Source organism: Onychomys torridus, chromosome 12 (assembly GCF_903995425.1).
Source record: "Onychomys torridus chromosome 12, mOncTor1.1, whole genome shotgun sequence".
Taxonomy (NCBI): Eukaryota; Metazoa; Chordata; class Mammalia; order Rodentia; family Cricetidae; genus Onychomys; species Onychomys torridus.
Window position 1 is genome coordinate 54,592,035 of NC_050454.1, and position 144,179 is coordinate 54,736,213.

General features: G+C 39.3%; 1 protein-coding gene and 1 pseudogene across 3 annotated transcripts; one reads left to right on the forward strand and one right to left on the reverse strand.

Annotated features, from left to right (window-relative positions):
- Positions 1–12,048: 12,048 nt before the first annotated feature.
- Usp25 (ubiquitin specific peptidase 25) lies at positions 12,049–117,862 on the forward strand. Of its 3 annotated transcripts, XM_036203560.1 has the most exons (26): positions 12,049–12,169; positions 33,636–33,713; positions 37,212–37,356; positions 49,325–49,448; positions 52,188–52,350; positions 56,864–56,950; positions 62,519–62,656; positions 66,007–66,083; positions 72,708–72,781; positions 74,966–75,114; positions 77,112–77,239; positions 77,549–77,644; positions 78,688–78,849; positions 79,327–79,553; positions 82,594–82,664; positions 83,581–83,809; positions 85,227–85,427; positions 94,270–94,409; positions 99,071–99,184; positions 101,217–101,312; positions 107,247–107,425; positions 108,515–108,593; positions 111,590–111,669; positions 114,727–114,850; positions 115,809–116,004; positions 116,301–117,862. In XM_036203560.1, the coding sequence occupies exons 1-26, from the start codon at positions 12,125–12,127 to the stop codon at positions 116,471–116,473; spliced, it is 3,375 nt and encodes a 1,124-aa protein (XP_036059453.1). In that variant the 5' UTR covers positions 12,049–12,124; the 3' UTR covers positions 116,474–117,862. The 3 variants fall into 3 exon arrangements, with proteins under 3 accessions (XP_036059453.1, XP_036059451.1, XP_036059452.1); XM_036203558.1 differs by lacking the exons at positions 99,071–99,184; positions 101,217–101,312 and having other exon boundaries at positions 116,301–117,656; XM_036203559.1 differs by lacking the exons at positions 107,247–107,425; positions 108,515–108,593; positions 111,590–111,669; ... (1 more) ...; positions 115,809–116,004; positions 116,301–117,862 and adding an exon at positions 101,421–101,464.
- On the reverse strand, positions 25,695–26,442 carry LOC118594212 (annotated as a pseudogene).
- Positions 117,863–144,179: the final 26,317 nt, after the last annotated feature.

A 144,179-nucleotide genomic window follows, 5' to 3' on the forward strand; every position in this document is an offset into this window, starting at 1 on the left:
TCAAATCAGTATTGTCTCTAGCAGCAGCAAGGCCTACAGGCCTCCACATGGCCTTCTGTGGTAACACAGGACAGGGACATCAACATAGACTCTGGTTATATATAGTAGGGCCATGGACCCATACCTGGTCCTTGGCTGCAGCAAAGACACAAATATGACCATAGCCTCAGCTGGTAGATGTCCACATGGCCCTCAGTGGCAACATGTGCCATGGACATCATCCTGGCCCCCATTAGCCAGGCTGCTGGCTCTTCTGCCTGAGTGCCTGGCCGGGTGCTTTACTTCATTTTAATATAAGTGTACTTTATGAAAAACACTTGTATTTTATATAAAAAAAACCTGAGAAGAATAATACTGTCCCACATTTTTGCAAGTTTCTATGGAATTCTCTAATCTGCCTCTCCCTTCAATTGTTTTGGGCTGAAATCTGGTATCACATAGATATCCCGTTGGGAATGCTTGCATCTTGCTAACCTGGGAAGAGTTTGAGGACCTCCAAGAATCCATTCATCCACCTATTTTTAGAATGTCTATTGACAGGATAGAGTGTTAAAGATTTTAATGGACAGTGACCTCCTACCTGTGGTCAAAGTGACCTAACAGGTTATAGGTGTGTGCCTGGGTACAAGTTCCTTCAGCCCAGGCCACAGCAGTCTTTCCTCTGTGCAGTGTCATTAAGTCAAACTTCATAGGATGGCTATAAGGGTTAAGTAATAAGAATAAAGGAATTAGTGCATGTCCTAGAAAATCATAAGTACACTGAAGACTGTAGCTCATTCTCAATATATCACCGCCTGTTGACTGTATCACCTTGAAATGAAAAACTACAATAGCTTTCTTACTTCACAAAGCAGCAAGGCCAATCTTGGAGGGGAGATTCTGAAAAGTTGGGGGATCTAATTTCAAAATATGTTCTGCTGTATGTAGATAGGGTATATTGCTAGCCAGCATTCTCATACACTTAAAAGTGTCTATGCCGCAATTGCTGGAAAGTTTGGGGGAGTTCTGTCACAGTTACCAATTGATCCTTGAGAAATTTGGGTTCCCTCTTAAGGTTTTTGCTCTCATTAATAAGAACACACACACACACACACACACACACACACACACACACACACACACCCTATAATAATGGACTCAAAAGGCAGCCCAAAGACAATTTTATTGGAGCTTAAAAGCAAAGCTCCAAAGCAGGCAATCTCTAAATGCTGGCAGCCTGGTGGGGAAAGATGGCGAGGAAGAAGAATGAATGCCCTAATATTTGGTATACGATGGCATGGAGGTCAGCCACAGGACAGACAAACAGCCACATGGTTAGGCGGGGAGCTTTAGAGAAAGAGAAAGGGAGCCCAAAGTACCAGAAAAAAACATCCTCAGGCCCACCAGTGTCAGAATGGGACAGAAAAGAAAACAGAAACTTGTACCAGGCAGGCAGACTTGATAGAATTTTATGGCAGTTTATAAGGACTAAGGGGTTGGGATTCTGGGAAAGAAAAGTACATCACCTCATTAAAGGAAAAAATATTTCTCCTGCCTCTTTAAGGTGAAGCTGCCTTCCTGAGGCATGGTACCTAGGTCCAATCATTGACTTGCCTCCCACCTAGGCCAGAAATTTCATTCTCCCAAACCATAAGAAATAGTTTTCCTCTGATGGGACTTCAATGCTATTTGAACAGCGTGGTTGAGATGTCTATGTTTTCAATTACCTATAGCTGGTTATAGTCTGAAAATATTAAGCAAAATGCTCTGAGTATTGTGGCAATACATATATTACTATATGGTTCTGTCTTACACAGGAGGTGAGTCATTTCTTCTTCTAATGTATCCATACTGTATATGCTACCTCCCCGTTAGTATCTGAGTAGGCATCCTACTAGTCAGTCTATACCATCCTGGTATCACAGTACTTGTGTCTTGAAGTTATTAATTTTAGTGAACAAGGGCCACAAAGAGCAGAAGTAATGATGGGGAGAATTCAGTCCCTTAAAAGAGTCTAAATAGTTTTTCCTTTTTGTGAAAAGATAAAAATATAATGAGGTATTTTGAGTGAGTTATTTACATAATTTGTATTATAACATTACATTTCTATTTCATTAAGATTATCATTAATCATTTACTGTAATTTACTTAAATATTAAACTGTTTCATAAATATTTACAGAAAAATGCATGCCAAGATTGGTACAAGCCAAAGTTAGGGATCAGTGCTATCTTGAATTATATCCTGTACAGAAAATGAGACTAGTGTAACATGATAGTCCAAGCTAAAAGTTATGGTGGATTTGAGCAGAACTATCAAACTAAACTTTACATTAAAAAATTCTGGGCCAGGAGGTGGTGGTGCATGCCTTTAATCCCAGCACTTAGGAGGCAGAGCCAGGAGGATCTCTGTGAGTTTGAGGCCAGCCTGGTCTCCAAAGCAAGTTCCAGGAAAGACGCAAAGCTACACAGAGAAACCCAGTCTCAAAAAACCAAAAAAAAAAAAAAAAAAAACCAACCAAACAAACAAAAAAAACCAAAACAAAACTGTGTACTTTTAATATAAAAACAATAGACCAAATTAATAACCATAGACTTTAGTATATTGTCAGATTCATATCTATTTTTATAAGATGACACAAGGCTTGCACACTAAACAGTTTCTTGAGGCTAGAAAATAGGAATGTAGATTTTCTTATAATTTGTAATATTTTATTTATTAAATCATTTAAATTATGTTTAGTGATCACCCAATGCAGTATAAATGTCATTATTCTAAATGTGAAGCTACATAGCATTTCTAACTAATATTCAAGGCTCTTTTGCCTACATGATCCTATATCATAATTCTATAACCTTAACATGTATTTTTGAAATATTTATGAGATTTACCTACAAGTTTTATGCCTTTTCTTCTAATCCAAGGGTCTGAAGGAGGAGCTGCCAAAGAATTTCTAGGCAAGGTCATTTGTACTTGATCTGACTAATTAAACTATTACAGGAATTTCAATGGCACAATCCCCTCTTAGACTGCCAAGTTTTTCAACCGACCTCACTTAACCCCCACTACTTCTCTTGTTTTCCTGGAATTGTAGTAGTCAATACCAACTGACTAGGTCTTATTACTGCTCATCTGCAGGTTTTATCTACTGAGAAGAGGTGCAAACTATGCCTTGCTTACACCTTTCTGGGCTTCCAATTAAACTGACGAAAGACAGATCAACAAGAGGGAGACTATAATTAAGTACAAGGGAAAGATAGTCCCAACAATCAGGAAAAACTAATCCTCCAGTGTGTCTGGTTTAAGCTGATCCAGATGATAGGTGCTCACACAGCAGTTAGAGCCAGGAAAGAAATAAGGACATGGGTCTTTGGAGGTGGTATGTGGAGATAGAAGTTATGACAGAATCCAGGAAGGCCATGCAGGGTGGATGAAGATTGTTGTAAGCCAAGCATGGTGCTACATACTTAGAATTCCAACACTTGCAAAGATGAAGCAGGAGGATTTCATGACACCCAGGTCAGCCTATTCTGGGCAACATTGTGGGTTCAAGGCCAGCCTGGGCTATAGTAACACCCTGCTTCAAAATCAAAACTTACCACTGCCACCAACAACAACTTATAAAATGGTTGTCTTATTCATATAAACTCTTTGCCATGGGTTGAATATGAAGCTACCACAAGGAGAAGTGTTTGATCTATTGATCCCCAGTTGGTAGCACCATTTGGGGAACTTATGGGGCCTTTAGAAGATCGTACCTTGGTGGAGGAAGTGGGTAGCTGAAGATAGGCATGTAGGTTATAGTCTCCCTGGTTCTAGCATCCTGGCATCCCTCCTGCTCTATGAGCTCTGCCATGCTGTCCCAGCCACGAGAGGCTGTCACCTCTGGAGCTGTGAGACCAAATAAACCATTTTTCTCCTAAATTGCTTTGCCAGATATTTTGTCAGAATGAGGCTGGTAACTGATAGACTCCCAGAGCATCCCTCCTTCTGACACAGCTTCCTGACTACCGTAGATTCCTCACATAGGCATCCATCTCTTCTACAAAAGGAAAGCTTCACAGAGACTCCTGTGCCTGCAGTTTCTCAGAATAACCAGTGCAAACTGTGCCAGCAATGTATTTTGAGGAGCATTCTCTAGTCTCTTACATCCAGATTTGGAAATGGTTTATTTCATGCCTAAACACTTATGAACTTTAATATACCAAGAAGATCTTAGAGATGACTTCAAAGGGGCCAATTAGCAATGGGCCCGCTCATGTTTGTGAAGAAGCCAACAGGACAGATCATGATGAAAAGCAAATGTTGAAAGAGCTTTTGAAAATATTTGAAGGGCATGAGAGTGGAACCTCTGCCCGACTCCAGCTTCTGTCCATGAATGTGAATTTCAGTGCAAACATAGTTTGTTAGACATTAGGAAGACATAATTATACTGTGTTCAAGATGTAAGACTTATATCAAGATGCTGTTAGACTCTTGTTTATCAATTCTTTTATTCTGAATCATCTATTGGTCTGTAATGTAAAAACCAAACATTATTTCATTTTCAGTAAAGTTTTTATCACAGTAGATCTTTTATTGCCATATAATAAATCAAGATTGTTAGCTTAATATAAGCTCCCATTTCCCCTGATTTCTCTGAAACACTGAGTTCTGAATCTGTGTTCCCTGAATTATGATTTTTAAAACTTCAAATAAAGAATATTTTTATGCTTTATATTTTTTTCAGTTTCTGAGTTTGGATTGATTGATTAACGTATTAGTCATGTACTTATTCCATGTTTATTTAAATCAGGTTTCAGTGGCTACAACAAATATTTAATGCATATATATAATCCCAGCACTTGGGAGATACAAGGTCATGAGTTCAAGATCAGCTTAAGTTATATAGAAAGAGCCAATAAAAAGGTGAGGAGGTTTGAATGTAATTGGCCCCCATAATGTCATAGGGAGTGGCACTATTAGGAGGTGTGGCTTTATTAAAGTGGGTATGGCCTTCTTAGAGGAAGTGTGTCACTGTGGGGGTGGGCTTTGAGGTTTGTTATGCTCAAGATACTGCCCAGTGTCTCAGTCGACTTCCTAGATGGAGGACTCTCAGCTACTACTCCATCACTGAATCTTCTTGCACACCATCATGCTCCCTAACATGATGATGATGGACTGAACCTCTGAAACTGTAAGTGAGGCATCCCAATTAAATGCTTTCCTTTGTAAGAGTTGCTGTGGCCATGGTGCCTCTTCACAGCAAGAGAAACCCTAACTAAGATGAAAGGTAAGGTTTATTTTTGCTCATTGTTTTGGAGGTGTCCATCCATGATCAGGAAGCCTCATTGCTTTTGGATATCTATCATGGCAGCACATCTTGCTGGGAATGTGTGGCAGAGGAAAGCAGTCACTCACAGCAACTGGAAGAGGGAAGAATGGAGACATATTAGCCCCTTTGATAGCATGTCCTCAATGACCTATGATGGTCTATTAGATCTTACAATTAAATGTTTGCACTACCACTCAAGAATGCAAAGACTAAACCTTCAAATCAGGATCCTTGGATGTCCTTCCTGATCCATGCTATAGAATGTCTTATAGTTTCTGGGCACCTTGCATATGGTAAGTTACTAGCTCACAAAATAACCTACTTTGTATTATTATTTTCATTTTATAAATAACGTTTGTCAGTAGTAGCCGTGCTTCAAAGCACAGTACTATTCCAGTAGCTAAAACAGAATAACCTGATCCAAAGAATTGTGGATACTTTTTCTTTAGGAATGGATGGCAGTAAGTATGCTATTCAACATTCCATCATGGTGACAAAAATCCAGAAGTAAGCACTTTACAAGTAGGAAACATTTATTCTGGCTCAAGGCTTCACACCACGGACAGTTGGCTTATTGTTGTGAAACACATATGGTGAGGTAGCAATGATGCTGGAGGAGAAAGCATATGGTGAGACAGCAATGATGCTGGAGGAGAAAGGATGTGGTGGGGAGGCATGTGCTGGAGAAACATGCTCCACTCTAGTAGCCAGGAAGCAAAGCGAGAATTGATTCAGTGCCTAGAAGGATAACTGCTTCCCAACAGTAAGCCATAGAAACTGTACCACCTCCTGATAACACCATAGGATAGGGAGCAAGCCTTCCACAGGTGGAGAACATTCAAGATCCAAATTACAACAATAAGTTAATATAGAATTTATAGCATGATATGTAAATCTAGTTAATCTTATCAATAAAAACCAGGAGTCGAATATTGGGGTAAACACCTGAAAGATCAGAAAAGCAGGAGAGCAGCCACAGTTGCTTCCTTCCTCTTCCATTCTTCCAGTCCCAAAGGGTCAAGATCCTGTCTCAGCCGCACCTTACCACTTCCTGTCCCTCTCTCTACAGTCCTCCAAACCTCTATGTTTAACTGGTGGCTAGCTCCGCCTTCTGACTCCAAGCAAGCTTTATTTGTCAAAACAAAAACAAAATATCACACAACATTAGCAAGAAGTCATTGCAATGGTTCAAAAATGACTACCCGAGTTGTGTCCTCAGCACCCACTTGAAAAGCCAGGCATGATGACACATGCTTGTAATTCCAGGATTAGGGATCTAGACATAGAAGGATCCCTGGGGCTTGTTTGCAATAATTCAGCCAAATTTGTGAGCTCCAGATTCAGTGAGAGAATCTTTCTAAAGAAAAATATTGGAGAACAATAGAGAACAACCCTGATATCTGTGTTTTACTTCCACATGTATGTGCATACACATGAGCAAAACAACACACAGACATGCACTACACACACATTGTCACCCTTAATAGGGAAGTATAAAGAGTAGAGATAAAGTGTGTGTGACTCAAGATCCCAACTTACCAGGAAAAGCCAACATAGGGAGAATGAGATGGCTTATTAGACTATTCAAGAAATGCAGTCTAGGGGGTGGGGTGCCACACAGTAAAGCTAGAGACAAAGAAGAATAGCTTAACCTTTCCACTTGGCAGTTGCAGCACCTACCCTCTCATTGCTGAATTCATTCTGAAGTCACATGACTTGAGGGTGTGTACGTGCAGGTGTATAGTCTCCACACATTAGAGCAGAGCAAATATCAAGGAATGTGAAAAGCCTCAGCATGGTGTAGACGGTTTACAGAACTTGGCCAAGATCACAGAGCTCAAGTTCTCATGTCCATATGCAAGGTTTTTCTCTCTCTGTGCAAATACACACAAACACACACACACACACACACACACACACACACACACACACACTTACTCTGAAAATGGAGAAGGAAGTGTTGTAAAGTGGAATTACTTTCTTGTGTAATTTTCTCAGCTCATGTATATCACAATTTCAGAAAATTTGTCTTCCATTTTTTAACAAATCTAGAAGAAAGGTAATGAGGACAGGTCTAAGGCCTGTAGGCCATCATCACTGTGACAGAACTGCTTGGATGTTGTTCAAGGTGAGGGAAACCAAAGGATACAGGGAAGAACCACCTGCTTTTGTGCTATCGATCAACAAGTTGCAGCCTTTTCTCCATACGGAGCTTGCTTTAAGAGAACACTGTGTAGAGCAATGGTTTATATTAGGTTATATTCACTAGTAGATATTGTATGCATTTATTTGTGTGTGCAGGTATGTTGGTGTGTAGGGATGGAGTTACAAAACAAATCGTTAGGTACTTAGTTCTCTCCTTTTACCATGTGGGACCTGGGGGTTGAACTCAGGTCAACAGGCTAGTAGACAGGCATCTTTTTCCACTGAGCCATGTGGCCAGTCCAGGATATATTCATTTTCAGTACACAGAACATTTTTTCCAACAAAATTATTTCAATGAAAATGTCAATACTGATAAAGAGAAAAAAAAGGCATAGAGTGACTTCCCTTTTATATGGTAATGCAACTTTTACCAATATAAGAGATTATGGGTTGGGCAGACAAAGAATATTTGAAGGGGCAAGGGAATGGTGTGTACTAATGGAGTATACTGAACATGATTGTTCTAGAAGGAAGTGAATTCCCAGAAGAGTTATATATTGAACTGCTAGACCTTCTTACTTCAGGATCAAAATGTCTTTGAGATAAATTCTGAAAAGAAGTTCAAATGTGTGACTGCTCGTCAGGGACCATTCAATATAACCGATGTTCTTAGGGAAATGTGTAGGCATAGTAGGGTTATGTGAACACATGGACAAAGAAAGTGACCATCGAGACGCTAAGGGAAGAAGCAGCAAGACGAAGCTATACCGGGTCTGATCTCTGCTCTTAGATCTCTATCCCCCAAGACAGTAAAATCATTCGTTCCTGCTGTCTAGGAATCCCACTCTGTGATCATTTGTTGTACAAAATCAAGTAGAATAACACAGTAGCAACAGAGATACTGGTATAGTAACACAGTAGCAACGGAACAACTAGTATAGTGATACAGTAGCATCAGAACAACTAGTATAGTGATACAGTAGCATCGGAACAACTAGTATAGTGATACAGTAGCATCGGAACAACTAACTAGTATAGTGATACAGTAACATCGCAACTACTAGTATAGTGATACAGTAGAAACGGAGGAACTAGTATAGTGACAGAGTAACAACAGAGGTACTGATATAGTAACACAGTACTGATGGCAGCACTATTGATAGCTAGAAACACTGGCAGTGGCATGATTTGTCAGCCTGACTGAGGTAACTAGGCTGTCAGAAGGACAGAATGGTCCATAAATAAGCTCCCCAGCTGCTCACTGATTTAATGAGCACTTGGGTCTGTGTTAGGTGGACAGTTCTCTCACAGGGTCCTTGTCTATGAGTATTCGATCCCCTGACAGTGTCATGGTGACATCATGTCTGCTATCACTTTCTTGAGGTGGAGAAGAAACTGCTCTACATTAGTGTATCTAAAGCAGGAAAATAGTTCTAATACTCTTAGGTAGACTTGAGACTTTTATCCTTCAAACTTGCGTTATGAATTGAGCTCTTCTTTCTTAGGTTTTATAAATATCCTTGGAAACATAGTAGGCTTTCCATGTCCAGAAATTGATCTCAAACCTTGTCTAAACCAAAAGAAATGCATAGTTAAGCTAGAAGAACAATTTCTTGGTTTACACATGTATACACAAAATACAATAATGAATGTTGTTAGAACTATTGTTCTTTTCTCAATAGGAAAAGAAGACTTGGCATTTGTCCTTAGTTTATTTTGTGCTTATGTGATAGAGCACCTGAAACTGGTAAATTAATTATGTATCCAACAGAATGTACTGGCTTGTAGCCCCAGAGTCTAAGAAGTCTAGGATACAGGGCTCATCTTACATCTACCAAGTACCTTCTTGATGCACTGTTTCATGGCAGAAAGTGTGTGTGTGTGTGTGTGTGTGTGTGTGTGTGTGTGTGTGCATGTGCATGCACGTGCACGTGTGATATGTCAGAAAAGGGGAATCTTGTTCTTTCATAATAATCAAAATAATAATTTGTTCTTCTAGTAACAATATTAACTCACAATGGTACAATCTTTTTGTCTTAGGCTCTACTTCCCAATCCTGTTGTCCTGGACATTACTTCTGTACACCTTTGCTGAGAAATATTCAAACTACAGAATGATTAAAGGCTGTGTTTTCATTTTATATGTCATCTACCATATTATCTTTTCAACAGAATATCAATAATGCAGAGCAATGCAGGAGTGTAGGAGTGCTTAAGTAATGTTCTGTGAACCCACAGGTCCAGCTAACCATGCCTAGTCAAGCAAATGTGTGAAGAGCAGAACTGCCAGGTACACAAATTTTTGAAGAGTCAGTCCTCAAAGTGGGTTTTTATACTAATTTATCCAATTCTTAAATTTCTGTTCCCATTTATTACAACTGCAAGCTTTCCAAAAAGAAACACATATACATTAACCTGAAATTTTTACCTCAAAATCCTGTTGTTGGGACAATTGACAGTGTGCTAAAAAAAATTTGAGTACAAAACCTTCATAAATGAACTGGAAATGAATGTTCTAAGTGGGCCATCAAACTTTTATTTATCTCTTTAGCATTAGGGACTTTAAAAAAACGAATACTAAAGAATGGAACTTTGAAGGTCATTGTACTGTCCAATTCCTGAAATTAAAGTTTAATGTCTGGCAATATTTTTTTAAAAAACATTTGAACAATTTTTTTTTTAGCATTCACTTGAACTTTTTTGGTATAGTGATTCTGAAGATCAAATCTAGAGACCTGTGCTTCCATGCTCTCTACTGTTGAGATGTAGCTTGAGTCTCAGTTCTATTTCTAATTTCAGATGGAAGAACCCGACTTTCTACAACTGTCTATGGAGAATCACGAAGCCGCTCTGTGAATGAGGAGAAACCGAACTGTGGTCTCCAACCGTGGAGAAGTAGCTCCAGTGCATTCTCAGACAGACCCACAGTGGTCGCAGAAACAACTCATCTGGAATTCTTGTATTGTTCTAAAATTCTTTGCTTCCAACCATATCACAACTTTTATATTCTAGCAAGGGTGTCGGACCATTAACGAGGTAAAAAAATTGTAATTTGTCAAACTAACATGGCAAATACAAGGAGTCAAGGGTAAAGAATCACAGGAGATGGTTGAAGACATCGGAAAGACAGATGAAATATGAATACGAAGCACACAGAGTTATTACAAGGCCTTTTCGAGTTACTATGATTGTATAGAACCTGGCATTTCATGGATCCTTTACCAAGCTTGCTTCCCATGCCGTGGATTAAATTCTACCCCGGTTTGTACGTGCGTTGTGTGGTTGTGTTTGGAACCATGGACTCATTCAGCTTCCCCTTCTCTGGGCTGCACCCTCGCCGCTGTCCCTAGGCTAGCTGGTGCAGTTGAAGATATTTGTCTCCAGATTGCTTTCCCACTGCTCGGTTTTTCTTACAGTTCCGTTTACAGTAGACTCTTCCACACATGGTAGTTAATCGTTTGTTTAATTTGGCAACAGGGATATTAGAATTATGCATCATCTAGGCAGTGACTCTTTCATAACGTTGTTTGCCTTATGTCTATATTCCTTTATATTCTCTTCAGTAAATAAACCTTAAATCCCCAGAGTGTGAGCAGTGACTGGCACCCATTCCTGTACATGAAACAGACACAGAATGTCAATCCCGCTGTATGTAACGATTAGTTAAGGAGAAAAAAGTACAGCCCAGGAGGACTTCTAACAGCTCTCTGCTTATTTGACTTTTTTCTTTTTCTTTTTCTTTTTTTTTTCTTCCAGCAGGTTCATTGCTTGTGAAATTCCTAGAAAGGCGTGGGCGACTTAGGAAGGTGCTGAAGTTCTGGGCCCAGCCCGGTTTGGGGGAACCTTACAGGTAGGGCAGGACACTGTTTACTTTGGAGACTCAGTGATAGATAAGAGGGCGATCTGCTCTACCCAGCCTAAGGCTCCAGCCCCCGGGTTGAGGGTCAGGGTGTCCGAGTTTAGCGCAAACCGGCGGCGGCCCACCCACAGACAAGTCACCTCCTGGATGGGCGGTTCTGGGAGGCCAGTCCGAGTGATGGGCGTGGCCTAGGCGGCGGGCGGGGCATCCCCATGGGGGCGGGGCAGCACCAGAGCCCCTCCCACACCCTCTTCCCCCCACCCACCCCCGTCCCCGCCCCCAGCAGGTCACAATGTAGGGTTAGGACGGGTGGGGCGGGGCCGCGCGGGGGCGGGGCGGGCTGGAGGGCGGGGCGGGGGGCGGTGACGGCGGCGGGGGCGGGGCGGGAGGCGGAGTCGCGGCGGCGGCGGCGGCGGCTGGAGGACAGCGCCATTCTGGCCGGCCGCTCCCTCCGTCCGTCCGCCCGTCCGCTCGCCACCGGCCCGCAGTGGTGCCCGCGGGAGCGGTCCGGCGAAGCCGAGTGCGATCGGGTGACGCGGCCCCGCTTGCTCGCGCTTGCCCTCGCCTTGCGCCCATGGGCCGGGCGGCCGCGGAGCAGCGGCGCTGAGGAAGCGGGGCGCGGAGGACCTGGAGGCGGCCGCGGTGGCGCTCTCCGGCAGCGTCTCGCCGCCGCCGCCGCCGCCTGCCCGCGGGGCCCGCGTTCGCCCGCCGCCGCCGCCGCCGCCATCGCCTTCGCGCCCGGCTGGCGGGGGAGCCGTCCTCCCGGGCTGTCGGCGCCGCTGCCCCGGGGTCCGGTAGAGCACGGCCGGAGGGACCGCCGCGGGGGCCATGACCGTGGAGCAGAATGTGCTGCAGCAGAGCACGGCGCAGAAGGTGAGGCGCCTCGACGGGCCGCGTGGCCTCCCTCCCCGCCCGGCTCGGCCAACCCAATCCCCCCGGGTGTCGCGCTCGGTCCCGCGGGGCTGCGTGGGGAGCGGGCGGGGTGTGTGTGTGTGTGTGTGTGTGCGCGTGTGCAGCGAGAGGCTTTCCGTCCGCTCCCTTCTGCAGATGGCTCTCCCCAGAATCGACGGCGCCGCGTCCCCAGAGTGACCCCCCTCCCCGCCCCGACATTCCTCCAGGGCTCTGCCAGGCTTTGTAATTAAACTTTTTCCCCTTCGCTTCCTTTCCCGTTCCCCTGTCCACCGCCAAGAATGTCACTTGTCACCCCTCCTGGATAGTTTCTCTTTCGGGAGTGGTGTTATTCTGGGCCTGGTGGACTCAAAAGAAAAAAAAAAAAAAAAGAAAGAAAATCTCGCAAACTGAGTTACCTGTCTTCCAGGTCGGGTACATCGACCCAGGGAGGACTCTATACACGTAGAGGGTTCGATTGGTTATTATTCTTTTTTTCTTTTCGTTTTCTCCTGAATGTTGAAACTATCTCTCACGAAAGGAGACCTTTATGGTTGTTAGTGAAATCTTTTGTCCCCAAGTTTGACCTTGTTCTCTCGTTCATTTACCCTTTACTCTTGAATCAGGAAGACACTCACTTAAGCGGATGGTCACATCTTGCTTTTAGAATAGCACCTTGCTATTCTAGGTTTTTTGCTTTAAGGATTTTAAAGGCTCCATCATAGCTTGCTCAGTGCCCTGAAGAGTAGTTGGTCATTATATGTTCTGCTCTCACCCCCCCCTCACCCCCATTGCTGTGAAGAGCATTTTGAGCGCAAGGGAAACGTTGGCTTAGTCGTGTTGGAATTGTTGGAGCAATTAGGTTTACAGTGAACAGCCAAAGCCGTGTTTGGCTCATCTGTGAGTAATGGATGCCACACCCTGCCGTAGTTTTGACACACCATACTTGCAGTCTACCTGTGCCTGTCTTTAAAAGTAAGGCCTGTTGTGCTAAAATAGACCAGTATGTGCAAACAGCTAGCTTTTTTTTTCCCCTGAGAATAGTTTTAGATTTTGTACTACTCGAAATAACTAAAGATGTTGGAAAATTTCAGAAGGCAACGATAGTGCTTTGTTGTTTCAGGCACTTCGGCCAAAGTTGGTTTTGAAGGCTGTTTTAGTTGATGCTGCTTGTAAATTGAGAAGATCATTGAAGTCTGTAATATATTTGTGGCAAAACAATTCAAGACTGAATAACGGAGAAAACAGTTTGCCTCCTCACCCATTATGTTGTATCTTGAACACTATAATCTTTAGATTTTGGTGTGGAGTATGTGCTGGAGTGATGACCGGAAGGTCATGTGATCTTAGGAATACTAAGCAGTAGACCCTGTCATTTTGTTTATTGGTTTTGCATTTTAAAATGTCTTTATTTCAAAGCGGGAAATGTTGCTGTTCTTTGCTTCTCTTAAACTTGAAAATGGCAAGGAATTGATTTGTTGTTTGTGTTTTTTTGTCACTGCTCATTGTGACTAAAATGCTTCTTTGCATAGCGGGAAATAACTTTTGTGGTAGCTCAGAACTCTGTACATAAAGCTGTGGAGTCAAGAATCGAGGTCCTAGGAGGGATCTTGCTTATCAAGTCCAATATTCTAGTTTAATGAGCTTCTTCTTCCCGAAGAGAACATGCTCTAGTTAATGTTTTTTGTACGTATTAGATTATTTCATTGACATTGGGACTGTTTTTCGAGCTACATCATATAGTTTGGTATATCCATTGTATTTGCGCTCAATGGTGTTGGAGATTGAACCCAGGGTCTCTTGCATGCTAGGGAAGAACTCTACCAACTGAATTACATCAGTAGTTTCTGAAATGTGTTTCTTTCCCTTGTTAATGCACTGTTACTTTGTTACCAGTATTAGAACCGGTTCAAACAGTCTAGTTATAAATGTTTGAACTCATCTAATTCAAAGTGGACTTCATTCTAGGAAGTAGGACAGGAACTTCATACTTAAGAAGAAACAAAAGTGAAACTAATGGTTCTTAGAAGCTTCCTGGGCTGTCAGGAAAAGGAGGGGGTGTTTGGAGCACACTGTGGGGTAGGAGAATTTTACCTGGTTTTCTCTTTTCTAAAGAGTATGTGGGTCTGTTGACTGATTTTAAGGAAGTGGCTATTATAGTTGCAGGAATGGTTGTCTATGCTTTTAAGTTGTTTTCCCCCTCTTTAACTGTAAAGAGCTGTTAAGATTTTTTTTTTAAAGCTACAATCTACAAAGCTTAAGTTTTTTGTTCACCTACTCAGTAACTGGTGACAAGGGGCTGTGTCTTCCCTTCTTATAGTCTCTGCTTCATTGCTGAAGTTTGCCCAAGTCAGGGAGGGAGTTGGGAAATGTTTGAAAACTTCGGGGAGAGTGGATTTTCTGAGGTTGAGATGTTGTTACAGGTGAGCATTTGGCCTTCGGTTATTTTGTTCTTGGACCTGTCTCTTCTGCCCTTGGGCTGGATGTTCACCTCCGTGGAGGATCTTTAGATCTCAGAAGAAATTTGAAACCTAAATTCAAATTCCACAAGCAGGTTCCTAAGGGGAGGATTGGAACTTTCAGTAAACAAGGTTTACTTCTAAGTGAGCAGGGTTCCCTTTACTTGAAAGTATCTTGGTGAGTGAGTCGTCTGCTCTATTGCTCAACGGGGGCCTGGACTTGTTCCTGCACGCAGTAGGACTCAGTAAATATTTGACAAATGAATTTGTAAGTGAATGGTTCTTAGAAGGCCAGCAAGCAGCAAGCGCAGGGAAGTCTTAGCTTCCTAAGTAAAAACCCACGTTCAGTTGTTGAGAAACAATGAAAGCTTGAAAAAGCATCCCGGCTAGGAGGAGAAGCCTCAGAAGAAAGGGACGGGGTGTGGATTAGTTCTTAAACCACCCTTCTGTGACCTTGGGCAACTCATTCAATGTCTCTTAAGTCTTGTAAAGCTTTAAGCTTTGTGTAGACATGAGAAACATCTTCAGATCTGAGTGTTTAGTGGAGCTAAGCAAGCATTCATTTCTTTCTTTTTTAAAAATCTGGCATGAGGATATTCGCAGGCATAAATATCCTCTTCATTTTAAAAGATCAAGAAAATAAAGAGATAATTCAAAAAGCCCTATCAGTGTTCACCCCGTGCATAAAAACAAAAGCAGTTGTCAGAGAAAATCTTAATAATTTGCCACGAGAAAAATGTTAATTACGTAGGCAAGCCCATCGGTGAGAAAGCTGGGGCAGAAAGTCTCAATTGAAGGCCAGCTGGCTACATAGTAAGTCAAACCACTGCTGGAGAGAGAGAGAGACAGAGAGAGAGAGAGAGAGAGAGAGGAGAGAGAGAGAGAGGAGAGAGAGAGAGAGAGAGAGAGAGAGAGAGAGAGAGAGAGAGAGAGCACACACACACACACACACAGACTGGGGAGGGGAAGAAAGAAAAGGAATAAAACAACATGTTTATACACTTCGATAATGGTTACCAGTCATTTTCTATACACACATACCACAATTCAAAACCAGTAAAGAAGTTCACCAAAAATACCACCTTGGGAGCTAGAAAACGAGCTCGGTCAGTAAAATGCTTGCTGCCTAAACATGAGAACTTATGTTCCATCTCCAGCACCCATGTATAAGCCAGACACAGCAGCACCCATTTGTAACCAAGCACTGGGAAGAGAGACAAGATGGATCCCTGTAGTGCACTGGCTACCATCCTACCAGAATCAGGGAACTTCAGGTTCGGTGAGAGTTTCCAAGTCTAAGGTAGAAAGTGATTAAAGCAAAAACCAGCACTGGCCACCAGCTTAGTATTATATGAGCCTGTACGTGCATGATATGTGTGTTTGATCGCAGGCCTGTGTGTATCCCAGCAAGCATTTGAAGGTCAGAGGACAACTTTGTAGTCAGCGCTCTCCTTTCCCCTTTGTGAGGGCTTCTGGGAATCCAATTCAGGGCCCTTGGCTTGCAAGGCAAGTGTTTTTACCTGTTTAGCAGTACAGCTGGCCCACTGCTTGTTTGATCATAGTTCAAACAGTCCTTAGTTTTCTGTTCAAAAGTGATAGGCATTCAGCAGAAACTCGATTTTGTGTTTTTTTCCGGGGCTAGGAAAATGCTGTGGGGGTATATGTCTGTCTTTCGATGTAAGGATGTATGTCTGTCTTTCGATGTAAGGATGTATGTCTGTCTTTCGATGTAAGGATGTATGTCTGTCTTTCGATGTAAGGATATATGTCTGTCTTTTGATGTAAGGATATATGTCTGTCTTTCGATGTAAGGATATATGTCTGTCTTGTGATATAAGGATGTATGTCTGTCTTTTGATATAAGGATGTCTGTCTGTCTTGCGATGTAAGAGTATGTCTGTCTTTCGATGTAAGGATGTATGTCTGTCTTTTGATATAAAGATGTATGTCTGTCTTGCGATGTAAGGATGTATGTCTGTCTTGCGATGTAAGAGTATGTCTGTCTTGCGATGTAAGGATGTATGTCTGTCTTGCGATGTAAGGATATATGTCTGTCTTGCGATGTAAGAGTATGTCTGTCTTTCGATGTAAGGATGTATGTCTGTCTTGCGATGTAAGAGTATGTCTGTCTTTTGATATAAGGATATATGTCTGTCTTGCGATATAAGGATGTATGTCTGTCTTGTGATGTAAGGATGTATGTCTGTCTTTTGATGTAAGGATGTATGTCTGTCTTGCGATGTAATAGTATGTCTGTCTTGCGATGTAAGAGTATGTCTGTCTTGCGATGTAAGGATGTATGTCTGTCTTTCGATGTAAGGATGTATGTCTGTCTTGTGATGTGGGGCGGCAGCGAACCGTAGCTCACACTCTGTCACTCAAAAGGAAATGAGTTGGACTTTATGGAGTGCTGTTGCCTTTTGGATACAGATATTAAATTATGTGAGCTATTCAATACTGTATCAAATAAGCTTTAGACAGGATGCTTTTTTCTAATTGAAGGGCAGTGTTCGGTGTTTTGAGCATGCTAAACTATGATTTGGGGTTGGTAAATTTAGACTAGTTTTGGTTTTCCCATGGAAACATAGACTTTTTCTTTGTTGTGCAAATCTATCATCTTTCTGCCATTGATATGTTTTTGATCTTCAAACGTCTTCCATATTCCAGTTTTATTTCCTTTTCCTGTTGAATATTCCCACAGATGTGGCTACATGGAGATGTTGATATATTTCTGGTTCTTTCTAGTTTTCCACTAGGCTTTTTTGTTTTGTGATACTGTTATATATAGATGATTGTCAGCAAGTCTTTGAGTAGGAAGACATATTTGTATTTGTCTTGGGCAAATACACAGGAGTTAATTGTTAGAAATATACTCTCAAATTGTTACCCAGACTCTCATAATTCTTTCAGCTGTCTGTGAGAAGTCCAGTTGGTTTACAATTTCCTCAAGATGTGCTCTTGTTACTCTTTTATGTTTTAGCTGTTTTAGTGACTAGAGTGGAAACTCATTCGTTTGTATTTCCTTAATGACTAACAGGTTTTGAGGTCCTTTTTTGGCAATTATATTTTGGATGATGTTTAAATATTGTTTCTTATATAGTACCCGTTTTTCCATTGACACAGGTAACAACAGCTGAGTATTTTTCCAAATTGAAATGGTAAAATGTTGAAGTTGTTAAAGGTAAACACCAAGCATTAAGCTGTAGAATCTATTTTATTTTTTAAAAGCCTATCTGATAAAAAAGAGGATTGCTGAATACTTGAAGCATGTTCTTTATCATGCCTCAAGTCCAACATTCAGTTTATCTCTTTAATAGTTCATTGCACATAGACTCTAGAAATCTTCATAGTGCATATTTTATTACCAGTGTATAAAATATTTCATAGTGGATGAATTGCTGCATGTGTGCAACCTCAGAACCAGTCCAGGCTACATAGCACAACCCTGTCTTAAACTGTCACTGTCTAAAGCAAACAAACAAACAAAACTTTTTATGTAGTTCGGTTGGTATAGAAGTTTGGAAAGAACTTGGAAGAAGAATGATGGGTGTGGGGTGAACTGCTGAGAGATAGGATGGGCAAAGATACTTTTTGCTCCATCTGAGGACAAGGAAGAAGACTGAACCACCAAGCCCCCACTGCATCTGTTGGATTTTTATTGTTGCTGTTCAGTGGAAAAGATTGGGTATGCAAAGAGCATTAGGCATCAGGGAGGAGGTGGTTGCAGAGTTAAGAACTAAGTTCTTCACTGAAGCACTGTGGAGAAGGACCACAAAAGGCTTAATGCTCTATTAACATCAGTGGGAGCAGCAATTGTACAATGGTGTATGTAAAACTTAGTGTTTAATTTCATGGCACAGTGCATGGAGAGTCAATTGCCTTATTTCCTTAAGGAGCTGTAAAAACCATCTTGGGCTAGAGTGCTGGCTTCCCTATCCTCCTCCAAAGGCTCTAGTTAGGTCTGGAGATCTCAGCAAGAAGTCCCTCAATGCTTTCCCTGACCCTTTAGGAAAGTGGCACAGTGCAGTGTTGGTCAAGATGGTGGAAAGTAAACTTGAAGCAGCTTTAAGGCTGTGTCTTTGAAAGGGCGCTGCAGCTCAGCACAGCTTGCCTGGAGTCAGCAGACTTTCTGCAACCTGGAGACTTTCTGAGCTACCATTCCCATTTCCTACCTAGTAGAGCATCTGCTTCAGGCTACTGATTGCACCGAGAACTGGAATAACTGAGGCTACCTTCGGTGGCTGGCATGAAAGGGAGGACTCCATGAACCCGAGCTCATCGAGAGCAGTTGCTGGGCAGGTGGAAGCAGCGTGCCTGGTGGCCAATCTCAGCTTTGGACTGTCTGTGTGGTGAGATGGGGGCAGGACTCTCTGGGGACACCCACAGAAACGTTCTCTCTGGTCACATGGTCCTGTGCTAGCTGATGTGGTTCTAGGGCAGCAGGAGCATTGGCTGTTGGATCTTACCATTAGCTTATGTTGGGCTTCCTTGGGGATAGCTTGTGCACACCTCATGAGCCGCAGGTTTGGGGAGAAGATGATGTTGCATTCTAGGTGATGTGCTGTAGGTGTTGTGCCTTGTATTCCTTTATTTTCTGGGGGAACAGGTAGTCATCTGTAGCCTTAATATCCGAAGACACGGGGACTGACGGATTAAGTCCTCACCTGCTTCTTTTTCTCCCAGCTTTCCTCCTTTTCCCTACTTCCTAGAAACTTTCAATTTGCCTATTTCTTTCTTTCTTTTTTTTTTTTTTTTTTACTTTTGCACTTGGTACTTAATTTTTTTATTAAGAAAAATTTTATTCATTTTGAATACCAATCAAAGATCCCCCCAATTTGCCTATTTCTTTTACATTTATTTTATTTAAATTTAATTTCAGTCTCCTCTCTCCCTCCCTCCCGCCCTTCCTCTCCCCATTCCCCTGTGTGTGTGTGGGGGGGCTTGTTTATGTTTGCATTCACACATGCCATGCATGAAGGAGGAGTCCAGAAGACAGCTTCCCCAAGTGGTTTCCTCTTTTCACCAGGATTCTGGGGACTGAACTTAGGTTGTCAGGCTTAGGGACAAGCATTTACCCGCTGAACCATCTTGTTGGCCCCATTTGCTGTATTGTTACCTGGGTTATTTACCTTCTTGATTTTGAGTTTTAGTAATTCTTTGTGTACTTTCCATGCTGTCTTATGTGACTGATATTCTAATTTTCTTACCAATTTCTTTGAATTAAAAAACGTAAATGTTCTATTTTACTTCATTTTCCTTTGATTAGTCCCTTTATTACATTTATTTTACTCTCTCCCCAGTTTTCCTCTTCCACATTTCTGACATTGTTTTATGTCTGTGCTCTGAGGTATAGGGCTCATATATGGATGAAAATATAAATTTTGTATATTAATATATGCTACAGACGGATTGTCAAGATTCACTCCGTGTGGATATGTAATTGTTCCAGCATCTTGTTTTGAAAAGACGCTCACTGATCTTTGAGTGAAGATGGTCATTTTGTTATTTTTTAGTAGTTTGCTTTTTCCTGTATTCCGTTCTTACCCTATATAATGCCACAAATGCTGTGTTTTAAGAACATGTTTTGAAATAGGTTGGGGAAGTTCTTTTGTAATCTTTTTGTTTAAAGAATATTTTGCCTGTTCTCCGTTTTTGCGTCTCCATGTAAAATTCTAGTGTTCTTTCTACAGTTAGGCCAAAAGCAAATTAGGAGTTTTGAGTAGGATTGTATTGATTATAGAAATTAATTGAAGCCGGGCGGTGGTGGTACACACCTTTAATCCCAGCACTTGGGAGGCAGAGGCAGGTGATCTCTGTGAATTCGAGGCCAGGCTGGGCTACCAAATGAGATCCAGGAAAGGCACAAAGCTACACAGAGAAACCCTGTCTCGAAAAACCTAAAAAAAGAAAAAAGTAAAAAAAAAAGTAAAAAAAAAGAAATTGAGTGCACAGTGCACAGACTCGTAAGGACTCTTTTAATCTAATAACATGCTATACTTTCCCATTAATTTAGATTTTAATTTCTTAATGGAATATTATTGATAGATCTTGGTATGTCATTTATTAGAGTTGATTTTTTGGTATTATTCTAGATGGCATTTTTATTTAGGTTTGTATTTTAATTGTTCCTTGGTAGATAGATTAATTGATTTTTGCATAACCTTTGTCCAGTGACCTTGCTAAATACTCACTGGTTCTAGAACTTTGCTATTTCTAATAGGTTTCTACTTTATGACCTTCTTTGTATGTTTGTTTTCTGTCTTTCTCTGTCTCTCTGTGTGTGTGTGTGTGTGTGTGTGTGTGTGTGTGTGTGTGTGTGTGTGTGTGTGTGTGTGTGTGTGTGTGTGTGTGTGTGTGTGTGTGTGTGTGTGTGTGTGTGTGTGCGTGTGTGTGTGTGTGTGTGTGTGTGTGTGTGTGTGTGTGTGTGTGTGTGTGTGTGTGTGTGTGTGTGCGCGCGCTTGTGTGTTCGGAGTTTTGTTTTTTTCCTTGTTGTTTAAGTGCGCTCTCTGGAGTCTCTGGGGAAAACATATTGACTCGGCATTCTTGCGTTGTTGATTCTATGTGGGAAAGGTTTTGTCCTGAACTAAGCATGATCTTTGCCAGAATCCTTTTGAAAGGTTATTTCTAAGGTTGAAAACATTTTCTTCAATCACTAGTTTGTGAATATTTTGGTCAAACTCTGTGGTCAACCGTTTGTGTTTCTGGACATACCACAGCCTAACCACACTACCATTAATGAATTATTTGGTTATCTATTCGAGTTCCTATAGAGCATTCTGATTCTTTGTTGTGAAATTCCTGGGTTTTTTTTTTTTTTTTTTTGGTTTGTTTTTTTACATTTTCACTCTGATGTGAAGAAGTTCTTGTAGTCATAGTTTTCTGTTTTAATAACAAAATAATACCAAGGAAATTGAAAGCAGGAAAGGTCTGCACTGGCCCCTGCAGTCCATGGTTGGTTGGCCCCGTTGCGCTGGCCTTGAGGACATCATGGTGGAGTGCCTGTCATAGGCAGCTACGCAGATTATGGTGGCCAGGAAGTGAAGAAGAAAGAGAGGAAGGAGTGAGGTCCGTTTCCAGGGCGTCTCCACCCACAGTCTGGCTTCTGCTTGGCCGTGCCTCTTTCTTTCACCTCCTTCTTCCTCTCCCTCTTCTTCCTCCTCCTCCCTTCTCCTTTCTCCTCCTTCTTCCTTTTTTGTATTTTGAGAAGGGTCTCTCTACATAGTGGTAGCTCCTGGAACTCACTCGGTTGACCAGGCTGGCTGCTGGTCTAGAACCCTCAAAGATCTGCCTGCTTTTGCCTCCTAGTTCTGGGATTAAAGGCCTGTGCCAGTATGCCCTGGCATTGAGCCTTTCTATTAGCCTCCTGACCCCTTGTATTCTCTTTATAGTGAACATTTAGAAATCAAAGTTTTTCGGCAGTTGTTTGCTCAGTATGAATCACTGAAACAGAAAAAGGCATAGCTATTGGATAGGACGTCTGTGAACCTGTAAAGTAAGTGTGTGTGTGTGTGTGTGTGTGTGTGTGTGTGTGTGAGAGAGAGAGAGAGAGAGAGAGAGAGAGAGAGAGAAATATTCTTATGTGCTATACAGAAGATTTAGCTGTTAATAAAGCATACCTGTTCTGTTCTGTGTCTAAAATTTCATCTTTCTGCTTCCTACTTTGTGGTTTCCATCTTTGAGAGATTATGTATTTTACAGTTCATGCTCATTGCTACCAAGTTTGTATATTCACATCAGTTCTGGATTCTGGTTAGTTGCCTACTTTTCTGCATAAATACACAGTCACTGGTCAGTATCACATCTGTCTTTTCATTTATTCTTTGTTTTATGCAGATTGAGAAATAAATAACACAAAAAGCTTGTCAGGAAGTGAGGCTAGGGAGCAGAGGCCTGCCTGGGCTACAGAGTTACTTCAAGAGCAGCCTGGACCACTGAGGGAGACTCTGTCTCAAACATTGAAAAAAGGTGCCCCAGTGATGACTCACTTGGTCCAGAGTACTGGCTGCTCTTCAGAGAACCTGGCTTCAGTTCTCACACCTGCCTGGCCATCTCCTAACTTAGTCCCACAGGATCCAGTTTCATTTTCTGGCCTCTGAAGGCACCAAATACACATGCGCTGCACAGACATGCATGCAGACAGAATACCCATGCACATAAAACAAGTAAAATTTAAAATATTAAAAAAGAACTGAAGATGTAATTTAATGGTAAAACAAAAACAAAAACTTGCCTGTCATGTGTAAGGCCCTGGGTTCAATTCCCAGCACCCCTTCCACCCAAAACAACAAAAAAAGAAGGAGGAGTTTGGAAGAGTGGAAGAGGCGTTTTCTAGGAACCTCAAGCCTTTCCGATTTCCTCCTTTTTGTCTGCAGTTCTTCTGGAATAGCCACCATTTCAGTCACTGTAACAAATAATGGACAAGGGATCCTGGGAATGGCTCAGGCATGCTGTAGGACCCGCAGCCACCAGGGGAGGCTGTTCTGTGGTTGGGGCTGCACAGCACTTCCGCAGAAGTTAAACAGCCATGCCTCCAATGAACCCGGAGTTCACCGATTGATTGCCCTAGGCTGTCTGACTGGCCATCCTATGGATTCTCTTGGTCCACCTCCCCAGTACTGGGTTACAGGCCCAGGCCACTGCATCACTCCTTCTGAGTGGGTACTGAACATCCACGCTTAGGTCTTCATGCTTGGGCAGCAGCAAGCTTTAGGCACTGCGCCATCTCTGTAGTGCCTAAAGCATGTTTATTTCACTGATACAAGGGACTTTAATTTTACACTGTAAATGAATTATGAAAATGTAATTCCTAAATTAGAGATATATAACATTGTAATTGGATAAAAGAACTATATCAGCACCAAGAACAAGCTAAACACGTATTTTACTTAAACCGCAGATATGGAAGTTAAAATACATGACTTGATTCTCAAAATTTTACCTATGTGTTTTCTAGAATGTAGGTGCTCTAATTTAAAATCAGACCGTCTTCTACAAGGTTCTGCCAGTTTGGTTTTTGGAACTGAATATGTATGATGTTCCCATAGAAACCATGTTTGTTCCTGTAGGTTTTTTTATTTGGCCCCCAAATATGCTTAATTCTGTAGGCACTTAGGTTATAGTGCTGCGTAATAACATTCATTGGGAGAATTGAAGTGACAGTTTTTTCTTGTGATTATTTTATCTGCCATTTAATAGGGGTGGAGAACTCATGAAATGGTGTGGGCAGATTGCAGATAGGACTGAAGGACTGGGTGGCGGGTGCAGATAAGAATTCTTGGGTGAAGGATGGACTAGCTGTATTCATTACACTTTGCTAGCAGTTTCCTATAGATCAACTCATGTTTTTTTTTTCCCTGAGTTACACAACTACTTGCTTAACATGTTTATGGCTTTTTAAAAATGCCCCCCACCTTTTTTTTTTAAAGTAAGAGGGTTAAATGTAGAACTGCTGGCATTTCGAGGGTTAAATGGATATGGTGGAGAACAAGAGGACACACTGTCCGATTTCTATGGAGAGGCATGGCCTGTTTAACTTCTGCTGAAGTGCTCTGTGCAGCCCCAACCAGAGGACAGCCTTGCATGGTGGCTTCGGGTCCTACAGCATGCCTGAGCCATTCTGAGGATCCCTTGCCCATTATTTAAGTGACTGAAATGGTGGCTATTCCAGAACAATTGCAGACAAAACCGGTTCAACTAAGAAATCACCCATACCGTGATTGACTTGCAAATACTTGGAAAAAAACAACAACCTTGCAAATGGCCATATTCAAGTCGGACTGACTGGAAGCTCTCCCCAGCAGCCAATACATTTACATAACCAGGGGCTTTTCAACAGGGTAGACTCGAATTGAGGATGGAACTGTGAACCAACATTTCCTTGTTTTACCTCTGTGGTCTTCACCACTTCTGCTTTGGAATGAGCTAATTTATGAGTTGTTTTTGATTAAATAAAGGCTTTGAAAAGTTTCATGTGCCCCGGTTTAAGCTTTTAGCACTTATAAATATGATTGATAGTACCTAAATCAGAAAGTGAAATGTTTGAAATTCTGGAGAAAGTAGAAGATGATGGAGGAAGATTTCTTACCAAGTGAGCTTTGGTTTCTGTGTTCGAGAATCTAAGAGTTAGAAACCTTGCTTCGTATTTCGTTAGACTCTCTTTCCTGGGGGAGTGCAAACCTGTGAACTAGAGTTCATCCTTGCAAACTCTGCTATATTAATTTTAATTAATATTCTTATATAATTTAAATATATTCTAATTAAATAAAATAAATTCAATTAATTTGAATATGTGTTCATATTAACCATGCTATATTAATAGTAACATTGATTGAGCCCTTGTGTGCCAAACATTGAGTGAACTAGGTGCCAGGAGTACAGTAATGATTGAAATAATCCTTCTTTTAGTTGGACTTTTTATCTGGTGATTAGTCTTTCTCTATTATATTAGAATTTATGTAAATCTGAAGAAAAATCATAACTTTGGTAGATAATGAAAGCACACAAATCTTTGCATTAGAAAAGAGAATGACATTCTGCAGATTCCCAGTGATGGAGAGAAGGGAACCAATGTACAAGTTAGGGCTAAACACAGAGGTGGAGACCCCAGCATGCACTCTTTACCCAGTGTTAGCATTTTAAAGGGGCACTGAATAAAGACTTATACTCAAAGAGAAGCTATAGATTATTTTATTTGAAGGGAATGGAGATTAAAATAACATATTATAAAAAAGCCTCAGGAAATGAAGATTTTTCTTTTCTTTTTTGTTCCTTCTGTGGCCAATGAGAGGAAGGTTTGCTGTTTAGAAAGTGGTATGCCAAAGACTGCTTTGGTAGCGACCAGGTTCCTCTGGCTTAGCCTTCCTTTGGCTTTCTCACACTTCCCCAGAATCCAGATGTTTTTAGCCTCCCCACTCCTCCACTACTTCCTCCCTTCTCCCCTTCCTTCCTTCCTTCCTTCCTTCCTTCTCTCCCTTCCCCCCTCCCTCCCTCCCTTCCTTCTTTCCTTCCTTTTTTTTTCCCCTGTGCTAAATATGAGTCTTTACTGGCCCTGGCTAATAGAGGAGGATGAAGTGGGAGGAGTGGGTGGAACCAATTTTAGGCTGCCATTGCTTCATGGCCTTGGAGATGATTGGAGAACTCACCCAGGTAGTGACCGATCATCTCTGGCTTGATTTCCACTTGGCTGTAGGTCTTGCCAGTACACACCCACCATCCTGCCTTCCATCTCTGGCAGGATCATCCTGTCTCTCAGGTGGATCTTCACCACCTCAGGCTCCTCCATGGTGGCTCCTTATTGGTGAAATTATTAAGGCCACTCCATGTAGTTAAAAGGGAGGTTTATTTTGTGGGGTAACTTACAAATGAAAGGGTAAGTTGCAGGGTCTGGCAAAGGTATAGCGCAGTCCGGCGGTGTTCTGGAGAACTCTGCTTGGTCTACCTCCAGCATCCAGGGTCCCGGAACCAAGAGAGAGACGTCCTCTCGATCCTTGGTCTTCAGTTTCCTCCCTCAGCCCTGCCTTGTGGGCGTGACCATTACCGGAAGCCTCAGTGGGGGTTGGAACTTCCAGGCCAATGCTGGGGTGGCTCTCCACTACAGCTCCTCCTTCTTGGCCTTTCTCAGGCCCTTGAGTATAGTGAGTGCTGCTTCTTTCACAAGCCACAGTTCAGGTGCCAGCTCTGGATGTCGTGGTACAACTGCATCAGCTGCTCACAGGACATGCCCAGCAGCTGATCGAGGTCCGTGCTGTGGTAGGTGAACCTGGGAACGGTCGGCTTCTTCATCTGTTCCACTTCAGACATTTTGCCTGCTTCTTGGAAAAGGAATTGTTCCTCCATGTTCTCTTTAATCCTGTGTAGCCCTTGCTGTCCTTCAACTTGAAATTCTCTTAGCCTCTTGAGTGCTAGGATCAGAGACCTGTGCTACCATGCCTAACCATCTTTAGTCCCTTACTGAGTCTTCATCAACCAGAGAAGACTGAAATCTGAAATCGGCAAACACACCTGGGAAGACTGTCGTCATGTGGTACCTTTTTCAGTCTCACAGACAATCATTTACAAACCATTCTTTTATCGAAGCCACCTTTGACACCTTGAAGTGCTCGTGGGAGGGTTCTGGGGAAATCTCCTTTGCCCTTGCAGAGGCCATGTTATGCATCTGAAACTCTTGCAGTGAATTCTTAGTTACTATGAGAAACTGAAACAGCAGTTTGCCGTTATCAGGCAGCTGTTTTGTTGGGGGGCAATACACACGGGGCTCCTCCCTCTAACTAGCAGTAGTGGAATGAGTAATCCTGATGGTAACAGGCAGCTTAGGGGGGTCTGCCGCTATTGCCTAGCCCATAGGCCTCTGAGGTTTGAGTCTTCTTGCTACTAGAAAATCGGAAGACTTTGGTTCCTAGTGGTCATTTTAATATTTGAGGGGACAGAGACCTTTGAGGTCCTTTCTTTTGTACTCAACAGAATTTAATTTTGGAAATGGAGGAGGAGGACCAGTGGCAGGCTTAGGAGTCATTGAACCGTTAGTCCATTGTTTTTCCTTCTTGTAGTTAGTAATGTTTTAGTTTTCATTTTTTCACATTGTTAGTGAATGAGTTGAGAAAATCTGGAAGAGACAGGAGCTGTGGAACTTAGAAGACCTGTTTGTTTTCCTGTCTGCATGTGCTGATCTCTTGAAGAGACTTCAGGGTGCTTCAGTGAGAATAGCTTCTGGGGGAGTGGAGCACACACTAGGATTAGGAACTGGCAGCATTTAGAAAACAGTATTTTGTGTAACAAGGGCATGCTAAACAGTTTACTCCCAGCCCCCTCACCCCCCACAACTAGAGATCCCCACTCTTTCATTCTCAACAGTTATACTGATGTTAAATATGGTGTCTCTAAGTCACTGGTGAGCTGATGGGGCCCTCCTGCTCTGCCTGTGTGGAACTGAGCTGTGAAGAGAGACTTCTAGTGTTAGCTGGCCCTTGAGTCCCCAAGGCCCGGGGACAGGACTGGTACTCTATGCCCTGAGAACTAGGCCTTATTGGAGTAGGCTTTAGAACCAGAGGTCTTTGACTTTAAACATGCAGCTTGGAGGCTTGCACCTGTGGTTTAGCGGCCAGTGGCTCCTCCAGAATTTGGCGGCTGCTGTAATCCTTCGTTTTCAGCAGCAGTGAGTGGAAAGAGCAGACACCAGAAGGCAGTGCCTGCTAGCGTGTTAACTCCCGGTGGGCTGTGTATGGTGGGACCTCAGTTCCTAAAGAGGCTAGTGCTACAGAGCTAGGACCTCTCGTGCTGGGACATTTGGATCTCCGTTGCAGGTCGTGTTACAGCTCTCAAGCCTAGGGTGCTGGATTCTTGGCTCCTGAGGCTTCTCTCTCTCTCTCTCTCTCTCTCTCTCTCTCTCTCAGGCTGCATTGCAGTTTGTCTTTGGCTCTTTTGCTCACTTGGGTTCTGTCCCTGCCTGCTTTCTGGAACTCTGCAGGTGACCTTTTGTGGCTGCCGCCACCTTGCGCTAGCCCTTCAGTTTACTTTACTGAGAAAAAGAGAAAAACTCCTAGGAGGAATCCTGCCCAGGGAGAAGCCTCTTACGTGTGGTCTCTAGTCACAGCAGCTGGCAGCACCAGAGAAGGACTACGTCAAAAAAAAAAAAAAAAAAAAAAAAAATGAATCCAGTACCCTAGTGGTTATCTGCAGGTGTAGCACGGTGTCTGCACCACTCATGATGCTGTCCTTCAGGCAAGTGAAAGTTGTTGTTGGTGTGAAGCAAGCCTGCCTGTGGTCCCTTTCTGGTTTGGATGCAAAAGGCCGCAGGGGGTCACCGGAGTCAACTGGGCTGGTTTGGCTGAGAGTACTGCCCCAGCGCTGGTTCAGACTGGGATGCTCGTAACTGGAGCAGGTCTTCAACTGTGGCTGTGCTGGTCCTCTGCAGCTGTTGATGTGAACTTGGCGTGATTGTGGAATGTCCAGAAGAGCTGGGCCGCTCTGAGCTTTTCTGCTTGGTCGCTGGGAACCAGGTCTCCTGGCTGATGGTTCTTCAGGCTGAAAACTGCTAAGGGGGGGGGGCCTCCACCAGTCTGTTCTCTTTGATAGTTTGACTCATTCAAAGAGCACTAAATGGCTATTTAATCATAAATAGTAAAGCTCAAAACAGAGCTGGCAATTCTAAGAGCACACACCGACACTGAGTAAGAGTTAAGAGTGTCCGCTGCTGTTTCACTCAGGCTCCAGTGTTCCGTAGGTGGAGTCCAGTGATCTTGTCATTTCTTACTGACACATTGAAACGGCCAGCATTGCGTAGTCAGCTACAGAGATAAAGGATAGGTGTTGAAGTTGCCCTTGCTTCCTTATCCTTGAAGTGCTGTATTCTGCAGTAGAAGAGAAGGATGCCATTAACAAGGAAGAGGATGAAGGCCTGTGTGCATTGGGCATCCGTGCTTATTGATTTTTGTGGCATTCACAAACCACTGAATCTTTTGAATTCTGTCGTCACCTTTTGCTGTGGATATCGCTCTGTGTAAATAAAATTCTGATTGGCCAATGGCCAGGCAGGAAGGATAGTGTAGGCGGGACAAGAGAGAAGAGAATTCTGGGAAGTAGAAGGCTGGGGAGAGACACTACCAGCTGCCGCCATGAGAAGCAACATGTAAAGACACTGGTAAGCCACAAGCCATGTGGCAAAGTATAGATAAACAGAAATGGGTTAATTTAAGATAGAAGAAGTAGATAACAAGAAGCCTGCCACAGCCATACAGTTTCTAAACAATGTAAGTTTCTGTGTGCTTTCTTGGTTGGGTCTGAGCGACTGTGGGACTGGTGGGTAAGAGAGATTTGTCCTGACTGGGTCAGGCAGGAAAATCTAACTACAACCTTTGGCCCTCCAGTGGGAACAAGTAGAACCTGCTGCCATCACCTAAGAAATCCATCCAAAGGAGGCCCTTGGAACTCAACAACGGGCTTCAGACATAGGGATCGGAGTGAGTCCACCTTGCATCTGAACTTTCTAGAGGAGAGATCCTTATGCAGTAGCTTGTAGTGATGATGAGAGTGTATCAAACCACAGGTCTGGTAGGTGGGAAGTGTCTTAGACACTTAGACACAAGACACCCAACAGCATACAAGGAAGGACGGGTTGGTTTTGGCTCACAGCTTTGGGGTACACAGTTCATCATGGCAGAGGAGGTATGCTAAGAGGAACAAGAGTTGATTTGTCACTTTGTGTCCACAGTCAGGAAGTAGAGAAAATAACGTGACCCAGCTTCCTCACATTCCTTACTTCATTCCAGGACACTAGCCCGTGGAAGGGTGCTGCCCATTTAGGGTGAGTCTTTCCAATTCAGTTAACTTAATCTGGAAAATCTCTCCCAGGCACCCCAGATTTTGTTTCCATGGTGATTCTAAATCCAGTGAGGCTCACAGACAAGATTAATCGTCACAGGAAGAGGAAGGTGCAAACCTTACCAGACAAACCAGAATCCTAATCACACCAGAAAAAGCAGCAATATAGACGTGGTGGCAGGAGATGGGTGATGAGCACAAAGCTAATGACAGAGGGGACACCTTGGCCTGTCAGGTGGCTTCTCTTGCGGTTTTCTCCATGGCTTCCCTCCCCATCTCTTGTCAGTTTAGCTAAAAAATTGTCTCTAGCTTTTCTCCCACTCACTTCCCCTTCCCCAATTTGCCATCAACTTATTTCCTCTTTTGTTCATTTTCAGTCAAAATTGTGAAAACAAATCATTGTGGAATTTTGGTAGTGTACCAGACTGACTTCTCATAAAAAAACAAAACACATGATCATATGTGGCAAAATTCCAAAGCCTCTCCTTCTCTCCATACGTTTCTCCACATTTCTTATTGAACCCTGTATCAGGCAGCTATTGCCATAAAAATCACCTTAGGATTTGGTTGCATACCAGGAAATTGTCGGCATGTTCGATCATTTACTGGTGAGCCGCCGAGTGGTTCTTTTCCACATCTGCCTCGTGTGTGTGTGTGTGTGTGTGTGTGTGTGTGTGTGTGTGTGTGTGTGTGTGTTTGGGGGTGGGTGGGATTAAGTGCCCACATCCTCCATTGAGGATTCTGTAGAACTGTTAGAGGCAATTCCAACCCTAGACCTCACCCCATTCTGCTTGCATACAGTTCTCCATTGTGCCATTGATAAGTGTCCATCTTCTGTGCTACAGGGAAATATGTCTTTAAGAAAAGGAACAAAGAGTAGCATTCATGTGTTTACGTATTATTTGGTATATTACCATTCTAGCAGGTTTTCATGCTAGTCCAGGGAGGTTGAATAGCACCTAGCTAACCTTCTTTCCTTGCTGGTGTCTCCCAAAGACAGTGTCCTTCCACTCAGCCAAACAAACAAAAGCCGAGCCACTCCAAACCTTCCTATTCCTTCTAGTGCATCTCTCTCTTTGAGATGCCCTCTCATGCTCTATGTTTACTTTCTGTTAACTAGTTGCTAACTCAGCCTCCTGACCCAAGGTTCATTTTATTTAACGCAAATGCAAACTCAGGGTTCACAGTGTGATGATTTGGGTCAATGGTCTTTCTTCCCCATCTTAGGGATTAACAGGTCTTTCTGGACCAAGTCTCTGGTGGGGTCTTGGCTTTTAGATTGTTATATATACATTAGGTTGTCTTGTCAATGTTAATGTTTGACAACTGCTGTCTTGGTTCAAGGACATTTGGATTCTTTCACTTATTCCAGGATTGTGAAGGTTAACCATGAACATTTCTACTAAAAATGAATTTCCCTGGGATATTCAGTAATTTTTCTGAGATTCATGATTGAATAATTTGCCAGTGAGGAAAATACTGCTTATGTAAAGAAAAGGTTGAGATTGCAGGAGCAGTACTTTGCAAATGTACATTGCAAAAAGTCCTGTGCTATTTTCTTAGCATGTTATATTCACTATACTAAGCGTTACATTAGAAAAAAGAAATTTCTGTATAATACGTTTATATATCTTTAACTTCTAATCCTGGCTATTGATTTCATTCAGTTTTATTGCTGTTTTTCTCAATGCAAATCAACCAAAGAGTTGATAGATTTAAAGAGAATACTCTTTTCTTATTTCAGCCTATAAATTGGTAGTTTGATTCTTTCATTGAGCTGTAGGTACTTCCTGGTGCTTTCTTTACTTTCCTGTTGTATTTTAATATTTATTGTATTATTAGATAACCTTGTCATCTTAGCTACTTAATACAGTTTTTAGGGAAATAAAGTTCCCAGATGACGTGGGGGATCCACTCAGTGTCTGGTCTAATGCTTCTTCTCTTCATTGCTTTATCTCTTTTCTTTAAGAGCGTTAATATATCTTTGATTTCACTTTTTAAGTGGCTTTTACCTTCTGAAAACTAGTTTCCCAACTCCTCTCAAGGTGTGAGTGGCTTGAAACTTTATTCTGCACAGTGAGGCCTTAAGTGGAAGTCTTAAAGTTTTTGAAGAAGCCTGGGCCCTTTGCTCTAGGCTAGTTTTTCTAGAATTTTAATGGATGTTACACATGGGGATACTAATGGAAAGAACTTTCATGGTGTTTTTTTTCCCTTTGAGCCATTTGAAAATCAGTTGTGGACATCTTATACTGTCACTTAAACTATTCTGGTGTATCCCTAAGGAAAAAGATGTTCTCCTACTATAATACAAGTCAGGAATGTGATACTCATTAATGTCATCCACTGAGAACTGTCACCGATGCGTCTCCATTCATTTCCACGGACACTCCGCAGAGCATGCAGTAGTGTTGGCCAGCCTCTCTGGCTGCATCGTATGGCAATACCTCTGGATTTCCCTTTCAGCAGAGACTCACTCTTCGTCTTTGGTGCTAGAGGTGTCTTAACAGAAGATAGAACAATTCCTTTGCCCTGTATTACTTGTTTGAGGCTGTCTGGTCATTCTTCAAGATTCGATTGAGGTGTTGTAGTTGTGACATACTGTTACCAGTAAAATGTTAGCTTTGCTTTCCTGGCTACTGTGGACTGCCAGATTGCCCATTACAGAGTAGCTTTTTCTCTGTATACTCTGTAGTTTGAAACTTTGAAGATAGTCCTTTTCTCAGCTAACCTTTACCCAGTAGTTTAAATGTCCCTCAAGATTCCCAGGTGAGCTGGTACTGAGTTAAGGGTAAGCCATTTTGAAGTAATATTTCAAAAGACCTATATTATTCTGGGGACTAAGCTTGTTTTCCATCTTACATATTCTATACTTTTATTTTAAGAAATCAAATACAGGGCTGGAGAGATGGCTCAGAGGTTAAGAGCACTGGCTGCTCTTCCAAAGGTCCTGAGTTCAATTCCCAGCAACCACATGGTGGCTCACAGCCATCGGTAATGAGATCTGGTGCCCTCTTCTGACCTACAAGGATGCATGCAGGAAGAACACTGTATACATAATAAATAAATAAATCTTAAAGAAATCAAATGCAAAGGCACGCAGTGGGATTGTTAATAGGAGACATTGGAAGCTTCGGTAAGGGAGTCCTGTTGTGCTGTTTGGGTTATGAGATTCGCTGGAGTAGTCAGCTGTAAAGAGGAGGGAGGGAAATGGGTCAAGCCAGTTCAGTTTAAGATCTTTATGACAGATTGGAGAATCAGATGATTTTCTGTTCCTCGACTGGATCTTAGGACTCTTGGATGTATTTACTGGTTTAGTGCACAGGCTGTGAAATGCAGATCTCCTAAACATCCCATTTCTCCTCAGACTTACACCGCAAACCAATTGTTCTGTTTCTTGCTGAGATATCATCTGAGGAGATGAAGGTAGGATGAAAACAGTCAGGCTGCTTGGGAAATAATGTAGAAGTTGAGTATAGAATATGAGAATAGAGAAAGGATTCCCTGATGTGTAGCATCTTTGGTGAGAGAGAGTGGTGTTTTTTTCTTCTGTATCTTTCAAATTCTACTTTGTCTCTCCTCTTTCTTTTTTTTTCTCTTTTTTTAAAAATAAAATATTTTCTTTTTTAAAATGTCCATTGTTCCTAATATAATAATTCTGATTTTTTTCTGCCCTCCAGCACCAGCAGACATTTTTGAATCAACTGAGAGAAATAACTGGGATTAATGATACCCAGATACTGCAGCAAGCCCTGAAGGTATGGCCTTTGGTTATAGCTTAAATCTGTGGTATATTTTTGTCTCTGTTGTGTACTGTTTTAAAAGCTGAGTCTCTTAGTTAAGGCATACGATAACAGTGGAGAGAGAGGAAAGCACTTTCTGATCAAGCAAGAGTCTCATTGCATGTGCTGCAATTCTAAGCATGACCATTTTCAGTAATTTGATGTTTCATGATACCTTGGAGTGATGCATAACCTCTCTATAGTGTCGACTTTTCTTGCAGATCAGTAGGACATAATCCTAGTGTTGAATAATAGTAATAACAGCACTAACATTATTATGTTATGTGTTTTCAGATAAGTGGGGCTCAGTGGGTGGGTTAGAATAAGAGGTGAATTCAGGAGTATCTCAAAGTAGAGAATCAGTAGAGTCTAAAGCTGACATCATTCCTAGCCTTCAGCTAATCATACCTTAAGGATTTTCAACCTCAGATTTCAGTAATATGTACAACAAATCCTATGTGTCCTTTTGGTTGCAGCCTAGACACACCCTCCTTTTTTCACGGAGGTGCTGAGATGAGTCAAGTCCCATGGATAGTTCAGAGTGAGAGTGATCAAGTGAATGGAGTATTTGCTTGAAATAGAACTGTATTTCAGCTTGTCTGTGTGTAACATATTTATCACTGTAGTCACACATAGCTCCTGAGCTTCTGTAACTTAATTAGGGGGGAAGAAGTTGAAATGGCCCCTGATTCTGAGCCAGAGCGTCTTTATTTCTAGAAATAATTCACTTTTTAAAAATGATTGTAACAAAAATCATCAATGATAGTGCTAACAAGTGTTTACTAAGGCCCAGACAGTTTGGACCAGGCAGTGTTCCTTATGTGAATTTGCTAATTTATTATTATATTTCCAAGAGATCAATACTTCCATTCCCCATTTCAAAGATGAGGAAATAGAGATGTTAAGTAAGCCACCCCTCATCACATACAGCAGTCTGTGGGAGAGTTGGGATGGAGGAGGCAGCAGCCATTCGAAGGTGCCCGAATAAGGCTGTGTCCACAGCTTTGCTGGGAGCTTTGCTTTGTCTCACTTGCCAGAAGAAAACTGATGAAACACTGTTACTGAGGGTGTGAATCCAGAGCTGTACATGCTGTTGTTAGAGGAAGCGAGGGTGCAGCCTCAGTTCTTAGGAGCCTGACATTTAGATGGTTGCCAGTATTTCTTTCTTTCTGATAAATACATGACTAACCCACTCCAAGTCTATTTTCAGACAGTGCCAGGAGATCCCAGAGGATGAGGCTGTAGCCCTTCTCTTTGCCATTGGAAATTGGGAGGGAACCCTCTCCATTTTTTAAATTTGGGAAATATAGGTCAAATTAAGGCTTGTCCACATTGCTTTGGTGTAAGTGGCTTTTGTTCTTCACAAACTTTCATTTCAATTTTAGTGATAGAGTAAATAGGACACTCAAACCCTAACTGATGGCCTGTATGAATTTTTAAGATGTTTAGTAATGAGTTGATTCTCTTAGCAACATACCAACAAGTCCTGTGCCTTGGGAACCACAGTCAGTGATATTACGATCTGTAATTGGAAAATGCTGTTAGTTACTTTTCTTAACCCTGTGGCCAAATTCCCTACAAAAACAACTGGGGAGGGCTGGAGAGATGACTCAGTGGTGAGAAGTCTTGCTGCTCTTGTGGAGGACTGGCTTTTGGTTCACAGCACCCACATCAGTTGGCCTTCAAACCATTTGTCACTCCAGCTCTAGCGGGTCTGACTCCCTCTTGTGGCCTCTGCAGGCACTGCACTCATGTACACATTCACACACATACACAGACATACACATGCCACAACACATACACATCATTTTTAAAAAGCCACTTAGAGGAGGAGGGATTTGGTTTGGTTCATGGTGGGGATGTCAAGGCAACAGGAGCTTGAGGCTGCACACTCCGATCTTGGCAGAGCAGACAGCAGAGTTGGGAAAAGAGGGGCTGAGTTATGAGTAAGTCCCTCTGTGCAGAGGTCTCTTTTCTCACTCAGCCTAGCTCCCTAGGAAGTTAAACAACTTCTCGAACGGTTGCCATCAGTTGGGTACTAGTATTCAAACACAGGAGCTTGAGAAGAACATTTTATATCTAAACCATAACAAGAATCTATACTTAGCCATAGGAACTAAATGGCCGCCAAGTTGTAAGATTCCCGCTGTGTTTGGGATTTCATTATATGAAGCAGGGCATTCAAAACACTTAGCACATTCTAGACACCTAGTAAATGCTTTGTCAACGTTAGCTGTCATCACTGCAGTCCATTTTATGAGCAATGTGCTTATCTGACAGTGGCCGATTGTAGACGTGCATCTTGGATGAGTCACTTAAGAGTCTCACAGTGGGCACAAAGGATGCACACTTTAAAGCTGTGTGGCCCTCCTAGGCACCCTCTCCTTAACTCACTGCCAGAATGAGATTTGGGGCAGGTTTTTTGGTTCTTCTTTTTCTTGGTGTGTTGATCATTTTGCAATGATCTTGCTTGCTGTATCATGTCTTACCCCTCCAGTATTAGCAGTGATATGAGACTACTGCTCCCATTTTCTTTTTAATACACAGCCAATGCAAACTTTTTAAAGTGAATGTCAATACGGTGTCCACAGTGCTCTACTGGCTTTCTGCTTAAACTGCCAGGCCTTCTGCACCCTGGCTGCTGCTATGGAGATGACTTGGCTAACAGCTGAGTTGATTGTGCTGTCTCAGTTAGCTGTCCTGAGCTCCTATTACATTTTACTTATCAGCAGCCTCTTCGGGGATCGAAAGATAAAACTGAGCAAGCCTCCTCTTACTGCTTTTCGGCCTTCCATTACTTCTGAATGAACGTTGGCATATTTTGGTTAGCTGTGCTTTCGATGAGCACTGGCGTGTGTGTGTGTGTGTGTGTGTGTGTGTGTGTGTGTGTGTGTGTGCCTGGCAGTTCTCTCTGCCTCTCCACACGGTCAAGCTCCAATTCTTGTGCTGTCCCAAGAATTCTTGACATTTTGTTTAAGTCTCTTCTAGGTGTGTGTATCCAGTATTCATGTTAAAGGAGCTATATTTTAACTACTCACTTTTCACTCTTATGGCAAAACCCAGAGAAAAAATTCTTGATTACTCATCTGTTTAAAATTAGAAGTTCATTGTTGGATTTTTCTAAATGGATAAGAAAGTAATAGGAAATTAAGAAAATAGAGAATTGATTTATCTTTGTAATAGAAGTTTTAGTAGTGAATATCAAATAGTGAATATTATTTTAAGAGAATTTACTTATAATTGTAGTAGAAGTTTTAGTAATGAATATCAAATAATGAATATAGTTTTAAGAAATGATTATTGAGATAGAGTTTATGGGTAGTAAGTTTTTACTATTTAGTTAGAATTGCATTAAAATAAGTTCAAATCAAAATGATTTTTGCTACAAAATATTACAGAAAAATAACATACATTTTGTGTGATTGGATGCCACTACTTCAAAATCATTGGCTCTTCCCTTCTTGATATTTGAAGGACAGTAATGGAAACTTGGAGTTAGCAGTGGCTTTCCTCACTGCCAAGAATGCCAAGACCCCCCCACAGGAGGAGACGTCCTATTACCAGACGACACTTCCGGGCAATGAGAGATACATCAGTGTAGGAAGCCAAGCGGATGCAAGTAAGTTTTCCTTAGTGTTTCATAGGCATGGATTGAAATGTTTTCCTGATACTGTGTTAATTTTACCCATTACACAGATGTGAAGTACAAACAAAAAAAGTAATGAATGTAAACGTTTATTAGTGACATTTTTCTAGAGTAAAGGCAAACAATTGAAGTTATATATCCTTTTATGAGGATCTCATATAGAATACATGGGCTTAAAATATAAAACATCTGTGTGAATTATAGTCACAAGAAGTCTAGACTTTTAAATGTACAATCATTTGTCAATTTCAACTTTCAGTAGAAGCTGAGTATTGCTTTGAGGGTGTAAGTTTGTAAGTTTATTGTACTATAACACACACACACACACACACACAATCACCCCCCCCCCCTAAAATAAAACACCTGGGAGAGATAGAGACACCATGCACTCTCATTTGTACTTTAAGTGAAGATATATGAGAGATTTACACTCTCCCTGCACACTTAAGTCAGAATATATGAGAGATTTTGCCCAAGGCCCTAGCTTATCATTCACATGTGGCTATTCTATGGAGCACTCAGAATTTTTCACTGTATACTGATATCCTCAATGTACTAGCATGGTTTAATAACTGGGATACAAGAGATGTTATTAAAGTGTATGTTTGGCCATGGTTTTAGTCTTAAGCACCTTGAAATACCAAACTAGTATATATAAAACATAAGCACTTATTTTTACATATAGATTTTAGTATAGATCTGAGGCATGAGATCACAAACATGTTTGAGGAGCATTTATGGTTTCTTCCTGTGGATGTGAAAATTAGGAAAAAGTAGGGAGAGCCATTTCCCTTTCCCTTGTCAGGCAGGTAGAAGTGCTGCTTGCATGAGATGGACCTTCTTGCTTCAGTCAAGTTCAGGGTAACTGAGGTCTGCCCAGTCTTCACTTCTCAGCCCCAGTTTCTCCTGTTTTCTCCCTTACTTTATGCTCTGACAGTAATACAGAATGAGCCCAAGTTCCCAACACCCAGTGCCTCTTACTTCCTCAGAGTTTACCTTACTGTTCTTTTGGTCACGAAGCGTCTCTCACCTTCCCCTTTGTAGTCTTAGGTTATTTTGGTCTTGGGTTAGCTTAGCAGCTGCATGCTGGAAACCATTCTCTCTGCCCTCTTGCTTCCAGCATCCAGAGTGCCATTAAGGACTGCCATTTGGAAATCATTTGGTTGAACACTGATGCTACTCAGTTTTGCACAGAAAAATCTCCGAGACTAATGAAAGGGGATAAGAAAGAAGTTGAGAAATGTTTTGATGTTGGAAGAAGCTGGGAGGAAGGGAAGGGTTCTCAGGATAGGAAGGATGTGTGTTTGAGAATGACATCCAGCTCTATGGTGAAAAAAGGAACTAATTACATCATAGTTTTTTTTAAAAAAAGAAAAGAGAAGGAAGAAAGCCAAGTGTAGTTTTTACCGAAACCAAATATTTCGAGATGCAAACTGGCAAATAGTCCAGTTTTGTGCTCTAGTTGGAGAGGTCAGATTTTAGAAGGTCACTTGTGAGCTCTTGCTGTTAGTGATATGCTTCTGATGCAAAGATCAGTGGACAGAGGGAGAAAAATGGAACTGAGAGGCTGTCGTAATGGAAGACACATTTGCTGTGCAGGAAGAGAAAATAGTGCTTAAGCCGAGTGATAGCACCTGCTCAAGACCAGTGAGAATGCTAGCGGACCCCAGTGGCGACTTGAATAGGGGCCCTTGGAAAGAGCCCAGCCCACGTTCAGAAGACAGATGTCTCACGATATCCCCCACCCCCACCTGTGTGTGTGTGTGTGTGTAGCTCTAGAAAAATATCCTATAACTTTACTTTTCACTTGGAGTAAAGGGTTGATAATTGAAGTTTCTGGTTGTATCTCAGCCAATTGTCATTTTGAGTGCCCAGTTGGCTTCTGTGGTTTCATTATAAAATGTGCTGTCCTGAGCTGGAGGCTCACTGGGTAGTGTGTCCATTAGCTAGACCAGTGGTCGGTCATTGAGACACAGATGTGTTGAAATTTAATGGAGTGCTTGCATAATGACCCTTTTGGTCACACTTAATGCTGTTACTTTGGGTTGCAGGAGCTATATCCTGTCTGTAAAGTTACTGAAAGCATAGCAGCTGTTAGGAGATAGTCCTGATGGAATAAGCTTAGCAAGCCTGTGGCGAGAAGTAAAGAGACCCACATTCAGTCGATTATTGAAAAATACCTTTGACTGTGCAGATGCTGTTGAGAAACGAAGGAATTTTTGTGTATTTTCGGTTTGTATGGGCTGTAAACTTGTGCATGGAAGGAAAGATGCAGTTGTTACAAATGAGTGTGTAAGTAAGTGCAGACTTGCTCACCGAACTGAGTGCAGAAGGAATAACAGTGGCAGAATTCTCGGGATGTGGAATTTTTCCAGGGATTGATGTGAATGAAATGTTTCACTTTTGAGCACGTTCTCAATTTTATTTGAAGTACACTGGTATTTGAAACTCCCCCAAATATGGCAAAGTTTTATTTTCAATAAATGATTACTTTCTTTTCCTCAGCCAAAGCTTGAGGGTAAATAAAACCATGCTCTCAGCCTGTCAGCTGCTGGTTTCAGTGCTGGCAACAATCTATCCTCTGACCTGAAAAACTGATATACTAACTATACCACTGCAGTTATGGAAGCTGGGCAAATAACTATTTGTACCCCAGTGTCTCTTTTAGAGAAAAAGAAACCACAGTACTTTCTAAAAGTCCTACATGGATTGAATTTTCAGTCATGCATCTTCTGACTACGAAAGGCAATCGGAAGTTATGCCACTCGATATGAAGAACATTGATACTTGTGCCCCTTTGTGTAATATTGAAGAACTAATTATTCTTTCAATACCTTTAATATGAAAGCCATCTCGTATTTCTAGTCTTGCCTTTTATTTTTGAGAGAAGTTACAAGGAAACTTTACTCAGAACTTTGGTGTTACTGTTCCGGGTGCCCTTTTATAATATTCTCTACTGTAATTTAATGCCATATTGCATTCTAGGAAGAGGCTCAAATTATTTGCAATATATTTCCAAAAATGCTAGACCTTTTCCTAACTTGTATAATCCAGACCATGTTAGATAGCAAATTTTCAAAAGAAAATTTTTCTCTTAAGTTTGGAATGAAGCTGTATGAGATTTTTTTCTTTTTATAGATATTTCTATTTTATAATTAATTTAATTTTACATGTCAGCCACGGATTCCCCTGTCCTCCCTTCTCCCACCCCCCAGACTCCCCCCCAATCTACCCCCCATTCCCACCTCCTCTAAGGCAAGGTCTCCCGTGGGGAGTCAGCCCAGCCTGGTAGATTCAGTTGAGGCAGGTCCAGTCCCCTCCTCCCTGCACCAAGGCTGAGCAAAGTGTCTCAGCACTGTATGAGATATTTTCAGTTAAAAAAATTAATGAATGTTAGGGGTAGGGAGACAAGTGAGTAAAAGCACTTGCTGTACAAATATGAGGGTCTGCATTGAAATCCTCCGAATCCACATAGAAAGCCTCTGTGTAACTCGGTGCTGTTGGGGGCAGAGACAAGAAGATCACTGATTCTTGCTGGTTTCCAGGCTAGATCTAGATTTAATGACAGACCCTGTCTCACGGGAATACTGTGGGGTGTAACTGGGCAGGATACTGACATGAATCTATGGCTTTCCACACACACATCAGCCCCTATTACATATACAACTAAATTGGACTAGATTACAGTGCATAATATTGACTATTGCAATTGTAATTGAGTCAAAAGAAAAACTATGATATTTTTGGGTCTTGGCACACACTATCCTAGCCATGACTATACATAGTTCTGCCCAATTTGAAATTTAAAAGGAATATTTTTATACCACGACTATTAAATTGTTTTACAGGACAAAAACAGTATATGTCCACCAGAGCAAGATGCACTACAGGTGATCAATCAAAATATGGATCAAAAGATAAGAGGGATTTGGGTAGGTAATCATAACATAGAAAGTAATACAGCGTTATTAAGCTTTAGAAAACCTGGTTAATACATTGACATGAGTACTAACTGAGTAGTAGTTCTTCAAACATTTGAATCACAGCAGGTGCCTAGCTTCCACAAACCTGAATCGCATTCAAAATGAGAAAGCTTTGAGGTTCCATCCTAGAATTTGGATAATGGCTAGATTGTTTGGTCAGGGTGATTTAAGGTGGTGATCAGTACAGTCTTTCTGTTCTCATGTCTAAGGATTTTATCAATGGACTCTTACCTTTTTCCATTCCTTACACTTATTAAAAACTAATTGTAGGTAGAAAAGAAAACAATTCAATGAAAGTTAAAACTCTGTCTAGAAATTTTTAATACATGAAACTATTTTGGTCATTCATAAATAGCCAAAGTTAAGCTTAGAAATAGGTTAGAACAGTGTGGTGATGTGTAGCTGGTTCCATGCATTAGGATAGAACAGTGTGGTGATGTGCAGCTGGTTCCATGCATTAGGTTGGAACAATGTAGAGATGTGCAGTTGGTTCCATGCATTAGGTTAGAACAGTGTGGAGATGTGCAGCTGTTCCATGCATTAGGTTAGAACAATGTGGTTGGTGATTGCAGCTGGTTCCATGCATTAAATTAGAACAATGTGGTTGGTGATGTGCAGCTGGTTCCATGCATTAGGTTATAACAGTGTGGCAATGTGCAGCTGGTTCCATGCATTAGGTTGGAACAATGTGGAGATGTGCAGCTGGTTCCATGCATTAGGTTATAAAAGTGTGGAGATGTGTAGCTGGTTCCATGCATTAGGTTGGAACAATGTGGAGATGTGCAGCTGGTTCCATGCATTAGGTTATAAAAGTGTGGAGATGTTCAGCTGGTTCCATGCATTAGGTTAGAACAGTGTGGCAATGTGCAGCTGGTTCCATGCATTAGGTAAAACAGTGTGGAGATGTGCAACTGATTCCATGCATTAGGTTAGAACAGTGTGGTGATGTGTAGCTGGTTCCATGCATTAGGTTAGTACAGTGTGGAGATGTGCAGCTGGTTCCATGCATTAGGTTAGGACAATGTGGAGATGTGCAACTGGTTCCATGCATTAGTTTAGAACAATGTAGTTGATGTGCAGCTGGTTCCATGCATTAGGATAGAACAATGTGGAGATGTGCAGCTGATTCCATGCATTAGGTAGAACAATGTGGAGATGTGCAGCTGATTCCATGCATTAGGTAGAACAATGTGGACATGTGCACCTGGTTCCATGCATTAAGGTGCTTCAAGCCGGTTAGTCATGTTCTAGAAGAGGTGGACCATGGGAAGGCCTGTATAATTTTTTAAGTTTATTTCATTCCTTTTCAAATGGAGCTTATATTTCCTAGGCTGGTGTTGTACTCAAGGCCTGTTTCTGTTTTTGTGCTGAAGATTTCCTGAGTTTTAGGAGAGAATGATAGCCATGGGCTATGTCTATCTTGTAATTGTTGACTAACATGGAATATTTACTTCAATATTTTCACCATCTCAGCTGAAAGACAGAAAACAAGGGAGAGTTTTTGAAAGACTCCTCAAATACTTTCATTTTCTTCCTTATGGATGCTACCATTTTGAATTTAATAGCTGTTATTAAAATCGGAAGTATGTATGGCATAGCTAAACTGTTCATTATAGTTGCCAGTAATCAAAATTAATGTTAAATAATGTTGAAATTTATAATATCTCATATCATAGAAAGTGCTGTTCATACAGTACAGTTTAGAGACTGTGTGTTCAGCAGTCAGAAAAACAGAATAGTAGTATTACTATGTGGATATTAGTAATATATAGTATTACTAATAAGTCCGAGTAGGGAAGAAGTAGAGAGTGGAGAAGGCACTTTACAGATGTATGTCTATTTATATGAAAGTAGTTTTAAAATGTGGTGCCTGATCTGTCCTCTTTGTAGAAATTGGGAACATATACTTACATACTACTGTTGTCACTATACATAGCCCACTTCTACAAAGTATGTTTCCTATTTGGGTATTAACTTTGAGTTGTTTTGGAACATAAATATTGATTTATCAATGCTTTTAGGACCTTTGCAAGCCATTGGAAGATAGTCTGCTTTTGCTCAAGGAGGACAGTGCAGAAGAATAATGCTGAGTTCTCAGAAGTTCACAAAGAACAGAAGGGTTGGGCCAACGTGGTGCCATGGGTGTGGCTCTGCTTGGGAATAGCAATTACTATTTTAGGTCCTGTCCTCAGAGAATGCTTTTTGGGTGAGGCCACACTTGAACGAATACCTGAGGGAAGTGAGGAAGGAGTCACAGGGCTGTGTGAGAGAAATGAACTCCAGGCCCAGCTGAGACTGGATTGTGCTTGGCTCATGAGACCAGCAGTGAGACTGGAAGCCTGTGAGGCTGACTTGGGAGGCTCAGTGTTTGGGTCCCTCTGGTCTGCAGTTCCTAGTGAGTGCCCATCCTTTGCTTCGTAGGTTGCTTTTCACTGAAAGCAAGCCATGTTTTCAGTGTGCAGTGCTGGTTTTGCATTCCTACGTGTTACGTCAACTTCATCTTGTCCTGGGACCTGTCCTTCCTCTGACTCCACAAATTCCTTTGCTCTTCCCTCTCGGTATCGGTATCTTCTTGTTCAATATTTTATCTCTCAACTCTCCACACTGAGTTTTTCCTGCTTTTGACTTATTGGTGACAAATATAAAATTAGTTCATTAAACAAAACACATCATTTCCCTGGACTTAGCTTCATGTAGATAAAGAAATAATGAAAGAACTTCATTTTACCTTTTCAAAATAAAATCTTTACATTGTCATTCAACTAGATTTTGGGTTAAATGATGCATTTGTAAAAAAAACCACACACATTAAAAACTTGTGTTTTCATGGATAAGTGAATCATAAACTATGCAAGCACTGAAGGTGTGTGTAAAAACCAATAGGATGCATGATGCCTGTGTTTGGGAGTTCAAGAAACATTTAGTATCAGTTCTTGGAGAGCAAACCTTTAGAAAGATGAGTGTCATGTGCTGTATTTCTGACTTTATAGGAATTTATTTTGATTTGGACAGTCTTAAAAATGTGGATAACTGCTTAGATGATCACGTGGTTTACTTAAGTGGTGCTCAAGCAGCCTGTCTATTTAGCACCTTTGAACTGTTCTCACAGTGAGACGACAGGGAAGGTAGGTAACAAAGACATTGTCAGTGTTTTCTCAAAGTCTTGCTGTGGCACAGATACAAATATATAACATGCTGCTATATGGATGGAATTTCTACCAAGGCTATTTTGATTTTAAACTTACTTCTGCAATTACCAATTGTTTATAGCCAAATTAATTCTCAGCTCTTTTCAATAAACACACAGAAAATGCTACTTTTATTATACAACTGGTAACATTTGTTGTTTTACCAATTCCTGAAAAAGAAATTCTGCAAGGCCTAAAGCTGGGTTTTTGAGCTGATTTTCAGTATATGCCCGAATCCCACAGAGATAAGCTCTTACGCCACTGAAGGAATGGGTTTGCTAGCCAGAGGAGTGCAAGCAGGCACAAAAAGAGCAAGCTTCCTTTTTCCATGACCTTTATGTAGGCTGCCAGCAAAAGATGTGGCCCAGATTAAAGGCGATCTTCCTACTTCAGAAGATATGAATTAAAAGTGGGTCTTCCCACTTCAAATGACTTAAGGAAAAAACAATCCTCACAGGTGGACCCAGCCATGTTGGTTTTAGTTAATTCCAGATGTAGTTAAGTTGACAACCAACAATAGTCATCATAAGGAGAAAATTAACTATTTATGAATACAAAAAATAAATCCACATTTAACATTAAAATGTTAAAAGCAATGGGATCACGTGAAGTAAATTGTAATTGCAGTAGCTTTATACATAAGGAGAGCTTTTCCTTTGCTGGAAGAAAGTGTCAGTCAAGGACTGATAGTATCTGACCTCAGCTAACCTTTCCCATCATTAAAATGGACTGTTGCCCAATTCCAGGAGAGGCAGGCTCCAATTCTCATCCGCATCACAGTTGTACCTATCTGTCTATCCTGGAGGATTAGCGATGTGGAGGGAGACAAGGGTAACAGGGACAACTCAGTGTGGTCAGTTCTAGCCTCAGACAGTTCTAGCCTTTTATACCAGTGGAAGGAACAAGTGTCTTTTGTTCTTGATGCTGTCAGGGCAAGACAAATCATGTGAATTGTGTGTCTAGGCAGGGATCAGAAAGCAGGCCACAGTGCGCTGGGCCACAGTGGGGAGGGCATGCCCACCCAAGCAGAGCCTGCCCTGGCCTCATCACAGAGATGATTGGCACACAGGGCTTCTTGACATTTGTCTCCTGTTGCTCAGGTGACTGGTATTTGACTGGGATTTAGCTTCTGTCAACTCCATTGTAAAAACTAGATTACAGGAGCCCCAATCCTATGCAGCTGAAAGTCTTGTAGAATGTGTGTGTCTGTGGTGTTTGTTTGTTTGTTTTCTGTTTTGGAATTTTTTCTTTTTTTTATTATTATTAAGAGATTTTCTGTTTATTTTACATACCAACCACAGATGCCCCTCTTCTCCTTCCTCCCACCCCCCAGCCTTCCCCTCCAACCTAACCCCTATTCCCACCTCCTCCAAGGCAGGGCCTCCCATGGGGAGCAGCAGAGCCTGTTATATTCAGTTGAGGCAGGTCTAAGCCCCTCCTCCCTACACCAAGGCTGAGCAAAGTGTCCCACCATAGGTACTAGACTCCAAAAAGCCCGTTGGTGTACCAGGGGCAGGTCCTGATCCCACTGCCTGCCTGGGGGCCCCCTAAACAGTTCAAGCTAAACAACTGTCTCCTCTATCCAGAGGGCCTGATCCAGTACCATGGGGTCTCCTCAGTTATTGGTGCACAGTTCATGCATTTCCACTAATTTGGTTGGCCATTTCTGTACATTTTTCCATCCACTCTGTTCTTGCTCCCACTTGAACCTTCTGTTCCTCTATGTTCTCATCCCCCATCCCTTGCCCTCCATTACCCCCCTCTCCCCCAGTTTGCTCATGTAAATCTCACCTATTTCTCCTTCCCAGTGTGACCCATGCATCCTTCCTAGGGTCCTCCATGCTAGCTAGCCTCCCTGAAACTGTGGGTTGCTGTCTGGTTATCCTTTGCTTTATATCTAGTATCCACTTATGAGTGAGTACATACCATGTTTGTTCTTCTGAATCTGGATTACTTCACTCAGGATGATATTTTCTAGTTCTATCCATTTGCCTGCAAATTTCATTATGTCATCGTTTTTCTATGCTGAGTAGGACCCCACATCTGACAGAAGGCTGATCTCCAAAATATATAAAGAACTCAAGAAACTAGACATCAAAATACCTAACAATCCAATTAGAAAATGGGCTACAGAGCTAAACAGAGACTTCTCAATGGAAAAATATCAGATGGCTGAGAGACATTTGAGGAATTGCTCAACATCTTTAGTCATCAGGGAAATGCAAATAAAAAATGACTCTGAGATACCATGTTACACCTGTCAGAATGGCTAAGATAAAAAACACTGAGGACAGTTTATGTTGGAGAGGATGTGGAGCAGGGGGAACACTCCTCCACTGTTGGTGGGAGTGCAAACTTGTACAGCCACTTTGGAAAACAGTATGGCAGTTTCTCAGAAAATTGGGAATCAATCTTCCTCAAGACCAAGCTATACCACTCTTGGGCATTTACCCCAGGAATGCTCAATCTTACCACAAGGACACATGCTCAACTATGTTCATAGCAGCATGATTTGTAATAGCCAGAACCTGGAAACAACCTAGATGCCCCTCAATGGAAGAATGGATTAAGTAAATGTGGTACATACAATGAAGTGTCTGTGTTTAATACCATGGCACACTTCTGATCTCAGGACTCCTGTAAACTCACATATTTACAATGGACTTCAAAGAGCTTTGGTTGGTTGATAGAAAATAGAGTCTGAGTTAGAACTTAAAAATTGGAGAAGCTTAGAAAATCAATTCTTACTCAATCAGCAACCTGTTAAGTTGATATAAACATTTTTGTATAGAATATATTTCTGAAACAAATTAGCCAAAGGGTCCATGCATTTATTTCTCTGCTGCCAGTGTCTTGTGTTTATGGTGTTATAGAAGAGCTGGGATCTCAGATCTGTGTTGGAAGGTTTGCATTCTGTTGGAATAAGTTGCTTTGGTTCTGTTGTGTGAAGAAAATCTGGCATTATACAGATGTTCATTTAGGGAAGGGAGGAATGTTTAACTGGTTATTCAACTAATAATGGATATTCTGTTTAATATACTAAAACGCAACTGTTTTGAATTTCCTGAGGGTGAGTTGCCGTGTGAATCCACAGTCACGTTGGTGTCAGTGCTGGTTGGTGATTATCAATTGCCTTTCAAATAGTGCTGTTAGATATTAAAATCTACCAATGGCTTGCTATTTGAATGGATCTGTTACCCTTACATGATTCTGTAAAACTACATTGGTAATTGTAGTTCCATCTATATTATGACAAAATACTATAATAAAATGTCAAATTTGTTAATAGTTTATATTAAAAGTTTTACCAGAAAAGCCTTTACATTCTGAGAAACTATCAGGATCATAGTAGTTGAAACATTTTTTTTTTTTTTAATGAAAATTACCTATCAGTCATTAACAACTGTTGCTCTGCAATGACTGATAAAATTGAAGTTTGGGTAATCATACTTTGTAGTATGTCATTTGTTCTTTCAACCAAAAAATGGTGTTCTATGAAAAACACTAACTTTGCAACTCCAGCATTGGACAGGCATTTATAGTATGCTTTGCCACATATAAAGTTTGTGCATTTTTAGTCATTAACAATTTAAAAACCTTTTAAATCAAGATTCAATATTTAGCAAAATTACTTTTTTTGATCAGAGTTATAATTCTTAAGAGAAGCTAAATTTCTTTAAAGTGTTGTATTTATTTCTAAGTAATAACAGGAATTCCACCTTGGTACTGATGCCTTGGTCAGTATCAGCAGTGTAAATACTAACAGCAGCAGACTAATCATGTATCCATATTATTATGATGATATTATTTACCTACAGGATTTGTCATCCCTTCTTTTAAGTGTCTTTAGGGATGAATAAATAACTTAGAAGACCAAATGTGGGTCAAAGAAACAAAGGGTTTAAGAAGTGAAAGATGTAGACCTGGAGCCTGTGTACCATTCTCTGTTCTTACACTGTTATTAACATTTCTCAGCTCTTGTGGGCTAGGTCAAAGTATTCCATTCTTGCTCAGTGCAGAACTGCACTGGGCATGTTTTACTGATGGCGATAATAGTTGTGGCTCTTAGTCCTTGGATACAGAAATAGAATTGCAGTGTTCAAGCTCTTTTTTAAGAAATGGAACAAGTATATTCGTTTGCATCCCTCTGTGTAAGTGAAAAATCTTGTTTTCAATGAAAAGAAGGGCATATAGCCTAAATTAATCACGTAGTATAGAAGAGTCAATAACAAAAGTGACAACTCTTTTCATATCCTTTCCTACTTTTCATTAGAGCTAACGACTATCCACAATGACACACACACACACACGCACACGCACACACACACACACACACACACACACACACACACACACACACATGTACACCCCTACACCTACCCTGTGGCCAGTCAATATGATATACACACAATCAGAGAGCACCAATGTAAGTATTTGGTAGTATTTATTTTGCTTTTTCTTGATAAACCATATTGCCAGCAGGCTTTCTGCTTATTAGCTTTTAATAAAAGATTCCATAGTAAATAAATAAATACCAAGATTTTTCTTCCTTTCACTGCTTTTGGTAGATTTTATAGAAGAAACTATTAATTTGCAAGGCTAGCTCATAGTAACCATGTTTGGTTTGTGAAAGATATATCCATGTATAAAGCAGAGCATTAATTCAGTACTGCTTTGGTTTGCAAAGGTTTGTTGGGCATCTGTCTCTGTGGTGGGAGTTCACTGTCCTTTGTTTGCCTTGGTTTTGAGCGAGCTAGTTTTGCTTTCCAGATGTGATCGATCTCACCGGGGATGACAAAGATGATCTTCAGAGAGCGATTGCCCTGAGTTTGGCAGAATCAAACCGGACATTCAGGGAGACTGGAGTAACGGATGAGGAGCAAGCCATCAGCAGGTAGGAGCATGCACACAGCAGGCCAGTGTGAGCCCATCCACACTCCAGAAAGGAAAAGACAGACTAGAAGTTTAAGAGCAGTAAGATACTTCATTCTAGAAAAGTCACTGATGCGCCTGTATTGTTTTTACATTCCATGTAATCAGACTTCCTTTAGTTCTGAACCTTTTAATTATTTTTTAATTATGGAGTTCATAATTTTGTCATAAATTTCTTTCTTTAATTTTTTGTTTCTTTTTGGTTCTTTTGAATCCACTGTCTAGTTCACCTTTAGGAATTTATCGCCTCTGTGTGTACATAGGCATGTTCATGTGTGCTTGTTTGTGGAGGCTAAATATTGTAAAATAAAAGGTATATTTGCCACAAGTATTATTTTTCAAATGCACATATACTTTTGTTTACATCAATTTATATAAGCATATTAATATGAAAATATCTAGAAGCTTATATCCCAGATTAGTATCTATAATTCTGTCATGTTTCCTTGATATTTTGGTTGTGGGCTTAGCTTTTTTGAAAATTATTTGTTGGTTTATATTTAAATTGCCACCTTACAAATATATATTGCTAGGTTATGATTCTTTTCTCCACTTGTAATCCCTGCTACTCATTTACTGGTTCATTTCTTTGAAATTTTTGAGACAGGGTTTTATTGTGTATCTGATAGTGACCTTGAATTCAGGATCAGAGTTCATGGTCATAAGTGTGTACAGGATGAGTGACAGGATCATTATATTTTACCTGGTTATTTTATTTATTTTTGAAGTTCTGTGGGTCAAAATTATGTCATTAACCATGTTAGGCCTAGCTATTTATTTATTTATTTATATTAAGAAATACTTTTATTCATTTTACATACCAGTCAAAGATCCCCCTCTTTCCTCCTCCCTCCCCTCCAGCCTTCCCCTCTCAACCCACCCCCATTCCCTCCTCCATCATAGGTAGTGGGCTCCAAAAAGGCTGTTAATGCACCATAAGGGAATGGGATGGTCGAGCTGGAACAATGATGGAGTGGGAGAGCAATGAATGAGATACCATGATACAGGGAGACAACATGGGGACAGGGAGAAACCTGGTGCTAGGTTAGTTCCCAGGAGTCCAAGGATGGGATACCAAGGATGACCCCAGCTGAGACTACTAGGCCTAGCTCTTAAGAGCTGAGCCATCTCTGCAGCTTGTGCCAGCATATATTACTACATAGCAATGTATACTGGTTAATACTGGAGAGAGTTCTGAAAAGCTGTGAATAGACAAGTTCATCAGAATGTGGTTACAAACACCTAGATGTCATCCCGTAGGTTAACACCTCCATGTGGTCCCTTGATACAGTCAAGAGACAAACATGAAAAGTGTGAGGCTTCTGCCAACACACTGTAGCATTCATTTATGGTGTGCTTTGTAGTAGGGTATGAATACTATAAAATAACACAAATCGTGTAGCATATTGAATGTCTAAATGCAGTGTCACAGCGCTGAGTGCTTTGTACTGTGCAAAATTGTAGATATTGTCGTTTAAGGACTGGAAATACAGTTTATGCTGGCATCATCACATGCATGCTGTTGTCACACTAGGCCACCAGGTGAAGGGAGGTTCATCTCCATTGTACTTTCTTTGGATCACTGTTGCATATGTAGTGTAGTCTTGACTAGATTGTCACTGTGTGTGTGTGTGTGTAGCTAAGGACTGTGATTACTGTTAATCTGATTGAGGTTTTGTGTTTGAAATTTTCTTAGGAAATAATCTTAGAATTTTTCCTTAGTGTTCTTCACTTTATCTGTTGGTTATTGATTCTACCATATTTTAAATTTTTAAAATTTTCTTTTTGATCTGTTCTTTGTGTCTTTCAAATCATGTATCTCCATCCCATTCGTTTCCCTGTCCCTTTATATCCATCCTCTGTCCTTGCAACCTTCTCCCAAAATAAATAAAATAAAATAAAATTTAAGAGGAAAAAAAGAAAAATTAATCTCGTCATGGAAGCTGTAGTGTGTCACAGTGAGTCATGCAGTAAACCCTTTTGTCCATGTATCTCTATTTTCAACTATTCATAACAGAGGCATTGGTCTGGTCTGAAGTCTCTGATGTTGGGCCCTCACTGGAACTCCTCTTGGATATCCTGTTGTTGTGGAGATCCTGCATCTTTGGGTCTGTAGGGACTGGTCCCTTCATGTGCTCTAGCCGATCACAGATGGAGTGGATGTTGGGGTGGGTCAACTCATAACCCCGGTTCTGGGCCTGGATAGTTGCAGGATTGGTCAACCTGCCAGCTCTTCGTTGTCCTCACCACCAGGGTGCGCTCTCCTGCATTGCTCTGGCTAGTTCACCCCTTGCATGAATGAGCAACGGGCGGGGCCAGTTCTGCTGTCATGTCCTCACAGTTAGTTCTCCCACATCTACACCTACTGTGTTGCCCAGGCATGGCATAGGGGCCACTCTCCTGAGTGCTGCAGTTGATGAGGGGTAGGGACAGCTCTCCTGCTCTTATGACCTCAGGGTTAGCTCTTGCACCTCATCTGTCTCAGGTGTTGATGGAGGGGTGCGGGGGGGGGGAAGGGAGGCCACTGCCATGGTCTTAATGACATCTAATTGCTACACGAGTAATGTCAGCATCACGTATGACTTTACAGAACATATTAGAGCCGTGTAACAAAGTCTTAAAGTTCACCCACCACATAAGTTGCTTCGTGTGTTCTGTAACCATGTAAATCTTTTTCAACACTCTGTTTTCATTTCTTAAGAGTTCTTGAAGCCAGTATAGCAGAGAATAAAGCATGCTTGAAGAGAACACCTACAGAAGTTTGGAGGGATTCCCGAAACCCTTATGACAGAAAAAGACAAGACAAAGCTCCAGTTGGGCTGAAGAATGTTGGCAACACATGCTGGTTTAGCGCTGTGATCCAGGTAAGAGTTGAGGTTCAGCTCTTAATCAGTAGGCCCGAGGAGCAGTGGTGTGGGCCGTGCTGTTTCTTGTATGGTTTAAGTAGAAGTTCAGGCAGGATTTTCATGAATGTGCTTTAGTGGGTTGATCTCAGAATTGCCCAGCCCTTCTTGTCTTTGATTCCCAGTGGGACTTTTGTTCTGTTGTAGATGAGTTCTTGCCAATTGCCCGGGCTAGCTTAGAACTTAGGATCTGCTACCTCAACTTCTGAGGGCCGAGATTATAGGTTTGAGACATCACACCTGGCTAATTAAACGTTTCTTTGTCTTAAAACAGAGTCTCTTTTTAAAAACAAATTTAATTTTCAAATCAGCTCTTAGTAGGTAGCCCAGACTGGCCTCAGTCTCCTGGGTGCTAGGGTTATAGGCCTGTCGCACAATGCCTGGTTCCACTATGAGGCTTTCAACAGAACACAAGTTAATACCATCCATTTCTGTAAGATTATTTCTCCTGCTTTCTTGCCTTTGTAATTTCTGCCTCTTTTGATTCCTGAAGAGGTAAAATGAAGGTAATTTTGTCGGTATTTCTCTGAAAGTTGAGAGAATAATTGAAACCAAGGTAGGAAATTAGAATTAACTATTTTTTGTGAATCATATCAGCTTATTTATGCATAACAAAAATATTTATAAAATATACTGTTATGTTCACAATCACACATTGATTCTTGGAAGAGGCATTTTGTTTGAAGCTGGTGTTGATGTGCGAGTAGATCACAGTACATATGTTACAATGCTGAAAAGAATAAATATTGATGAATTAAGATGAACACATTTTATTTTTACCTTAAAAAAATCCTTGTGGAATGTTTTGTTAGCTTTCTCCAAAACAGGAGATGTTTGTAAATACACAAACGCACTATCTTCTCAACAGGGAATAATCATTTTTGATAATATGTTTAGTGTGATCTTTGATTTTCAGCTTTTGTATAATAATGACAGTTGTCATAATTCTTTTTCATTCTGTTAGTATGAATAATCAAATTTCAAAATTTAAATTAAACCTTCTGTAAATATTTTGTGTTTAGTTTTATAAGGCCACTAAAATGTAGCTTAATTGTTTACTGTTCCTAATAAGGACTTAAAAGTCATTGAACATATGTACCATTTGTTTTTATACTCAGAAAGACTATTTTGTAGCTTTCTGAGTCTGTGTTCATGTTGGCTTCAGCTTGCACGTAAGTATCTCATGCCTTTCATTTTCTGTCAGCTGGTTGTCGTTGCTAGGTGACTAATCTGTGATTTCAACTTTTTTCTATGAAGTTAGTATAGGTTTTAGCCACCACCATCCCTACTTGCTTTGTGGCACATGGGCCATATAAGTAGATTTCCTTTGGTTTTCTGGACTTGCCTCATTCCTGTTACGTTATTTATGATAGACACCACTAAGTAAGATGGCTCATTCCTTGGTTTCCAACTACATTAACAGTCTAAGGGTATATAGATGACTATGGCTTCTTAGACAGTGGGCTTCATTATAATTTTTTTTTCACTTATGTGCCCAAAAGCAATAATAACATTTATTTGGTACTTGGGAGTCCTGTGGGCCTGTGTCTTTGGATTGTCCTTATGGATTGTTTCTCTTCTTCTGTGTATTAGTGAGGTTCTGTCCATGGCCTAGTTTAGAGGAACAGATGTGAAGCTGTGATCCGAGTGTTCCTAAATGTGTTGGGCTGCCTTCTTCCCAGCACTGTGTGGACAGTAATGCTTCTCCTGCGTCAGTTACTTTTCATTGAGAAGTTCAAAAAGGAAGTCCCTACCCACAGACAGTATTTGATAGTTAGATAAATGTTCTTCACTTCTCCTGACAATATTCATTGGAAATTCCCATTTGAAGTGATAAATTATTATTAACAGAGCCACAGGAACCCTGTTTATGTTAATAAGTTCTTTTACTGTCTCAGCTCAAATGTGATGGAGTAACCATCCATCTACCCTAAAATCACTAGGTGACAAAGCTTGTGTGTGTGTGTGTGTGTGTGTGTGTGTGTGTGTGTGTGTGTGTGTAAGGAACATACCAGAAAAAAGAGATATATTATTCCTTAATACAAAGTAATAATTTTATTAGTTTAAATTTTGTTATTCTATGATAGCAAATTTAACTATTAAAGAAGATTTGACTTCTCTAGCAGAAATCTAAACACCCAGCACAAATAATCTTCTCACTTTAGAAGTTTGGGTTATCACAACCTAACAAAAGTGATTTTTAGGGAAGACATGAAGCTTCATATCATGGGAATCTGTGGGTAGAAAACATCATGTGTTCACTTGTGTTCCATTGTGTTTTTTACTGTATTGATAATGTTCATCATTATTTCCAGGAGCTATTATTTTATGTTTGGTTATGAGACTCCTTTCTTCTTCCTTTTCTGACATCACTTGATTCTCAGGTGTGAGCTGAGATGTGACTACTTACTCAGAAATGGCACTTTTCACTTAATGCTGCCTCCGTTAGCACCCAAAGCTTTTGTTGGAATTTGCAGGGTTGATTGGAATTCCATCACACTGCCTTGAGTGCTCTGTGCAGTTTTAGTTCTAGACTATCCCAGGGTCTAGGGACAAGATGGAGGGAACCGTGTCCCTTGCTCAGCGCAGCAAACAGCAGCAGCTGCGTCTCTGTGGACAGGCACTTGGAAGTGAAATGAACTGGACTTCTAGAATCCCGTCCTTCATACATCTTTATAAAAAGGAGAAAAAGCAGCTTCTTCACTTGCGAACTCACACCAAAGGAGGTTCATACTGTTCAGAGTCAAGGAAGACATTAGAGTGGGAGTACAAAGCATGGCTGTGGGATTCTCATGCTTCTGTGGCAGTTTTCCCTTGAAATCCCTCACAAGAGTGGTAGAGACTCCCCCTTTAAGCTCTAGCCTATTTCTACAATCTCAGGCATTCCTCCTCTACCACTGATACTGAGAAGGAGGTGACTTTTTCCAGGTGCCATTTATTTCTCAAGGTCATCACCTTGTCACCGTCCTCCTAGAGTGGAGCAGCATTGCTAGTCTTTTTTGTCCTGAAATGCTCCAGTGAGTCCTTGCTGTGCATCACAGTCATTACTTGTGCTTATTGAGAGGTGTATGATGTGTGATAATTTCTCTTCTTGATGTTTCACCAATCCGAAAGCTCTGCTTTTTTGTATTCCTTTTCCTTGTTTGATTTCCTTAGTCTTGCTACTGTGATCAAAACCTTTTGTTGGGTTAAGCTCTGGCTTTACAATGCTGCCTTTCTGCATAGCTTCTCCTCTGCAGCCTTATCTGTATCTTTTCTGATTTACACCCCTCCTTTCATCCTTTCAGTCTGCAAGCCTGATGATAATTCTCATGGAAGAAGAGACTGCATATTTTAAATGTCCTTTCTTCTTTGTCCCCTTGTGTTGTTCATGCCATGGGTATTCCATAAGTATTTATTACATGTGTGAATCAATGAGCTGGGCTAATGGCAAGATCCCTCCTCAAAGGAACAAAATAATAACAACAGGAAAATGAATTATTTTATCTGCTCATAATGTTTAAAATATCCTTAGTGGATGTGGTGGCACATACCTTTATCCCAACACTGTAAAACTTGTAGGAATAGTTACATGTATGCAAAATATTTATAAGGAAAATCTTACAGAGGTGCTCAGATGAATTTATGTCTATTAAGTATGTGTTCTAGTCTGTGATATTGTATTTTCGTTTTGAACAAATGTTATGGTGTCATTAGTGGATTACAAAGTACCTTTTAGCAAGCACTCAAGGTCATCATGTGTGGCTGCTAATTGAGCTCAGTGGTAGAGAATGTCCAAGGCCTTGATTCTGTTTCCAGAAGCTAAAATACCATCAACAAACTTCATGCTAGAAAGCCTTTCATGAGTATCTAATCTACTATGTATTTTTGCATTATTCTATTTTTATAATTATATATTTGTCTCCCAGGTTTTGTTTTCTTGGCCATAAAGAGAATATGTAACATTTTGTGTTTTTTTTTCACCTAGCATCTGATGAGTATGTTGATTTGTACTTAATTTTTGTAGGCAATTAATCTGAAATAGAACACATCTAAAAACTTCTTCACTGTATTTTATCCATTTTAGGAAAACTTCGTGTTAATGTCATAGTAACCTAAATAGTTTTTAATAATGTGCTTTAAAAATGTCCTTGTACAGTTTTGTGCTTTGCATGTAGAATAAGTGTTAGTTAGAAAGAATAATATATTAGTACTGTATATAATATACTAGTCAGGGCACTTGCCTTGCATACACAAGACCTTGGGTTAAATTCCCTGCAACACCCAATCCAAAAATATTTTTTAAATGAGAATACTATTTTAAAATATAAGAAATAGACTTTTCTCGGGGAGAAAATAGCTGCCATTCTTTTGCTGGTTGCAACAGTCCTTTATGTAAATAGTATAATTGTCAAGAATGAGTCTTGATAACAGTGATATTCATGATTCCATTACTAGAATTTTCTCTTAGATATTTTAAATTGTTGTTTTTCAGTCATTATTCAATCTTTTGGAATTTAGAAGATTAGTTCTGAATTACAAGCCTCCATCAAATGCTCAAGATTTACCCCGAAACCAAAAGGTAAAATTATAAAAGATTTTAAAATCTTTTAAAAGTCCTTACAGTCTGTATGTTCTTTTCTCTTTAAGAATTTTGGGGGCACTTACTTTACTCCATCAAAACTGAAACTGTTCAAATTTTACTGTTATGTCATTAATCTCGATTACAGTAATTTCCTACCCTTTTATTTCTGTATCGTAAATGGGGATTTTCTTCCTCTGTGTGTCACGATAGCATACCAGTTTTAGGACCCCTCACCCATAGGGCTGTTGAATTATAGTACACCTTAGACTGCATTCGACAATTGAAGGGTTTTCCTCAATGGACTCCTCACATCTGTTGTCAGTGTCGGCCTTTCTTTCCACTTCCTTTAAAGCTCACTTACGTGCGGTGGTCCAGGGCAAAGCCATCCTTCCATGTTGGAAGGTAGTGGTCGGCGGAGTGGGTTGAAAAGAGCAGGCTCCAGGGTCTGATGCTTAGGTTTGTGCTGTGGGTCTAAAGCACATTGCATTTCTTGGGGATTTCCTCATCTGTAGTGTAGACAGTAACAGTAATTTTTTCCTGGAGATGCTGAGGAGTCTAAATGAGATAAGCATGTAAAGCCCCTATAAAAATGTCTGTTATACAGTATTATTGCCTATTTTATCTTTTTATAAATTTTATAATTTTAATCTTAATAAAACTGGACTGAGTTGCATGCATGCATTTATACTTAGTAGAAGAAAACCATTGTATGGGAGGTACTGGGTCATTTTCTGTAAAGAGCCAGTGGCCTTAAAGAAGTGGGCTGTAGAAACAAGGGAGGTGACTTTTTGAGTTTCAGTGATGTACTGAACTTTGTGTGACCCATTGGTACAGTGATAAATTATTAAGTTACATTATCCTTTTAGTGTTTAATTTTTAAAACCACTTTTTCTGCAAATACATGAAACATTTATAAAGCACACTAGAGGGAATAAATCCTGTACTTTAGCCAACTTTTAGGCCACAGTCTCTGGGCTGGATTGGCCAATGAACAACTGCTTACAAAAAAGAAGGAATCAAGGCAATGTAACAATGCCATACTGCTAGAGAAAGTAAGCGAATGTCTTCAAGTGTCCTTCCAAGGGAGTTTGGAGTGCTGCCTCTCTGTATCACATGGTATACCAGATCGCCCTTCTCATCTCTCAGTAGAAGCATGTATAATTTACATGCATTAGTTAGAATTACTTCCAACTGGCTACTTATGGGTGCTGTGCTTATCTTTTGTTTCTTTTATTTTATATTTTATGGAACTTCAATCCCTTATTTCTCATAGTTTGATAAGACCAAATCAGTTTGTAACTTTATTTAAAAAGAAGTCATTGTCTGTATGTATATAACAGAATTACTTGTGAAGTCCTTAGGGTACTCAGCTATTCTGGCAGAGTGTGTAATGAGTGCATGCTAGAGGAGTGTGTAATGAGTGCACATTAGAGGAGTGTGGGAGTGTCTAATGAAGGCATGCTAGAGGAGGGTGTAATGAGGGCATGCTAGAGGAGTATGTAATCAGTGCATACTAGAGGAGTGTGTAATGAGTACATGCTGGAGGAGTGTGTAATGAGTGCATGCGGGAGGAGTGTGTAGTGAGTGTCTGCTAGAGGAGTATGTAATGAATGCATGCTAGAGGAATATGTGTAGCTGGAGAGCTTCTCTCCAGAGGCCACCAAGCCCCCACAGTCCCACAATCCATGTATAAAATAATCACTCAGACATTTATATTACTTATTAACTGTATGGCCATGGCAGGCTTCTTGTTATCTACTTCTTCTATCTTAAATTAAACCATTTCTATTAATCTGTAACTTGCCATGTGGCTCGTGGCTTACCTGTACCTTATATCTCGCTTGTCATGGTGGCGGCTGGCAGCTCTCTCCGCCTCCACCTTCCACTTCCCAGAATTCTCTTCTCTGCTTGTCCCACCGATACTTCCTGCCTGGCTACTGGCCAATCAGTGTTTTATTTTAATCAATCAGAGCAACACATTTGACATACTTGAACATCCCACAGCAAATATGTAATGAGGGCATACTAGAGGAGTATGTAATGAGGACACACTAGAGTGTGTAATGAGAGCATGCTAGAGGAGTGTGTAATGAGCACATGCTAGAGGAGTGTATTTCTTGCAGTGGAAGGAGAGTTACCATTTCCATTCGTTGAAAGGCTCTTATGCAGAAGAATATTGTGAAAATTTGCATACGCTTTGATAAATGAAGATCTTTAATATGGCATGGTAACAGTGGGAAACAGTGCTTGATGCCTTTTAAACTGGTGTTGGAATTGTGAGTAATTGTCAGTCACTGGTTTATGCTAAATTCACTTGAGATAATGAAAGATATTTTCTGTTTTACATGTGTAAATATAACATTTGCCATGGTCTTTTTTGTTTTGTTTTGTTTTTTGTTTTTTTGTTTTTTAAGACAGGGTTTCTCTGTGTAGCTCTGCACTTTTCCTGGAACTCACTTGGTAGCCCAGGCTGGCTCAAACTCACAGAGATCCTCCTGAGTGCTGGGATTAGAGGCATGTGTCACCACCGCCCAGCTCGCCATTGTCTTTTAATAGTGAATTTACATTGAACTCATGACATGTTTACTGTTACAGTGAACTTGAAATCCAATGTATTAAGATACAGACTATACCTGGGATTGCTTTAATCATATTACAGAGACGCCATTTGCATGCACTGCTAAGAATATCTTTTAAGCAAATAAAGCTTCCCACAAATATTGTGTGCATTTTAAATAAGAGGTAGGACTTCCTTAAAAAGTCTAGTTTGTATTTTAGATAGAGTTTGTTCATCTAGAATGATATACTCCTTTATGTTATTTATTGTTAAGTTTAGTGTATAGGATAATTGTTATCTGAAAATTAATGTCAGATCCCTGTCTCCCACATACAGATATTCTTTGAGCTGAGAATTTCCAAGTCCCCCAGAGTTTTTATAAAATGAATGAAAGTGTGTATCTCCACAAGAATTCTCACCCCAGTGTATGCAGTAACTGAAGAGGAGACTGTTGGATTAAAATAAGTTGTATTTAATAAAATGCTACAAAGCAGTAAACTGTAAGCAATTACTAGTGTACACAGACATGTAGATGAAGCACTAAAAAGTATACTGATTGCACAGAAGCAGTCTAAAGCAAATACGTAGAGGATAATTCAACTTGTATAAATGTCTGGGAAATGCAACGTGACTGTTGTTAGCTGAGATGTTGAGGGAGGACCATATTTTGGGGTGTGTGTGTGTGAATAAATAGCTTTGTTATCTGGATGGTGATAATTCATTCATATGCAAAGCTTGGGAAATTGTGGGGGTTTTGTTGTTGTTGGTTTTTTTTTTTTTTTTTTTTTTTTTTTTTGGTTTTTCGAGACAGGGTTTCTCTGTAGCTTTGGAGACTATCCTGGAACTCGCTTTCTAGACCAGGCTGGCCTCGAACTCACAGAGATCCCGAGTGCTGGGATTACAGGCGTGCGCCACCATGCCCGGTTTAAATTGTGTATTTTTTAATGGTGTATGTAGTGTGCATTAATTATACCACAACAAGCCTGTTTATAAAAGCAGTAGTGCTCAAATAGTTTTTATGTGTGCCAATATTTTTATGATTTAGTTAAATGGAGTAGTTGCTCTGTTTTATTTGATAATGCTATACTTTTTGATAGACAGACTTTCTAGCTGCAGGTATTGGCTGAGACAGAGAGATATTTCCAAAGATTTTACTTTCCAAATAATCTTGGCAGAATTTCTCTTAATTTTAAAAAAAATATTGTGCTAGGTGGTGGTGGTGCATGCCCTTAACCCCAGCACTCAGGAGGCAGAGGCAGGTAGATCTTTATGAGTTCGAGGCCAGCCTGGTCTACAGAACTGCAGAGCTGTAGAGTTCCAGGACAGCCAGAGCTGCACAGAGAAACCCTGTTTTGAAAAAAATCAAAACAGACAAACAAAATTGTTTCATCCTTATATTTGATACGGAGTGTCCTCATTTGTCATGGGCTGAGTGATAATGAAGAAGTGGATGTTAGGAAACAGGGTATTGGGGGAGATTGTTGTGTAGATTAAAATTAATAATATTTACACTTTGAAAACTTACTTATATAGGGCAGTTGGAGAAAGAGTTAAGGACTGGAAAAACAGTTAATTTTTTCATGTATATGTGTTGTCTTTATACTTATTCCTGCCCATGGAACATGTATTTAAATAAATGCCATGTGGACTTCTGTATGGCTTAGAGCTTTCACTTTAGAATGAGTTTATGTGAGAATGCTTCAGTGGTGTGTGTGTAGTTGGGGGATCAAATGACAAGGCTTTGAATTTCTTCCCGTTTCTCAAGGCCCCCTTTTTAGTCATTGAGAGAACAATAATTTTTTCTGTAGATTATATTGCTCTGAATATCAGTTATATAAAATGATATTGATACTGCTATAGTAATGCCAATCATGGAAATTAAAATATTTAGATAGTATCTTGAAAATTTATGCCAAGATTATTGTTGCAAAGACTATTATGAGAACTGATTTTCCAATTTGCTGCCCTAAAGCATTTCACCAAGTTAAATACATTTCATGATTTTTAAATGTTTTTGATATAAAATAAGTAGTGACTAAAACTCATTTTTTTTTCCCAGAAGGTTGGATATAATCAACCAGTAAGAATTGAACACCTGTTTTGTGTAGCATTAAAAGAGAAGAGACATTGAAATTGTTGAGAAATCTGTAATCCCAGTGAGAATAAAATTAAGATTAATTAAAATTAAAATTAATCATTTCATTAATGATTATGCTAACATTATACTTATTAAACATTTAAATTGAAAAATTACAGCAATTACAATGAATTTATTCTGAGTCTTACAATTTACTAAGTATATTAATGCTTTTAATAAAGTATAAAGTAATATATATATATATATATATATATATATATATATATATATACACATATGTGTGTGTGTGTGTTAGTTTTTATTAGTCATTAAGTAAAGATTTGACACAGGCCTAATATTAGTTAAACGATTAGAGTCATTGTATGAGAACTGACAGTGTGGTCTGTATTCAAAGACTGATTCCAGTAGATGGAGCGTTTGGAGGCGCTGTTGACTTGGAGGGGTCTAAAGTACTCCTAGATGAGGAGGGTCTGGTTGAAATGGGCTCATTGGAGAACAGCACTCAGACGGTGCCTGGCGTGTGCTGAGCTCTCACTGATCGTTGTGGGCTCCTCTGGTCGTCCTTGTCGGCAGCAGCTGCACCCTGATGAATGGGAAGATTATAATGAACGGACTTAAATGAGCTGGATATTCTTGGCTGGGTTGGCTGGGTAGTGACATAATTTGCTATGAATATGTGGTATTTATGCAGAGATTGTGAGGCTAGCTTAAGGTCCTCTGTTGTCGTTCTTAACTCCTTTGAGTTTTGTAGCTGACATTCCTTTTCAATGTGATAGAGTGCCAGATGTGTCTGTCCTAATAGAGGTCAGTTATCGTCTGGTTCCTGTTGAAGTATCTGTTGACCAGTGAATAGTTTGCTGATTTCATTGGGGATACTGTTTTTATTTTTATTTTTTCCTTCTCTCTGTAGGAACATCGGAATTTGCCTTTTATGCGGGAACTGAGGTATCTCTTTGCACTTCTTGTTGGTACCAAGAGGAAATATGTTGATCCATCTAGAGCAGTTGAGATTCTGAAGGACGCCTTCAAATCAAATGACTCACAGCAGGTAGCCTCCCATCCCTTTTATTTGATTGGTTCCATGTGATCTTATAGATCTTTATGACACTTTTTCAAGTGTATCTGTTGATTTAGGATGACATTACTAAACTTTATTAATAATGACTTGAAGCCATTGAAGTCATTATTTTCTTATTTGGAAAACTTTTAAACTAAGCAAAACATGACCAAATTGGAGGTATTAAGGTAAATGAAGTTGTAATTTATAGAATGATGGAAGTTGATAAAGAAAAGCAAAGCTGGGCGGTGGTGGCACACGTCTTTAGTCTTTAATCCCAGCACTTGGGAGGCAGAGGCAGGTGGATCTCTGTGAGTTTGAGGCCAGCCTGGTCTACAGAGTGAGATCCAGGACAGGCACCAAAACTACACAGAGAAGCCCTGTCTCAAAAACAACAACAACAACAACAACAAAAAAAGGGGGGGGGGGAGAAAAGTAGTGAACAAACTGAAGGCTCTTATATACATATATAATATATAATGTACTATATGAGTACCTGGTGTGTGCCTGGAAGCTAGAGGAGGATATTGGATCCCCTGCAACTGCAGATGTGGATGGTTGTGAGTCACCATATGGTGCTGTAAGTTGAACCTGGATCCTCTGGAAGAGTAGTTCTCTTAACTACTGAGCCATCGCTCCAGCCTCTATAAGTAATGATTTCAACAAATGTGTGATGACCCAAGTGCAGTAGAGTATATGTGGATTTCATGCCCCTGCCTTTGCAGATTGGGGTTAGTTTCCCTGGATTGTCTGTAAGGGTTTTTGAAAAATATTGCTTCAGTCATTTTTCTCGCTTTTAATGGTTATATCATGGTACCCTTTTATTAACATTTGTTAAAAACAATATTGTGGATGATTTCTTTTGGAAGAAAAGCCCTGTCTATACACCAACATTGCTACTTGAAAAGTCAGACCGCTGAAGAGCACACATAGAAGCACATACGGTTGTAGGAAGTAATAAATACTGAAGAGTCAGCAGTGCTGAAGGGACATAGATGACACATAGAGAAAGAGGGTCACAGAGCCCTGCCTGCTGGACAGGGAGCTCTTTGTTACTTGGATTCATAAAATGGAAATTTAGAGCAGGTTTCAGGAGAAAAAATACGTTTCTGTCTTCTAGATTTTTCTTCTTAAAAAATTTGAAGTTGTACATAAAATATGTGCAGATACAAAGTGCTCACAGCAACATTTTCTATTGTTTTCTCTTTAAAAATTTTTCCCTAAACAGCCCAGTGCTTTTCATGGGTTCCATCTGCTTTGATTCCTCACTTATTCTTTCTCGCTGGAACAATACTAACACAAGCTAAAAGTAACAAAATGATACTCCCGAAATGACCCCAAAGCACCTGCTTTAGAGCACTGCTTCCGGTTCCATTGTCTTTTGTTCGTTTGCTCATTATTAACTTACTGCGCTAGCCTCCTCGCTGTGCAAAGTGAATTTTACACAAGCTTTCATGCTTTGACATGTTTCCTTCCCTGCTTTCCACGTTTACTCCCTGCCCCTTGCTTAGAAGCCCATTGATCATTCGGTATCTTTCCACTTCAAGCTGGGGTAGATGTGGGGCTCTTCTGTGAGAGTGAATGTCCTGATGGACAGGGCTGGGTACTTTGCTGTTCTGTGCTCTGAACGCTGTGGTGAATACCTTTGCTTTGTGTGAACCAACCAGTTTTATCTTTGTGGCTTCTTTTTCTCTAGAGGCACAGGTATGATTTTCTGACATACACACTAGTGAGTTAGTGAACTTCATACCCAAGGCACATGAGTATTGTGATTACTTTTAAAGTCTTTTGTACCTGTGGTTTATATTCTCCCTGAATGTCATGTTTGGAAATATGAAACAATTTTATGGGAGATTCTTTGGTGTATGGCAGTACTGTCAATTTTAATCATATTTTTCTTCAAGTTTAAGATCTTAAGTTTAAGATCTCACTCGTTCATCCTAGTGAACTTTGCTAAATTTTCATTGTATAATTGTAAATTTTAGATTGATTACATAAAAAGACAGAATAGTTCTTTCCAAGACTTGTGATAAGTAGAAAACCTTGTTGGTTCTTTTTAGCTACAGTCTTTAAGAGGAGTAAAGTTGTTTAAGAACGTTTATAAATTAAATCTTCTGGCTGAGAAACAATAAAAATTATTAATATACCCTGAGGCCAAGGGTTTCGAATGAAGACTCTGCAGAGCCACACTCTCTGACAGGAGGAGCGTTCTTCCTGCCACCAACATTTTCTGGTATCCTTTGACCCTAGGAGGCTAGTTTTGACTTCTGCCTGTCTTCCTTTGTGCTTACTGCCTTCTCTTGTTCTGTGTCCCACAGGGACGGCCACTATTGGAGTTAGGGCTCACTTTTACCTGAGCTAAATTCACCAGGAGATTATTAGTAATTTCTATACAGACCCAGATTCAGTAAAAGTTACTCTTTGTGGTTCTGAGTAAACTTTTTGCTGCTCTTTTACCCGGGTGATAGAACTAGACTTGTGTGCTGCTCAGTCCCATTTCCCTCTGCAGCACCAGAGCGGCTTCTTCCTAGACCTTAGCATCAACACTTTATAGGTGGATTGGTTGACCTAAGCACTAGGTGGAAAACATACGCAGTTACTTTATTCTCGAGGCTGCTTTGGTTAGGGAAAATTGCCTATGTGGACTCTTCTATCTAGTCTTGGATACCATGAACTGGATACCATGAGTGGTCTTTCTCATTTTAAACCTATTCTGTATTCCAAGCAACATTGTGTAAGTGGTGGTAGTGACTTACTCTACTTTTTCGTGTTAGGGATCAGCCACCAAAGAAAGGGACAACAAAAGGTGATATTTATTTATTTCTGAATGTAGAATTGACTTGAGGTTTAGAGAATTGTAGACTAAATTATTGGACTTACTAATTGGTAAAGTTAAGAAATTCCTTGATAAAAGTAAGTATGGATTAAAAAAGTATATATGAATTAAAAAAAACGTTTGTAAAAAAGCACTAATCTTTTTCTCTAAGAGAAAAGATGATGATAATTTTGTATAAAACAGAGAGTCTTGGTTAAAGAAAGTCTTTCATTTCATGGACTCGTTGCAAAGCATATAGGGTGGAGGTAACTAAGATTTCATTATAAACTCATTTGTTATATTGTGTGCGTGTGTGTTTCCCAAAATGAAGCCTTGTGACTATAATACTTTTTAAAATATCGATTTATTTATCCTGGTTTAATTATGAAAATTTATTGCACTTTATGGGACACAGTCACATTCTACTTTTGTGAGTACTGACTGGCTGTAAGTTTTATTTTGCAGCAACTAGCATCTTTGTTAGTAGGATCAAATATCAACCAACCAACCCTTTTTCTTTCCACAGCAAGATGTGAGTGAGTTTACACACAAGTTATTAGATTGGTTAGAAGATGCCTTTCAAATGAAAGCTGAAGAGGAAACGTAAGTCACTGTGATGTTTGATGATGGGCTTTGAAAGTCCATAAGTGATGGTCATGTTGTTCTCTTGGGTGCAGTACAGACATTCAAGCAAGAGAGACTTTGGGAATCCCGGTGTTATCTGGTTATCAACAAGCTTTTGGAAGTTGTGGTGATACAGATTGGGTGGCTGCCAGCTTCTACTATCAGATCTGATATGAGATTCCTAACAGTACTAATCTTACAGCCATGTGGTTTTCCTGGATTAAGTTTTTCATAAGGAAGAAGGGCATGAATTTCCAAAGACTTGACTTCATCTTAAGTCCTTTCCTGAGGACAGGATGAGCAATTCCCCTCCATATTCATGCTGCTCACTAGGTGTAAGCACAAAGCCTTGACAGATTCATGTGTGCATGTGGGCACTGTGCAGGGTCATCGCTGGGTGTTGGTCCTCAGGTGCCATTCACCTATTGTTTAAAAAGAGGCTCTCTCTCATTGGTTTGGAGTTTGCTCAGTTTCCTGAGTCCAATCTCCTTATCTCAACTCTTCTTTCCCTTATGGGTTTTTTTTTTTTTTTTTTTATGTTTTAAGATTCATTGTGCTTTTTTGATGTATACCAGTGCTTTGCCTGCATGTTTACATATGCACCACATTGTGTGTCTGGTGCCTGTGGAGGCCAGAAGAAGGTATCAGATCCCCTAGAATTAGCGTTATGGGTGGCTGTGAGTCACCATATGTGTGTTAGGAACTAGATCCAGGTTCTCTGCAAGAGCAGCAAGCACTGTTGACTGCCAGGCTATTTCTCTAGCTCCACCTCTATGTGGTTGTAACACTGAGCTATTTAGACTGATTCTGAAAGACCCAGTCATGGAATCTGCAGCATACACTGAACATTATGTAAAACATAGGCAAGAAATCCTAGGCTCAAAGCCATTACTTCCTTCTTCCAGTTTTTCTAAGTATCTTCCTTCTATTTTTTTCTATTTTAATTCTGTTCAGCCTCATTGTCTTATAAAGGCCATGATACCATGATTTGCAGTGAATTAATTAGTGTGAGATGTCCCTATCCATTAGAGATGTACTTAAACGTTAAACCTTCCACTTGGCTGTCAAATCCAGGGGATTTGTTTCCAAATGACATTTAATTGATCTTTTAAGGCAAAATTTGGAAGAGTTATTGCCTTGTGTATACAAATCAGTTAATAAAAAAATTAATGTCCCAGCCTTTTAGTTTTTATGGTCTCCATAGTAAGCTGTGCCTGCACAGAGCTAGGGTCCTCATCTGCAGGTCATGTACTTTCACTGAAATATCTCTAGTTATCTCAGCACCACAGATATTGAACTGAGGATGCTTAAATTTTCGATCCAGAAGATTATTAGGACACACAGAGAAAGCTAGAGACAGCATATTACCTTGCCCTTTTGACCCTGTAGTGCTAATCTCACAATTTAATATAATTCTGACTTATGTTCTTACCAGAATAATGGCAGAAACTTGAGGTGAAACAGAGGCTGAGAAAACCCTATTGGCTTTAGTTCTGCAGAATGGCAGCCATTAGTCCTGAGTTGTTTGTTGACCATGGTCTGTGAAAGTAAACCAAGCTGAGAGAATCTTACTAAGAGCTTCCTTTGTAGTTTGAGCAGAGAAGTGTCCTAGTGCCATAGGTTGTGATTTACTGAGTACTGTGCTAAGTAGCAGAGAGAATGGAGCACAGAGCCCTAAATGGGACAGCTATACCATCTCCTTCAAAGTTCAGGGGACATCATGAAAGAAGGGGAGAAGAGACAGAGTGGAAACTCCAGAGGTGTGGAGATATCCAGTAAAAGCCATTTTCTTTACATGACAGAGCTTTTGCACTCCAGAACTTAATGTCCTGGTTATCTGCACATGATTGCACCCATCAGCATTTCTTCATGGATTTGGTGTGGAAAATGATTCCCTACCCCATCTTGAGGAGTGTTTGGCACCTAACAGTTGTTAGGGAGAGTGCATCATTGTCTTCAGTGGTATAACCTCTGATAAGTTGCTCTTTCTCCAATAAATAACCTCTTATTCTCTGGCAACACAATGTAATTATCCCCAGTGGGTCACATCCAAACAGATGCCATGACGGTAGAGCGGGACTTAGTAGAAAGAAAGAAGTACTTCAGTGGGAGAGGAAAAGGGATGAGAGGAATGAGGAGCGAAAAGCAAAACTCATTAAACATTAAATTGTCAAAAATTGAAGTTAAAAGGAAAATATTCAATATTCATATATCTAATAAAATCAAACATACAACTGGTTAAAACAAAAAAACCAAACAAAAAAATAAATTTAGCACCAAGTCTGTACTATTTGAGGGAACAAAATTAAACATTTTCAAATTGTCTTAGTCATAGAAAGGCATTTGAGAGTTACTTTCTTTTTGGCTTGTTTAGAAGTTTATGGCATTGGTCACCTGTCATCAGGTGTCCCTTTCTGTCCATTCAAACTCTTAGGGTGCATTTTCCTTCTGAGATCTTTATCACCCAGCAGCACTCAATTGACTAGGAAATTTAGATAATCCCTTTCTGAATGAGAATGTCTCTAGCTATATGCTTTGCTATATAATTGCTTAGACCTGTAAACCCTGCCTCCAAGGCTGGTTTCTGTCTTCATCTTAGCTTCATTTAGTTACTTATCTGAAACTTCCTATTCAAACTTCAGCACTGAATCTGCTCTTGATGATTCTGAGACCCATGACCTAGCATCCAGTGAAGATAATACCTTTGCAGTACAATCCTGGGATTGCTTTTGGCATGTGCCCTCAGTCTTGACTATATTTCTTGAAGTTATATCTTTTTTCTAAATGACTTAGGTGTATGGATGTTTTGACTGAATGTATTTGTACCATGTATGCGCCTAGTGCCTATGGAGGCCAAAAGATAATGCTAAAACCCTGGGTCTGGAGTTACAGGTCATTGTTAGGTGCCATAGGGATGCTGGGAAACAAGCAGGAACAGAGAAGCATTCTTAACCATCCCTCCATCCTCTTGATGCTACATCTTTTAGGGTGTCATATATCTTTGGAGCTCAGTTGCATGCATACCTACATTGTGTGTGTTTGTGGATCTGTCACATCCCTTCTTTTAAGAAGCTATGATGGTTAGTTTTTAAAGTCAACCAGAAACAACTTAAGTGGACTTATCTGAGGAGAACATTTGACTGAGGAGTTCTCTAGATCAGGCTGATGTCTGAGCAGGTCTGCGGCAGGGGGGTTGTCTTGTTAATTAAGGTGTGATGACCTACCATGCATGCGGGCAGCACCATACCATGGACTGAGCCCTAAATTGTGTTAACCATGAAGAAAGCTGGCTGATGGAAGCAGACAGCATGAGTGCCTTAGTTTTTCTGTGGTCCTGACTGTGGATGTGTTGTGTGTGACGAGCTATCCCAAGCTCCTGCCATGGCGACTGCCCTGAGATGTTGGGATGTTACTTGGAATTATAAACCAAATAAACTTTTCCTCCCCCAAGGGACTTTGTGACTGGGGTATTCTATAGCAGCAGCAGACATGGAAATGAAACAGAGGTTTGAGGTAGAGTGTAGCGTTCTGTTAGCCTCTGCTTCATTTAGAGCCAGAGCTGCTTAATAGGTCCGAGAGCATGCTTCCTGTTCATTTACTCTTTGTCCTTTCTGTTGCCTGTTGGGGTCACATATCGATTGTTTCCTCACAATGAAGATTAGTGGAACTGGAATTAGGATATCCAAATCATCCTTCACCTCCACTTTCTTCCCTTGTCCATTCACATGATTGACAGGTGGACTCCTCCAGCACTCTGTTCCAGGAAGACTGTGGTAGCATTTCCAAGTATGGGATCCCTCCATGACTCTGTTCCCTGAGAGGCTGTTTCTTTTCTAGGAAAGCGCATGTTTCTTGCCCTTTATTAGGTAGCCTTCTCATGCCCCAAAGCAGTTGAACATAAAGTTAACAGTTGAGTAGTCATTTTATCGCCATCCGTTAATGGTTTTTCTTGGAGGTTCTCTCCGTGCTTTGGTGTGGTACCCTGAGATTCCTAGTTTTTCCTCTCGGGTAAACATCACAGAGCACATTCTAAAGCACAGTGCTCAATCGCCTTGTATCTATACTCTTTCATCTTCCTCTCCAGTATATAACTGTGCTGGCTTTTTCCTAAAATGTTCAGAAAAAATTTTCACTTCTATTTTATCTAAATCTTAAATTTCACTGGAAATCTATCCTTCTTTATTTCTCAGTAGTTCTTAGTTCTTTCTGTTGTGATGTTAAGCTGATTTGAGCCATTTTGAGGCACATTCTCTGCTGTGCCTGTAAAGCCAGAGTATGAGTATACAGAGGGAGGGATCCTGTTTCTCCAATGGTGGGAAGCCAGCCCATTCCCTCCAAGTTCTCCATCCATTATCTTTGTGCCAGAGGCCCTACGCAACTAGGGAAGCCCTGACAGAAGCTTTCTCCTTGTTCCTTACCTGCCCTTGAGCCTTGTGTTCTTTGCATTGTGGCCCCCCTCTCACTCCCACAGTTATTCTTAGTGTTTCAGTCAGTGCAGTTTCTTTTGTCTCTGTCATTGGTAATAGACTCGATTTCTTCTACTTTCCCGAAAGTGACAGGTGTGTCTCTTATAGGAGAATTTTCCATTGCTCCTTGACTTCTCTTCAGTGGTGTGACCCCGGTTTCTGTTGATGTAACCACATTATGGATGTGCATTCCTGGGGTTCCTCAACTCTGATTGGGAGTGGTGAGCATCTGGGAGGGTGCAAAGAAGGGTACAGCAGATGGTCCTGAAATGTTCCTGCTGACGCCGTCGGGATTGCTGTGCTGTTCTTCAGTGCAGAGCATGCCAGAGTTCACACGGGTGCTCTGAAAATAAGCAATGAGAGTTCAGAACCAGACACACCTAGTTGCTTCTGCAAAAGTTATCAACTCGAAAGGCATCAGATAAGTTGTTTCTCTTTCCAGGAGTTAATTTGTGTGATTGGAAAGGCGAGAGGCCTAGAATGTTGATTTTCTACATAGAAATGTTGATTTCTATTAGTAACTACATCTAAAGAATTAGAATTTTCACTTTTTGGGTGTTTTCCATATGTCAAATCAGTCTCTAGAATTTTCGTTATCACAGTTTAGAAAAGTCCTTATTATGAAGATGCCCAGAGATTAAGTCTTTGTGCTATGTAAACATTGTGATTTCTTTAGTCAGATATAATTTAACTGCTGGGGCTATATAATAGTGTTGGTGACAACAGCCTCCAAACAAGTGACTTACCATTGTCTGCTCACATGTCCTCAGTGTGTATAAGTAAGGGTCTCTGCAAACCCAGGGCTGCAGGCCAGCAGGAACCTCTGCTAGGCATAGGCTTCAGTAACTACACAGTATGAAACTGGCAGTGAACCTGAACAAGTTCAGTAACTGGCCTTATTGCAGAATGAGTGGGAACACTTTATACCTTTAAGATGGCCACTGTCAAAGTAATACCCAGTAATGTGAAGTCAGGACCCTCCTCTTTGCAACGGTGATGTATGAAATAGTATAGCAGCCCAGAATACAGTGTGGTCGTTCTTCAAAAGATTAAAAACAGAGTTGCCATATTATCTACATCTTAACTTGTGGGCATGTGTACTAGTGCATTGAAAACACGGTCTGAAGCAGTTATTGTATACCCATGTTCACAAAAGCTGCATACCCAGTGGCCAAATGCCCATTGACGATGAGTGAACAAAACAACAGTGAATTATTCAGCTTCCAATAAATAGGAATTCTGATATTTCATAAAATGGATTGGACCTTGAAGACAGTTAATTGAAATGAAATTAATCGTGGAAAAGACAAGCAATAGGTCCTTTACGTATGAGACATCAAATTGTCCAACTCGAAGAAAGAGAAGTACTGGTGAGGTGGGATTACTGTAAAGCCTGGGTGAGCCTTAATGGGTCTAAGGATCCTGTGATGACCTGTGTAACACACTGAGCAAGAGACTGGTGTTTGTCTCTCACTTTAAAAATAGGGCGCCAGGAGTTGCTTTTCATTAATTTAAACACAAAAGAGGGTCTTTTAGAGTGCATAGTATAGTCCTAAAGAAAACAATGTAAAAGCTGCTGATTTCCCTTGCTCCCTTCTAACAAAAAGGCCACCTTAGGGAAGGATGCCTGCACTGTGGAGCCTTTGCTTCAGAACCCTGGTGTTCAGTCTCTTCACTGGGGCCCTTTCCTTTGTAAATGTGGGAAATGACTTGATTATTTTTTCCAAGAAATCTATTTGGATTAAACATCCCTTTCCCTTCCCCATAAGGCCAGTATTATACAGGCTTCAAGTGTGAGATGGAAATGTGTAGAGACAACAGGAAGAGCAAATACCTCATGAGCATGACCAGCGTCTCTTCGGAGTTGGTCCCAAGCGGTAACTCACTCAGCCCTTGTATCCACCCTGCCAGCTCAATTACTGCAATTACGCTTAGCTGACAGGTGAAGAGACTGAAGGATACATTTAAGGACCTTGCCCAAGGAGACACAATAAATAAGAGGGCCGTGTGCGTGACAGCCATGCGAATGTTACCATCTCGTCACGTCTTGTTCCTTCAAATGGTCCTTTCTGTGTTTTCTCAGTTATTTATAATCTGGAAGTTCTAAGCATATTTCTGTCTTCTAAACATGCTTTAGGGATGAAGAGAAGCCAAAGAACCCTATGGTGGAGTTGTTCTATGGAAGATTCCTAGCTGTGGGAGTGCTTGAAGGTACAGTTGCCTGTCTACTGTATTACACGACCAGATGCTGTCCATTGGCTCTTTGGCTTGAGTGTGTTCATTGGCCGTCACTGATGTACTCCTCTAGTAGCTCCTGCTGCCTCCTTCCTGCTAACCCTTTGCACAGAGGGCCCAGACCTGACTGAAGTGTGTGCTCACACCACACCGCACATCCCTGTGTACTCCTTCCACTAAATGAGCCTTTGTGATCCTGAGCACTTCAGAGTTAAAGAGAGCTGAGGTGATCCCCCAATTAGGATTTTCTAGCATGTCACTTTCTGGACTTTAAGATTAGAGATGGTCAGCCCAGGACAGGGAATTCACTCAGTGGTAGAGCGCAAGTGTCCCGGTCTCCAGCCTGGGCTCCTGGATGTCTGATGTTCTTTTTGGAATACCTAGGCATCCATTTCTACTGAAAGTTATGTGGTGGTATTTGTGTTCCCCCAAATATTGTGCACCCTAATAAACTTATCTGGGGTTAGAGAACAGAACAGCCACTAAATACAGAGGCTAGAAAATGGTGGCACTCACACCTTTAATCCTAGCATTCCAGAGGCAGAAATCCCTCTGGATCTCTGTGAGTTCAAGGCCACATTGGAAACAGCCAGGCATGGAGACACACACCTTTAATCCCAAGAAGTAAGCCTTCAATCCCAGGGAGTGATGGCATAAACAGAAAGATATATAAGGCGTGAAGACCAGAAACTAGAAGCATTTGGCTGGTTAAGCTTTTAGGCTTTAAGCATCAAGGTTCAGCTGAGATTCATTCTGGATGAGGACTCAGAGGCTTCCAGTCTGAGGAAACAGGATCAGCTGAGGAACTGGCGAGGTAGCTGTGGCTTGTTCTGCTTCTCTGATCTTCTAGCATTCACCCCAATAACTGGACTCAGGTTTGATTTTATTAATAAGACCTTTTAAGATTCCTGCTACATAGTTAAGGCCCTTCTAGGTGGATTCACTTGCCTGCTTTTCCTTATTTTCAGCATACCCTGCTTTAGTTGCTGGTGCTACAACTCTGAAAAAGGTAGATCTTGTGAGGCTATTGATTTCCTGTTTGTGAGCAAATCTACCCAATCCAGCTCAGTTCTTATACTGAACTCTTGTAATCTATTAAGGCATCAGGCATTAACTCTTTCTCCTCTTCTCTTAATCTTGTCTTTTCCTTAAAAACAAACTTCTCTAGAAACCATCCATTGTCCATATATGTGAGGGCTATGGGAATCTCTAAGCCTTGTCTTCTTGTGTTGGCTGTGTTCTTTCTAGATGCCAGCCAGCTGAGCCCTATTTACACTCCATTTTGCATATTAGTGTAAGTGTGTGTGTGTTTCCACCAAAGCAAGTCATGGGTCTTCTGAAATATAGCTCATGGATTTGACTGTTCTATGTTTCTGTTTTACTAACACAATGAAAGAAAATCCTAAGCAGGACTGGAAGACATTATAAATCTTTACCCCATCTAACATCGTTGTATCTGTTTCTCAAAGATATTCTTAACTTCCTTTGGTTGCTTTAACATGCCATGTTTTGGAGTCTTAGTTTCATGACTATGCTGTTCCTTGGCCAAGAATATTCTACCACCCAAGAATCTGGCCTAGTTAACTTCTACTCAAGTTCAAGTACATTGCTTTGCTGTGGGAATATTAATTGCCCTACTATCTATCCCTAACTCTAGGTTAGCTCTTCTTTTATTCTCTCTTATTGTAGTTTTAGTCAATATTTGTTTATAGAAATCATTGGTTGTTACAGCAACTAAATCATTGGTTGGCTTATGATAAGAAATGGCTGCCTATGATGTCTCCCAATAAAGCTAAATTACTGTCGCACACACATCCAATGTTAGCACAATGTCCTATCTTAAGAGCTCATATACATGTGAGTTAAAATTACAACCTGTGACTTGTGTACATGTTTAAACCAGTGGGAAAGCTCTACTAACCCATTGTCATTCACGAATGAATCCATGTATATAGTTATATATAAAATGTGTGTGTGTGTGTGTGTGTGTGTGTGTGTGTGTGTGTGTGTGTGTGTAGGAGAGTGCTACTCAACCATAGTCCCTGGAGCACAGTCACCAATGCTCTTTCACGTTCAGGAAAGAATCCATATGTACACTTACTTTAGTAGCTGAAAGGCCAAATTAAGGAACATTAATTAACTTCTCCAACCATCCTATAGGAAAAAAATTTGAAAACACTGAAATGTTTGGTCAGTATCCACTTCAGGTCAACGGGTTCAAAGACCTGCATGAGTGCCTGGAAGCTGCGATGATTGAAGGAGAGATTGAGTCCTTACATTCAGATAATTCAGGAAAATCAGGCCAAGAGGTGAGTTCAGTGTTTGCATTGTCCTCTGCCTTCCCATTCTCTTTTAAATGGCCCAATGCCAATTGAAGGTTCTAATTATACAGCTGCTAATGATGGATAAAATATTCAAAAGTATGTCTGTGTTTAATTGTAGCAATTTAGATATATTTGTGAAACTTGTACAAAAAATGTGATATGTAATCTGTGTTAGATTCTCATCTAAAATTTTTATCTCTCTCTCCCTCTGTCTTTCTCTTTGTCATCACCATTTAGTGTTTTTGTGCTTTTCCATGAAGGTAGTGGTCATCAGCAACATGAAGTTATGTCAGTTTTTACATAGGCACATATTAATTCATGAATACATATTGCTATAATTCATCAGGTTCTATAGAGCAAACCACATTCCTACAGAGCAGACATTCCTGTTCTTATGAGATTGCTACTTGATTGCATAAGGTAAAATGGAAGATTCTGCCTTTTTCATGAAGAGGTTATTGAAAAACACCCAAAGACGTGTTTATCGACATTGCTGTTTCAATTTCTAAACCCACCAATTTCTCTCTCTGGCATTATCCGTGTATCCACCCATCTATGTCCATCTGTTGGAGAAGGTGTACACTATTGTAGAAAACAGTACAAATCATTGTCTTCCTAATCAGTCACTGTGAAGAAATTGTTGATTGATGTCTGGACATAAACTCCATATATGAAGATATAGTGAGCTTCATCTGTATTACTTCCTGTTGCATTCTTAGTTGATAGAATAGTGACTACAAATCTAATAACATAATTCATATAAAATGCCTCAGACTTTAACAAAACAATTTGTAGTTACCTAACAGCTGTGTAAGAAGTGCAAAATGATGCTGGGCTGTTGGTGCATGCTTTCAATCCCAGCACTAGAAAGGCTGAGGCAGGAAGATCATGAGTTCAAGGCTAGCCTGGGCTCTTTATAGGATTTTAAGACAACCTAGCTTGTGAGACCCTTTGTCCACTTCTCCTTTTCATACTCCAACCCTAAAAGAAGCATTATATGATAATGTCCATTTACATTAATATGGACTGGGTTTATAAGCCCTGCAGCAAGGTACTATTAAAGGACATGCCAGCACCTACTTTACAGTGTGTCAGAGCCTACAGTGCCATAAAAAAAATGGCACCACACACCCCTTAATAAGTGTGCATGAACTTAAATCTGAACCCTAACACAGAAATAAACATTTCAGGCTTAGCAAAATGAACTGAACCTGAATCCTGGTGTTGCTACTTAAAAATGTTTGTTTTATTTTACATCTCTGTATTGGTTTGTGAATATAAATATTCATCAACTTAAACAAATAGTAGGCTTTTGTAAATCTTGAAGTTTACATGAAAACTGATTTTTTGAAGTTTTGTTGAATCGCATGCATGTATGTGTGGGTGAGTTCAGAGCAGCGAGAAACTTAAGACATTAAACTAAATACTAGTTTGTATTTGACTAGTATAATTTGCTAATAACAAATCTTTTTCATAAATCAGTATAATGTATAGTTGTAAAATTCAAGGTAAAAATTGGAAGAAAAAAGAAAAATCAAAGAAATAGGCAGATAATATTTTCCCAATTTCACAATGAGAACAGTAGGCATTTATGCAACCTGAGTATTTTTTCCCTTTGCATCAGGTTATGGGATTTGACAAGTTGATTGATGTCAGTAAGTATCACTCAGCACGAGACTGCAGAAGGCAGAGCTCTTGAGTTTTCATGGAAACAAGTGTCCTTTTCTCGTGGCTGGGACTTGTAACATAAACAGTTGTGAAAGAAGAGCAGTGTGTAGAGAAGGCTTCCCTCTGTCCTCGTGTGTGAGACCCACTGTTGGGATTTCCAAAGGCTGGGGGAACTTTCAAAGGGGCTTTCGCTGGGAGGCAAGCCTTGGCCTCCCTTGTCTGTGGCGTGCGATGGTGATGTCAGCACGTGTTGTATCAGCATCCTCCGAGTGCAGTGGAGAACAGACAGTGACTCTCGGTCTTGTTTCTTCCAGCATTGGTTCACAGAGCTGCCGCCTGTCTTAACGTTTGAACTGTCAAGATTTGAATTTAACCAGGCATTGGGAAGACCAGAAAAAATCCACAACAAATTAGAATTCCCTCAGGTTTTATACCTGGACAGGTATGGTTTCTAGAACATGTTTTGCAACTGTTCAGTGAGGGAGGGAAGGAACTGTGTGGAGAAAATGTTATTCCTTTCACTCGAAGCTTTACTGAGTCATGGTAACTTTCTGTTTGTCAAGGGACTCTCTTCATTTTCTCTTGTGAATATGTGGTTACACACGCGCATTAGGATTTTAAAATAGGTTTGTGCTTTACATATGATATCTTATAAAATTTCAGTTGATCTTTTGTAGTGATAATTAGACTTAATACTCTGTTTTAGAAATATTTGGAAATACTAGTGATCACTAATTTTTTTCCTTGATAGGTATATGCACAGAAACAGAGAAATAACAAGAATTAAACGTGAAGAGATCAAAAGACTTAAAGATTACCTCACAGTATTACAACAAAGATTAGAGAGGTATTGTAACTTTCATGAAATTATTATAGGAAAGCATGTGTTTGGTGACTGTCTAGATTTTATTTTAAATATGCTTTGGAAAACTCATAATGGTAGTCATAATCATTCTGGATTTAAATTTTGATTAAATGTTTTAGAAACTAGCTTGCATCTTTAATAGGCTTTAGGTGATGCTTTTAGAAATGGGAATTAAGTATGTGATTCCCAGCTTGTTTCTCTGGGGCTGTAAGGGGAACTGGGGAGTCTAGCACAGAGCCCGAGAATTGTGTTGTATGGAATGGCAGCTGAATGAGACGATTCAAACTAGCCACACTGGCTCCCAAGCTTCATACTGCAAACTCACTCAGGAATAAGATCACCGTGAGAGGAGGTCAGGCCGCTCATAGGAATGGAACTGGAGCCAGTGCTAACCAAGGACCCTAAGGCAGGGGCTAGGTGTGCAGATGTTCTCCCATCCACAGGACTGCATTGCTTCTTAGGAAATCCCATAAAATGTAGAATGTGGGTGTTGTGCACCCCATGAGTCTACTGGCTGAAATGTACTTGGAGGAAGTCCACTGGGTGACCTACCGCTCATTCCGAGTTCCTCTTATTTGCTTTTAATCTCCACATTAATAACATAAACTGTTGAGTGCGAATATATCCTGTTTCCAGTGGGTTTTATTTTTAAAGATTCCAGTACATGTGAAAAGTGCTCACAAGGTAAACAGTGGTAAAAGTAACTACTTTGATGCTGAGGCCAGTGTAGGATTCAGGGGAAGAGAACATTTGCAGATGGTCCATCAGTTTGTCTTCCCACTGAACCACAGCTTAGAACAGCATCTTAGGTGCATCCATACTTAGGGCTTTCCATCTTGATCAGCTTTGCTGTCCTTCCTTTAAGAACATTTAGTGTATTTCTTTAATGTATATTCAGTTTCATCTTCTTCCTTAGAAAACAAGCAAGTTTCATTTCTGATTTATTGTCTTGTTTCATTTTATAAGTCTTCAAAAACCAAATATGCTGACTCTATAGATAAAACATTGATATATTTTATTAACAGATATTTAAGCTATGGTTCTGGTCCCAAAAGATTCCCCTTGGTAGATGTTCTACAGTATGCATTGGAATTTGCCTCGAGTAAACCTGTTTGCACCTCTCCTGTTGAAGATATTGATGCTAGTTCCTCAACTACTGGCTCCATACCATCACAGTCTTTACCAAGGTAACGTTTCCCAATACAGCATGCTACTGTGGCCTTTATCCTGTAATGCATTCAAACGGGGTTTTGTAAAATGTACATATTGTGATTAACTTCAACAAATCTTCTAAAAAGGTAGATTCACTTAGAAGATTATTCTTTATTATTTCAGTAGGTCTATGGTTATCGATTGAAATTTTCATAATTTTTTTCTGTTCAGAATTATGCTTTGCAATGTTTGGGTCTGTAGTTTTTGAACCTTTTATGATATGTGAAACAGTTCTATTAGAGTAGAATTTGTTTCTGTTAATGTAAGTTGTTATTAGCAAGAGATCTTTAGTCCTAAGTACTAAGTGTTTCATCAGGACATTAGATCTGTTTCTTAATATCATTTCCTCTAGAAATTATGAGAGGCTCTAATGCTATCTATGTATTTGGCCTAGTCTGCCCCAGTGTTTCAGTTTGGAGGTTTAATCAGTAGTGTATTCTTTGAAAATGCAGCACAACAGAGCAGCAGGGAGCCCCTGCTTCAGAACTGCCCAGCTCATCACCTGCATCAGGTGCTGCCCTGTCCTTGAGGACAGTGATACACAAACCCTTCACTCAGTCGCGGATACCTCCAGATTTGCCCATGCATCCGGCACCCAGACACATAACAGAAGAGGAACTGTCCGTGCTGGAGAGCTGTTTACATCGCTGGAGGACCGAAATAGAAAATGACACACGAGGTAAGCAGCTTCTCATAGTGTGGTACTGTCACTTCAGATGACGTCCGACACTGACAGCAAAGCCACTCCTGGATTTCATGCGTAAACACTAGCATTTCCCCTTCAGTCTTTTCTGAGAAGATTTTATGTGAGGGAAACTGCTCTGCTTCTCCAAATTCTGCCGTGAGTGTCAGATTCACAGGGACCAAAGGGTTTCCTCAGATTACTTAGCTGATTAATGATATAACAGCTGGTCTGATTTCCAGTCTAGTGTTCTAAATTTATATCAAACTGGCATTCACAGCTACTCCATTGGTGAAATGTCACAGAGCCTCAGAATTCGTACTGAAGTTTTCTGCTTTCCGATGTTCGCATAATGGAAAGGGAATAACTGTCTTTAGGTATAAGAATGTAAAATGCAAATTTTCATATTTGTTTGCTTTTTTCCAAATTGGACTTGAGATTGAACCTGGAGGTTTATTCATGCTTAGAGATGCTGAGCCTTGGCATTTTAATTTTTAAACCTGGTCTAACAGATTTGCAGAAACAATCTGTGATCCCAATGCCAATAAGTACAATTTTCAGGGGAGATGCAGCAAAATAAGAAAAATAAGGGGTTTAATGTGTGGGAGTATTTGTACATGAACACATACATACTGACTGCTGAGTTCACCTGTCTTTCTTAAAAGAAACTTTGAACTCATCTCTTTATTTTTTGGTTAAAATATACTTTTTAATTTTAACAAAATAATATTTCATGGTAGATTATAGTATAGTTTTTTTTTGCTTGTTGAAATATACCCTAGTAATTCTAAAGTATTATTTTATATTAAAAGGATGAAATTACATTAAACAGCCCTAATTGTCTTATTATAAATAGTCAAACTGACTCTTATGGATAAGTAAATAGTCACAGTTTAATAAAGCAAATAATTGTACTGTTAGCCTTAGTAACTAGAGGGTTTGTCTTAATATTGTAATATCATATAAAATAATTTTAATATTAGAATTTGCTAATTAAATTAATTAAGCATCATGTTTATTGAATATTGTGATAAGTGTTGGATAATTTCCTTCTGGACATGGTAGATGGTGGACGCTAATAAACTTTTGACAGAAAGGTACTGCATCAGGGACAAAAGAAATGAAAGTTTCTGAAATATTATGCAGCAACAGTACACATGGAGATTAATGACCACAGGCATGAGAAATCATTGGTCCCTTTAGTTCACAGTAGCATAAATAACTAAATAAATGTTTGAAAAGAAAAATTGGTGTTCCCTACTTGAAAGAGGAGGAAAAGATGATGAGTTCACTCTTTGTCATTTTAGATAGACAAGCTTAGGGTCATTTATATCATAAGATCTTATGGATTCCATGCTGTGTGTCAGGAAGGACTCATTTACTCCACATAACTTGTTCTCTGTCTTTAATTTCTATTGCTATAACATAGTAGCTTTGGTTTTTAAATTGCTGTGTAGTATCCCAGTGTACAGGAATAATGTATTTAATATCCATGTGTTAACTACAAACAGTGTTGCCCTAATATATATGTATTTTTATACATATATATATGTGTGTGTGTGTGTGTGTGTGTGTATGCATGTATATATCATACATATACACATAATAGTCTTCAATAAATAGAGTATTTTTTAAGATACCATTTTTCAGCTAAGGTGTGTAGGTTTTAAAATTATGACTCTGTTTCAAAATAGTTCTGTATGAGAAGGTCCTCTCAGGATATTCCCAAACCCTGGGGGTATTTTACTCTGTAGTAGTCTGGTAGGTCATAAATGTCATTCCAGTGTCTTGATTTCTTTACCTTAATTATGATTGCATTGAGTGTTCATATTTTTAAAAATGTCTTATCTCATTTTTTCATTTTTGAAGCATTTTGGACAGTTTAATATATACCAAAACTGAAATGCTGAAAAGTATTATATACATTGTTTATTCCCTGTAACAACTTGTGAAGTAGTTCATTTACCTATATTTTGTATTACCAAATTTTTCGAAGTCTTATTTCTTAAAAGACGGTGTACTCTATTTGAGACATTAATCTTTTAGCCCACAGTGCATGCTATAGGTAATATTTTCCCAGTTTGTCATTTGATCTTTATGCTGGCTTTTGTTTTGCTTTGTTGGTTATTTTTCTCTCATTTTCCATTTCTTGTGTGTGGGTGTTTTGATTCTATGTATTTTGGCCTATCACTTGTGTGCAGTGCCCCTGAAGACCAAAAGTGGGCATCAGATCCCCCTAGGATTTGCCATGGGGGTGCTGGGAATTGAATCCAGGTCTTCTGAAAGAGCAACCAGTGCTCTTAACCAACAAGTCATCTCTGCAGCCCTTTTTTTGTTTGTTTGTTTGTTTTTGTTTTTGTAACGATTGAAGTTTTAGGTGTCTGGAGGGAGTTGATTTTATGCTTTTCCTTTATGGTTTCTTGATTTTCTATCCAGCTAGAGTAGGTCTTCCCAGAGTTTGCAGTTACTAATATCTTCTGGCAGTCTTTTCTGACTACTTCTTGCTTCTCGTCAACCAATTAGTACTATATTGTGATGATATAATATTTTAATGTATTGATATAGTTACTTATGTTATCCCAATTTTGAAATTATGAAAAATGTAGCTGCGGACACCCAGTCTTTAAAGAGTTTTATGGGACTCTTCTCTACAGTTCTTAACTACACTGTAATTCCTTTGGTTATTTTATTGTTGCAGTTACTTATATGTACACAAACATGTAGTGAATTTTTTCTAAAAAGTCTCCAGGGCTGCGTATGGGGTGGTGAGTGGTAACGTTCCTTGAAAGCTTTCTGGAGGGTTGAGTGCAGTTGGATTGCCTTGTTTCTGCATACTTCCTAGATGAGTCCTATTTTTTTGTATTTTTAACTTAATCTCACTTCACACAGACTCCAATGGTAACATCTTAAAGAATAGTTTAGGAAACTTTTCTTCTTCTCTAGTGTGATTACAAGAGAACCCCGGTCCCTGTCGTCTTACTCTCAGTAGAAACCACGTGATGTTTTTCACCCATTAAGTCCCATCTTCTGTTTGTAGACCTACAGGAAAGCATATCCAGAATCCATCGAACCATTGAACTTATGTACTCTGACAAATCCATGATCCAAGTAAGTGGGTGCTGAACTGCTATCGTGGTCAGAACTGTAGACATACACTTAACTCATCTTTATGTTGTTTTTAAAGATCTGTTTTTATTATGCCTTGGTTTGTGTGCATTTTCATGCCTTTGGAGGCCAAAGGTGTTAGATAACTTTAGAGCTGGAGTTACAGGCAGTTGTGAACTGCTGCACATGTGTGCTGAGAAAAAACCTCAGGTCCTCTGGAAGAGCAACCAGGCTTTTGACTGTTGGCCTATCCTTCCGTCCTCTCACCTCCATCTTGTTTTCCTTATACTAGTTCCCATTACATGTTTTGTCATACAACTGGGAGATGTTTTATTATAATATGCAGTATATTTGGTATGATAGTATATACTAATGGGAGAGCATTTCTGATAACATTTTTAACACATTTCCTTCATGCTGTATCTAGCTTATTTTACAAAAAAAATAATAAAATTTACAATTTTCCAAACATCTTAATTTAAAAAATTATGTCCATTGGGAGAAAGCATGACTGTTTAAAGATACATAATTTTAGGAGGACTCTGAAGCTCAGTTAAACGTTAACTTCTAGGTAGGAGTCGTAGCGCACCCAGGATGTTGAGGCACATGGCTCTTTGTGGGTTCCAGGCCAAGGAGGGCTACATAGTAAGTAGGCCACCCACTAGCACATACAAGTATATTTTCAGTTACTTACACATGCTTTAGATATATTTTAGTTGATTTAACTTCTGTAGATCCCACCCCCAGATAATTTGCATGATAATTTGTTCTGTTGTTTTCCTCAAAAACTTTAATCCTATTTAGAGAACGTGCCCCACCCACGAAGTTTTCCTGAAATAGGCAGTTTTTAGATTTCCTTGAAATGTGTTATAAAAGACTGTACACTTGAAGTTCAACTTTGTTCTTCTTTCCATGTTAGGTCCCTTATCGGCTCCACGCTGTCCTAGTCCACGAAGGCCAGGCTAACGCCGGGCACTACTGGGCATACATTTTTGACCACCGTGAAAGCAGATGGATGAAGTACAATGATATTGCTGTGACCAAGTCATCGTGGGAAGAATTAGTAAGGGACTCATTTGGTGGTTACAGAAATGCCAGTGCATACTGTTTAATGTACATAAACGACAAGGCACAATTCTTAATCCAAGGTAAGATGATGTATCATCACTGTTACTATTACCTAGAGATTGCTTGGTTATTTCTATGAAGGAGTGTTTTACCTGTGTGTATGAAAGTGCACTGTGTCAGAGCCTGGTGTCTGTGTGCCCACCAGAAGATAGAGTGGATCCCCTAGAACTCCAGTTGCAGACAGTCGTTGTGAGCCACCAAGTGGGTGCTGGGGCCTGTACCCAGGTCCTCAAGAACAGCAAGGGCTCTTAACTGCTAAGCCCCAGGGTGATGGATGTTTGAATAAAGAACTTGCTGTGATTATTTGGCTGTGTGATGAATTCACACAGACGGTGGAGAATATGGTAAGAAGTGTTTCTTGGTGACAGATGTGAGAAGCTGGATTGAGGAAGTACTACATCCTTAACCGAGACTTTGGTAACGGGACCCATGCAGTCATATTGTTCACAGAGCTAAATAGTCAATGGAAATCTGTTTTCCTCCACAGCGAGAGAGAGCTCTCGAGTTACTGTCTCAACACATTAGCTGACATTTGACGCCCCAGCCTAGCACAGAAGGCTTGTGTTTGCTGGCTTTGACATTTCCTCCAATTTCACTCCTCACTGTTGTCCATTTTGAACTTCAGATACTTTCCTGACATTTGGACTTCACATCATCTCGTAACTTTCCCAAACCATTTGTTCATGTGCTCGCAAACAGATTTCTTCCACAGTTGTGTGTGTGGCTAGCCTTGCACACTGTAATCTGCTTGGCTCAGAGCCAAAGTCTCTGTGGGTCTTCTCATATCTGCTCCTCTAATCTGGGCTGTGCATAAAGAAAGCACCCAGGAAAGACTCTGAAGAGATGCAGTCAACTTCCTGCTCTACCCCTGACCAGGCTGTCCATTTCTAAGTAGCTAGATTTATATGTTATGTATAGTGTGAGTTGACTATTTAAATATTAGTTACGCCTTGTTTCAGAACATCTTGCTGCATTGGTAAGCTTCATAAGTTTATGTTAGAGTTAACTCTTTAACATGAAAAACACTTTCTGTTCTACATAAGTAGAGCCTAACAAAGTCATGGATTGCTTCTTACTTCTATGAAAAGGCTACTTTGTGCATAATCGGAGCTTGAATGATTTCTTGTATCAGCAAAAGTGATGTTACATCAGTGTTAGAGTCACAAAAGATTTTAATTCTCTATTGTGTCTCATCACCACTGTTGAGACTCTAGAAGTTTTTGTTACTATCAAATCCCTTAGGGCATTTGCAAACAATCATGTCATTGTTTGAGCACTTTTCGACCTGTACAGAAAATATGGGTATTGTTTGCTATAACTACATGTAATAACTAATAGTCTACAGTTTATGTTCCATTTGAAATGCATTCTATTTTGAGCTTTGCATTTTTCCTTTAATTCTTAATTTTATAGTAGTTTTTGAAATATGATTTGCAGAGGAGTTTAATAAAGAGACTGGGCAGGCCCTTGTTGGAATAGAAACGTTACCACCAGATTTGAGAGATTTCGTTGAGGAAGACAACCAGCGATTTGAGAAAGAACTAGAAGAATGGGATACACAACTCGCCCAAAGAGCTTTGCAAGAGAAGCTTTTAGCTGCTCAAAAACTGAGGGAGGCGGAGTTTTCTGCAGCTACAGGTTTGTCCATTTGTATTGTATTTTATTATCAAATTATAACATTGATTACTATTGTGTTTTATTATTAAGATAAGCTCACTGAAATGCTCAGTAGTTGGGCCATGTGCTCAATACCCAATTTTTTTTTTTTAAGAAAAGATAAAATGTTAGTCAAAACTAAATATTTAAAACTATTTTCCAAGCTAAAAATGGCATATAGGCCATGAAAACTGGCATATGTATAAGAAATCAAAGCATGAAGTGTAACTACGATCGTGTATATGACGGCAATAGAATTTAGTAAAGGTCTGGCACTTGCTGTACCCACAGGTCAGAGCTTCCTTGCTCCTTGGCAGACAGCACCACACATCATTACCTTTTTTGAGATAATTGCTAAGAGTCCTCTGTCTGCTTTGAGCCAGTGGCTGTCCTCTTGGCGGGAAGAAGGAATAGTTGTGATTAGGGAAGATGTAAATTGACTTACTGGGCCTATTAAGAAAGAGCTCTCAATAGACAGTGCTAAAATACTCACATTTACTGAGATAGCAACATTCATTCAGTTTCTTTTCTTTTTTGAAATTGAGATTACAAAATAGGGTTGGGAATATAGCTCAGTCGTAGGGCAATATGATCAATACCCAGTTTTTACAAAAGATAAAATAATTCTGGTAAAAATTAATTATTTAAAACTATCTTCCAAGCTAGAAATTGTATATAGACTAATAAAACTCACAAATGCATAAAAAGTATAAGTAATAAAATGTAATTCTTAAATATTACCCAATGAAACTATTAAAATAGTCAAAGTAATTACTATAATAAGTTTACACAGAGAGCTTTTAGGAAAATGGAAGGTAAAATTTCTTTTCATCATTTTCTATAAAGATTAATTGCAAACCTGGTTTTTTGTTTTGTTTTTGTTTTTCAAGACAGGGTTTCCCTGTGTAGCTTTGCACCTTTCCTGGAACTCACTTGGTAGCCCAGGCTGGCCTCAAACTCACAGAGATCCACCTACCTCTGCCTCCGGAGTGCTGGGATTAAAGGCACCACCACTGCCAGGTGCACACCTGTTTTAGGACTATGCAGTTCTTGCTGTAAATTTTCTGTTCTCTCCACTGGACAGGACAGTGGGAAGATAGGAAGTAACCTAGATAATTTCCTCCAATTAAAAAGCCAAGAGGGACTCCTTCCTGTCTTCCCTCTCTGTTTCTCTCTACTGAGTGGACCTTCTTACCTGCTCACTCCCCTTGCCAGGATTTGTGTCTTCTTTTCTTAGTTTTAAAGGAATCATTTTGAGGATTTGTTTGCTTAATTCATCTGTCATAGAGATATTTCAATGTAGTATTACCTGTGTGGGTTTTAGCTTTATTGTTTTGTACTATTTTGGTAGGAAATGTATACTACCCATCACTGTGTTGTGACTGATGCACACATGCACAAGTCTGTACCTATTTGTAACTTTTTGAAATAAATCAAACAGTTAATTTGTTGATACTGATATTAAGAAGCAGATAATTCAGAATCCCTAAAAGACCAAGAATAAGATAGTATACCAACAAAAGTCCAGTATTTCGGTATGTAAGTATTGCATGGTCTGTCTGACTCTACCATTTAGTGTGGCAAGTGAGCTTTGCCATTGTGCAGGACAGTGCTTTCTCCCCATGCATCAAGTGGCTTCCTTGTAGAACATGTGAACTCTGGATTTACAACAATGTCGTGTCAGTAGCTACCACAAGATTTAATGGCTCCTTTCATTTTTTAGCCAATTCTGTTCCTTTTGTAACTTAATTTCATCTTTGGGCTTCTGTATACATGATTCCACTTCCTAGAACTTGGCCAAGGTATACCTATTTTTTCCATTGATATTTTTGTAGTCTATTCACATGGGATTTTTTCATATTAGTAGAAGGTAGGAACTGCATGATTGACCCAAGTGGTAGTAGAATCTATGTGTTCAGACACAGTAACTCTCCATTCATTTATTGACCTCATACTTTATTTGTGATTAACCTACATTTTGTGATACCAAACATAAAATTTCAGACATTCTCTATTTCTTTATCTGGTCTTTTAAAAATGAGAGCCGGGCAGTGGTGGCACACTCCTTTAATCCCAGCACTCGGGAGGCAGAGCCAGGCGGATCTCTGTGAGTTTGAATTATTAAATATATATTTTCATGTTTCTCTTTGATTTGTAAAATAAACTTGATAAGAATGCAGGTAGATTTTTGAGGAGAGCCAAAGTAACAAAAATATAAAAGTTCAGTTTGCATACCTCACTTGGTGTGATTGTACTATGGTTCTTAAGAAAAAGCATCTATACAGTAATAAGCATTGCTTCCCTTGTAAGAAGCAATCATTTTGTCTAAATAGAAGCAGAATGTGCTTGTAGGCAGAGTTTCTCTGTGTCCCAGCAGCCACTCCCAAATAACCATTCAGAGTCTTATTGTTAATTTATAAATGCTTGGCCAATAGCTCAGGCTTGTTACTAGCCAACTCTTACAACTTAAATGAACTCATTTATATTAATCTATATTCTGCCACATGGCTTTACCTCTCTTTCATCTTGCACCTCCTGTTTCCTTCCATGTCTTCACACAGTGTAAAGGAATATTCTGCATGTGCTGACTCTACAAATGTGAGGAGCGAGATTGAAAAGTTTCCATACACACACACACACACACACACACACACACACACACACACACACCACGTACACCACACACTTGTTCATTTTTCTCTCTCTTGAGACAAGGTTTTCCGCAGTCCAGGTTGATCTGGAACTCATAGCAGTCGTCTTACCTCCTCTTCTCAGTGCTGGAGTTACAGGTGTTAGCCCGAGTCCATGGTAACGTTATTTTATAGTACAAAAATTTATACTCTGTTTCAGAAGAGTTTACATGTCATAATTAAGTAAGGCTAATATTTCAGGACAGTTGTTCTATCTCATTATTAGTTGAGAAAATTTAATGCTTATGCCTCCTTCTTGTTTGTCTTCATAGTTTTCAATGTAAGTAATTTGATAATCTGTATTTTAGAATCTTAAAGAGACCTGGCATTTCAGTCTCTTGGGTGTACCCTAGGATTATGAATGAATAGTAGCTATAATGAAGGAAACGCTGTTGAAATACTCTAGCAATGGGATTTTCTCTTTCCTCCTTGTAAGCTTTTCTCAATAATCAATGAAGGAGCCACTTACTGATACTTCAATAAAGATATTTCAATAAAGAATATTAGTTTCTTAGGGTTTCTATTGATGTGAAGAGACACCATGGCCACAGCAACTTTTATAAGTGAAAACATTTAATTGGGTGGCTTGCTGTTCCAGGAATCCATTATCACTGCTCCTAACATGATGGCATGCAGGTACACATGGTACTGGAGGAGGGACTGGGAGTTAACACATCTTGATCTGCAGGAAGCAGGAAGTGGTCTGAGACACTAGGTGTGGCTTAAGCTTATATGAGACCTCAAAGCCCACCTCTACAGTGACACACTTCCTTCAACAAGGCCACACCTACTACAACCAAGCCATACTTCTTAACAGTGCCACTTCCTATGAACTTATGGGGGCCAGTTACATTAAACTACCACAATTAGTATAGACACTATTAATCAAATTACTATTTATTGTTTTCTAAATATAGCTGTATTATTTCTCCAGTACTATTCATTTCCCCCAGAAACTAAAATGATTGGCAAGCAATGAAAGTGTTAACTTGGTACATTTAATGTTCCCTCCATAATCCTGCACTGCAAAGACAAACCCACCCAGATGCTCTGCTTTAGAGTCCTGCGTAAAAGTTCTTTACAATTGCTGGGTGGTGGTGGCACACACCTGTAATCCCAGCACTCAGGTGGCAGAGGCAGGCGGATCTCTGTGAGTTCAAGGCCAGCCTGGTCTACAGAGCTAGTCCAGGACAGGCTCCAAAGCTCCAGAGAAACCCTGTCTCAAAAAACCAAAACCAAAACAAAACAAAAAAAAGTTCTTTACAATTGAAAATAATTTAGGAAGGGTCCAGAGTATGCTTTTTAAAAATCTCCTGATAATTCTGAGGCATACATCTTACTCATCATAGCTATAGACTTTTATCTAACCCAGGATCTGAAAGCAGGGAAGAATATTTCCTGAATTACTATTGCATTGATTTTATTCTTAGTCCACAAAGGTATCTGGTTCCTCACAACGTGGGTAGCATAATCACATTCAAAGCAAAGCAGAACAAGAAACTAATTTATAGGTAGAAAATGTTGTTAAAGTGCTTCAACAAATATATCACAAAGTTTCATAAATTTATGTAAATGGAACAGGCAAAAACCCTCTCTGGACCTTTTCTATAAAATCAGGCCTACAGGTTCAAAATAAGGGAAGTAGAATAAGATCTAGTAGAAAATAATGTCCCTGGTATTGTCCTGTTCTCATACAGCAGGAACTAGGTGGTATCCTTTTCTATATCTACATCATTAGTTTAATGAACACCATGTAGTATATGTTCTTTGAACGTTTTTCAAACTTAATTTTTCTTTGTGGAAATTTCAATACTCTCTTTGCTAGTTTTCATGCTTAGTAAAAGACAATGACAATTTTTAAAAATTACTCTTTGATAATTTAAGACATGAATATCATGTATTTAAATCTTTTTCAACCCATCTCCCAACTCTTCCCTTTTCTTAACCCACTATGTCCAGTTAGTGCTGCCAATAGTACATGGGCATTGAGCACCATCCACTAGAGAATGGACAGCATCCCACAGACTGCCAAATCTTAAAATACAACAAAGTAATGCCCCTTTCTGTTACGGAGTAACTTGAAGTGTAACTCATGTTTTGAAGCCTTTTTATTAACGTCATACGGTTCAGTTTAGAAAACCAGAAATACAAAGACTCAAGAGTTCCCCAATTGTTTGCATACAGCCAGCATAACATTGCTCTCTCAAGGTTGTGTTTAGGGAGTGCTTGAATACATTCTTAGAATGGAGAAGATGCCCCTCTCTCTAGGAATTCTCTTTATCTCTTTATCTGTCAGTGTGCTTGTGGTGAGTATGGCTCCTAGGAAATCAAGGTAACAAATCTCTTTTTTTTCCCTTGTATATCGCTGGTTCTTGGATTACTTTTCTAGGACTGGCTAGCTAGTCCCTTCTTCCCCCTTCACCCTGTTCTTCATAGCTCTCACATGTAGGGAACTTTCCTATAATAGTTGCTATCAGTATTTATGACTTTGTCCATTTTTTAAGATCCTTTGACTATCCCAAAGACTTTATGAATCCTTTCAAGATCACTTTAAACTATTTTCACTGCCAAGTTTTTTAAAAGCCTTTCTAGGTTGTACTTAATTTTAATTTACTTATTAATGTGATTTATATCGATATTTTTCATGAGTCTTTTATTGATTCTTAAAAATGTTTTCCATAAACCATTTCTTCTGCCTGGACGCATTTCATTTCCAAAATAATTCTGCCTACAAGTTTCAAGACACAGATCACTGGTTATCTTGTAAAATGTCTTTATTGATAGGCAGAACTCTCCCAAGTGTGTATATTGAGTCCACAGTTCATTTACAGAAGGTTATAGGCATTAAGTTTAATATATTGTATTATAATAGACTATAGGTTTATCTTGATTTCCTGAGAAATTAAAATACCTGAAATATATAAATATTTCTGTCAGTTGTTTTTGTCTAACCAGAGAAAGTGGTTCTGGATGACACTCAGTCAAAAGTAATGTTATCCATAAAGTTTTTTGAAATCAGAATTCTCCATACAAGAAAACCTTGTCCCCATGAACTATAATAGATTTGACAGTGTTCATCAAATAGTTATTCTTACTATTAGGTGCTTAATATTCATAAGCTCTTGGGCTGATAGTTAGACCCGTGTCTGGCCAGATTCTTTTCTTTTTCCTTATTGTGCCAAGCTCACTATTCTGTCAGCCATTATTCTTGCTATATGGTGACAAGAAACTGGAAAACACAAGAGAACATTTTATTGGCAAATTTCCTTTCTTTTTTTTTGAGGATCGAACCTGCCAGGCAAGTGCTCTACCACTGAGCTAAGTCCCAACCCCACAAATTTCTATTAAGTCCTAAGTATAAAGCTTAAGATACCTATAAGAAATCTTCCAGAAAGAGATACACTGTCTAGGTGGAAGTAGCCTAGGATTGTCTCTACCCTCTTCTTGATAGGGACATGGAACATATTAATCTCCCAATCAGGAAATAGTTACATACAGAAGGAATTAATGTCTTTTAAATTCTCTCCTTCCTTGCTATGCATGCTTTAATCAGTCTCAATTCTAGTTTTTCTTGTAGTAAAAATCACCTCTGTCATCACAGGAACCCATGTCAAAAACTTGAATTACCTTTGTGTTCAAGTTCTGACTCCCAGGGTGGCTTCCAAAGTACTCATTGGCATCCCGTCCCTTCTGTCTGTCTCTATTGCTGTCTCTGATCCAGAGCATAGTCATCTCATTGATGATTGCTCACATAACGTCTAGTATCTTCACTGACCTCAGTCCTACTTTCTTGTGTAAGCCATTATTAAGAATGTAACCAGTCTAGTTTTGTGTGTACGAGAGCTAGAGCCGAAAGACTTTTGCCTACTATGTGGGCTTTTTATAACCCATGATTCATTTTTGCTGAACTTGTCATGCTGCTATGGCATGAAACCTTTTCCTACCTCTTGTTGACCTCAAAACATTTATAGGATTCAAGACTGTTAACACTTTGCCCACCAGCATCCTGCCTTGATACCTTGGCTATTGTGTTGAATGACATCCAGCCCACCCACATTACCTGGCTCTTGGTGTTTCCTTTGGTGGAATAAACACACTAACCTTTAGGTTTTGGAGTTCACCTTATCCTGCACCCCACAAACTAAATTGCTTATTACACCCTCATTTTATTTCTAGACTTTATTATCCTGATATTATTTCTAGACTTTATTATCCTGATATTATGTTTTATTGCTTTTTCTATTGCTGTGACAAAACATCACAGCCAATGCCACCTCTAAGAGAAAACATTCAATTTGGGGCTCATGGTTCCAGAGCATTGGAGTCCATGACTGTCATTGCAGGGAGCACGGGGGCAGGCAGGCAGGGCGCTAGAGCAGTAGCTGAGGACGTATATCTTATTCAAAAGCATGAAGCAGAGAGAGATACCCAGGGAAACAAACGTGTGTGCTTTTGAAACCTCAAAGCTTGGGACACATCTCCAAGGGAAACGTGCCTCCAAATCCTTTCCAAGCAGTTCCACCCTGGGGATCAGGCGTTCAAACACTTGAAATGATGGGTATTCTTATTCAAACCACCTGGTTTTTGAACTAGTATTCTTCAATTTTTAGTTAGTGACTTTGTCCATAATTAATTTAGGAGAAGACTTTCTGTTTTGCCACTCCTGGAGACTCCTAGCCTTGTCCCTGGCACACGATTAGGTGTTTCAAATTTGTTGATGAAATGAATGAATATACAAGCACATGCATGTATATTGAAATTTTAGTACAATGTTTTGAAAGATACATGTTTGAATCATAAAAGTATAATGTTAAGTGGGGGTTCCTGTCGCTCTGCTTTGCTTCATGGGATAGTTGATCAAAACTCGCTAACCCAGCAGCAGTGTGGAAAATTCACCTTGTCATTCTACATGTTCACTCTAACTTAACTGCTATTCCCATTGTTCTATCAAGTTATGTTCCCGTTTGTACTGGGCCTTAGAAAATTAGCATTGCAAAAGAAAAATAGCATGCCTGCTTATGGGATTTTTACAGAGTGGCAGGGGATATGAGCTTTAAATAAACTACTAATTAAGCTATAATTGTGGTAAAGTAGTCTTTAAATGGCAAGTTTTATGTTATTGTAGAATAGAGGTTCTCATGTGTTAGTGATTTTTTTTTTTTCTTTGCGAAGGAGCCATTTGCCTTTATGGAGATTCTCCATTGTCACATTTTGGAAGGGGACAGAGGTATTTAATCATCAAGGAGGGATATGCTGGGTTCACAGGTATCCTCCATACCACAAACTTATTCAACCCAAAATCTAAGTAATGCTGGGGCCTAGGAACTACACTCCAGAACTGATACTTAAACAAGTAAGGAAGTTTCCAGAAAGTGGGAGGACATACAGACAGAAGGAAGAGTATGCAGAGCTGATGGCTGGAGGCGAGCTTCTTTACTGTACGCAGAAGTGGTGGTGTATGAGCCTTTTTCAAGCAGAGGACACAAGGTGACCTTGGAAGGAAAGGCCGAAGTCCAGTGACACACAGCTTTGTAGGTCACTGGATATTCAGAGTGCTGTTGAATCTATGACCTGGAAGTCAAAAGTTAGGTAGAGTTGGAAGTAACTTTGAATCTTTTTCCTGAGTGGTAGGTGAAGTCCTAAACTCATGTTGGCACCAGTGTGGTAGCTTGTCATTTTTTTTCTTCTGAGAGTACTCAGCTTACAAGGGGCAGGACCAAAAAGGAGATGGTAGGGTTCACTTGGGGTTAAGATTTGTCAGCTAGATGGGGAAAAAAACAAACATGTACTCATTGTAGAAATAGATACCAAAATTGCTGTGGCAAACCAACTCTCCTTCTTGACAGTCCTGGATGGTTTTGAGACTTTGGTACTTTTCATGTAGAAATATTTAAACATAAAATGTAGTGGGTGGGTGTATATTCTTTAGTAATTGAGTATTCTTTGTGTTTTTTTTTTTTTTTTCTTTTTGGTTACTTTTTGTTGATAAGTCCTTGCAATATATTGAAGCTCACATTTGACAGCACAAACTTAACTTGGTTATTGTGTAACTTCTGAATTAGAAATAAGCTCTCCGTCTTCATATGGTGTTTTGTGGCCTATGGCAGATACATAATTATTCCTTTCTCTTGAAGCACAAACAGGAGGATCAGACTATTTAGAGCAGCCATCCAGAAGTGACTTCTCAAAGCACTGGAAAGAAGAAACCATCCGAATGATTGCCAAAGCATCACATGAGTATGAAGATAAAGGTCCTGAGACAGTTTTGCAGTCGGTAAGAACATTTTGTATGGCTGTTGGGACACAGCATTCCCACCATGTAGTGGAAAAGCACCCTGTCTGGGATTCTGGGGTGCTCTGGCTCTGCCATGACATGATCTGGGAGCATGAGCTACCACTTCCTCAGCTTACATTTTAAATACAATTCTCTCCTAAGTTTCTGTTTTTCTGTCAGAAAAATAAGAAGACGCAGCGATCACAGACCGAATTAGCCATTTGACTTGGAATTTAAAGAGAAGTATAAAGTTAAATGCCAGTTTTCATGTTCCTCTCTTTCCCGGTCTGTGATCTGCAAATCCTGGAATAATTAGAATTTAAGAGAGTTGTCATTGTTCCGTGGTAAGGTTTTAACAAGAAGTGAAAATATTATTATAAAATGAATATGATGTGCAGTTTGTGAGTATTCTGGGTACAAATTGTCACTGTCATCATAGAGTCCTGTAGTTTACAGTTTGTTTTATGGGAGCAAATTGAGCACAGAAATATGAGGTTAAGTTGTTAGTGAGTATGAGTTTGGAAAACACATGGCAATTTTGTATTGCAAGACCACTATATCTGTAGTAATCCCCACCCCAATTTTAGAAGTGAATATAATCAGCCTCGATGCAGGCTTTATGGGAGTTCCTTTAGGATGTGAAGATCGTCTTTGTAGAGAACTAAAGCAAATAAGGTACTTCAGAAATTTACATGTCAGTCTCAGCAATAGCCTGCTAAATTAAGACCTCCATTAACCAAAATTCCCAGTAAGTAAGACATTCTATTAGCTATTTTAGGTATAGTAATGAACTAAATAATAACCAGAAATTCTTTTACTTTCACTTCCAGCTTGAAAATATATTACAGCCATTTAAAAATGAAAATTAATTTAAATCTATTTTGTTTTATGACTATAAGGTCTACAAATATCTTAGAATCTGTAAATGAATTTAAGACTGGTAATGCTAAAGCTTTTTTTTGAAAATAATTGTGCTTCATAAGTCTGCAAAAGGGGTCACGATAACCTGGGAACAAGGACAGACAGTGAATATGGGGAAACACCTTCCAAGGTACAAAATTTTAACTTAGGTCTTTGTAAATTGGGCCCTTGAGTTATTAAAGGCTAAGGTATGTCTTGCTTTTAGCTTGGCTTAGACAACCAAAAACATACTTTAGTGTAATGTGGAATTATGTTTCACTTGAGTTCAGCTAATCGTAAATGTTTTAGCTCACACACATCATCACATAAATTTGAATGACTTAAATGTCTTGCTATGGGAATCATCTTATAAATTAGCAATGCACTGCCTCTTATCTACTTGAAAAAGGAAGAGAGACAAGAGAATATGACTGGGAAAGCTAATTGTTTTCCACATTGATTATCTTGTTAAATAGCGCCTCCATTGACTCCATTGTCTCAGAAATCTGAACTTGTTGAGGAACTTGTGAGCATTGGCTATCTGAGCAGCTGGTGGCTCTTGGTCTCAGCATCATTGCTTAGGAGCCTGGCAACTGGTTCTTGTTATACTTTCGCATTTCTACTTAGCATATATTAGAAACTACAGTGAGAGAGTTCAGGCTTTAGATGGGCATTTCTTTGACTTTTGTGTATACAGTCTTGAGGAAACTTTTTACCTAAGTTTCAGTTTTCCTTCTTTCTGCAAATTTGAAATGACTGGAGTTATCATGGGATTTGTTTGTTTTGCCTAGTTTTGATAGCAGGCATGGGGTGCTGGTCCTTCACCTCAGCTCTAGGGGTCTCACAAATACACAGTACCTTAAATTCCAGTTGTAGAGTATGCATGACTCCCTGTGAAACTAACAATCACAGAAGCTATCGACATTCTCCAAATGTCCAAGCAGCTTGCTTTGCAGGAGAATTGCTTTGATTTCTAAATGAACACTTTAGAATATTTAAGACTGTGGAAAGCAGGTGACAAGAAAGAACCATTATGCCTGGTTTTAGTTGTTCGACAGTGGTCAGTCACTGTTAACTTGGGCTTTTCTCCTTTTGTTTTAAACTAGAGTTTCAAGATTGCTAGCATGGTTGCAGCATGTTTTATGTCTTACCTCTCTTCTTTTATTCACCTAAACTTCAAGGCCATGGGACTGGACTAGGCCTTCAGTATAAGCAGACAGTTGTGTAACTTGATCTGCTTAAGGGGCCCCCTGGCGGTAGGATCAGGATCCATCCCTGGTGCATGAGCTGGCTTTTTGGAGCCCAGGACCTGTGGTGGTACACCTCACACAGCTTTGATGCAGGAGGAGGGGCTTGGACCTGCCTCAACTGAATGTACCAGGCTCTGCTGACTCCCCTTGCCTTTTAGGAGAAGGGACTGGGAGGTGGGTTGGGAGGGAAGTCTCAGGAGGGGTGGAGGAGGGAAGAGGTGGGGATCTGTGGTTGTTGGTATGTAAAATGAATAAAACAATTTCTTAAGAGAAAAAAGAATAGTTTCTCATGTTATAAACTCAGTAAAAAAAGAAATTGCTGAATATTGTTCCACTCAATAGTTGAAATTTTGTATACTTACCCAATTCCATTGTACATTTGTTTCTACTTTTACATTATTATAAACAGGCCATTATAATAAATAGTTTCTACATATTTTAAATGTTTCTTTAAACTAGATTCCCTGTATTTAATTGTTGTATTAAAGGTGTAATGTAAATACTCAAAAGTGGTACCTGTTCTCAAAACAAAAACAAAATGTACTCATTTACTCCATAGTCTCTTCAGTTTTTCTGAAAGAAAGAAACTGAAACCTAAATTCCATTTCCCCCCACTGGAGCTGAGGACCGAACCCAGAGCTAGGCAAACGCTCTACCACTGAGCTAAATCCCCAACCCAGAAAACTGAAACCTAAAGACACAGTTTACTCTGGATCATATTTCCAGTCAGAAGTAAAATCCACAGCTCTGAGACATTATCACTTCCTTTTATGAGAACATTTTTACAAGACCATTCAGGCAGAGAGTTTCGGGCTATTTTAGTTAATTCAATGTGGTAACTGAGGACCTTCCTAATTTTGTAGCCCTGTTTTGGTTTTGTTAATTTTTTTACTAGGAGGTTTGAAATAATAGAACATGAAAAATAAGCATTTATTCTTACGTTAGTGCACCAACTACTTTTTTATGAAAACTATTCTGAGTCATCTGTGCTGATTTGAGCAGTTAAACCTCTCTCCTTCCAGCACTTAGCAGTGCCAACGTGGCGCTTTGACACTTAACTGGAGCAAGGAGGGCTTGTCTTTGTTACCTCAACTTCCTGCCCCCAGGAAGTTGTTTTACAGGGACTCCGGAGGTATTTTCTTGAACTTTGTATTTTCTGATGATATTTTTAAGGTTCATTTCCTTTTTAATTACATGCATGTGAGTCTCCACATATGGGTTTGTGCACATGTGAGTGCAAATGCCCATGGAATCCAGAAAAGCACATTGGACCCTTTGAGTTCGAGCTAGAGGTGAATGTGAGATGCCAGACATGGGTGCTGGGACTTGAACTGAGTTGCTCTGCAGGGGCTGTATGTGCTCTTTTCTGCTGAGCTATCTCTTCACCCCCATTATCTAAAATGATACCATTTAGATTGATTAGCTTGCAAGAAATTCATCACGGAAGTCCCAACATGGATTGTAACTTACTGGCTTACTTTCACTTCTGTGAATGGAAACCTTGAATAATCTCAAATACTACAAGTATTATTAATTCTTACTTACAACAAACACATCTCTATATGTGTGATAGTAAGATGGTTTAAACTTATTACAATATAAATTATTCAAAATAATTTAATAGAATAATGCAATGATTTTGGCAATATCTGCCATTTATAACAGCTGTTAAATACTAGATAATTAAATATTAGCTCATGATCACTGCAGCCGTGCAGGGTGGGTATTTCTGTTCTAGAGGATGAGAATTCAGATAAGTAGAGCACCCTAAATGTATTATAAAAATAACATCTTTAAAGGAAACATTTCTTTTAAAAAAAGAAATACTGTTCTTAGCCATTCTTGTGTTTTCATTGTTAAGGTCTATTTGAATAATGATGGAAAATATTTAAAACATTATTATTTACTTATACTTCAAATAGAAATAACAATTTGTAGTTGTTATTCCCATTTCAATTAGAACCGATGTTTACTTTTGCTAAAAACGTTCTGGGACAGGTGGCAGCGACTGAAGCCAGCTTCTCAGCTGCTCAGTACTTTTAGCTCTGCTTTTGACATGGCTGACTGGGGTAGAGAGGATGTGCAAGTCATAAACCTGTCAGTTAACAGCACTGTGTGAAAGCTTTACCCTTGCGAACTCCTGGGTTTAGAGTAGGTCCTAATCTCATTTTCACAGAAAGAGCAGGAATGTATTTTTTTTTTGGGGGGGGGGGGGGGGGGAGTAACAAGGGTTGTATCTCTGCTTTAAATACTACTGCTAAAGGTGATGCTGGTCCTTTTTATTTTTTGAAAAGCTACTTTAAGCATTTCATTTGGAGTGCAAAGAGAAAGGCTACTGTTTTATATTATAATTGGATTAATAAATTTGTCTTTAATGTTTACCTGTAAGTGGGCTTCTTTTATATTCAGTAAATATAGATATTTTAAAAGAAATTATGAGTCTGTGCATGTAAAGAGAATGCGTCCGGTGTTGTCTTTCCTAATGTGCATACCAATGATTTTCTTCGGCAGAACCCTGAAAAGACCCGCAGCCAACCACCTTGTAAGCAGCAAGTTGCAGAGGTGGAGCTCCCTCGTGTAGGGCGGTGTGTGACTGAGTCAAAGGAGGGAGGGTATGATGACGAGGTACCTTTATTGCAGTGTTGTGTGCATCCTTTACACTCACCCTGGAGGCATCACCATAGCATCACCGGGGGCATGCTTGCAGCCACGTACTTAAAGTCTGTCCGCTACTGCGTAACATACAGCTTTACCTCCTGTGGTGTGAAACCCTACCAGCTACTAACAGAACTTGGAAATTCAATGTAAGGTGAAGAGGTACGCTTAGAGAAGAGTTGAAAAGGATGGTTTTGTTTCTGGAACTTCGTTATACAGAAATAACTTCAGTTTGCTCTCGGGCTGACAGATTGCAGTAAGAGTCACTCGACTGCATAATAAACATTTTGCATTTAAAAATAATGGATTTTTTCCTAACCTGTTTCACTTGTATAATTTCTCTTATATTTTGCCCGTCCTTGCCTGCCACCAGAACAGAAAGCCCTACAGCATGGTTACAAGATGGACAACTGATGTTTTTGCTGCTCTAGACTCAGTCTGGAACAGCGAATATGGTGGCTGGTGGGCATCCCTGAGTGCCTAGCAGGGCTTTCTTTTCCACAGGCCTCCATCTTCCCACTTCTCCTCTGACTGTCTCATCTTCTTAGTTGTACCAACAACCTTCAGGCGCTTTTGTTTCTCATGATGAAGCTCTCTTTCATCCAACTGAAACCGAGATGTTTTAGTTCATTAGTGTTGCCATCCCTTTTCTGTATTTTTCCTTGAAACTCTTTAAATGGCTCTTTTCTGTGTTGGAGAGAGGGCCAGAGAAGCAGTTTTTGAATAGTGACAGAGATAGGTGGGCGTGATTTAGGAGCAGAGAGATCCATTGGCTACCACAACGTTTTAGTGTTTGTATCAGTGGATGTGAAGTGAATGTGTGTCAAGTATTTTTTCCAGTATCATTTATTCCTCCAAATGCATTCCTGAGTTTTAATTACAATTTTGTAAGGAATAATCATCAAACTTCAAGTGTTATAAAGCATTGGTATCATCACTGTGCCAATATGAGAAAGTGTGTCTCCTGAAGGACTAGATTTAAAAGCTGGGAACCGGCAGGAGCATTTGAGGGTTGGTATAAGCAGCCAGTGAGTGGTGGGCACACTGCAACCCTCCATGTATAATCCAGAGTCAAACTGCGAGTAAGTTTTGATGAATTGGAGGTAATGACCAAAGGGTGGAAATTTCAGTGAGACAGCTTAATAGTACTTACCATCAGAGGTATTTTAAATACAAACAGCCAAGAGTGAGCCCGTTTGAGAACAATAGTAATTAAATATTATAAATAGCATTAATAGTAAGTACTGTGTTACATTGTTCCATGTTTGCTCTTGAAAATTATCCAAACTCAATCATTTTAATAATTCTATTATTAAAATGTTCTAGTTTATTATAGAGTACCTAATTGCTTGTTTTCAGTGTGAACTAATTTTGGCATTTGTGAAAGAATTGTGATTACTCACAATTTCCTGGGAAAGCTTCTGTTACTGACAGAATTGTGTGTTGTGGTGTAGTTGGCATCCTTGCTTAATAGTGCATGTGCCTTTGACTTTTTAAGATCAGCTGTATGGATGGAACGCTGTTGCTTACAGATAAGCAGGTTGTACAGTTGTACAGGGATTCCGAGCCCAGGGGCGGGAGATGGATTCAAATGGAGTTCTTCACAGGCTCACCAGTTTTCAGAAAATGTACTGGTTTTTTTTCATTCATTTACTCAGAGTTGGTGCTTTTTTCTCAACAGTTCTCTTGGAAAAGCATTCACTTTTCCAAGTCGTCCAGAAGGGGGTGCTGTTTTACAATCCTCAACTTTAGAAAGGATGCCTTTTTGCAGTTTGTACAAAGGCATCCTGTAAGTCAGCTGTACCACTGTACAGACACTGAGTGATGCTTCTGCTTGTATGTCAGAACACAGTCGCTCTTTTATAAATGCATCCTTTGATTTGTAAACAGTAGAGAATAGGGGTTTTTAAGTTGCATGTAAATAATTCCTTTCACTTTATTGTAGGTTTTTGTTTTTCGCTGTTAACCATTCAGAAACTCTTACTTTCAATTTCTGTGGCAGATCATGATGACACCCAGTATGCAAGGTATTATCATGGCGATAGGTAAATCCAGGAGTGTGTATGACAGGTGTGGTCCTGAAGCAGGGTTCTTTAAGGTACTATTAACATTTTCATATTTTTAAAAAATGTAGTGTTTTTCCATGGCGATAGTTAAATCCAGGAGTGTGTATGACAGGTGTGGTCCTGAAGCAGGGTTCTTTAAGGTACCATTAACATTTTCATATTTTTAAAAAATATGTTTTACAGCCTCTTGTTTCTTTAAACAGATTTCTGTTTTTTTATCTGAATCATGACAACCTGGTGTTCTGGGAGCTGCTTGTGTGTAAGGTTTTAAAATCCTTTTTCTTTTTCAGTGCAGATTATTAAAGAAAAACAGAACAATTGATCTGACTTACTACAATAATATGTCTTATTTGTTGTTAGCAATTTAATCAAGAAATTAAGGATTTTGAAAAGCAGAAACAGGGACTGTGTAATTGCTTCTGGTAACAGTTTATTTCATCCTTAGAATTCAGACAATGGATTGGCCAGTATTAAAAAATGTTTCCTTTAATTTTTCTATTTGATAGTAAACCAATTGTTTGGTGTATTCTGAAAATTATTTATTCATGTATTACCTTTTGTTTTTTGTTCTTCACTGTTTTTTCTCTATTCTGAATTTTTACTATTCTGGTCTCAGATCAAGGAACAGGAGGCCATTGAGTTGATTCTCTCTTTCACCATCTCACACCTTCCCTTTTAAGTGTGTTAGCTCTCCAAAGTTTTGTTTTATATATATATATATATATATATATATATATATATTTTTTTTTAATTTGAAAGATGAGAATACTGGTGTGGTTTTTTTTAGATTTACCAAAAGACTTTGTGTGTGTGTGTGTGTGTGTGTGTGTGTGTGTGTGTGTGTGTGTGTTTCCCCTTCTTAGGGCTGTTTAAAAAGGATCAGTATTAGGAATGTCAGTTTTAGCCGGGTTGGGGTGATGTAGTCCCTTAATCCCAGCACTTGGAAGGCAGAGGCAGGTAAATCTTTGTGAGTTTAAGACAATCTTCATGTGCAAAGTGTTTTAGGACAGCCAGAGCTGCTATACAGAGAAAACCTGTCTCAAGAAAAACAACAACAAAAAAAAAAAGAAAGAAAGAAAGAAAGAAAGAAAGAAAAGAAAACTGTCACTGTCTGCTCTGTTTTAACATTAAAATTCTAAAACTGTCATCAGTTTTTCAGAAGCAACAGCCTCTTGCTAGTGTTTCTTCAGTCCAGTATAGAGAACAAAAGCAGTGTACTTAATTGCCTTCTTAATTAGTACTTTTGAATTTGTTGGAATTATTCTATTTTACTGATATTTCTTACAAATTTTTAAATATCCAGTTTGAGTTGTTAAATTGTAAACATTCTGGCAGACTGGTCCCAGGACAAATTGATTAGTCTCTTAAGATCTCATGCAAGAGGTTAAAAAATCCCTCTCTTAACAAGACATAAAATCCATGAGAAAAGGAGGAAGAAGACATTCAAATACATTTGCAGCAGTGATGTTGTCTGTGCTCCTTACAGTGTGTCAAGCTGCAGATGCTACCATTTCCATCCCCTCCTGCCTCAGTGAGGGTCTCTATTGCTGGGAAGAGACACCATGAGCAACTCTTATATGGAAAACATTTAATTAAGGGGGCTCGGCTTACAGTTTCATAGGTTCAACCCATTATCATCATGGCAAGACATGGCAGCAAGCAGGCAGACAAGGTGCTGGAGAAGGAGCTGAGAGTCTACATCTTGCAGGCAACAGGAAGTCAATTGACTGTCACACTGAGGGGAACTTGAGCAAAAGAGACCTCAAAGCCCGCCCCAGCAGTGACACACCTCCCCCAACAAGGCCACACCCCCTAATAGGGCCACTCCCTTTGTGGACCATTTTCTTTCAAACCACCACATCTACCTCCCTTTTGTCCTTCACATCCCTTTAGTTGTCCCCACACATACATTTAACTTTTGGGGGGTGTAGTTTTTTGTATTTGTCATTAGCTTCTCTCTCTACCAGTTGCTTGAGTCTTTTCTTACTTTTATTAATTTTAAGTATGTCTTTTTATTATCTGGTATCCAGAAAGCTTCTTAAAGAAACTGACATTGAAACAAGTAATGCACACATCAAAACATGGACTATGAATGGATTTTCTCACTTGCTGTGAGTCACATCAACTCTCTGGCCCAGTTGTTGTCTCTGTCTCTTTCTGGTTTGATAGGCATAGTCACTTAAACCTACTCATATATTTACAAGTTTTTCTATTCATAAACATGCCCAACACATTTGTAACTTAAAGTAGGACTGTGTTTTGTTTCTTCATTTTGTTTCTTCCTTTATTTTCCCATAGTATGGTGGGCCACACGTCATACACTTATCACATTATTTTTTCTTTCTTTTCCATTGGACTTAACAAAATGGATTTAAACATTTCCATAGAGAGTATGTGTCCATCTGTGACACACTGAGGAGCCCATGGGACTAGGATCTCAGCATTCCTAGAATTTACTCCTGTTCTAGGTTAAGAAGTTGGTACTCAGGAGGGCTCTGTCCGCAGGTGCCTAGTTTTAAATACAAGTTGTCTCACCTATTTCTCTAATCTTGGACAATATATTAAATTATCTAAGCCAGTGTTTCATTGAGCCCTCTTAAAAGTCAAATGATATAAAGAACTTATTTATAAATAACTTATTAGATAATATCTGTAACAAAAAGCTTAATTGAAAATGTTGCTTATACGTCTCTGACGGAGGGTTTTGTTTCTGGATATTTGGGTTACTTCTGGTTGTGAACATCATTCCTCATTGAATACTTATGCAAATATAGGAGAGTAAAATTGGGAAGTCAAATGTTTGCAGATTTTAAGTGCTGTTCATCAACTGTCATGTTCCTTCAGATGTATTGATTTTCAGCTTTATTGACAGTTGTCTGATGATAGAGCTTTACAAAGTTTAATCCTTGATTAAAATGTGTTTGATTTTTTTTTTTTTTTTTGCTGAGCATCAGTATTTTTTCAGAAATACTGCTGTTATTTATGATAACTGTCTTTGTTCTTTATTTTCCTTTTTTTTGAGATAGGGTTTCTCTGTATCACAGCCCTAGTAGCTGTCATATAACTTTCTTTGTAGACCAGGCTGGCCTTGAACTCATAGAGATCCATCTTCCTCTGCTTCCCTAGGGCTAGAATTAAAGGCCTGTGATAGCACACCTGGTGACTTTTTTCATTTTTTTTATATTGTGGGAATTTTTATTTGTTCATGTTAAGTGAGATAAGATAATTTATTCATAAATAGTTTGCCAGTTGTATTTTGCTGTTTATAATTTGTATTTTATACTCATTTTGGATATGACTTTTCATAAGTGGCTTTTTTCATAGATATAAGAAATCTGTATGACTGCTTCTAAAATTATACAAATCATTAATTCTTCTCCTTGCATGCTTTCATCCATAATTCAGATTATAGGATTTTTAATTTTCTTCAAATGGAAAAAAATCTAAAACTTCCAAACAAATTTTGTCTAACCCATCTTTAAGTTTATACTGACTTAAAATGCCATTTTTATCATATAACAATTCTCCATGGTAACCCAAACTGTTTGTGTCTCTTTGTTCTATTAGTGTTTTTAAAGCAATGAACGTATTACCTCTTGTACCATTGGTATATTTGACATTTTATAGGAAAAATACTTGCTAATTTTGGGAGTTTTTATGATTTTTAGAATCAATTGCTATGCCATCGCCAACCTTGAACCCTTAGAGAATTTGAGAGACACTTGCATTATGTTCAAATGTTAATTTAGGATGAAATTGGAAATTATGTTTTGATACTTGGATTATTTTAAAAAGGAACCAAATACAACTTTTCAATCTGTCATCCTTTGCCATGACTTTTAATAAGGTTTCATAATTTTGCTTGATATTTATCTTAGTTTTTACATTGTTCTTAGATACATAAATGTTTTGTTACAAAATGGTATTTGCAAGTTATGATGAACATGGATAATATATTTATATATTTATCTTATCAAAATCCTAGCTTTTAAATAAATTTTCAATAAGGTCTCTTCATTATGTAATTAAACTGTCCCCCAATAAATACTTCATCACTTCCCTTATAGCTGTTTATTTCATATCTGGTTTTATCATGTTGACTATAGACTGTAGTGTATATTCTCAGTGTTAGAATAATGGTAAGAGACTAACTTGTTGAGTGGCATCTTACCAAGTTCACAATCAAAGGTTTTAGTTATGATGATTGGTACTAGAATGTAGAGACTGGGTGATACTATATTGGAGCTTATTAAAGTCTAGTGAAAAAAACTAAAACAAATACCAGGTTTTTATTTAATGGCCCCCACCATACTTCATATTGCAAGTATGTAATGTTTTTGCAGTAGCTACAGTAATTATCTTAAAATAATTCCCATTACAGTAGCCTAAAATAATGAAAGATTTGATTAGGAACATAACACAGAAGTAGTTTGAAGCAATGTATCATGTTCCCTTGACTACAGGTGGCACTTGTGTAGACTTGGATGGACTCTGCTGGGTAAAGTCTGTCCATTTCTATCAGTAGTTGAAGAAATATGGATGGATTTTGCTGGGTGAAGTCTGTCCATTTCTATCAGTAGTTGAGGAAGTATGGATGGAGAGCATCATGACTGGGTTCACCTTGGAAAATTAGAAGACTCACACTGAGCAAACATAGGAGAGAAGCTTATAAAATATGAGGGTGGATAATGTTTACAGTTTTAAGTTTAGTATATATTGGTTGTTAAAATTTCATGTGCCTCTTCTCACCCCAAATTGGGAAAATAGGGCTTTTAAAAGACATCTTTGTGCAAAGTGCATATGTGTTTTTAAAACACACAGTGACACTGATAAGCTTATATGTCAAAATATATTTGATTTTTAGGGTGATATTTAAGCACAGCAATAAGACTTGACATGTATATATGAGGAGAAAGGTCATTTTTCCCCTTGGGAAAAGTATTTTGAAATAATTCACTATAAAAAATGAATATCTTCTTTTATTTTTAATGCTTGTTATGGAGAAAGGACTGATTAACCTTTTAAGTGTTATATGGCACAAATAAAATATTTCAATAAATGTTTTTAGTTATTTTCCTCTAAAATATAGCAAGATAAATTATAGGATTACTTGAGGAAATTATGCATAAAAAGAAGTGAAGAGAAGAAACTAATAAACCTTTTATTAATTGAATGGATTTTTTGAAAAGTGTCTTGCATGCAGCCTAAAGTATTTTATGATTAGTAGACTTAGAATTTAGATATAACTTAATGAATATTTTGAAAGTGTTATGTTTAGTTATGTGGGCTTCATGTGATTAATACAGCAGTATTTGGTACGTTAGTCTACACATATTTATAGTTATATATCATCTAGATTGTGTCTGTATGCTGAAAGACGTATTAATATTTTGTGTTATTCGTTCTTGGTTTTGAAGTATTTTATGGTTATAAAGGAACACGTGATACTACAGCATGTATAATCATTATTATTATAGTAATAAAATTCAAATATTGTCATAACCAGATAGCCATTTTGAGGTGACTGGAAGGCCACGGCAGTACTGTGAGTGCTGGCAGGCCTCCAAGAGCCCAGGTAGTTCTGGACTCTCGTTCCCTTGGGTATGTCATCTAGTGCGACAATTGCACCACAGTGGAGACCATCCCAGCATCTCTAGTGATGCCTCAAGACGGACTTTGACTAGGCTGTGACCCCACAAGAATCCCATTGTGGGTGAGATGCACCAGTTTATCACTTCTGTGTGTGGGAACATGAAGAAGATTTGTAAGATGATGGGATAAGGAAGGTCCTATGTAGCTAATTATCTAGAAAGTTATTTTAAAGTGTGGAATATGGGGACTCTTCATTGTACCAGCTTACTTACCCATTAAAAGGTAAAAATAAACATTTAAATAATTACAGTTAGAATAATGAAGAACTTTAAATTATAATTGATCAAAACCTTTGCTCTCGTTTTATTTTCTAGGCAATTAAATTAGAATATTCAAGGCTGGTTAAGTTGGCTCAAGAAGATACCCCCCCAGAAACAGATTACCGTTTACATCATGTCCTGGTCTACTTTATCCAGAACCAGGCTCCCAAGAAGATCATTGAGAAAACATTGCTCGAACAATTTGGAGATAGAAATTTGAGTGTTGATGAAAGGTAATATAAAAACATAAAGCATCTAATTCACATGCTCATACTTTTCCTATTGTTCTGGTTTTGGTTTTGGTTTGCTAATCACAAGTGTAAGTTGTATGTGCATACAAAAACACAATAAATATACCATAAAACTTACCTTTCATTAATTTCAGTATTTGCTTTGCCATTTCTCTAAAATTTCTAGCTATGACCTTTTAAAGTTTGAACTGAAAGTAATTTGGGTAATGTCAAATAATGAATAAAGACATAACTCTTCTATGGAAGAAAAAATGTGATTTTTTTTTTTCGACATCTGTGCTGGGCAGATTTTAGGTCAGATAATTTTGTTGTCAGGCTTTCATGATTTATCCGATGTAGCAAGTACACTGTAGGAAACCAACAGGGCCCTCAGCTTAGACAAACACAGCCCTCTCCCACATACTCCCAGTAGCTGCCAGAAGCCATAAGGTGACATCAGTAGAGAGAAATACCTAGCCATGGAAAATACTTTGCTATAAAGGAAGATATAAAATAGTGAATTTTGTTTACCTATAATTAATTGTTGTCAGAATGTCTGATGAAACCCCAATGTTAATTTGTTTTCTATTTAATCTGAATTTCATAAAAAAAACTAGACCTCAGATATAAAGGTTCAAGTTAATAAAAGTTATTTTTCTTTACTTATCTTATTTTTGAGACACTGTATAATCCTGGTTGCCTTTTGGAATTCACTGTGTAGACCAGGCTGGCCTCAAACTTACAGGGATCTTCCTGACTGACTCCTGAAGGCTGGAATTAAAGGCGTGCACCACCACATCTGGCTCTTTTTTACTTCTCTAAAAAAAAATTATTTGTGTTTGTTTTTATGTTGACGGGGAGAGAAGAGAGCCATGGCTGCTGTCCTGCATGTCTGATAGTCAGAGGACCGCTCTGGGCAGTTGTGAGATCAGCAGATTGACTCTACTCAGGGCCTCAGACTGTTGGGCCACTGCTCTGGCACTTGTGGAGACTGTTTATATGTGTGTTCTATAGTTTAGTTTTATGCAACATACTTTGACAATTTTTATGGATTTTGTTTTTGATTTAGAAATGTATTTTTTATATTTGAAGGTGTCACAACATAATGAAAGTTGCCCAAGCCAAACTGGAAATGATCAAACCTGAAGAAGTCAACTTGGAGGAATATGAGGTAGTGTGCTTGGGGAAATACTGACCTCTAGTTGATGCATTCCATATTCTTCATCGATTTCAACATAACAGCCTGCATTTTTATAGATGATAAATAAAAGTTACATTTTTAAGTTAATACCAAGTTAATTCTTTGATAAGGATTTTAAGATGACTTTGGTACAGTTGCTTATAGACCAAAATGTTTTAAAGAACATCTTTGGCTTTTATGTTCCCACATCAGCTAGTTTTCAGTTACTCTTATAGAGAATTTTTCTGCTTTAAAAAGTGTAATAGATGGCATTCGTGTTGAAAGGGCGAAGATTTATTTGCCTACCAAGCATTCTTCTAAGGACTGCAGGTGTACTGACTTCATCCAGCTAACAGCTCATGAGACCGTGGGACAACTGCCCAGAGTGCTCCTCTCTGACCTCTACACATACACCATGGCAGCCATGTCTCTCTCTTCTCCGCCAGCACCCGGCCAGCACCCACACAAACACAAACACATTTTTTTTAGAGAATTCGGAAGAGCCAGAAATGGCGATGCGTGGTCTTAATCCCAGGTAGTCCTATTACTGGTCAGTGCATGAGCACTTGAGGTACAGAGACAGGAGATGTCTGAGAGTATACACACACACACACACACACACCATGGCTTATGAGATTTTTGTGTGTGTACAAAATCTTTTATTAACATTGGTTTGAGTATATATTTTAATTGACCAAATTTAAGCTTCTAAAATTAATACTATGTTTTGAATGTATATTAAAATTACTTTTATGTATATTTTTGTTAATCTTCACTCTTATTTACAAACTTTATTTTCATTACATTTTTTTAATTAGAAGACAAGACAATGGTTTCATTATACTGTTTTCCTGTGTGTGTAGGTCTTTGCTAGGATCCCATTTGGTCTCCACATACCCTTTCTTGTCCATCCATCTACTGGCATTACTTGTTTGTTTGGTGTTTTTCATCAGGGTTTTACCTCTAGCCCTGGCTAGCCTGGCACCCACTATGTCCACCACATTCATGTCAAGCTTGTGTTCTTCTCCCTGACTCTGACTTTTTGATTTAAAGGACTTATATATGTATATGGGTGTTTGTCTGTATGTATGTCTGCACCCCAGAAGAGGACATCAGATTGCAAGGGACTACAGTTACAGACAGTTGCGAGCTGCCCTGTGGTTACTGGGAATTGAACTCAGGACCTCTGGAAGAGCAGCCAGTACTCTTAACCACAGAGTCATCTCTCTAATACCCCCTTGCATTTCCCTTCCTAAATAGCCCTTATCCATTTATGCTCTATCTTGTGTATATGTGCCTGACTATATTTCTATATATTTAATATATATATATAATATTTTCCTATTTAAATGTAAATTTTAAATATGAGAAAAAGATGCTATTTTGCCTTTTCTGCTTCATTTGTTTAAAATGATGATTTCCAGTTCCATCTAGTTCCCCATAAATGTCGTAATTTCATTCTTTATGGCTAAACGAAAGTAGGTGCGTGTGACTACCCATTCTTTAGCCATCCATCATACAGCCTTTGTAATAATATCCTTTATGAACATGTATCCCAGAAATAGCAAGCAAGTCTTTGATTCATTGAAGTACCTTTATTAAGTCATTCTGAGGAATGAAACTGGATATCCTCTTTACTTCATGTATAAAATCCACTTCAATTGAGAAAGCCCTCTGTATATGGCTGTCTGCAAGTCAAAATGAACAGAAAGCCAAAGTAAATTATTTACCTATAAGCGAAATGTATTGAGTGGAGTTGCAACCAGGACATACAATCTGGAGCAGTAATATTTCAGAGTATGCTTTCTCATGACCTTGAGTTTTTCATGTTAACTGTTGATTTGTGCCTTTTCAATTGGCTCATCTCTTCTCCTGATTCATACTCATGAGGCTTGCTTTTTAATTGTTTTGAATCTGCAATCCTTTCTCAGGTTACTTCCAAAAATAGGATCACTTTAATTTTATTCTGAAATTTCACGTTCTTTCCTACTGAAGAGTCTTAATTGTATAGGTATTTAAATGCCACATCTTTTAGCTTCTACACAATTCTCATCCTTTTGTTTGCTCTCAGTTCAGAATAAATCAGCAAACCTTGACCCACATGCCACCGTAGCTCAGCATCCATGCTGGCAAGCACTCTTTTCCTGGAATAGCCTGTGACTGCTCACACACTGCAGTCCAGAGTGTTTCTGCTGTGGGGGGTACCTCAGCAGCAAAGTCTCCTCCCTTTGCAGGAGAGTTCGCTGCTTGAGTTCTAAGGCAGCTCCAGAGTAGGTAACATGATACTTGTCAAATGAATTATCTGTTTGTGAAGATCAGCTAATAGTATCAAATTGAAATTTCATTTACAGTGAAGGACAATATAGAGAACATTTCTCTCTCCACTTTTTTTGTCAAAACTTCCTTTTAGATGAACCCTATATTGATTTTTTTTGTTTTTTGAACTATTTTTTATTAAACATTTTAAAAACGAAATTCCTCCCTCCCCAGTATCCATGCCCTACTGTTGTGTTTAGGGAGTGGGGCTTTCTTTTCACCTGGTCGATAAAGTACTCAACAACACATTTAAAATTGTTCCATAATAATATTAAATAAGTGAACTATGCCTTTTATTTCCTTAAAATTCTGTATTAAGCAACAGGTCAGAGCTCTGGACAGAACTGTATCAATACAATATTCCAGTCTGTACTATTACAACAATTTATTAGTAAAACTTATACTGACGAATGTTTTATGGGAAAAAAAAGCAATTTGATTACCCTCCATTTTATTATGTTATATCTTGTATTCTTAATCTTTTATTTATCATCCATGACTAAATGCCTAAAATGTTTTATATTGATTATTATACTGAGGTAGTATATATTACTGAAGTTATTTTAATTTTGAATTCATTTCACCTCATTTGCATAACTCAGGACAGTGCATTGTTTTATAAATATTCTTACCATAGTTTACTCTTTTCCCTTTTAATACGTTATATACAGGAGTGGCACAAAGATTATAAGAAATTCAGAGAAACAACTATGTATCTCATAATTGGACTAGAAAATTTCCAGAGAGAAAGGTAAGACAGATTGGGCAAATATGGAAAAGGTTTGTTCTGTCATTAACTCTATTAGGTGATTGTCATGCAATGCAAATTAGGCAGTATACATTTTAATGAACATTTTAGTTGGTAACAATTTAGGAATATTGCAAATTTAATACAATTAGATCACAGATCCTTCATATGAAATACATTTTCTTTCTTATACTATACTTTCTTATAAAACTTATCAAAAAGGGTGACATTTATGCCTTTTTTATCATTTATTAAATGTGTTCTTCAGGAGTTTCACACGTGAACACACTGCACATTGAACACTCCCCCTACCACCCTTTCCCATTTCTCCCCGTCCTCCCCAGCTACTTGCCACCAATTTGTCTCAAGCAGTCATGTCCACTCATTTTGTTTTGTCACCCACTGAATCGACCAGAGTTGAGTTTGAGCATGATTTGTCGTGACCATTGGTTTGGATTTGTCCACTGGAACCTAGTGGACTATAATTTTGTATGAAATCCATTTATAAAATTTGGAGAGTCGAAGAACTGCTAGTCCAGCATGTAGAACCAGTTACTTTCCCTGAAATCTGTCTGGGATGTTAGTGACTGTTATACCCCTTCTCCATCGAATGGACCCAAATCAGAGGTAATTCTTGTGCCTTTATCTGAAGCCCCAGGTACCATATAACGAGAACCTGTGATAGAGCGGTGTTCAGTAATGATGTGCTCCTCCAGTGTTTAAGCTCCTAAAGTTTAAGCCCATCACACACTCACAAAGGATCAAGTTTGTCTGTAGAAACTTCTAAAGAATATACATATTTAAAATCAAAGATAATTTGTAATAATTTCAATTTATATAACTATGAAATTATTTTAACTTTTTCTCTTTTTTATTGAAGATAGCTTTTTAAATACAATATATTGTGTTTATTAATTTCCCTCCCCCAGATCTTCCACACTTTTTCACCCACCCAAATCCACACCCTTACTTTCCTCCTTTCATTAGAATATAAATAGATGTCTAAAAGTAATAATAATAGTAATAAAATAAAAATTTATCAGTATTTTAACTATTATTAAGAAAAAACTTTTATGTACTTGTAATTTTCCTTCTGTGATAGCTTATATTCATTTCCTCCATATATTATTTAATTTCTATCTTAGTATCAACTTACTTAACTGTGATTTTTTTAAGAGACTGCTTTATTTTCAATGCGGTGTCTTATTGCAGCCAAGCAAAATGATGACTGGCATGTCTGTTTATGTGAATAACTGTAGGAAGTTAATGGTGTGCTTTTAATGACAAGTGGCCATTTCTTTCTAGAATGGAACTGTTCAACACAGTATTACCAACCATGACTGGCAGTTTAAATTTCCATAATTATATATTCAATTTCTTAGGAATACTGGCCACAATCTTTAAGCCACTCTAGATAGTAGAGTGCTTGCCAAGTACCTCCGACTTGTCTAGCCATAGATTTCTAGCCTAATAGTGGTACCAGTTATGAGTTTCTTCTTGTAGAAGTCTGCTGGGTCCTATCGGAATGTGGTTGGTTACTCCCATAGTAGTGGCATCACTCTTGCATTGGTAGGCCTGTCTTGCCAGGCCAGTTCTTGTAATTGTGCCATAAGGTCTTGCCATCAAGTTTGGGAGTGTAAACCAAAGGCAGCACAGCCTGTAATGTTTGGGGTTCTGCAGAAAGCTCACTGGTCAACAATTCTAAAAGAAATAGCCCATACCAGGAATTCTGTTTATTTATTCTGGTGTTTAGTAGAGGCATTGTTGCCCTGCTGTAAGGTAACTCTGTTTTAAGAATTGTGTGTGTGTGTGTACACACACACACACACACACACAGATGTTTATTTGTATGTATGTATATATACATGTATATATGGAAGCTATGTAGTATGCCTCTTTATATCTTTTTCTAAAGGTCTTTGGTGTTATTCATCCCTCTCCATACTTGCTCCTCTGTGTTACCCCTATTCTCCCATCCCAGTTTAACCCTTCCTAATTTGTCCCAGTAAGTTTCCAAATTGGAAGTATGTTTGTTCCAAATTGGAACTCACCCACCATGTCCTGTAGGCATTTTCTCTTTTATGTTTTTCCGAAGTGGCCAGAAATTTGTGTATACATAAAAAACATTACATGAGTTAAATGATACTTGTAAGTTTAAAGTAAACAAAACCACAGTCTTTTCATAGGAAAATAATGTGTTAAACACATTGATTATTGGCTTTCACATCAGTCTTAAATTTGGGCCATGAGTGGACAACATCAAAACCCAATATGCTGAAGACAGCAGGAGTTACCACTGAATTCTTCAGCTGAGGCCTTTCTCCTACTTTCTTTAGTTCTTTTGTTTTCCATTTAAGATGTGTGTTATTTAACCTCTCCTGCTGCCAGGTTTTGCTCTTGTTAAAAAAGTGTGTTTGTGCATTTCATGCACTGGATTTTTTTACGTGTCATATAGAATAGACATTTAAGTATATAGGTTGATTGTTTTATTATGGGTGTCGCCTTTTTCCTTGTGGCCCTATTGGCCACCAGTCTACAAAGACAAGGGGCAGAAGCAACAGCAGAGAGCTTTGTAGGCCTGTGAACATGACAGATATCTCTCTGGGAGACACCTTCGTGAATCTGTTCAACTTTATTCCAGAGTACAGAATGGTAGCTGGGGGATCACCTACTTTGCATTAATCAGCATACTCCTATCATAAGGCTCCCAGTACAAGTCTTAGACCATCTTTGGAAGCACGGTCCTATTGCAATGTTCCCAGCACAATGTCGAATTACCATATGGGCAGCAGGGGGAAAGCTTCTGTAGGGAACTGTGTCCAGGGTCTACTAGAGATATAAATCAGGCATCCAGGCCTAGAGACAATCTTCAGATAAAATCAAGTGGAGAACTGGGGTGGGGATGGGGGATGGGAGGGGTTGTTGTCCATGTTGTAGAGTTCAGAGAGAGCTGCTAAGCCATGGTAGACTCCAACCTCCAAGCAGCAGGGCCTCCTAGCATTTTATGATTGTAGATTGTTTTATAATAATGAAATACTAATATCATGTGTTTATTTTAAGGTATATAGACTCCTTGCTGTTCCTTATCTGTGCTTATCAGAATAACAAAGAGCTCTTGTCCAAGGGTCCTTACAGAGGGCATGATGGAGAGTTGATATCGCATTACAGAAGGGAGTGTTTACTGGTGAGTGTACATAGAATGTGTTTTCACTGGCAACAGGCTGGACACGTTTTCCACATTCTCACAAAAGTAATTGACTATAAACACTGTCAGGATAAAAACTGTGGTATATCTGCATAAAAATGTTTTTAAAGGAAGGATGATTGCTTTCATTATATTTCCAGATCTTATCATTATCGCCACTTTTTTTTGCTGGATCATGAAGAATGATATGCTATGTAGCAAATTACTAGTTTCCTGAGACTTATAAATCATGCTGGATTTAGTTTGCATAATGTAAAAATTTCATTGAACATAATGCCCTTTATTTGCAGCTGGAGACTGGTAGTTTTTCCTCAAATATTTCAAAGTCTCTTTAAAATATTATTATTATTGCAGATTTTTAAATGTTACTTTGAAAATATTTTTCTCTACTTTACAGAACTTTACATATGTAGAGCTCTTGGTTGATGCACATGGTATTTACTAGCTAGCCTTCCTGTATGACATCACAAATTCCCCCAAAATTTATTTCATTACATTGAACTCACTATTAATTCTGGCATCACTCCCTTCTACATTGTAAACCACTAAATACTAATTGTTTTTTCCTGTTTAAAAATAATGAGAAAAACCTCTCTAGATTTGTAATATGCATTAAGTGTAAGAAAAGAATTTTAAGTGGATTTTTGATGAAATATTTTCTTTTAGAACTATTCATTTTACATTAATTTTAATATGAAGTGCTGTCTTTGCAGTTTTTAATGAGATTATGGTGTGATTTTCTTTTCTTTTTTCTGTTGCCTTTGTTATGTACAGAGATTTTCCTAAAAGATTTGTTTTTGTGTATGGTGTCATTATATATGACTGCTATTTGTCCTAACACTGTTTGAACATATTTATCATGTCGTCTTTAGTGCAGGTACTCCTTTCTTAATTGCAAGATGAAGTAAAATGTGTTCTCTTCTCTCATTCCATTAAGAAATTAAATGAGCAAGCGGCAGAGATGTTCGAGTCTGGAGAGAGCCGAGAAGTGAACAATGGCTTGATTATTATGAATGAGTTTATCGTTCCTTTCTTGCCCTTGTTGCTGATGGATGAAATGGAAGAGAAGGATATCCTTGCTGTGGAAGACATGAGGAATCGATGGTGTTCCTACTTAGGGCAGGAAATGGAATGTAAGTTGAACCAGTGCTGTTAGGCACCTGGGATGGGATAATGCAACAGAAGATCCTGTTTGATCCTGTTTGATCTTCTATAGCACTTTCTTGTTTACACTGGATCCATTTGCCTCCTCTACAGGCTAAGATGTGCACATTTCTGTTGCCATGTCCTTTTAAAAATCATCTCATGTCCCCGAAATGGCAGTAATTCCGTGTATTTCAAAATGAATCCTCTCCTATAACAAACCTACTGTAGGCAGCGCTTTAATTTTCCTCTGTGTTTTGATGGATCTCATTATTTGTATTTGCAGCAAACCTCCAAGAAAAGCTGACGGATTTTCTGCCCAAGCTGCTTGACTGTTCTACAGAGATCAAAGGTTTCCATGAGCCACCAAAGTTACCTCCCTATTCTGCCCATGAACTCTGTGAGCGATTCGCCCGCATCATGTTGTCCCTCAGTCGTACTCCCGCTGACGGAAGATGAACTGCCCACAGGTCCCACACGCTACAGAAGCTCCTTTCTTACCACAGCTTCCTGTCACGGGATCTGCTTGCTGCTGCTAGAGTTTTTAACTTTTTATTTTAATAACTGCAAAGACAAAACGACTATGCCGACCTTAACCAGACTGCAAACAATAAAGCCGCGAACCGCATGGCACTCAGACTTTGTTTTATCTGGAGCCGATGTATAATTACAAATCGATTGATTTCTTGTGGCAGAACATTGCTTTTGACACCTCCTATTGCAGTATTGCCTCTCAGTTTTCCTTATCAACAGCTTTCTATTAGTCTGGAATCTCCAAGACTAAGCCATTAAGTGTTCAGCACTGTGTATGATATATACTATTTGGTAGCTTGTAAATGAAATCAAAGAATAAAGTTTTATTTATGGCTACCTATGTGTTTGTAAGCAGGCATATTGTATATTGGTGTGTATTTTAGATATATAAATGAATTTAGTCATGGGGTTGACATTGGGTGATGCATAGAATAATAGCCCTTTTGTTTACTCTAATGGTACCATATTGGAATTGTACTATTTAGCACCTCCGTGTGTCTATATCAACTAAGTTCTTGGACCTAAATATGTTGTAGTCAATCAAATTTTCACTGAAATGAGTGACTGGGTTTTAAGTCGAGCTGCACTGAAACTTTTAACCTTTTCTTAGATTAAACGTTTGTTCCTTTATGTATGTGTAAATAATATAATAAGATGATTATTTCAAGAGAAACCTGATAACAGTACTTGAATAAGGGCTATTGTGAAATTTAAAAAGAAAAATGTGCACATATACACACATACATGCACATACATGTATTCTTCATAATGGAGGGCAATGTTTTTCATTATATAATTATTCTATTTTTGTAAATTATATACTACTTTAATTGAAAATGTCCTCTACTAATCAATGCTGTGATGAAATTGATACTGTTCAACTAGGAAATATAAGAATCTTAACTTTTAATTTGCCTCTTTTTTTTTCAAAAAAGGTGAAAGATGTAGAATATTTTATAGATGGAACTACTGTTTTAAGATCGATGAAGTGATATTGTGAATGAAAATCTAGATTAATGCTTTAAAGGTAATCATGTTACCACCCATCTATTTTTGAATTTATAAAAATTCTTTATAATTGATACTTTGTTAGCATAGTAAAATATATAAATATGCTATGTGTATATATGTTTGTTGTAGCGTCGTCACAAAACCAATACTTTCTACAAGTGCCTCTCACAAAAGATCCAATAGAGCAGTGGTTCTCAACCTTCCTAATGCTGCGACCCTTTAATGTGGTTCCTCGTGTTGGGGTGACCCCCCAACACCATAAAATTATTTTGTTGCTACTTCACAACTATAATTTTGCTACTGTTATGAATCATAATGTAAATATCTGATATGTAGGGTATCTGATATATGACCCCAAAGGGGCTAAGACCTGCAGGTTGAGAACCACTGAAGCAGAAGAAGGTAAAACAATCACTTATGTGATGATTTTGCAAAGGGAATGTTGTATGGTGAGGCAACAACGAGGAGGCATCGGGACCCTACCTGTGTAAAATTAGATGTTGCATATTGTGGGTATCAAAGTGTGTTTGGCTTTAGAGTTCTTTACTGAATAGACTTCTGCACTAGTCTTTATGTCTGCTTAAAAGTCTAGAAATTTCACATGTGTTGTTGCACTTTGGCTAGTTTTCTGGCATTTTCTGATATCCCAACAGAGGGGTGAACTTCTCTATATTGATGTACATAACTGCCTGCCAAGGCACAAAGTAGTCCAATACCATGTGGAAATGTTTCTGTCAGGAGCATATCCAGGGGAGCGTGTAGTTCTTATGCCTATGGTAAGTAGTAGTATATTTAGTTTGTACTTGGAAAAGAGCTCATGGGCCAATGAGACAGCTCAGTGGGTGAGGAATGTGCCAAACCTGACAATCTGAGTTCAGCCCCTAGGACCCATAGGGGGAGAAGGAGCATTTATTCCCACAAGTTGTACTCTGAAAACACACAGACATGCTTGCACTAAAAAAAAAAAAAAAAAAAAAAAAAAAAAAAAAAAAAAAAATTAAATAAAATATAATTTTAAAAATGACTTTTTTCATTCCTAGGATTGAGTCTGAAATTACTTAGCAATATAAATGAACTTTATCCATACCTGGACAATCAACTTGTTTTCCTAGGGGCATTTAATCTATTCTTATGGTTTAGGTCATTGAAATTTCTTTATTAAAAATTAAGTATAACTTGATTTAAGTATAACGTGTAGCTTGTGATTTAAGACTTGGAGCCTTGTAGAACAGTTGTCCATGGAAAGGTCAACATTCAATCCTTGTCATTTTGGTTACTGTAGTATTCTCCTCTTACATTTTCAAATATTCGCAGTAGAAGTCAGTTAACCAAAGACGACTTATATACTCATGGTCTATGGAGACCAATACTCATGAGTGAACCTAATATTCTGGGAATAATAAATTCCAAATTATAAGACACTGTATTTAAGGGTACTAGTTCTCAAGATGTCAGCTCCAAAAATAGTGTTCAGCGTGTCTGGGATCATGGGAAAACTGAAAATCCTTGAGCCCCACCTCATAACTAAATTCAAAACTCTCCCCTTGTACCTCCATAGAATTTTTACATGTATTGACGTTGGAGAGCCATCCCATGTCACAAAGCTCTTAGTAGCATTTTGTGTATCTTAATACTCAGTTGATTGCCACCCTCTTTGGATTCTTAATTGCAATCCTCCTATATTCATTACTAGTAGTTTCAGAGAAGTGATGGGGTCTTTTAGTTGTTTTATTTTAGATATTACTGGGAATAATATGAATTTTCCCTCTATTTGGTTCTCCAGAAGTTTAATGTCTTTGTTTTTTATTCAAATTTGTTGACTTGCTTCTAGGTTCTACTCTTAATCCCCCAAATTAAAAAGCAAAGGTTGCTTCAGGGATGAGTCACTCTTCTTGAATTTTTTTTTCATTTTCCATTATATTGTTAGGTAAATTAAATATCTTTTGCTGTGGCCATGATCCAGCTTCCTCCAGAGTATGCATATTGATTTTCTGGGGCTGTGAAATAAAGCACTGTGGAAGTATATTTAATCTAGAAATTTAAGATTAAAGAGGTAACAAATTGGTTTTGTGAGATACTGTCTCCTTAGTACCAGCGTCTGTAGCAGGAATCTTAAAGAGTCTTATTAATAAAGTCAAAACTGAGGCCAGTTATTGGGGTGCACACTGGAAGATCAGAGAGACAGAACAAGCCACAGCTTCCTCACTGTGCCAGTTTCTCAGTTGATCCTGTTTCCTTAGACTGGAAGCTTCTGAGTCCTCATCCAAATGGATCTCAGCTGAACTGCTGCTCCAAAGCCTAAAAGCTTAACCAGCCAAATGTTTCTAGTTTCTGCTCTTCACGCCTTATATATCTTTTCTGGTTTCTACCATCACTCTCTGGGACTAAAGGCTCACTTTCTGGGATTAAAGGTGTGAGTCACCATGCTTGGCTATTTCCAATGTGACCTTGAACTCACAGAGATCCGCCTGGCTCTGCCTCCCAAGTGCTGGGATTAAAGGCTACCACTGCCTAACCTCTATGTTTCATATTGTGGTTGTTCTGTTCTCTGACCCCAGATAAGCTTATTAGCATGCACAATATTTTGGGGAACACAATACCACCACGAGTGTCCACATTCTCTTTCCCAGTGTGGCCTTTTCCTTGTACACACATATCTCCAGGTTCTCTACTTTAAGGACAACACTCTTGTTGGGTGCTAACACAACCTTCTTGTAACTTTATTCACCTCCCTCAAGGCTTGATTTCCAAAAACACACACACTGAAGGCTGGAGCTTTGACATGGAGTTTAGTATGCCACATTTCATGGCATGTAGTATGAAGTAGCTGCGTTTTCTTCCTTTCTTGAAGTAAGGGTAAGGTTGTTAGTGTTTTCCTTTAGCCCATGTTTTATTTTCTTGCTACTTTCACTTTATTTTAGGAAGAGTTAGAGCAATCTAAGTCAGAAAAAGCTAATCTGGAACTCAGCAGTTCAACATTTTCATCAAACACGGTTTTTGTTATTGTTGAATGAATGGATATAGCATGTATTGATGGATGTGAGTATATTTTATTAGTTCCATTTCACATTATATCTTTGATATGCTTCCAATGGGGTAATATTTTTGTTCTTATATTTTTCATGTTCTTTCCCAACCCCCCCCCTCTACCCTCTTCTGGTATGTTTTTTCCATGTTTGGATAATATCAGCACAGATACGTGTTTTCTTGTGTTTGTTGGGGGAGGGGTGATGAGGTGAGGGGTCATTGGAGACTGGTCCAGATGCAATATATGAGAAAAGAATAAATTAAAAATATAATAAAGCCGGGTGGTGGTGGCACACGCCTTTAATCCCAGCACTCGGGAGGCAGAGGCAGGCGGATCTCTGTGAGTTCAAGGCCAGCCTGGGCTACCAAGTGAGTTCCAGGAAAGGTGCAAAGCTACACAGGGAAACCCTGTCTCGAAAAACCCTTTCCATACTTTCCACAAGCTAGTTGGCCTCCCTTTCCCATTAGCTTTAAAATTGTTGACAATAAAAACACTGACAATAAAGTAATAGAAATGAGTCTTTGGCTGGGAGGGGTGCCCCCCACCTTCCTACACACACTCAGGAGGCAGAGATAGGGGAGTCTGATGTCTGATGTCACCTTGTGCTATATATAGGGGAAAAATCTCAAAAATAAGTAAATTAATGAACCACTATTGTGGTAGGATACGCAGTGGAGTACACACACACACACACACACACACACACACACACACACACAGGCACCAATATTGTAAATATCCTAGTTGAACTTCTCCCAGTGAAGACTTCAGACCTTCACTATCATGTTAGGTGTCTTACTCAATCAGCTCCTCTGACGATTTCTTTCCCTTGCAAACAGAGTTGGGGGAATGTTGGTCTCCCTTCAACTTCATACCTCTCTCTGAGTAAATGTACGGTTGGCTTACCAGGACATCTTGGGTAACTCAGTATTCTGAAGATGATATAAATCAGAACCAAATACGTAGATGAACTAAACTTCTGTTTTAAGATATGCCCATTTCAAGGAAACACTTGCTTTTCTGCAGAAGCAATCCAAAAGGCCCACTTTTTTTTAACCCCATAGTAGTCTCCAGTCTTTAGATTTTTCTTTAATAAAGTGTTATCTTTTTTTTTTTTTAATTATCTACAGTTTCTCTAATACTGTTAACTTGTGCATCAAGAACACATGAGACACTTTTTGTTACTGTTTAAGTCCTGTTACAGTATTTTTGGACAATTTTTCCTATTTAACAGGCCTATTACTCTATACAGTCCAGGATGTCCTTGAACTCATGGGTCTTCCTGCCTCAGCTCTCTATCTTTGTATTCTTAAAATGCTTTTTAGGTGAGACCTGACTTAATACTCAGGATTAGATAGTTGCTCCTCTAATTTTTTTGTTATTTAAGTGGTTGTAGTCCTACCCTTGAGAGACTAGTTAATTAAGGAGTGTGAACGAGTTAGGTTTTGCTGTGACTGCCTTTTAGTGGGACAACAAGGCTTGAAAATGTTTTATTTTCCCTAGATGGAAAGCATGCCCATTTTTTCACATGTTCCACCTGAAGCTCTAGCTGCATCTAGAGGTTTCTCAATCATTAATTTATTGCCCCACCAGTTTTTTTTTTTTTTTTTCCAGTTTGGTGATGTTGATTACTTTTGTCCTGATTTTTAAGGTCCATAACTTCCTAAAACAGATCTCTTCAGTTTACTCTTTTCCTGCCTATATTCTTTATAGTTCACAAGTCGATGTTTTCTGACTGAAAACTGGTTAGTTTTGGAGTGGTATGCATTTCTATTGTTTGGCTATCTCATCAGATCTGGATATTTCAGATGAGATCAGGCATATTCATGGTGGTAAAGCTGTAGATATTTTGGGATATTTCAAAGGTTCTTTAACCATTGCACATCCAAACTAAACTCTTCATTATTCCATGGATTTGATTCCCTTATATGCCCTGGTGAATGATATAAATCTAGAAATGCAGAAGTTAAAAAAAATTCTATCAACCTCCACACATGCCAAATGTTGACAAGGCAGCTTTTGACTATCTCCCCACTACAATAGCCCACTGGGCCTCTTAGCTCTGCATCTGGACTATTGAATTTGCTGAAGAGAAGCTTCCTGCCATTGTCTTTTCCCTGTCATCCAGATGCCACACTGTGGGCACAGTGGTCTTCCTGTGGGGCTTGTTTTGTGTGTCTGCTTTCTAGCACAGGACTGAACTCCTCTAGGGAAAGATGATACTGTTTTATAACGTAAGCACCTGAAACCTAACAGAGGCCGGTTCTCTTTTGCATCCTCTCCAGCCTTCTAGTCATTGAATCTGTACTGTGTTTGAGTCATGCTGACCATATTTCAGTAGTCCTACATGACTCTTGCCTACTATATCATTTTTACAGTATCCTCATCTGAAGGATGCTGCTCCAGCTCTTACTGATATGGGTATCTCTCTCTCTCTCTCTCTCTCTCTCTCTCTCTCTCTCTCTCTCTTTCTCTCTCTTTGAATGCTATCCCTTTGTCAAGCATATTTAGAAGTGCCGTGGGAACACATTAGTTTTCAATATCATTTCTATCCTGATTCTGCCATAAATAAGTTCACTGTCTGTTCAGATAGCACATCTTGTCACAAGTGTGATTAAGGAATGTTGGAGTAGACATGGAGCAGCAGTTAAGTAGACTTGAGAAGGTCACCCAGAGATTCAAATGCAGGATGTACCTCATAGTCCTAAGAGCTGGGAAGTGAAAGGAGAAGCATCAATGTTTTCAGTATGACAGAGCTTCAACAACGTATCTTGACATTGATGTTCAGCCGTGCTAGGAAACTCACAACTGAAACAGATTATGATAATGCTGTCGGATACATTGTTTGGATAGTTCTTGAAGTGCTGAAAGTTATTAAAAACTATAATCAACTGTGTTGTTGGTTGAAACCGAGAGAAGGAAATAGCTATGTTTTTCCTACCTTCCAATTTCCCTCGAGCACATTGGCAAAACCTAACATGAAGGTAGCATTCAGGATTGTTGAGGACATGTGGCTTAGAGGCCCAGCCCCAGCATCCAGAGCAGAGAGAGCAGCAGGAGGGTGCAGTTGCAGCTAAGATATGGTAAAGAGCTATACACTAGTTCCCTTTTTATATAGTGACTCCTAAACTTTATGTACTCAGGGACTTGTGTATTACCTGTGGGTCTTAAACTGAAAACTTTCTGTAAAATGAAAATTATAGGTCTATATGGTGTGTGTGTGTGTGTGTACATTCATTGCACTGCATTTTTAGGAATATGGTTTTTGTCTGGATCCACAGTGGAGCACTATACACATGCTCAGGAAGGTAAGCCCATTTGCTCATCCATCAGCTCATCCATACATCCAATGCCACCATGTTCCATGAAGTCTTTTGGTGAGTGTAGAACAAAACCAATATCGGAGGCAAATCATCCCGTTTTACCTGTCTATGCAAATTTGACATCTTCCTATGTAAGTGCAAACATGTTTGTTGTACATAGCTGTTTCAAAGAATTCTTCCTAGAGAATTCTGTTGAAACGGTTCTTAGAAAATGTTTTCAAAGAATTCTTACCAAGCTTCATGCTTGGGTGAGCCGGCTTAGGGTTAGGGATGTCTAGAGCACCTTCCTAGACTAAGAATGAAGTGGGAAACAGAGTAGAGAGTAACAAGTAAGCTATCAATAAAAGTAAGGAAATAAAATAGACCTTTCAAGAACAGAGGGGCGGGTGGAGCAGGACAAGAGCATGGAAGCAGCTGCCTTAAGTGTTTGGCTGGCTGTGGCTCGGGTAGACTAGAATTGGGGAATTGCCTTCTGCCCAGAATGCCCTCTGCCTGGGGCAGCAAAGCTGCCTGTCTTCTCAGACCAACCAGGAGTGGGGGAGACTGAACCTCACTTTGTCATTATTAGTTTTCACATTGTCATCAGTCAAGGCTGTCCTGCAACCCCAAACTCAGGAAGGTTGCTTTACACAGGAAAAACTATTCAGGGACATTTGTTGTTGTCTGTTTACCCTTCTGCTTTGTGTCATCTATAAGCTGGCTGGCTTTTAGCAGCTTGAGCAGGATTAAAAAAAAAAAAAAAAAGTCCAAAGCCCCAGCTGCCTCTGAGAATCTGTCTCCACCGATTTCCAAACTGCTTGCCTACTCCAGCATGATACTGTAACAGGAGCTGCCATTGGAGGAGCAGCTGAGCGTCTCTGTGTCCCATGTCCTGTTGCCACAGGCTGTAACTACATCACAGGGCTCACAGGGCTTTTAGGTAAAGGAAGATTAAATCATGTCAAAGTTACCTACAAAATAAGACAGAAAACTTCAAAGGAAAATGGCTTCTAAGGGAGAATTCTTTGGGAGTGATGTCTGAACAATTAGACATGAAAATGTGTAATCATATTATGTTCAACCAATGAAAAAATGTAGAATAGTAATGAAATGAGTGACAGTACCTGTGCAAATGAGCCGACAAATAGAACTGATGCATTTATAAATATTAAACATAAAAACTACTTTAGGAATTACACTATGACAATTAACTTTGGAAGGAGATGCTTAATGGAATTTAATTGTCAAATGCGTTAAAGATACACAAAAAAAATGAAATCACAGAATATCAGGAGATCTACTTGTGCTTTTATGGTTCTGGCCAGGGAAAAGTCATTCTCAATATTACCCCAAAGACAAGAAACATAAAGGAGCGCAATAGACTTGATTACATAAAAATGAAAGCAGCTACAAAGGGACAATAATGAAACTCGCAGTGACTGGAAGACTACTTGCAATGTATAATAAGGAATTAATCATTCTTCAAGTATACTTTTGCAAATAAACATGAACAACTAAAAGAAAAGATACATGAAGAGTGAGCTATTCACATATCCAAATACTGTCACTAAGCGTGAAAACTTTTTTGCAACATTAGAAAATATTAAATACAAATACTATACTCCATTACTTAATGTCTGAAAGAAACAGTCCCCATGGAGCTGTGGGTATCAGTGTAAAATGGAAGAGGAACACTGATGCAGTGTATACTTTGTGATCTAGACACAGGTTGCACATTTAGAAATAAGACAAATGCATAAAAATCAGACACACATAGCAGCCTGCACTATACTTACATAATTATATGACAACACATACATATTCTGTATAAGTGAACTTTGTTTTGTTTTTTGTTAGTGTCTTGTGATCCGTGGCAGAGTTCTCAAGGAGCCTCCCTTCACCATCCTTTAGATAAGTTTCTCTGCAAGCCTTGTAATGCCTTGGTGGCTTCTCAAGAGAAAAAAAAAAATAGAAAGAAAGGGTTCCTGGCATAGATAAGTATCTACCTTTTTGGCCTCAGAATCTTTTTCGTACTTAAGAGTTATTAACTTCAAATAAAACTTTGTTTGGAAGGGGTACAGTTGAGGTCTGTTGATGTTTATTATCATAGAAGTGAAAATGAAAATATTACTTACTAAAAAAATATTGATGTAAAGACATGTCAGCCTGTATGTTAGCACAGATACCTATTTCAAGTGAGCAGTAGCTCTTTGCCTGCCTATTCTTTTAGAGGCTGGTGTACTTAAATCTAAGGCTGAGACATTACGAAAACATAGTACTAATTTATAACTGTCCCTGTCTTTATGGTAATTCTGAAAGTCATTGTGTTGTCTTCCCAGCACAACACAGAAAATTAAGTGAAATACTGAACAAGCAAGGACTAAGAGATTGCTTATTTTTAAAATTTAGGGAAATTGTTTTTCATGGTAATCACTTAATTTCCTGAAATTTTAGATAATTTCTTATGAAATGTCCTAAGGGTAACACGTTGGAACCTTTAAATTCTTTTGATTGATCAGGTAAATTTTACCCAGTGAAAATGAGAAGAGAGTTGTTTGTGTATTTGCATCTAAATTTACATTTATATTTGTGGCAGGAAGGCTTCTTCGAAATCTGTTATGTGATGGCTAAATAATAGAAATCTTTTAGATGCAAGCGTAGAGGTAAGATCTCCCAGTACAACGAATTTCTCCACATACAAAATCGAGCAAGAAAGGTGTTTTTAAAAGATATTATTTTTGATTTGTTTGTGTGTAGGTACATGCATATTCCAGAAGAGGGTGTCAGATCCTCTGGAGCTGGAGTTATAGGCAAGGGGGAACCGAATATGGCATATATGGCTTCTGCAAGAGCAGTATGCACTATTAAACTGCTAAGGCATGCCTCCAGCAGCAGGAAATAGAGCAAGTCCCCTGAGGTGGGCATGTGGCTCAGTAGAAATGTTTGCTTCTGTGAATGAAGCACTGGACATGACCCCCAGCACTGTAAAACCACAACAAAAAGACTCCCTACAGATCATGAGTGTAGAAAAGTATGTACTGACCAAAGATATCTGCGAGATACAAGAGGATCTTGCCCAGTGAACAAAGCCATGAAAAGTCAAGTTGGTAAGATCATTAAGCCATGTTCTTTGAGATGTTCCCAGATTGTTGCCTAGAGAGCAGAGCCAATAAACAGGTTATAGATCACAGCACTCAGTAAATTGGGAATGCTTTCTCATAAACCATAAAATACAAGTGTATGGTGTCAACCTGCAAGCAGCTATGGTATTTTTGAAAGACTTTGTAAGAGGCAGCAAAGAAAATAAACCATAAAGCAGAGAAGAAAAAAAAAAGTACATGTATGATTTGCAACACCTTTAAATCTGCAAAAATGCCTAATAATTAAAAAAAAAAAGTATGAGGCAATGGGTCTCAAAAGCCGTTAAAACAGAGACAGGGCCTGCTCCAAATGTTAGGATACCTACCACAAGACCAAGCTACACAACAGTCATATATATGTAGAGGGCTTAGGTAAGACCCATGAAGGCTTCATGGTAGACTGCTCAGTCTCTATGGACCCCTAAGAGCCCAGGTTAGTTGACTCTGTGAGTCATGTTCTTATACTGTCCTTGACACCTCTGGGTTCTACAGCCCATCTTCCCCTTTTCCACAGGGTTCCCCAAGCTCTTCCTAATGTTTGATTGGGGTCTCTGCTGAATGGAACCTCTCTGATGACGACTGGGCTAGGCACCAATCTATGAAGATAGCAGAGTATCATTAGGAATGATTTCATTAACTTTTGTTTTCTTCTGCCAGTCCTGTTTGGTTCTCTCCTAGGTCTCTGGGCTGTCCAGCCTCTGGGTCCTGGCCCTCCAGGCAGTGTCATTGGTGGGCTCCTCATGGATGGGTCTCTAACTGGACCAGTCCTTGGCTGCTCACTCCCACAATTCCTGTGCCACCTTTACCCCAGCACATCTAGTAGGTAAGACAGTTGTAGATTGAAGGTTTTGTGGCTGGGTTGGTGTCTCAGTCTCTCCACTGGAAGTCTTGCCTGGTTACAGGAGATGGCCAGTTCAGGCTCCATATTCTCTACTGCTGTGAGTCTTAGCTGGGGTCATCCTTGTAGATTCCTGGGCGCTTCCATTGCACTAGGTTTCTAGCTTGTCCCCCCAAATCTAATTGTCTCTCCCAGTACTCTCGCCCTCTATCTTTCCCCTCCTATTCCCTCCTGTTGCCATCCTCCACGCCCACCTCACCTGTCCACCCTTGATGTCCATTCTATTATTTCTCTTTCCCAGAGAGATTCATACGTGTCTCCCTGCCCACCCCCACCCCTGAGTCCTTCTTACTCTTAGCTTCTCTGGGTTTGCAGATTGTAGCATGGTTGTCCTTTACTTTACAGCTAAAAGCCACTTATAAGTGAGTACATACCATGTTTCTCCTACAGGGTTGCCTCTTCCAGCCTTAATACAAGGGGAGGTGCCTTGTCTTACTACAACTTGACATGCCCTGTTTGGTTGATATCCAGGGGAGGCCTGCCCTCTTCTGGAAAGAACAGAGGAGTAGTGGGTTGGGGGAAGGACAGAAAGGAGGTGGGGAAGGACTGGGAAGAGAGAAGGGAAGGGAGACTGCAGCCAGGATGTAAACGTTAATAATAATAATAGTACTGACAATAATAATGTAGACTGGAACAGTCGTTGTTTCTCAAAAACAAAAACACCCCACTGGTGATACTCCTAAGAAGATAGCCAACTTGATTAGCAATCAAGAAAATTCAGTTAAACCATAGGGAGACACAAGAAACACACCAAGACTGCCAATGTCAAGCTTGCCCCCATTATCCGGCAGTTCTTATGAACATATTGAAGGCGTTTGGGGGCACACACACACACTTCAGTTCTTACGTACAAAACATTTTTAGAGGCAATATTCAGATGCAGATATAATTTAAATCTGTCATCAGTACACTGACAGTATTCCACCATATGAATGCAGTGGCAAATATAAACAGGCAAATATAAACATGTCTGAAAACTGGCATAAAGAATGCAGATGTTAATGCATAAGATGTGATTCAGATACCATGGTGAAGGGAAATCCATAGAAAGAATAACATAGTAGAATCTGTGTTTATTGGACTAACAGTTCTTATAGAAATACAGCCTAAATTTCAGGTCCTCTCCTAATCCCATGTTGAATTTGATTTGGGGAAGCATCTTCCAGACCCAGTGACCAGAGCACTCATAACTGGACTGTTTCAAGATTTGATTTGGCCAGAGGGTCACTCCAACATAGCATGCATACCTTTTATGGTCACCCATATCCTGGGTCCCAGAGGTACATGGAAGAAAGATCAAGTCAGTTTGGCTCAATACAGGATGAATATGCTGCAGAATTCTCCACTGGGCTCACACCATTTTGACCATCATAGTTGTCCATCTCTCCATACTCAATTCTAGCCTTCCCCTCTCCTCCTATAGGTACTTATTGAGCTTGCCTTTTCTTCAAGAGTGTCCTGGGCTACATAACATGCTCACCCTAACAGGGTCTTATGATTAATTTCCCCTTGTATATTGACACAGAACCAAAATCACTATAGAAGCAATTTTCTCATATTGTTTAAATCAGCAAATGAACACCTAACTTAATAAACAAACCAGTTATCAGTTCATTCATTGAGACTTCTAAAATTCATATAGCTATGATCAATCCTACTAGAGAGTAACCAAAACAGGAAAATAAATGATTAAACTAGAGGCTTGACTAAAATGAAAATTAATAGTTTTGCCAAATTTCTCTGTACCATTGTCAGTATGTATGTTGGTCATTCCTTAAATTTCTCTACAACAACGAAATTTCTTTACAACATGGTTCTAGCATGAGGAAAGGATAGTTATTCTGAAATTCATTGACTGTTGTCTTCTAAATTTCCAGTAGGTGGTGTTAGAATACTGCTTTTGAGAACTGAAAAATTAAAATCAAATTGGAAGAGAGAATTCACATATTTGCTCAAATGAATGTGCTCTTATTCTCAAAAGTAGTTTTGCTTTTACGTTATGAAGCATATGAACATATTAATTCCATGTATATTTATTTAATTTATGTTTCTTGCCAAAAGGCTTGTACTAAGTGGCAGTGCAGTAATAGAAGAAGATGGGCAAAAGAGTTAACAGACTACTTTCCATGATCTGTTTGTGCCCATGTATCTTAGACATTGTTAAAAAGTCATTGTTCCTGTCCTGGAAATAAAGCATCAAGGCCGAAGCTGCCATTCTTGCTATCGTAACCTCTATTTCGCTCTCAGAATGTTTTCCATTTGGGGCTTTTCTTTTCAACTGTCTGTGCTAAAAATAACTGACCATGCTGCAATTCCACTATTTCTAGTTCAGCTGAATATAGATGTACAATTCAAAAACCTACAATTACGGAAGTCTGTTTGATCTCCTTTGGCAATACAATACTTGCACTCACACAGTATTCTCAGTCTTTGTACAAGGATGGCTCCCACACTCCACAGAACCTTTCAGTGTTTCAGCATTTCCGGGACTCTCTTATAGTTCCTTCGATGGTAAGATCTGTGCGTTAATGTGGATTTTTGTGGCCAGCAATATGCTTGCTTTCAATTTGGCCAAAGTATATAGTAAATGTAGAGCAAAGGTGACACTGTTTAGATTAAATTTTATTCTTTTTGTACTACAGATATGAAGTGATTGCATCAGGAGATCTGTTGTTAGGGTAATTTAGTGCTTGAAAGAAGTCAGAGTCCAGAACCAGAAAGTTCATGCTCTCTGTCTATGCCTTGATCTTTAGTGGGATGCTCTAAGTTCTTGTGGAGAAAGTGTATTTCCTTCCTTAATAAAGCTCACTAGAGAAGGTAAAGCCTTTTTCATTTTGTAGAAGCTGTTATCTACAGGCCAAGAACAGAGACCTTAGAAATCAGCAACTCCATGTTCTAGTCCTGGGAGCCTTCACAACTGAGCAACCAATGTCTGCTGCTTAAGCCACTTGTTCCGCCGGAATGCAGGAAGAAATGGAGGCCCAGACGCATAATCTCAGCACCACAGCCACTTTTGCTTCCCTCCATCTACAAATGCCTAAGAAGCAAGCTCAGACAGCTTTAGGGTGAATCAGAGAGATGAGAATGGGGTGGGGGGGGGGGGGGGGGGGGGGGGGGGGGGTGGGTTGGGGGAGTGGGGGGGTATAGTTAGAGTTTTCCTGCCTGGCCCAGTCAGGACAAATCTCTCTTACCCGCCAGTCCCACAGTCGCTCAGACCCAAACAAGAAAGCACATAAAAACTTATATTGCTTACAAACAGTATGGCTGTGGCAGGCTGCTTGTTATCTACCTTTTCTATCTTAAATTAACCCATTTTGTTAGTCTACACTTTGCCACATGGTTTGTGGCTTACCAGTGTCTTTACATGTTGCTTTTTATGGTGGTGGTAGACGGTGTCTCCCTCCAGCCTTCTACCTCCCAGAATTCTCTTCTCTCTTGTCCCGCCTATACTTCCTGCCTGGCCACTGGCCAATCAGAGCTTTATTTACACAGAGCGATATCCACAGCAGGGGTGGGGTGGGGGTGGGGGCTCGCGGCAAAATGAAGCTCAGTCACCATTCATGCTGAGAACCACTGCAAATCACCCTTCCCTGGAACTTGGACAATTACAGCTTTATGAGTAAGAGTTAACAGAAATATACTAGCCATTAAGTCAAAGCCTAATCCTGTCAACGTCTAACGATTTAAGTGCCCCTAGCTGAGAAGCCTACCAAACTGAAAACTCTCTGGGGACAGACACATGCTCCAGATTTCTATGTATCTCTTCACACAAACTAAGGCCAGAAAATTAGCAGAAGAGAATTTGTGACTAAATTAAGCCACAAGGAAAAGTCACTAGGAAAGGAGGGTATGATGGAGAACCAGTTAACAGACTAAATAAGTTTGGCATGATGACTGAACTTTCCTGTTACCTTCACTGAATTTAGAATCACCAGGGAGACAGGCAAGGAAAATCTGAGTCTGTCTAACACAGGTATTTCCCAAAGAATTTAACTAAGAGGGGAAAATCCACCCCAAATGTGGATGGTACCACCCCCCCATCAGTTGGGGACTCTGAGAGAATTAAAGAGGGAAAGTGTAAAGGCTAGCTGAGCATTTATTACCAATTTTTCTACTTCCAATCCCATATGAAATGAACCACACATCTACATGCCATAATCTCCTGCCCAAGAATGGAGCCAAGTGGTCATGGACTGTACCCTCTAAAACTGAGAAAAAAATTCCTTCCTGTAATTGTTGGTCTTACTTAGCAATCTAGAACATTTAAAAGACACAGCCTATGGGCATTTCTTTAAGGAAGCTTCTAGATAGGGTTAATTGAGAGAGAAAAACAAGCCCTCAATATCTATTGTGTGTTTTCTGAGTGACCATGTCTATTGCAATTGCAGTAATCCCTCCCCGATTTTAGACACCAGTTTCTTTGGCCTTCTAATGTATCCTTAATTCCAGTGACTTGCTAGGGAACACTCAGAACTGTTTATTAGACTCAGCAGTGACTGGGTTCTCTCTATCTCCAGAATGCAGACAACCATTGCTGGATTATCTGTTCCATTTTGGGCAAGGAAAGCTTGATAATACATATGCTCAAGAGATACTGAAGACAAAACCCAATAGCAACAATAGTAATGGGAGAAATTCTGCACAGTAGTGCAAACACCACAGAAAATCTGATATTCCATCAACAACTAGATCTACAAAAATAAAAACCATGGAATTTCATAATTCATCACTCCAACTTTTCACTGGACAAACACTAATCACATGGATAAATCTATAATTAGTAGGACTAGAACATATTTTTTCTCTAATCAGCAGAGATGAGGCAAATATTTATATAGTTTTTATAGTTCCAAAATGGCCCAAGCTTTCTGGATGATGATCATTGTACTAGGCTGTAGATAATCACTCAAACATACCAGATGCTAGTTTCTAAGATACATAAACATTATTTCATAAGGAAAATGACCATTATAATAATACCATTAGGTATTATCCTACATTTCCTAAGTGTGATTGGAGATGAAATCACTAGTGTCCTTACAGGACAATTTGGGAGAACATTTGAAATAGATTTAAAGAAAGCAGAAAAGAGAAACACCATGTGAGCATGGGCACCAAAATTGGAATGAGGAGGCCACAGCAAAAGAGTGCCAACAACCACCCAAAGCTCATGTGATGAAGAACAGTCCTTCCCCTGAAGCGATGGAAGAATCATACCTCCTGTCTATCATTTGATGTCAGTTCACTTGATCTTAGCCAAAAGGCCGAGAAGCGATTTGATGTCAGTTCAAAGAAGTTGATGACAAACTTTTGCCCTCTGGAACCGTGAGAGAAAGAGAACTTGTTTTGTTTAAAGCCACCAAGTTTATGATTATTGGCACAAACCCTGAGACCCAATAACTCAGACAGTGAAGGCTTCAGATGATCTGAACATGTTTTTGAGTGTGTAGAGTGAGTAAAGGGGAAGAAAAGGAAGCTGGTGGGACATGGTCTCCTCTTACTCTGGAAGGGGGGTGTGCATTTCAGTAGAATGGCACATTGCTGTGCACGTCCACCATACCTGATACTTTTGGTATGTTAATACTTTTGATAGTGTCAATAGTAGTCTACCATTAGAAACTCAAAGGAGTATTACTCAAAGTCTGCCTTTTGAGTCTTTTGGGAAAGGTTGCAGGTTCCTTTTAAACATGCACCAACTATACAAATTAGGTCTTCCTTGTGTGTTTTTTGGTGAGACAGGGAATCCACAGTGCTGTGCTCTCTTCTAAGGAAGGATTAACCATATTATCTGAGATAAAGAAACTGGGATAATCCTCCAAGGAGTATGGGTTTTGAGTGGGATAAGATGGAGAAATGCTCCCAGCAGCCTATTACTTCCTGTAGTTCCTTAGCAGAGCTATACGACAGAGCTTGCTTCCTGGAAGTTCAGAGAAAGCTCTCCTCCGGGCTGTTCTGAGCCTGGCCCTCCAGGTCTCCTGCAACTTCATAAGCTCTGAATACATTTCCATTTGTGCCTAGCTTGGGCAACCTATGTGTCTCTTGCTTGCAATTAAGTAATCCTAAATCTAAGATAAGGTATGAAAGTAAACTCTGAAATCTTGGTTGAATTCTGTACCTGGATAAGGAAAAGAATATGCATTTATATGGAGATGATATGAAAGAAAATGTTAATTTTAAATATGGGAGAGTGGTCCTAAATAACTTTAAATATTACCATAATTTTTTTATCTCTAAGGTTGGAATGATATTGAATGTTTTTCCACTCCAGTAACTTCAAAGGTGCTTTGAATTACATACTGTAATATGAATTGAAACTTACTTCTTAAAGATACACACTTGGTGGACAGGTTAGAGATGTAGCCCAGTGACAGAGAACCAACAGCCAAGTGCAAAACCCTGGGTCTGATCTCCAGAACTAAAAAAAGCTTATTTCATTTAACTTGGCATTTTTATTGATCTATATTTGTGTGAGTATTTCAGCAACACTTTTGCACTAGGAGAAATTGTTTTTGAAATGAGATAAACTTTAGATGGCATGTTGTATTATTAATTAAGCAGATACTTAAAATAATGTCTACTTAGAAGTTGTGGGATGATATTTTTGTTTAAATGTATTCTTATCACATACTCAATTTTTTAAAATGTGTTTTATATACATTTATACACACATATATCATTACATCTAAACTGTGACGCATACAGCCATGGTATGGTTTAGTTTTTAAATAAGCATAAATGTGTACCATCTCAAATCTTTGTGGTAAGAACTTTCTTTTTCCTCTGTCCCATTTTCCAGAGTGCACTGCTCAGCACAGCTGTTCTTAGCTGCTGTGTATCACACCGGAACTTCTTGTTCCTCTATGACTCTAAAGTACTGTCTATTTATCAGCCTTTCTCCATTCCCCCTCCCTCCCCATTTCCCCCAGCTTGGTTACCACGACTCTAATCTCAGCTTCCATGAGAAGAGACCACAGTTTGTGAAAGTAGTGTTTTATAGTTTCTGCAGTTATAGTTTATAAGATGATAAGATTTGTATTTACAGAATTAGTAGAAGATTGAACATATGAGTTACTCAAGGACGAATCAGTAGAAAGGAACTGTCATAATTTTGACAGAGAAAGTTAGGTATAAACTGTTAAGTATAATCTACACACATTGCACACCAATAGAGAAAAGAGCTCTGAGTGATACTGAATCTTACACGTAGAGCAGCTGAGACTAGAATAATCTGATATCCTTTCCACCCCCTACTCTGGGTTGGAGCACCATTTTCATGGTTTATTATAGGCATGGTCTATTGGGGGGTAGCTAAATTCTTCAAGACACATTGATGACAGAAATTTCTAGGAGGCCACTTTCTATGGTGCTTGGGAACTATTAGGAGGAGATGTTACTTTGTACAGTTCTCCAGGAAGGTGCCTGAGGGGGATGGAGTACTGAGAAGCTGGCTTCTAAAGTGTCAGTGATGATGCCCTTGAGAAGCCCTGTAGGGTAGCAGAATTCAGCCGCTGGTCCTCAATGAGCATCCCCCAGCAGCATAAGATGCTGTGTACAGCACAGCAAGCAGAGCAGAACACACAGGAAGCAATCCTCTTCCCCCTGCATTATCCCCTAGAGCGACCTGCTCACAACACTTAATAATTTACTACTTGTCATAGGAGAAATATTTGCAAGGTTCATCTCCAGTGTCAAAAGGAGGGCAATGGAGGGTGGAGTTGGATCTGCTATTTTTTTTTTTTTTTTTAATTGCTATTTACAATTGGCAAAAGGCAAGTGGGATTATTTTTCCCTGTGAATGAAAGGGATTTAGCAAGACTTAGAGTCTGCTAATTCATCAATCAAGTGATACCAGTTGCTGGGTAACCAGTTTTGCACCTGGCGTCATAGTTCTTTAAACTATATAAAGAAGACTAGTCAATGGTTCATTTATGTAAAGTGCATTTGAAATATCTAGGTACATTTAGAGAGCAGGGAAGGGGTCATGATTTTTATGTTTGGCCTGTGAAAATGCTCTGTTGGAGAATAATTTTCTTACAAAGTAAACCACCCAGCCACAAACAGTTCCTTCCCTGAAGGAAAAAACTGTGGTTTCTTAAAAATTGAGTTCAGATTGCACTTGCCCAGTAAGGGCCAAGATGACTTTCGTGTGTTGCTGAATCATCTAAGATGTGGAATTGTCCTCACACAGTGTGATTGCATAAGAAAAAAGAGGCCACCAGTTATGGTTGCGTGTATAATACACTATAAAGTCACATATGAAAGTTATTCTAAAAGGATTGCTGTTTTGCTCTACTTTTCCTAATGTTGTTCAATTCCCATAAAATTTCTCCTTCTCTTTGGGAAGAGAATTCTTAAAAGCCCTTGAAGTGACCAAGCAAGGCCCGTAAGTATAGAGCAGACAAATGTACTTGGTAACTCTCTGGGATTATAAAGGTTTTCATAAAATAACAGAGTCTAGATGCTAGCTAGCTAGAGAGAACAGCATTCCTTCTCATGTCAGTCTTCATATTAGTAGAACTTCACACAGCTGGTACCTCTTAGGCGTTGTTGCAGAAATCCTGGGCTCTGGATAGTGCCCTCATAATATTCTGAGTTCTTACTGTCACGGGTGTGTTTTGGGGTGGCTACACAAGCAATTAGGGAAGAATTAACTAGAAGCAATGCTTGGTTTTTCCTCCATTGTATTACAAAAAAAAATCTAAGAATCTATAAAAATAAAATGAATACATTATACAAGTAATGTGTTGCCATGTTACAATTTCTGGAGCTTACCTATCTACATAAGGTTCAGCTATATCTCATATTTTACTTTTGTAGCAGGAATCTTAAAGAGTTTTATTAATAAAACCAAACCCGAGCCAGGTATTGGGGTGAATGCTGGAAGATCAGAGAAGCAGAACAAGCCACAGTTACCTCATCTTGCCAGTTCCTCAGCTGATCCTGTTTCCTCAGATTGGATGCCTCTCAGTTCTCACCACAAATGGCTCTCAGCTGAACTGTTGCTCAAAAGCCCGAATGCTTAACCAGCCAAAAGCTTCTAGTTTCTGGTCCTCATTCCTTATATACCTTTCTGTTTTCTACCATCACTCCCTGGGATTAAAGGCATGAGTCACCATGCCTGGCTGTTTCCAGTATGGCTTTGAACTCACAGAGATCCATGCCTCCAGAAGGTAAGATTAAAGGTGTGAGTGCCACCATTTTATAGTCTCTGTATCTAGTGGCTGTTCTGTTCTCTGACCCCAGATAAGTTTATTAGGGTGCACAATATTTTGGGGAACACAATACCACCACATTTCCCCTTTTTTTTCTAAAATTTATAAAAGCTTATAACTAACACAAAAAAATCTATATCCAACAAGTAAATCCAATATATACAGTCAAGAATTATATTAATGTTGTCTAGTCCATTAACATTTGACAGATTCAGATGGAAAAACCCCATTATATATATGAACAATATCCAGTCCAGTAACATTTGATAAACTCAGACAAAAATTTTAATTACTTATCCTATTTAAAACAAGTAGTTCCTTTTTAAATGTAGATTTAATAATTGGCATTTTTATCTTATCATATCTATATTCTATCATTTTTCTTTTCATAATAGATTCAGTAGTCTACCTTTTGTTATTTTTATATCTTCCCCTTTTGCTTTTTGCAGTAGATTCAGTGATCTACCCATTTATCCTATTATTCTTTATCTTTTTTTCTCAGAGTAAATTAATATCTATCTCATATCTATATTCTCTTTTTTCTTTTTTTAAACAAAACCTATGAATATAATCTCATTGTTCAGCTTTTTTCCTGACCATTAATAATTAACAACTTGTAACCAATGATCATAAACAATAACAATTCTCCATAAGCCATTGAATGATCAAAACACACCCACCCTAACTCTTGGGAATATGGGCATTGTTTTCTTAAAATTACTTCCTGCTTTCTGGGGGTGAAGACATCTTTAGGGGAATCCTGAAAAGAAAATTTTTGGGTTAATTGTCAAGTCCTGCATCATTTGTCCAGTCGCTACATAATGAGAAAGTGCAGGGTTTGTCACAAGTCCTTGTTCAAGCAACCTGTCAGGCTGGATCATCTCAGCTAGCCATCTTGAAATTATTCTGAGCAGTTCATAGTCCAAAGCCAATCTTTCCATGGTGTTAATCAGCTTAATGGCTTTAACATAGTCCATATGAAATCATTGTGGTGGGATCCTGCCATCTTTTTGAAGATTTCAAAGTCACTGTTAGGCATGGCCATGGTTCCCTGCAGACCTTTTTTTTTTTTTTTTTTTTGGTGCCTCCACTGTGGTTTGGAGCAAACACAATCTGATAAATGACTGTTTCTCAGAACCATGAATGTTCTTCCCTAGAAGAGAATATCTTCACAGCAATTTCTCCCCACCATTTGTCTTGCCAAACTTTTCCAAACTGACCTTTGCCACTGCCTCCATGGTCCCACCACTGTTTGTGTCTTGTCCCCCGGCCGAAGCTTCTCCTAGGCTGGCCTCAAACTCAGGATCCTCCTGCCTCTGCCTCCAGTAAATCCAATGGGTGTGCACCATCACAACCCACCAAGTGTAGCTCGGGCCTGAGCTGGGGCCCACAAGGCAACAGGCAAGCAACTTTTTCATGAATTTGTACCATGAACATTGGGTGCCAGATGTAGCATGAATCTTAAATGTTCTTATTAATAAAATCAAACCTGAAGCTGTGTATTGGGGTGAATGCTGGAAGATCAGAGAAGCAGAACAAGCCACAGCTTCCTCTCCTCACCAATTCCTCAGCTGGTCTTGTTTCCTCAGACTGGAAGCCTCTGAGTCCTCATCCAAATGGATCTCAGCTGAACTGCTACTCACAGCCTGAAAGCTTAACCAGCTAAAAGCTTCTAGTTTCTGGTCCTCATGCCTTATATACCTTTCTATTTTCTACCATCACTCCCTGGGATTAAAGGCATGAATCACCATGCCTGGCTGTTTCCAGTATGGCTTTGAACTCACAGAGATCCATGCCTCCAGAAGGTAAGATTAAAAGTGTGAGTGCCACCATTTTATAGTCTCTGTATCTAGTGGCTGTTCTGTTCTCTGACCCCAGATAAGTTTATTAGGGTGCACAATATTTTGGGGAACCCAATACCACTACATACTTTAAAGGGTTTGGCAGTTTCTATATGTTATTACATTCATGCAGAACACATTTTTATTAAGCAGAAGGGGAAAGGCAGTATTATGAAAGCAGAGGCATTAGCAGCCCCTGTTTTCCCTCTGGACTTCACAGCTAAATGTGGACGTGAATATAACACTACAGCTAACCAGTAGACACAGCAGTGACTATTTTTTGAGTATCAATTATAGAGTTATTATATGAATGTCATAGATATTTATTTTGAAATACCATATCTGTTAACTAAAATAAATTTTAGCTTCATGTTGCTTATGAGTAATTTTCTGCTCCCTGTATTTTTGTGATTTACTGATTCTAAAATAATTATAATTTGCATGCTTTATCTCAATTTCATGTACTCTAGTGAAATAAATTTTGATTTTCTGTGCTTTGGGTAGAGGGTTTTATTTGTTTTCTTAAACAAAACAAAATTCTTCATGAACATGGTAGCACATTAGACTGATATTGTTTATATTAATAATAAAATTGAAACCTCCCTTCCTAATTAGACCTATCCCTGAGATCCACATACCTCCAAACAAAATCTACAGAAGGAGATGTTGGTAACTTTATATTATTTGCATCTGTTTAAATTTTAAAATTAGTCATCCAAATTTTTTTCTCTTTAGAAAACAGCAACAGATGAACCACATCAGGAGAGGACAATGATCATGCAGTGGAGGATGTCAAAGGGCTTAGAGCCCACTGCGTTCAGCCATTTCTAGCTCTTAAGACTGGAAAGGTTTACAGGACCTTTATAGTATCTTGTCAGGAAAAGGAAACTCCCTGAGTCACAGCCTTGCCCCATATATAAAGACAATAAAAAATAACTTAAAAAGAAAGAGAAGAAACAGTGTTCGCAGTGAAAAGATATGTTAGGACTTTCAAACTCAGTCAAGTAACTTGGGTTTGTTTTTAAAGGAACTAGATCATAAGGGAGCCCAAGAGCCTTTGGATAAAGAAAGTAGTTTGAGGTAGACAAGAAGATACCCAAGTTTCCACTTTGATTGATTACCCTTCCTCCCCAGGAGGCTCCAGAAGTAACAGCTGCAATTGTGCTTGGCAGCATTTGAGTGACACTGATTTGTGAACATTTAGGGATGTGCTTATAATAATTGCACTGATAATGTTTATGGGATGCATGTACACAAGCTAAAGGGGTGGTAAAGGAAAATATATATTTGTGAGCAATGAATACTCTATAATTTAGTTGAAAATCATGTATATGGATGAAGTGAAAGGGATATTTCATTGCCTCTTATTTTTGTTTCCTTTTCTTTTCTAAAAAGCTGTCCTTAATTGCTTCCATTAACATTTTTTTGTGGTTACTGGTGTCACGACTATTTTATAAACATGTTTTATCGAATATTAGATTTAATTTCTTAAATCTCCTTTAATTGAGCAATCTCGTTACATGGAGGAACCAACATTTACATTAAATCTTCCAAATAAGAATTATTAAGCTCCATATCTGTAATCAAACATCTGCACTATGTTGATATTGACATCTATTGGTTGTTTTTTTCTCTTTCAGGTTGACATTTTCCTTGTTCTTGGTAATGTAAGTGGTTCGTAATTGTATCTTGGGCATTTCTATACACTTTGTTACAAGAGTGCATGTTAGATACTTAGATATATCTGGTTACCTCTGAAGCTGGAGAGGAGCCTGAAACATCTCTCCATTTGTGTGAGGTGAGATCTGGGTTCTCCACCAGGTAGAAGAAGGGAGCGTTTGGGAAGAGGACACCTCATTACTGAAGGGTGGAGGTAGGAATTTAGATTATCCTGCTCCATCCTTCCTAATACCTCTGTGGCTTGAGGACCTTCCTGTTAATTCCTCTTAGCCAGCATGAACACTGACGACCAGAAACCAGACAGGCAGTGGTGAAATCTCCAACCCTCTGGTAGGTCTTTGCTAGGTGAAGCATGGAAAGGCAATGGGATTTTCTTCCTGTCTTCCTTCCTCCTTCCTTTCCCATTCCTCTGTCCCTTCCTCTGTTCTCCCTTCCCCCCTTCTCTCCTCCTTCCCACCCTGCCTCTCCTACCTCCTTCTATTGGTTCTTATTATCATCAGTTAGTCACTGTATAAAACGATGAATTTCCCTGTAACATTGCCATGCATGTATATTATGAAGTTTATTGATATTCATTCTTTATCATCCTCTCTTATTCTTGCTTCCCTCTCCCTTTCCACCTCTATGTCTTATTTAGTGGCTTCATTACAGCAGTATTGGGGTAAAACGTCAGGCTACAGTCTACATGGATACAACAGATTAGTCTGGTATTCAGTAGTGCTTGGTGGAGATGGACCTTGCAATTCCCATTGACAGTCTTTGATCTGGTGCAGCAGGAGTCAGTTATGGAAGACTGTCTCTACCTTTGGGCCAGGTAAGAATTCCTGTTGACTCTCATCCTGGAAGGGAGTGGGGAACTGAGCAACTGTGGATTAGGGTACTCGGCTCCAGATCCCTTGGACAAGGAAAACAGGATTAGCTGAAACATTACTGTATTTACTTTAGTAAACATTCCTCAGTTTGAGTCGAGAGTGTCTATGGAAAAACATAAGCAATAATCTTACTACAATGTCATTCCTTGGCTTCTTGGGTTCACCGTCCTTTCCAATCTCTCCCTACCCCTATGATATTTCTTACTGTATTTTGTACATGTATGTGTCTAGGGTAGCTACGGAATATAGTGGAAGAAAGGGAAAGTGACTTGTCTCTGTTTCTCCAAACTAAGAATGACGCTTTGGTAGTTTAGGAAGAAAAGATGGCATGTATAGGAAAATCCACAGAAGTGAAGGTGATGGTGTTAATAGAATACAAGCTCAGACATGCTTCATGTTTTCTCTTGTATTCAGAATCTAAATTTATATGTGTATGTCCATGTGTGTATAGTATAAGAAACTAAAAATGGGACCTCAAGAGCACAAAGACATCTTAATATGAGTGGGGGTGGGGAAATGGAATATGCCTGACATGAAATCAGATGGGGGCTCTTAAGTATGAGGAAGAGAACAGAAAGAGGGGTGTGGGGACAGGAAAAAGGAGATGGGGGAAAGGGTGAATGAGAACAAAGTACCATGGCATATACATAAGGAAATGCTATAAAAGAATAAATTACACACATGGTAACTCTGAACATTAAATAGTAATAATAAATGTGTGGGGGGAAATAAAACTTGAATTAAGTGGTAGTGGAGAAAAGGAAGTAACAAATAAGTTGAAGAAAAGGAGGAAGGAAAGCAGGAGGAAGAAAAGCTGATACACAATGCAAACCATGGAGGTGATATAGATAAAGTTGGATGTGAGCAGCTGTGGTTAAACTGCATGTTGGCACTTATTCCCATCATGTGTCCCTGAAGAGTTTTCTAGCCTTGGCCACAGTGTCCCCACAGACCTCTGCCTCTCACAGATGAAAGGACATGAGAGCCCTACTATAGTGATATTTTATTTGTTCTGAAATGTGATTTTATTTGTATATTAATAAAGTTGCCTTGGGGTCAGAGCAAGCCAGAGCAGAAGCTGGGCGGTGGTGGTGCACACCTTTAATCGCAGCACTTGGCAGGCAGAGCCAGGCGGATCTCTGTGTGTTCAAGGATACAGCCAGCATGAAGACACACACTTTTAATCTCAATACCAACCATAGAATACTTGGAGGTCTGTACAGACAGGCAGTGACGAGTAGCTCGTGTGTCTGGGTTTACAACCAATGAGAAGGCAGAACAGAAAGTCTTTATAAAAGACAGGACTCAGGAAGTAGCTCTCTTGCAGAGAGGAAAGACAGAGCAGCAGTGAAGGGTAAGGTTTTCAGCTCTCAACTATTGCTCTGACCTCTTGGCTTTTAACTCTGCAGTTGGCTCTGTGTTTCTTATTTAACAAGACTGTTACATCTACATTCTACTCTTTGCAGAGTAACTGATTAAAGTGTTAGACGTAGCTCTGAGCTTTTCTCCAGGATTTTTAGGCAGAACCAACTCCAACATGGATTCCTGTGTGCACCTTGGGTGTGGGGCTAAGCAAGCACCTCTGGCTGATTTAGTTTCTCTTTATCCATGTTGCCAAGTTGACTTTTTTCATTACAGTATCAAGTGTGAGAAATGCAAAGTTTTGTGTTACCAGAAATTCCATTTAAGACAGAACCTTGTGATTTTGCCAGAATTGTGAGCACCACAATTTTATTTTACACCACTGTTGTAACCTCAAGATATTCTGATCCTTACAAATCAAGTTGTTTTACAAAAAAAAGAATTTCTCTGGAAACATAAAATTCTCAGTGTTTCAGTTCTCCAATTGCAATCCTTATTATATAAGTATTTTCTGGCTTTTCTTTCTCATTCTTTCAGCTTTCCCAGTTCAGTGAGACATTGAGAATTATGAATGTTTAAAATCAAGATAAAAGTATGACCAGTAAAGTGTTATCTTAGAAAACTTTCGGTTCCCACATGCAACCTGGGATCAGTGTTGAAATGGACTCTGTATGTCTAATCAGGAAACTTTCTTCAATTATGTGCTGAGTCTACGGTTTGTCTGTGTGTTAATTTGCTCCAGTTTAAGGAGGGTGACACGCCCTGGAAAAGCTCCAAGCAGTCAGCATTTTCCTCAGAGTTCTGCATTATGAAAGCTTGTGAATATGCTCCCCAGAGGGTATTTTAAGTCAAGATCTGACTTGAAAGGCTCAGAGGACCGATGGCTTTCCAGCAGCGTTGTAGGGAGACTACATGCATCTCTGCACACATCAGCAATCACATCATGGGAATATCTGTGGAGAGTGGTGGAAACTTGTAATATGACTGTCTGCCTTGACCATCTTACTGTGGGTTGTACTTGAAGGAGGCAGGTCTCCATAAAGTATTTATCTTTGGGGAAAAACAAAGATATTATATGACTTTCATTACATATAGTGTGTAGTAGGCATTCAATTAATATTTGTGGATTTACTAAATTTTTTGGTATCCCAAAGAAATAATTACTTTCAGTGAGCGAAGTCTGTACTGTGGGTGGGAATTAAGCTGGTCACAGACCCCTGATGGGTAAAGCAGTTCTTGGCCGGTGATCTGCAAACATCATGGGTCGTGGAATTTCTAAATGAAA

What these genes read in the sequence shown, in the direction of transcription:
- Usp25 (XM_036203560.1), top strand. Translation starts at nt 12,125, where the DNA reads ATGACCGTGGAGCAGAATGTGCTGCAGCAGAGCACGGCGCAGAAG. An exon ending in CTGAAGCAGGGTTCTTTAAG is followed by an intron (nt 101,313 to 107,246) that starts GTACTATTAACA and finishes TTTATTTTCTAG; the next exon opens with GCAATTAAATTAGAATATTC. An exon ending in ACAGAAGGGAGTGTTTACTG is followed by an intron (nt 114,851 to 115,808) that starts GTGAGTGTACAT and finishes CATTCCATTAAG; the next exon opens with AAATTAAATGAGCAAGCGGC.